The sequence below is a fragment of the Sylvia atricapilla genome, chromosome 3 (genome assembly GCF_009819655.1).
Source record: "Sylvia atricapilla isolate bSylAtr1 chromosome 3, bSylAtr1.pri, whole genome shotgun sequence".
NCBI classification, from domain to species: Eukaryota; Metazoa; Chordata; class Aves; order Passeriformes; family Sylviidae; genus Sylvia; species Sylvia atricapilla.
Genome location: NC_089142.1, coordinates 74,152,016 through 74,274,854, shown reverse-complemented (window position 1 = coordinate 74,274,854; position 122,839 = coordinate 74,152,016). Strand labels below are relative to the sequence as shown.

The following is a 122,839-nucleotide window of genomic DNA, read 5'->3' as shown; positions in this document are numbered from 1 at the left end:
ATGTTTTGTAAAATCCACTCTGTAATTTTTTTAACAAATTGTTATTTTTCACAAGTAAAAACTAGACTGTGACTGACAGTTTCATGGCATTAACATGGCTTTTGTAATAAGGATAGATTACAAAAATTATACCTTTTTTTTGTTTTAGTGAAATTACTGTGTTCCACCTCCTTTTAAGTTAAGTGGGAAACCACAGCACATCTCATAAAATATTTCCGTGTAAGTGGTGCTTTCCCCAGATATAATAAAATCACTGTCAGCTTTAGACTTTTGACAACATATAGACACTACACCTAGCTCTTGAGACAACTGAAACACCTGATTAGGTGATGCTGGTAAAGATGAGGTTTACTACTTAGTTTTTAGTATAGTCATTTTCACTGATGAAATACCATGGACAAGGACCAGCCTTGTCTTCGGGGGAAAAAAAATCATCCATGGGTAGAACTTTGTGGTGCCAGATGCATGTCTTTTGGCAGGCCCTTTGGTTTGATGTTTTCCTTGTAAGGCAGAGCCAAGAGAAATTGAACTGAATTCTAAGAGATGCAGTTTTGGTAGATTTCTAAGTTATCTCATTCATACTGAATCTAAATCCTCTACAGGCTAGATGCTAAAATCTTCCAAAGCATCTCTGTTGCCAGATTGAGAACAGATAGGTTGATAAAAAGCAGCTTTCCAGAAAAGGGCCTAGGAGCAGCTGTGTAGAGTGAAAGCCTGGAAGTGTGGGTCAATGTGCAGGCTGAGGGAAGTGGTTACTTCCCCTTCCTTGTCAGACCAGTACCTGGAGTTGTGCTCAGCTTGGCTCTCGAAGTACAAGAGTTGCCAACAAAACAGAGCCTGGTAGAGGAGCTTAGAGGGTGGTGGTGGGGCTGGGGTTTGTGCACTGAAGAGCTGGGACTGTTCTGCCTGAAGATGAGAAAGTACAGATGGCTGGCTGAACTTCCATGCTTAAAATGGACCAGATGGAAAAGAGACCTGTACTCTTCCTACAGGTACCCAGTAAAAGGAGAGCAATCTGCAGTGAGAGAACTTCCAGTTGCACACATGAAATAAAATCTAAAGCATCACCATGAAAATGGTCCAAGACTTGGAGCAGATACCCGGAGGGATTGTGAAGTCTCCATCACCAGAAATTTTCAAAACTCAAATGGACAGACTCAGAGCTAGCTTTGAAGTAAGGTCTTGGACCTCCACCAAGCCCTTTCAACTTAGATTTTTCTATGATTCTATGGAAACAGACCTCTGTCTGAAAAATTAGTTATTGTGGGGGACAGATAGACCATCTGGTTACCTCTGTGCATGCAAATCACCCTGTTTGCGGGTAGAAATAGTTTTGCTACAGTTTATCAATGCAGGTGTTTATGTTCATGCTAACTGTTCCATGGAGAAAAGCCAATGATTGCAAGTACAGTAATTTAGCATTGACTCTACTGTAAGGATTTAAATCTTACGTCCTTGAAGAAATCTTTCAGGAAACATGGACTTGGATAATTAAATTAACTAAAATTAATTAAAATAATTGGATAGTGTGCTGTGTGAATAACTGGCAGCTGATCCTTACACTTGGATCTAAGTTTTAAAAAAAAAAAAAAAGTGTAAGATTTCTAGAAGTTGTTTTTCAGTTTCTTAAGAGCTTTAAGTATTTTGTTTCAATTGCTCTCTGCTATGGGGAAACCACAACGGATAGAATGTTGTAAAATCAGGTCATTTGCCTCCTTCCCCTATAAGTCTCACGTGCACTTTCATAGCAAGAAAATTCTTCAGCTTTTTTTTTTTTTTTTTTTTTTTTTTTTCTCTGAATGGAAAAGTTTCCACCGTGTGCTCACAACATGGTTTGTTTTGGCTGACAGGTGTCCTTCAGGCCATGCTACCAGGGGAACTATTAGGAAAAGGCTGGCACGTGGCAGAGCAGTGTTTCTAGATGCATTTTTGGCTTAGGTGATTGTGGCAGACTTGCTTTGAAATTGAGGTTCCCATCATGTTTCAGACAGGTAATTCTGGTAGTTTGTGTTAGGTTGTGTGATTAAAAGCTCAGCTCCACAAATGGAAAGCAGGCCAGAGGAAAGAGGTAACTTGTGCAGGTGCAGCTGCCTCTGCTGGGGGCTGCTGTGATCCAGCAGCTCCTCTCCTGAGGTGTGGGGCTGTGAGGCTCAGCACGCTGGAGCCTCATCAGCAAGCCCTCAAAACCTGCAGCGGCAAACAAGCCTCCTGCTCGGGGAGTGCTGCCAGCCGGGAGCTGAATCACGGCTGGGAAACGCCCTGTGAAAGGAGCTGGCGGTGCAGCCCACCCGCTTTTCACCTCGGTGAGCGCTGGGCTGGGGAATAAGGCTCAGCTCTTACCAGCACAGAGGAGCAAGGGGAAGCCCGATACTGAACTGCAGCTCTTGAAGCTGAAACCCCTTGCCCTGTCTCTTTCCTGGGTCATTCGTCCCAGGAGAGGCGTCCCCAGGCAAGCCCCTGGGTCACCTCATGGGCTTAGTGACCTACAGAGACACGGGCTGATGGGATGTTGGAGAAGACTGTTTGAGGGGCGCATAAATCCTATTCTGGGATGTTTAGAGCCAGAACCAAGAGGGGAGAAAGGGGGGGGGTGGTGATTTGGAGGAACAAGCACGGGCAAGAGAGGGAAGGGGGCAGCTGTGGGCAAACAGGCTGCTGCTCAGCAGTGTGTTTGGCTGTGCCTGCCCCTCACGGCACAGTCTGCTCTCCCTGAAAATTCTTTCCAGTTCTTTCTAAACATGAATAAAACATTTATAAAACTGTCTAAGTAATACTGGCTTGTGGATAAATTACGAATGAATTTAGGCAAAGTCTAGAGGCATAAATTTCCTTGAAATCAATGAGATACTTGGCTACCTGTAAATATTTGACAGAGACTGGGTTTTACAAAATTATTCTGGCAACCTTTATTAAAAAAGCACCTTTATGCTGTTAAGTGGCTGACATCTTTACTAACACCAGTTTTCTCCAGTTACTTGAACTGCAAAGTAAGAGGTCTATGCTGTGTTCATTAAAAGGAAACTGGTAAAATTGAAAGATAAGTAGTTCAAAGCATTCCAAACACAAAATGTAAATTCTGGGTTTCAGAGACTAAAGCAATCCTGGAGGTGAGAATTACGTACACTTAAACTTCATAATTTAACACATTAATGGGAGAAATATGAAATGTAAAATAATTCTTATGGAATTAATTGTAGATTTATGTTATAGGCTCTGTTATTTAAAAGCAACACACACGTACACCAGCTATTGCTTACTTTGGCACTGCAAACCTGGTGTTTGTCAGTTACATTCAGTCAGTAGACTAAAGTTAATTAAATCCTAGTGAAATTTGAAATTAGGCACCTAAACAGAAACTGTTAACTGTACAAGAAAGTTTTAATTTTGAGCAGGCTTGGGCAGAGCAGATCTCTTTAGGTGCGATTACAGATATGGGGAAGTGCTGATGATCTCAGAGAAAAAGAGGACAATTTCTCATGGTCTTCCTCCATGAAAGAGAAATTAAAATTAATGAATACTTTCACGATTAATATACACTAGTATACTATATATAAAATAATATATATATTATTTAGTGCATATATATATATACTATTATAGTCTCTCTATATATAGACTATATAGTATATTGTATATATACTAGTATATATGTAGTATATGTAGTATAGTATATATACTATATACTATATATACACTATTATACTATATTATATTAATATGCATTATACTATTACACTAAATATGTGTATATATATATATATATATATATATATATATATATATATATATATATGTGTATAGTATAATATGTATACATTATACTGTTATAGTGAGATTATAGCCTAAGTGAGATTAGGATACACTAGTGTGATGTTAATGCATAGGAGCTCTTCTGCACTAAATATCAAAATGTAATAAGGTAAACTGTGGAAAAATGCAAAGGAGCCCAGAGAGCCACAAAAATATATATGCAGAAATCAGTGCCAAGTACCACTTTGAAAGAACCCAAGTCATTCCAGTTTGTACAAATAAAATTAAATCAAGCACGTACGCATGAATTGAGAATAGCCCAAAGAACAATGAAGCTGAGAAAGCAATGGGTGGTAGCAGAGAGCAAGTTATATAAAATTGATTGACTCAGTAGGAGTCCTGGCAGCCACACAAGAACTGTGGCTTGGTGCAGGAAACCCCCTTTTGCTCTGGGGTTGACTGCGGCTGTGCTCCCTTTCCTGGGGCATGTGGACATTCTTGATGGTGAAGCAGATACCAAGTTGGGCAGTTTAGAACAGGAAGAAGCAGGTGCAAGGATTGAGTTTAAAAAATCTAAAAGTCTGAAGAAATAACTGCATGACTTTAGAGATTAACTATGAGGAGCACTTTGGTTTTGAACCAGGAGGTCATAATCCCATTTGTAAACAAAAATTCAGAAGGAATTTAGTTTTGGCTCCAGCCAAACTTAGTTTAGGCTGCAGCCTGGTGTTGTAGGGAATGAGCTAGAAAATCCATTTGTTGAGAAAAGACTAGCAGATGCACGGCCGTAGCAGCTCATATAGACTACATGGTCTTGCAGCTCTGCCCTGCTGTTTTTTTTGTCACAGAAACAACTCGGAACACTACAGCTCTAGAAGTACAAGCCATGTAACCTGTAAAACACATGATTTTTAGGGGCAGTGACTCTCCTGTCCCATGCTGATGGTGGGAGCAGAGCAGCAGAGGTTCTCTTTGTGGCACAGCGCGTTCCCCACCACAGCCCCACCTGCCTGGGGCTCTGGCTCTGCCGAGCAGCTCCGGCTCGAGTCCCATTCACAGAGGGGGAGGAAGCTGTTTGTCTCTGAAGAGCAGCATTTAAGGTCTGGTTCAGGCTTAGAGCATGTGGAAGCTAGAATGCATGGTGGGTTAGAGAGCAGTGCAGCTCATTCAAGACTCAGTCTGGACACAGCATTGCCCATTCCTACTCCTTCAGACTTCGAATCAAAGGATCAAGTCTGTGCAGTACAGCTACAGACCTGAAAGAAAAATGGGGTCACAAATGTAGGCCACTTGCCCGTGCACCACAGTACAGGAAATCTTGCAGAACAGCCTTTTTCATTTACTCATTTTTCAATGTAGTTAGAATTTTAAAAAAGATATGCATCCTGACTCATGCTGTTGTATAATAAAAGGATCTGTTCATCATGGGAAGCAAACTGAACACTGTCCAGTTGTCTTTGACAATAAATAGCATCTATATATTTTCTTGTCACTACTGGTTTTTTAAACAGATTACCTGGGGTTTTTTTGTTGCAGGGTTTGGTGGGGGTTTTTTCTGTATGGTAGAGTCAAATTCTGCTTATGAATTATTTTATATTTACTTGATCCTCTTGTCCTTGAGGGATTGGGGAAGGGAATTGAAACAAACTTTCAACAGGCAGGAACATAACAGAGATCATTCAAATCAAGCAAACCTAATTGCTTGGAGCTTATTTTGTTCCTCCTTTGTTCCAACAGTATAGGAGAGCAGAAGCTGAGCCATGACGAGCTAATCATATAGCTGAAGACAGATTTCTTTCTTGAGAGTGGCTGCCCCTTTTCTCTCCTGGTTTTTGTTCTTAACCTGAGGGTTTCATCTAAAACGACAGCAGTCTGTTGTTAGTTACAAGCCTGGGGCACACAGTTACTTGGAATGACTGTTAGTGAACTGTGCTTTATTTTTAGTTAATATGATATTTAATAGAATTTAAGGCTCCATCTCAAGATGTGGAAGTGCAGAAAAGTCTCATGGGGTGTAGAATTTGCCAACACTTTGGGGAAAATAGAACTTTTGCCACTTTGACACAGGTATTACCCACCAGTGCAAGGTGCTGAGAGGACAGCCCCCGCTGACCATTTGTCTGGGAAGGAGCAGCGTCTTCTCTGCGCACAAGGTTGCCCTGGGGAGTGGAATTTAATATGTTAAACCTACTGAAGTGAATAAATTCAGGGACACTGATGTGTTTTATGGGCTAGTTTTAACCTCTACCTGCAGAAAACTGCGCATATAGATAAAACTACACAAGGACAAATTAGATCTAGTCTCAGGCGCAGAAAGGAGGGGGATGGATGAAGGGCAGTTGAGGATCCTCTGCTCTATATTTGGGTTTGGAATGGGCAGTGTGGGACCAGTACTGAAGTCCTGGTGGAGTATGGTGAGGCACACTCCAGCTGTGTGGTGCAGAGCATTTTTCACTTCCAGATTTGCACTCTGGTCCTAGCAAGAAGTTGAGCTGTTCTTCCTTCGCAGTAGTTTGATGGTCTGTAAAAAGGTGGAAACCTCTGATCTCAGAAAAGCCCTCTGCTTTCATTAGTCATGAAGCCTGTCAAACTGGGAACTGTGCCACTCTAAGCACAGCACAGGTACTCACAAGATGGTTGCTCAAAAAATCCTGTGACTGATTTGGGTCTGAGGAGATGGCAATGCTATTGCTCAGAAGGAAACAAAACCTACCCTGGTATTGATCTGAGCCTTACAGAGGGAAGAAAGAGGCAACAGGCCCCCGATGTGAATTCAACGTTGCTTTGCATGTGGGTAGGAGGCCCCACTAATGTATTTGCTGCTCTTCCAGGGACCTGGAAGAAAACCCTTGGATTGCCTTCAAATCAAGCAGATTTGGTTTTCCCCTTAGGAACACTGTACAAATTCCTAAAGAGTTCAACAATGGAAGTTGCACTTTTGGTATGTTAAAGCTATTGTGTAGTGAGAAGAGATGCCAGAACCAGGCAGACTGAGAGGTTAAACTTTCAGGAGGGGCTGTGAGGCAGAATTGGGCATCCCAGACATGTGCTCAAGTGTCCTCGTGCAGGGGCTGTGCTTCAGACTCTAGTTTGAAGTTCAGAGCATTGGAGTGGTATAGGGAGAGAAGAGTTCCTTCCTGGAAGAGCAGGCTGGCAAGAGGCCCATGAAAAAGCTGTGGTTGACAACAGTTTCAAAGGTTTTCTGTGAATTGGATGCTATGTACTCTAATACAGACTGAAAACCACCCTGGGCCTCACAGGAGGTGCTGTAGTGTTAAATGCAGTGCTGTGGTTAGCTGTGGGTGTGTTGACCCTGTGCTTTCACACTAATATAGAGAAGTCAAGGAACAGATCACACAGACCTCATGTAATCAACACTGCTTTGAGGAGTCAACATACATTTTTGGATTCTGGTTTTGTATATTTGATACTAAGGTAATCTCGTAAATGGTTCTTGTGGACACTTAGTCCTGGCTCTCTGGATTGAACAGGGAGCAGCTATGCTTGAGACAAATGGATAAAAAGTGCAGAGGAGCAGCACCTCTACTCCCACAACTGACAGAAGGTAGAAGGAAATGACTAGCTGGGCCAGGTCTCGCTTCAGCATTTCAGGTAGCAATGGTCAGAAATGTTTTGGAAGAAACTGAGCTTAAAAATAGGAAAAGGAATATTGTGCCTGAGAAGTAATGAAGGAACGAGACTGCTGTCCCAAATATTACCAGCTGAGTTGTGATCCTCACTCTAAATGCAGACTGGTGACATCAGTTGAACATGGACAGAAAGAATATTTTGGGGGCAAGAGAAAGAAACATATCTGTCAGATGGTCACCTTTGTAGGAGGAAGCAGATAGAGCCAAGAATTTGTGTAGGACCACAGAGAGCAGGAATGGGGAGCAGCAGCAGATCCTGGTGAGGGTGTCCCAGTTAGCATTTAGGTGGTGATTCCTGGAGCAGGCACTAAAGCTTCAGAGTAGTGAGAGCCCACTGGGGATGAGTGATGGACAAGTTCAAATTTAGATGCTTGTCAGGCCTAGCCAACAAAGTGGGAGGAAGATGCAGTGAAGCAGGACATGGTTAATATTAGTTCACATTTCAAAACCTCGGTGATGGAGGCAACCAAAACATCCTGGGAAGAAAGGACCATGGGTTGCCAGCTTTCTCAAGTGTGTCCTCACAAATACATACACCTTTCCCCTCAGTAAAGAACATGTTTGTGCTGCACAGTGCAATCATGTAATTCTAAAATCATGGAATAGTTTGGTTTGAAGGGGCCTTCAAAGGTCATTTAGTCAAATCCCTCTGCAACAAGCAGGGACAATGCCATGAAAAGATGAGCAAGGTGCCTGGGCAGGCATCAAAAATAATCTAAGTTGGAGAAAGATGAATAGATCCTTTGGGGGCTGTACTGCATCTGCCATCTGAACTGTCTGGCATAGCTTTGCACTGGGTAAGGAAGATATCCTGAGAGACTTGCTGCAGATGAAGAAGTTTCCTTGACAAGGCTAAGAGCCATAAACAAATTCCTGGTTTTCCAGGTTATATTCGGTTTGTGTGGCAATGTTTTGGTGGAGGTGGGTGAGGGATTCTGGCAGTGATTTGAACTTCAGTGCTGGTTGGCAGGTTTACCCTGGCTGGATGCCAGGTAGGTGCCCACTGAAGTATTTATATCACTCCCCTCCTCAAGGACAGGGGAGTGTAGATATAATGAGAGGCTCATGAGATAAGGACAGAGAGAAACCACTCACTGATTGCTTTGCCTGGGCATCTCTAGAGCTGGTATATTCTTTCATATATTCTTATTCTTCTCTTCTTTATCTGTCTTTGCTCTTATAAAGGTTCCCCTCCCCCTCCTCCCTTCTTAAATATGTTACCCCAGAGGCTCTGCCACCATTGCTGATAGACTTGGCCTTGACAAGCAATGCATGTGTCTTGGAGTGTCTGGCATTGGGTCTGTCAGACATGGGAAGCTGTGCTGCTTCTCTAAAATACCTGCCTCATGGCATTAACAAGTTCCTGTCTTTGTACCGGCTAGATTATATTTAAGGAAACAAACCCATCATCCCCCAGGAATGGATGTAACCACATGTATTCTCTGTGGAGCACAAAATAATTAATCAACTGCAGTTGGCAGTATGTTGTTCCTGTGAGGAAATATTCAGTAATGTGCCTCCCATCACTTCTTTGGTGGTTTTTTTTGTTGTTGTTGTTGTTTTGTTTTTGGTTTTGTTTTTGTTCTTTTTTTGGCTGTGTTTTTTTTTTAATACCTCTGAAATCACAGTGGAAAAATCAGTGTTATCAAAGCCCTAACCACCAGTGATTGCCTGCATAAAGACATAGAGATCAAATGATAGCAGCAGCTGCCCACTCTTAGAAGGGAAGTGAAAGGTTACCTATCCGATGCAATACAAATTCAGACAGATGTGTAGACTGTGCACAGCAGAGGATCCTGTGTCAGCAGCTACTTTCCCTGCCATCTGCTTGGCACAACACAGCTCTGTGCATTTCCTTTCCCTCCTAATCCCCACAGAAATAAATGATAATGCTGAATGCTCTAAAGGATCCGTGATACAACTCTTCTGCCGTGACAGTTAAGTGCCTGAAACATTTAAAACTTGTTGAAAGCAAAAATATTTAAATGTGCTTGATTATCTCACTGATTTATATCTGACCATAGAGAGGATGTATGATTAGGACACAACTTCCTTCCAATACCAACCTGCATAAGTAACATCTCAGTGATGACTCTATGGGAGCAGTAATTCCTCTGGTCCTGCAGACCTGGAAGGAGATTTTCCTTCTTCAGAGCAACCTCTTGTGACAATTTCTCTCTGGGTAGCCTCAGATCATTGGTGTGGTTAGTGGTTACGGCCTGCTCTGTGGTATAGATGTAAAATGAGGGAGTCATTGAAGTGGCAAGCCAGCACCTCCAGTTTGTCTGCCATACTGCACATCCAGTTGCACCATTAGGTAGATAAACCACTTTTGAACTATCTTTTAGCTCTTAGTCAGGCCATGAAGCCCACTACTGTAGAGATGGGATTGGGGCATTCCATGGCATAGGTCTCTTGTAAAAACCAGTCATATGAAGAAAGTAGAGGTCTAAAAAGAAATCAGGTCACTGAATCCAACATATTGAGATTAAAATGTAAATGCTTGGGAGTACAGAGTGATGACAGGCTCTGAGAAACTGCTTTGTTAGTTATTTCAATGAGGCATGAAACTGAGTGAGTGATTGAGTCAAGCAATAAAAATATGTTACCACAGTGGGTATGGTCTGACTATAGGATCAAAAACATAGAAACTATGTCAGCAACTGCATACTTAACTCTTCCTGTATCTTTGTCTCTTGTGTGCAACATTTCCGACATGGCAATTCACTTGTTGGCTACAGCTGAATTTAAATTAGTCAAACACTGGCAGACAATTCAGCAGAACTTTCTTGCAGTAGACCATTGACTTCAGCAAGCAGCAGCTATTTGGCAATATTTTGCAATGTTTTGTCTTCTTTGAGGTGTTATACTTAATTTGAAAAATTTAGATCCACTTTAGCAAGAATATGATCTTGAGCACTTAAATGAGGGACTGTGGCTTATGCTACACATTCTTTCTTGGGATTTCGGGAACAAACATATTTTCTGGTCAATAAAACAGTTTCCTGTGGGTTGATAAGGTAGGTGAGATTACAAGTGCCTGGCATCTTCATTCAATTGGCCCTTGGCAGTGCAACCATTGTATCATTTTGTTCATCACTGTGAAGATTCATTACTTCTGGTGTAACCTGGGGAGATGTTTTCACCAGAAGTAGTTCTTACACCTTTTTAAGATAAGCAGTCAAAAGGAAATAGTAAGAAACAGACCAAATAGAACATAATCTAGAAAAGGTTTTTTTTCTTTAAGTAAAAGAACCCCTAATTTCAATAAGACAGATTTTCCCTTCAGAATACCTTCAGATATCCAGAAATATTTTGATGAGAAATTGAAGTATTGATTGGAAAAGGCTGATCTTATGTCTCATGGGAGTTGCTATTCGTTTTCCTGTCTAAACTTAGACCATGGAATGGCATTACTCACTTCCTATTTTCTCTGCCCAAAGTTAGGAAACAGCATGATCCATAAGTTCAGACTACAAAAGAGAATAAAACATAAACAAGCATATAATGTCTCAGCTGTGCATCTTGGTGCTTTTTATAAGCTAGCTTTTTTGCCATAAAATTTTCCTGATAATTTTTAGTTTACATCTTTGTTTTATCAACATTTTCTCCAATAGAATAAAATTGGAGAATAAAATCTGTTTAACCAGCTTCTCTGAAGCCAATGATTATCCACAAGAGGATACACTTACTGCTCCTCATGCTTCTTTCTGGAACTCAGGCTTGCTATGACCTCAGCTGGTTCTAAGAAGTGATGCTGCAGAAGAGAAGTGCTCTGAGTATGACTGTGCTCCTCCTTCAGAAATTCCATGTCTAGTCTCACCAGAAATCACATCTGAATCTTTACCATGATCAGCAAACAGTTTCCCATCAGGTTTTCTTTTTTCAGGCTCACTTAATTTTCAAGATAAATATTGAGTGCATTGGTGGAAGAAAAGTGATGGGTTGTGATACCTTACAAACACAATCATACCTTGGACTAGAGGTCAGACCCTTCCCAAGTGCTCTGTTTACAGAGCTACTCGTTTAATCCCTGAGCCCTATTTGCCCCTGGGGGGGAAAAAAACCCTGTAGAAGGCCTTTAGGAGGGCTCTGTCTTCCCTGATTGTTTTGACAAAGGTGACCAAGTGATAAAAACATTGATGGATGCTGGTCAGTGTGGGATGGATATCAGCCACTGACACCTCATAGTGTGAGAGGAGGGCTGCATCTGGCAAGGGGATAATGGAAGCAGATGAGAGTGAGGTCAAATGGAAACAGAAATGATCAAAGGGGAAGGAAGTGAGGAGTATTACAAAATATAATGTTGAAGAGAAATTATAAAGACAACAAGAGATGGGAATAAGAGAAATCTAGAAAAGCTGAACAAAGAAAGAGGAAGAAATAGGGAGAACAAAAAACTAAATACAGAAATACCAAAACCAGCCAAAATGATTGACGAGAAGTAAAAAGCTGGATGCAAGCCAAAGAAGGAAATTTTGATGGGATTGGTGAGAAAGAAAATTATATTGACAATGTAGGATGGTCATGATGAGAAATATAAATAAGTAACATAAACAACTTGAATGTAAATACATCATTGACATTTTATAGTCCAAAAAATGATGAAGAAGCTAGAACTTCAGTTGATGGCTAGATTTTTGAATTAGATTAGACTGATCTAAATTTAACTGAAGAAACATGAAATCAGGTTGGAAGAGTGTAGGGGTGCATGCTATCTTTCTTTTAGAATTAAAAAAGGCAAGATACTGTGTCATTTCAGAAGAAACAAGTGGATTCTGGAACAACTCAGACAATAGCTTTGCTTTCCCTATCTTTAAATATTTTCTTTCCTTAATTAATGGTGGCAGAAAACTTCCATGTAGTGAGATTAGGAAAACCGCAATTACCATATTAGCTGTAAGCGAGAGCAGATTTCCGTTCAGAGTTCTAACATATGAACCAAAACCACACAGAGATTAATAGAGTTGTGTTAGAAAGATCGAACTCTTTCCACAGTTGCCACAGTGTGGCACAGGTGAAACAAAAAGGACCTGTAAAGAAGACTGACTGTGTATTTCTTTCTTTCAACTGTGTGTTGAAAAGGTAAGTTGGACTAAAGTTCATGGTAACTTTGGAATTTACCACATGGTGAATTCTTTGCCTTCCGAAAGATTGTTCTTTATGCAGGATATTGAATAGATTACAGACTAAGAGCACAAGATACATTTAAACTAGAAAGCATATGATTATGGAACAAGATGAGCAATAGTTTTTGTAAAGGATCAGCTAAAACTCTGATTTATCTTTTATCTGACCATTAATAATCCGATCTATATTTTAATGACTCTGATTCCATGAAAATATGTTGATAATATTCAGTTTCTTCACAGGCTAATCTTGGTATTCCAAAGGTAAGTTGTTGTCTAAGAGAGATGTTGGAAATGGTTACTGGAAGTAGAAGTGTTTCTCCGAATATGTATTACAATCATGATGGGCTTGGTGATTTGAAGTCACAGATGATTTTGTAATGGAGAGGGATTTTCTACTTCTGTTACTAATTGTTTGGTGGTTACATGACTGCCATGTGCTATGTTTGTGTAATAGAGTTTGCTTTGCAAGACACAGATCCATCTCTTTACTCCCAAAGTTGTGAGAAAGAAGCACTAGAAGTGCTTAGATGAAATATACCACAATGACACATCAGCAAATGCCATTACCTAGGGAATGTGTCCCTACTCTGAATTTGCTGCTTTTAATGGGGTTTGAGCCCTTGTTTCAAACTGTCAGAGACCATGAACAGGAATCAGTGGTTTTCTTCAGACAGTGTTTACAGAAAGGGAGTTATCTTAAACAGGATAGAGGCTGTCATATGTAGCTATGTTACTACAGATATACGTACCTCGGTTTATCAGGAGTAAACATACAGTGCCTTGAGGGGCAGGAGATTTCTAAAAGAAGTTTGTATTTTCTTTCTAAGAAAGTTCAGAATGTACCTTCCAAGTCTCATCTCAAGCTCGTTAGATGATTTTCATTATTACAATTTGACATGCAAATTACAAGTTAAGCAAACCAGCACAAAAATGTAGTTAAAAGAAAAGTCAAAGCCCTTTTTAGCAAATGTTCAAAGGATGGTCTGAAAACCTGTGAAGTTCTAATGATGGAAATTGTTATAAAGTATAAAATTATCAATAATAGAGTGAAGAGTACTTCACTATTGTGATTAAGGATGCCTTGAAAGATTCTCAAGGACTTCTGTGTTCACCTCCTTGTCTCTGCACTGAAACTCAACCTCTTCTTTTCTCCATGTTACTGGACTTTATAAAACCATTTTCAAGTGCTTCACTATGTTATGGATTTAATGACAACCTGCTCCAGATCTGTGATGACAGGGACTGGTTTAGTCCAAACAGTGATAAGGGAGCCAAATTAATCTTATAGTGACCATGCTGAAGTTATTTGAGTCACAGACAGGTTTCACACTTTTTTTGCTTTGTGTGCATCAAACAGTGAAGATTGCTGTTCAGTAGTAATAATCAAAACATGCTTTCACCACATACGCATGCACATTTAGGTAAAACAAGACTCCAATTTCAGGGTTTTCAGGTAGCTCTGAGTTGTTCCATGCACGTGTATTTGGTTATAGCTGAAGTCTTGCGTCCTGTGAAAATGAGCCATTGAGAAAATGACAGGTGCCTGCTTAGATGGTTATGAACCATTACAACATGGCGCTTTAAATGTACCAGCTCTCCTTTTGACACCAGACATAGGTTTTGTTCCATTCACAGGGTGTGGTGAGTGGAAAGAACCCCTAAGCTTAAGCTGTTGGGGAGCCACTGCTACTGTGACATGCTCAGTTTAGAAAAAAAGGTGAGTGAGCAGAACATCTGTCGTCCTGCATTTCTTTAAGTCCAGTGTTCTATTAATTTAATCATATCTTAGAATCTTACAAGACTGTCTTTGTCATTTATGCCAAACATAATTTCAAAAGTAAGTTCAAAGAGGGGGGTTTACAAGTTGTTTTTTTCTTTTTTTTACCCTCTTCCGGTTAATGCAAACAACTAAGTTGTGTTCAGAACCAAGGTCTGTAAAAGAAACATTTCTAAGTTTTAAAATTCAGGAATTGTGAAATGAAACATTTCCATGTCTAGTTCCATGTTCTAGTGAATAGCATGAACATGAACCACAAATATTTCTACCAAACACATAAAGGCAAATAAAGCCACATTTTACTTATTTACCTGCATTTACACATTATGCATTAGCAGATCTGGACAAACATTCGGGTTGTCTGCATCTTGACATATAACAGCTTACTGGTTCTTTTTCTTCTAAAATGGCTGCTCCAAACCAACCAATTTGGTAATTATTACTTGTCTCATTTCACAGTTTTACTCTAAGCAGTCTTGTTGATTAAAATGATTGATGTTGAAACTACTCATCTGCATGACATTAAGAGCACCCTTTGCAAAACGAGGTCATCATTCAGGACATGCTGAGCACAATGGCACCCTGCTTATTATTATTCTAATTCTAAGCTTGATTATTTTAAAAATAATATCATGGCTCTGTAGACTAATAAGTAAATTAATAAAATATCTGCTTCCAGATATTTTCATTGTTCATATTTTGTATGTTTTCAGCACAGCAACATTTTCCTTTACATAGAAAAAAAGGGTTATTGTTATTGCTTGTGAGGAGGAAGTGGTGATTATTTAAATTTAACTCTGTAGCTTTAACTATTGCTGTTATTTCTTGTTTTCTAAATTAGAGCATATTCTTGGTGAGGCTGATGGTAAATGTACTTGAGGCAGCCAAAACAGGCTTTAAAAGAATCGCACATCCTCTTTCGCCTGGCCTTCAGACAATTTTCAAATCTGGTGAGTACTGAAATAAAGTGGGTAATCTATATTCCATGTATATGTGTGACAAATGTATTAAACTGAACAAGTAAGTGGAATGCTACTTGCAAGGATGGACTAGTCTTAAAAGTACTTAATGACTGAATTTTTTTCTTCATAAAATTCTGTCTTTTTCCTCATGTCTGTCTTTATTCATTGTGTTTTGTGTCTATATAATTCAAATAGTATATTTGTTCTTAAGATTGTGGTTTAGTCTTACATTTGAGTACTCACACATTGCTTTCATAGTGAAAAGCAATGTGATGATGTGGATAAAGTGGAAAAATACTAAATTCAAGGCTTATATATTTAATATTCAGAACATGGGTGTTTTTGAGTGCACTTGTACTACCCATATGTGGTACATAACCAATGTTAGGACACACCTTATGTATATATATGAAAATTTATTTTTGTATTTACCTAATACATTAATGCTAAATAAAGATGTAACTATGCAGATGATAAATTATAAAGGTCCCTACTGAAACACTGTTAGAAAGATTTAAATCAAAAAGGAAACTTTTTATAAGAGTTCTGATTCAACTTCCTCAGCAGCAGGGCATTTTTTTAGTGATTTCTGTGAATGCGGTTTTAAATTCAGAAAAGGAAGTCAGCTCAACAGATTTAAATAAAATCTAAATATGATCTCTGCAAGTCTGATTTCAGTTTGAGTCCTTTGCTACAACTCTCATACTAACCATCCTCAGGAACCTTCTGCTGGACAGTGGAAGTAATTTTGTGAATAAATGTGTGGCAGGTGCTGCCTTTTTGGATTCCAGTAGGATCAGGGTGAATATGCATCTCTCCTATGATGAATAGTTGTTGTTTCCCATATGTTCTCTTCTGAGCTCTTCTGTGAACTAAAGAGCCTCTTCTTAGTGATAATCTGGAGAGATGTCTCTTAGCCCTCCTTGCAGGTTGTAGGAAATACCCATGGCTCCCTTTCTTCTAAACTCCCTCACGCAATCACCTTCCTTCTCTGTGTTATGCTCATGTTCCAGAGTGGCTTTGTCTAAGTGGAATGAAGAGTGATTTTTATAGAGGAGAAATGCTGTCAGACTCTCTTTGTACGTTTTAACCATGTAGGTCTTGAAAAGACATGAATGGCAGACATGTAGAATGGTGTTTTTCTTGCAACAATGAAATAACAGTTTCTAAAATATTAACCAAGACATGAACCCCTTGAATTCTGTCGAATTGAAGAGTTACTGTAGCTGCAGCCAAGTGCAAAGGGTAACAGAAACACCAAGCAAGGTCATGAGTATGTGGCTGGATGAGATTAGAAAGTGTAAAGCAGCAGACAGTGACTAAAATTATCACTGCTCTAGTTTAGGGGACCACAGCCTCGGGTTAATTGTATAACTTGCCTGCTTGCCCTATACATCTCTGCACTTCTGAGGGACACCTTTAAGTTGCTTGAAATTTGCTTCAGAAGGTGTTCAAGCACTTTCAGGCTGTCACATTCCTGCAGCTTCTAAAAATCAGTTTTGAAAAGCCAGCAGATGAAGCTGGAGAGATAAAGATTGGTTTAAAGGGCAGGAAATCCAGATAAGATGTGATGCCTTAGCAACATCATATACTTCAGGTTTTTACCCAGCTGCAGCTCTCTGTCATGAGCCAGCATCCCCACATGAGTCATCCTCATGTTTTTGGAGAGTGTTCTGTCCTTTCCCTCCCGCAATTTCCCCATCATATCTGGACTTCATCTGCCCCACTTTTACAAATTCTTTCTCTCTTGTTTTCAATATTAGGAAATTCCTCAACAAGAAGGTTTTGATTTTGATTTTTAAAGCTGACCCATGTGCTCTTCCCAATTATTAACACCACTAACAAAAAGCAGATAAACTCTAGACAAAACTGCCCTTTACAGCCTTGACAAATATGGGACCTCATGTCATCCCATCCCTGAAATTACTGCCTTGCTGTTAGGTGCAGTTCTCAGAGCGCAGGTAATGGAAAGAAGAGAAGGACTGAACTCATGCAAGGGAAAGCTGAGGAACTAAATCTCCTGCCCATGAGCTCCTGTGTGAGATGGAACAAGTTATTTAAGCCCAACTTCCCACATGGGCCCACCAATGACATGTTCCCCATTTTATTTTTCTGTGACTTTAGACTCCATGATCTAATTTTCAGAAGTCTGATCCTGGATGCAAACAGTCAATGGATTTAACCCTTTACCTAGCTGAAGTCCTTCATAACTTTAAGTACTCTTAGAAGGGATATTGAGGGGGATAGTGTCTCAAACTGAATATCGTAAGAGGATACTTAGATCTAATGACTCAGATTCTCCCATATAAATAAGGATGGTAATATTCTTCACCACAATGTGTTGTGCGAATTAAGTAAGCCACATTTGTAAAACAGTTACGTAGCTCAGTGATAAAGAAAAAAATTTTTCATAGGGTGCTGTCTGAACTAAACACTGAACACTGCATTGTGAACCTGTGCACTGACCAAAGCAAAACCAGCAGTGCTCAGTCTGTTCATACATTGTGTGCTATCCTTTGCACTATAAGAAGCTGTTATTCTTTTGCTCTTAAATTACATCAATAGTCGCGTTACTGTTATGAAGTATACTAAGGGAGTACTGTTTATTTTTTCCCTATTTCCCTCAATATATGGATTGCCATTGCCATACAGAAGTTCTCAAAGAAAAAATTAATTTATTCTAATTTCTTGTGGTGCAAATTCAATGTGAAATAGCAGTCAAATATTCTCATATATAATTTATTGATATATATGTATTTATATGAATAAGAATTCAATATATGTCTATGCTGTTAATAATACTGAGAAAAACCATTCACTTTCTAGAACTGGACATTTTGTAGATGTGTGATTTGTTAACATGCTTCAGTGATGGGATTCTGTTTTGAGTATGTTTTATTTCTAATTTTGTTTTTCTACTTGTTCACACTTCTTGTACTGGTTTCCTGATCCAATCTACTTTTTTTTTTTTTTTTTTTTTTTTTTTTTTTTTTTTTTTCCCCCAGAAAATACTTGGGAAAGTATTTGAGGTCCTTCTGAACATATTTTGCTGAGAAGTGTGCTGCCAAAATGAATTTTGTAAGTACCTAATTAATAAACTCTATTAATATCTCAATAAAGCAATGACTGTAAGACCCAGTTCCCTGAGCCTGCAGATACAAACTCTGTAATTTCAGGAGTGAAAATCTGAAGAGGTGTTTCTGACAGCAGAGTTCACTGTCAAAGCACAGTGTTTATTAGATTTTCACTACAGGTTTGGTGTTTGTGGTGCAGGTAAATGTGTCTCAGGCTAGCTATCATAGATTGCCTGTGTCGCTGAGTAGAAAGAAGTAATCATTTTTGGGTTTGATTTAGTCAAGCTACATTAGTATGGAATGCATAACATGCTAGAGAGGCCTGTTTGCCTTGTGTGATGGTAAAAAAAGATGACCCCTAATTCAAATTCAGACTTTTACACTTGTTTAGAGCCTTCTGTGACAGCAAACTTGTCCTCTCTCGATAATGCACTTCAATATGAAGGCCTTTGGGACATCCAAAAGGATTATTTCCACACTCGTATTTTAAGTATGATTTTATGAAATTTCCTAGGTAATTCTTACAAGCCTTGTCTGTAGTATTAAATGCATTTGTAATTGAAAAGTATGGTCAGTTATCTATCATGTTTCTACTATGGAGGGATTAAAGACTAACATCTTTGTGTTAACTGGTGTTCTTCTTTTCTACAGACAGACCCTTATTCTACAGATTACCCCTACTATTCAGACTATGCTTCTCTAATCACACAACCTTGTTCTAAGTTGGAAGTCAGGAACTTCACCAAAGAATTTCTGCCAACGGCATACTCACTGATTTGTATCATCGGCCTCTTTGGTAACCTCGTTGTTGTGATGACCTTCGCTTTATATGAAAGAACCAAGTCCATGACAGATGTGTACCTCTTCAACATGGCCATAGCAGACATACTCTTTGTTCTTACTCTTCCACTGTGGGCAATGAATTACGCTGTTGATGAATGGATTTTTGGTGATGTCATTTGTAAAATGGCTAGAGGTATCTATGCAATCAACTTCAGCTGTGGCATGCTGTTTTTGGCCTTTATCAGCATGGACCGGTACATTGCTATTGTACAGGCAACAAAGTCTTTTAAACTCAGGGCAAAGGCTCTTGCACATAGTAAAATCATTTGTTTGGTTGTGTGGGTATCATCAATTTTATTCTCAAGTTCCTCTTTTCTGTACAGTGAAAGTTACAGCTTCTCCATCAATGAAACCAAAGAGATTTGTGATCAGAGATTTGACAAAATGTCTGAAAGCACGATGCTGAAGTCGCTGCTGCTATGGCTGCAAGTTGTATTTGGATTCTTTATACCTTTCATATTCATGATTTTTTGCTACACCTTCATTGTCAAATCCTTACAACAAGCTCAGAACTCCAAAAGAAACAAAGCAATCCGTGTGATTGTATTAATTGTAGCTGTTTTCCTAGTTTGCCAGGTACCTTATAACATTGTTCTTCTCATAACTGCTGTCAACATGGGCAAGATCGACAAATCTTGTGACAGTGACAGGATAATGGCTTATGCAAAATACACCACGGAAGCCATAGCATTTTTACACTGTTGTGTGAACCCTGTGCTCTATGCGTTTATTGGCGTGAAGTTCAGAAGTTATTTTGTGAAGCTGATGAAGGAGCTATGGTGCAAGAGAGACAGGAAGGACAGTAAACGTAGTTCAAGAACAAACTCTGATACTTACCATTCAAGGCAGACTAGTGAAATTCTGACTGATAATGGATCATCTTTTACTATGTAATACAATTTGAAAAACATTCGTACTGAATGGCTTTTCTCACCAAGCAACCCAAACCAATGCCACTGTGCATGTGACAGCAAGTCACCTGAGCTTCTCTGCACCTCTGAGGGAGATCCAATGATCTACAACTACTTTCAGGAAATTAATTAAGATAAAGGAATAATATTTTCCTGTGTAAAACTAAAGCCTTATTCGCTTCTCTTAATGCTCTTCTAAAGTACATTCTCTTGGAATTATAAAGAAAGTGAAGGAACTCTCATCACTGTGCTAGGAAAAATTGCATCTCATCTGTCCTACAAGACTGGAATATCCCCAAAATAATAAGTAAATGAAAAAGGTTATGGCTAGGCTCTTTCTTACATTTATGCTGTTTCTGTTGATTACTTCTACCTGGAAATCCGACTGAAGTGTAGCTCTCCACTGTGCTTATATTGCAGACTAGTCACATTGTGACAATACTGACCCAAAGAGCAAGGCATGACAAGGAATGCAAACAGAGAAATGAAAAAAGAGGCTCAGGACTGCTGACATAGCTGGGCTGCAGTGCTTGGTCTTGTAAACCTTTGCCCAGTGCTATTCTGAACAGAGAGTGAAGCTTTGCTACAGAGATTCTTCTTTTTGTTTGGCACAGGATTCAGATGCTGGAATGCAAAAAAGCTGATAAACTGATGAATATCTCTTTGCAAAAAGTTGTCTTTCTAGCTGAAATTCACACTCTAGTTTTTAAAAGGCATCTAACTGTATGAAACAGCAATTATTCCAACATTATTTGTTGGAATGTAATTGGTAACAAAATATGAACCATTTCTTTTTATTTAGCTACCGCTAGCAAAGATTACTTAAGAATGTATTTACCAGCTCAAATACAGATAAATATAGTTTCAAAAATTAGTTAGAAGTTATTATCTAAAAAAAAAGAGCAGAATCTGACTTAATTCAGCCAGAATTTTTACTGAGTCAGTATTTGAATATAGGAATATTTATAATAAATGCAGTTAGTTTTACCCAGCCTTGACTCTTCAGCAAGGCCTTGGTGGATCTTCTGCTCATAGGGTGAGCATTACCACTGTTGCAGTCACTGTGGGATAGTGAGATAAAGAGAAACAGGAGCTGAAGATCCCTCAAGGAAATTATTAATATGGCACATGAAACTAGTACTGCCTTGGCTGGTACAATCCATTCTTTTTTCCACTGCAGTGTCAGGTTTTTAAGTATCAGTGCCAGGTATGATAAAGATTGCATATATTTATCATAACTGAATAGCAATTTTGCAAGAATATGATAGAAAATTATGTAAATACAGATGTATGTATTTGCTGTACATAGCAATGAAGATTTTCTGGAAGAGAATTCAGCAAATAAAAAATGTAACTGAAAAGGAAAAAAATCCCCTCATATTCTAAGAGTTTCCTTCTACATGTGTTGCCTTGAACCATTTTCTTACTCTGTGCAAAGTGTGTCATATTGGAACAGTCTGTCCATCGGGGGCTCCACGAGGGAGCGTGCCCCAGGGTGGGAAGTCCAGAGCTGAAGCAGCTGCAGTGGCTCTTGGGCAGAACGTCCCAAGGCTCCATAGTGTATCCCCCACCTCCTGCCGCCCACTGCCATGGCTGCACTGGCCTTCAGGTACTGAGCAACCCAAACACTGCCCGGGGGGTCTGGGGGGCCACACAACAGCCAAGGGACAGTGACTGGGCACTGTCACTGTCCCACCAGTGGTGACTTGCTGAAAGACCCTGGGAGAGGGCAGGGAAAGGGTGCCATAGCCTTCCTGAAGTGGTTCCCGGCTGGAAGAGCATCCTCCCTCAGGGGTGAGGGCAGAGAAAGAGAACAAAGCAGGGTCCTGTAGAGCTGGGCCTCCCCAGAGACAGGGCTCAGCCTGGCACCTCACAGGTCACCAGGCCCTCGTGACTGAGGGACCCAGGCAAGCTGGAAGTGGTGGTGTGGCACAGCTACCTCAGGAAGGAGCAGCACAGATTCTTGGGTGCTGGACTTTGTGAGGGTAAAATGCTCTCTGGAAATGACATTGAAGAGTACAAAATGTACCCATTGAAGTGTACAAGATGTACCCAGCTGCTCCCCAATGCATATGGGAGAGAAGTCCTCCTGAGGGAAGAGGAATATGGTACACATGTGGGACTAAAACAGCACTTGGAGTACGAATTGTGCTGGTGCCAAGGCATTGACAAAAGTCCTGCTTAAGGTGCAGCCAAACTCTTGATTGCCATGAATGCGTGCTCTATCCCTAGGAAAGATGTGGGTAAAGGACAGAGTAGATTCCTGTGATGGTTTTGCATGTCTGGCTGCCAAGTGTCCACCAAAGCCTCTCTATCACTCCCCTCCTCAATTGGACAGGGGAGAGAAAATGTAATGAAAGGCTCATGAGTTAATATAAGAGCAGGGAGAGATCACTCACTGGTTGCTATCACAGTACTTGGAAAAGTTAATTGGATTTATTACCAGTCAAAATCAGAGTAAGATAATGAAAAGTACAACTGATCCTAACAATACCTTCCTCCAACCTGTCCTCCTCCACAGATGTAACTTTGTTCCTGATTCTTTACCTCCTTCCCACAGCTAGCAGAAAGATGGGAGTAGGGGATACAATCAGTTCATCACGTGTTCCTTCTGCCACTGCTTCATCCTCAGGACGAGGAGTCCTTCCCCTGCCCTAGCCTGGAGTCCCTCATGCCATCTTCCATGAATTCCTTCAGCATGAGTTCCTTCCATGGGGTGCAGTTCTTCACACACTGCTCCAATGTGGGTTCTTTTCCATGGCATACAGTTCTTCAAGAAAAGGCTGCTCCAGCGTGGGCTCCGTGGGAAGTCACAAGTCCTGCTCAAAAGCCTGGTAGCATGGGCTCCTCTCTCCACAAGGACACAGGTCCTGCCAGGAGCCTGCTCCAGTGTGGGCTTCCCACACAGTCACAAAGTCACAACCTTTTTTCAAGCATCCACCTGCTCTCATGTGGGGCTCCTCCAGGGTCTGCAGATGGATCTCTGAGCCCCTGTGGAACTCTGAAGGCTGCAGGGAGACAGCCTGCCTCACCATGGTCTTCATCATGGGCTGCAAATGTATCTCTTCTTTGGTGCCTGGAGCACCTTCTCCCCCTCCTTCTTTGCAGGCTTTGGTGTCAGCAGTGTTGATTCTTTCACATGTTCTCACTCCTGTCTTCTCTGTCTGCAATTACTTCTGTACCAATACCTTTGTTTTCCTATTTTGCATTATTATTATGGCTGATGGGCTCAGCCTTGGCCAGTAGTAGGTCTATCTTGGAGGAGCCACCTGACATTGGCTCTGTTAGATGTGGGAGAAACTTCTAGCAGTTTCTCAGAGTAGCCGCCCTTAAAGCTCCCCCTCTTCAAAAACCTCACTCAACACTTCTCCCAAGGGGCTGCTGTGCAGGGAGAACCACAGCTCCAACCAGTGGGATGCTGGCTTTCTTACACACACTTTGAGGATAACTACAGGATGCAAGGGTGAGTAGATAGAAACTTAATTTAGATGTAATACCTTCTTGGCATTTTTTGTGAAATCTACCATAAGGTAAAAGAGAAAGACCAGTTCAGAGCAAAAGCAGTGGAAGAGAAGGATTAATCTGCTTGATATCCAGAAGGAGATGACCATAGTGGCAGGCTGGCCACTGGATCTGGCTGATGGGCCCTCAGATACTCCATCATTCCTGTGGTGGCCATGGCAGCAGAACTAGATCATGAGCTGGGGCTGATATTGGTAGTTCAGGGCATGAACAGAGCATGGATTTAGAGGAACCTGAGAACTTGGTGCTCCTTTTAATGCTTATAGATCTATATTTCAAAGCTTGCTATGCATACTGCATTTTATTATGATCTTCTCCTTGTTGTGGTAACTGTGTATGACAAACATATGGCAAGATTTTCTTTTTTGTTGCAGGTATTACATCTTGGATTTTTTGAAAGATGGGACTTGGTTTTGCACAGACTCTTGTTTCCCACCACATTTAAAGAGAGAAGGACATATGCGGTGCTGCACCATTTCTTACACAGAAAAAATTATAAGCTTTGTGAAAATCGTATCTTCCTCCAGCTGGAGGTTGAGGCTGAGTTGTGGTATTGGCTGCACATACAAGGTCTCTCTTGTTAGCAGGTTCCATTCTGCTTTAGGTGGGCCCATGGTGGCCCTGCTTGATGCTTCCTGTTCTAGCAGTTCAGAAGGACGTAGGTCATCAGTGCACACTGATAAATAAAAGCATAATACCTCAGTGCAGACAGTCTAAAGCTAAATCTATTTTCTGACATCTATGATCATGAAAATGGACTTGATTTGACATTCTTCTCCCCATAGTAAATGACAACTCTCTTCACAGGGTGAAATTTAAATTTCGTGTCTCTTCTATTTATATATTACATTTCTTAGAAGAGTGATCACTATAAACTGATGAGCCTGCAAGAGAGTCAAAGTGGGCAGATAAGATCAAAGCCATCTGTGCCTTGCTTCTAGCAAAGAAAGGCAAAGAAAAAAAAAAAGAAAATTATACATGAAGGTAGATAGTGTTTGGTGGCAATGAGGGGAAACTGAAGGGAAACTTTAAAAAACAGTCTAGAGAAGAATAACTTGCTATGGAAGGTTATTAATGATGGTTAAGTACATGACAGACATAACTCTTCTTTGGATCTTTGCAGGGCAATCTTGTTATTTATCATTGTGGAAATTCTGGGGAAATTTTCTTGCTACAGAAGCAGTGAGTGATAGTACTTGAAGCTTTAAAAATTTGGGCACAATTGAAAAAGTTTCAGATTAAGTGAAAATGATAACAGTTTCAAATGTTCAGTTTTTCTCTTGAAGCATCTAAAATGTTTTGATATTTCTGGTTAATTTTCAGGTACCATAACAAATGCTAAGGAAATGATTTCACAAAACCACTGAAAGCGGTTCCTAACCTACATTTTTAAGCTGCTGTCAAGTAATCAGGGTATTCCCTCCAGCCACCTCCTATGGCAGGGGGTACCAATCTTCTGTCACTCCTTGTGAGTTAAGGGCTCATAGCCTCTTTGAAACAATCTATGCAAAATACAGCGGAAAAAAAAAAAAAAAGAAGAACATTTTGCCCACAAATTTTCCTACACCAGTAGATCTTATTTCTCTTCTGCATGTCCCTCAGGCTGAAGAGGAAATTAAATGGCACTACCTCTCCTGTGGATGAATGACACAAGACCTGGTGGTAATGATGTGACCACTGAGCCAAGTGTTGTTCTCTTGGTCACTTGGAGCATAGTGCAGTTCCTTTTATGATGAGTTCCTTAAAACAATTTCTTCATTTTTGGTTGAAGGGACTCCATTGCCTAACCTGAGTTGAAAACAGTCAAAGTTTTATTATTCTAGAAAACAAAACCCAGTAGTTGAAAAGCTATTTTGGAGGTAAAAATTCTTATCCACCAAGTCAGGCCCACAAATTGAAAAACTCATTGCTTGTACAAATTTCTAGCTGACATCCCTAGTCAGTTTTCTTTTCATTGATGGTATCATGTAACCCAACAGTAAATACTGATGCATCATTCATATGTCTAATGAAATCTTCATCTTTCATTTACATTTACTGTCTTTTTGTTAGAAATATGTATTGAATTATTGCATCATCAATTTGGCCTATATATATTAGGCTCAGCTAAACAAGTCCAATTAGTATTCTTCTACTAAAAGCTTTTTAAGCACTTATTTCTTTTTAGTGTAGCTTTTTCATTCCCAGACATTTGTTTTAGTCAATACAAATTGATATAATAATAGGTATAATATGTATTTAATGTATTTAATCTGTAACAACTGGAATTAATTTGTAAATTTATGAATCACTGAGAATTAGGGGAAGTAGAGAACAACAGCTTTTTCCACAAGAAGCAGTGGCTGAACACTGTAATAAAAGTTTTTTTCAAAATAGAAAATATGTGATCTGTATTTATGCCAACCACAGACAGCCATGATGCTTCAGGACAAAACATGGTAGTATAATTTCTGAAGAATTTGTGCTTGGTCCTATCTAGTGGTTAGGAATGATAAAGTAAAAAGCTATCCAGTTACCAGAGAATCGGCAATTTTTTCATTTTTTTGTTTCTTATCCTGGATTAGGTCATCCAGATACTGTTTTTATTGTTATTTGTGGTCCCATTTTTGAAAATTTTTGTCCATAAATATGGAGCCATTAAAGTAGTTACCACTGGAACTCTAATTGCTATTCTTGGTTTTCTTTGCTCATCTTCTTCTTGTTCAGATTTAAACCTACCTTCTTGTACGTATCAGACCAAATTTTGTTTCTAGTCCATGTAATTTTTAATTTTTTTTTTTTGCTAGTATCAAGAATGTTTTTATAAAAACAATTCCTAGGTACTGTATTTAATTGCAGGAATACAGAATGGAAGAGGAAAAAATAATACTAGGAGAAATAAAATGTATTGTTGGGTAGAACGCATTAATGATGTGTATTTATGATTGATAATTTGATTTCTAAGAGAGACTTATGAAAGTTAAAAGAGTCTTATTAATGCATTTCAGGTGACTTATAATGTATTTTAACAATATCTTTCTCATAAGATTATAATAGAAAATAGTAATAGTTCTGTATTTATTTTTCTGATTCAGATTCAAACCAGATTCAGCTCATAACAACACTGGTAAAAATAGTACTGTTTTCCGAGGCTTTTTGCACTCTATGGTATTTTTGGACCAGTGTGCATATATGTTTGATTTACATTTCAAAAACAACTGCTTTTAAGAAAGAACAATATCAGCAGACATACTAATAGTGAAAACAGAGATCAAAGAACCCGGTGTACTTTTTAGGTTGGAGTTAATTTGGCATGAACACAGTGTTTGTTATTTAAAGTATTGTATGCTCTGGGACTTTCTTGAAAACAGGGGCTTTTCAACAGACTTGTCAATGCAGGAAACATTTTCTACTTTGTTTTCATTAACCTCTTGTTCTTGTCCTAGGCTGCATAAGGCAGCATTCATTAAAAATTATTTCTAATTGCTGTTGTGCTCACTAAACAATTTTCAGCCCTCTCAAGTTTTCTATAAATATCCGTTGATTTGTAATTTGACTTTAAAATATGTTACTGAAGAAAAACATGGAAATCATAGTTTTAAGATGGCTTTATTGCTCGAACAAGAGAATTTAATTCCTGTACATTTTTCTGTTCTTTCTTTTTTATTTTTCATAAAGATACAAATCGTGGTTTTTTTGTAGTAATGGTACAACTCTGCAGAAACTCATTAAGCTTATGCAGAGAAGCGTGAGAGTATTGTGTGAAAAGTATGTTAGGGTGAAGTTCTAAAATATCTTTACTTAATTAAGAACTAAGGATCTAGCTGTCCAAGTAATACTTCTCAAGTGGAGACCCACCTTGCAAAGGAAGTAGGGGTTAGTGGTAAGCAGCAGAATGTCAGTTTTGTTGCTGTGAGCTGTACCCACATTATTGCTGTTATATGTCTGCTATGACCAGGGTAGGTGCACAAGCAAAACATTCTTCTTGGACGCTTCACTCAAGGGGAGCTTCACTCAAGATGGAAAAGTGAATGCCATGGAACAAAACAACTGAGTCAATTATGTGGTAACACAACAGAAAAGTGCACCAATTTATATACTGTCTGCAAATCCTTTTTGCTGTCCTCACACAAGTGTGGATGCTTGGGTGTATTTGGAAACTATTTGGGCTTTTTAGCTCTAAACTCACGATTCATTCTGAGTTTAGTAGCCAGTAGGATATACAAAAGTACCACTGTTCCAAGAGTACAAACTTTTGAAATTTCACATCTAATATCATGACTTTTTTTTGAGACACTGCTACTTTCCTAAGAATCCCTTAAGATTTCTTAGAGAGCACACATTTCTTTTAGGCGTAAAATTATTTTCGTTGCTTCATTTTTAAAAATTGTCTGGGTTCTTCGATTTTACTTTATTTGCACACTCAGACTGGTGTAAGATTTCCCTCTAGTGGTTACAACACGCAGAAAGCATCTGAAAGTGTAATGTCCTGTCCATACAAAGGGTTTTGTCATTTTATGTCAAAAAAGATGCACATGCATATCAGACCTTAAATAGATGTCATTACTTTGTAGATGTCATCAAAGTTTCTTCAAAGCTTAAATGAGAGAATAATTTCACAAAGCACAGTATAATCACGTGTTTTACTTTTTCCCCAAGTCAGATCTTTTTTCATTGTGGGCTGGAGTTGTCTTAGTGTACCAGAGGATCTATACCCAGTTATATCAGCACACATTGCCAGTTACTTCAGCTTTCTCCATCAGATGAGACAGTATTGTTCAGTCAGCAGAAATCTTTTCTTTTCTTCATAGTGGATAGCAGTGTCTCTAGAGAATTGAATCTCTGCCCCTTTATCACTTTACCTGTAAATTTCTGTTCTTCTGAGACATAGCAACATACAATAAAACTGTAAAAACATCACAGCTCCATTTCAGGCTCATTTGCTGGGAGCTCTTTGATGAATTCCTCTTCTGTTTAGGATTTATAGAAATGAACAATGAGGGAGGAAGTTTGAAATCCCTTCTCAAGCTGCTTTTAATTACTATTCTCTTTTGGGGTTAATTATTACAGAGTCACAGAAAGGGTAAGGATGGAAGGGACCACAGTGTGTCAGCTGGTCCAGCCTCCCTGCTTATACTCAGTTAACAATACCTACTTGTTTTGTCTTAGGGAGTTACTGGTTTTGCTGCACTGGCCAATAGGTAAATTGATTCTTGTTCCACCCAGAAAATTCCACATAAACTCTATTGCCAGGGATTAAGCAGAGCTATTGAAAAGAATTGCACTCCCCTTGTGGCAGTCCACTGCAGAGGCCAAGTGTCTCTATACATAGAGCTTTCTCTCCAGATTTATTTCTACATGACACTGATGGTTTCTTCATAAACCCCGTGTAACCAAGAAGTATATTTATGTATATACTTATATATATATTTATATATTATGTACGTATTTATAGACTTGTGTAGTGCTTCCTAATTTGTGAACTTCTAGGTCTCATTTCATCCAACTTTTATTCCTTTTATTCCTTTAATTTATTCCTTAGATTTCTTTGTCAGAGGTCCTAAGCATCCTGCTGTTTCATATTAATTTGCTTTGCAGATCACTTTAGGATCATTTCCTCTGCTGGACAGCCCCTGACTAACTGTACAGCAGGGTGGACTCCATGAGGTTTACTCCCACTAAATTAGCACTCATTATATTTTTTTCTTGAATATTAATGTATTTGGATACCACAGGATTGCTAACATCTCACCATGTTAGTCTCATGGATACTAAGAACATGGTAGCTCAGCCATTGCTTCACTCTGGGACAAAAAGTTGGTATCAGAAGCTCAGATAAGAAATGGGCAATGAGAGAAATGTATACCAGGACATGCTGACTGATATTCTTTAGCTTCATATAATTTGGGACATTTTTAGCATGTTGATCATATCTAACTTTAACAGGTAGCTAAACTCTTCTACAATTAATGGAGTAGAAATTGTGTAGAAATGAGCAAAACAGAAAATCCAAACCAAAGAGATTTGGAAGTTTGCCACTGTCACAATAATTCTGCTGTGGTGTAGCTTGAATGGGCAGCGTGTAAAGCAACAGAAATCTCTCTATGGGAGCTTTTACAGAGGTCAAGATAAATTACATGTAATTCAAGCACTCTGGAGTATTCTAAATGGTAGACAGTAAACGAGCTGTGCTTAAATGAGAGTAGCTCATGTCAATGAAATTATTACACTGCATTGTGGATACTGTTACTAAGTAGTTCGCAGTGTACATTCAAAACTAGTAAACAAATCACAGTAACAAGTTACTAATTCAGGAAGAGCAAACCCTAGAGCTGTGCTGTGGCAGCCAGGGGAAGTCATGAGCTCAGTCTGAAACTGCTTATCCAAAAAGCCAGAAGGAATTACCATAAAGTTGAGTTTGGAGGTCTCACCACTGTTACATTCTTGCGCAGGCTGTTTGGGGCAGACAGCTGTCCATGCTGCCAGGAGCTGAATCAAAAGTAGGGATTTAAAAAAAATAAAGAGTAAAATGAGTTTATGCATTACTTTGTAGCTGCTTCTAAAGGCTTCAGCTTGCTAGTTAAGCAGCTGGCACCATCCTGCCAGGAGGGGACCTGCCATTCACTTGGAGAAAAATTAAAAAATGTTAGGAAGAGCAATGTTAAGGTGCTCACACTTTGCAGAAAAAATGTTGCAGCAGGCCAAGTTCTGCCAAGCTGCTCTCATCTGGGAGTGAGGAACCGTGTCACTCCACCGCACAGCAAGGTCTCCAGTGCTGCTCCTCTTGACTTCAGTGGCATGATGGATGTTCCAGCAGCAAATATTGAGACAAATAGCACGTGCAGAACTGGCCACAGATTAGAAATAATTTACCACTCTTTGATGTCAGTGATCACAGTACTACAGTAGTGAATTTTATCAGTTATCAAATAGCAGCTTTCAAATGCACCAGCCACTGTGTTCACATGGAATAAATAACAACTTTATACAAACAAATGGCTGTGTTCCTCACCTTAAATAAATATGTGATTTCCTATTATGTCATGAAAAAATTTCATATTAAGAATATGTATAAGAAGACTGAATCTCAAAGTAGAATGAAAAATAGTCAAATATAAACATATCACAAAAACATTAATAATTTTACAAAGCACAATCAATCAATACACTTTCTAAATGTATTTGTCAGTCCATATTTTATGAGAAAAAGCTTTAAGATTATAATTAAATTCTAAATTTAATTAACTCTAGGAACCATTTGGAACTCCATTTTGTTCAGTTGATACCAGTCTCGCTTTTTGCTTAAATCATTGTGTAATGTGAAGTGTTAGATATTGCTTTGATACTACTAATAGCTATGTTTTTTCTCTAAAAAAGCAGTTGACTAGCTAAGTATTTTTGGAAATTATTCAGTAGTATTAAAAGAAAATATTTAATGGGATTTTTTATGTTTGTGCATGGTATTTTTCATTGTATCAGTTTAGACATGCCCCACAGCATACATAACTTGATGAAAATTAATGGCAGACTTGTTACATTTTATGTTGGGTTTTATATTGTTAGGGATCATAGAATGGGTTGGGCTGGAAAGGACCTTAAAGTTCTACATCTCCTGCCATGGTCTGGCAGGCCACTAGAGCAGGTTACTCAAATCCCCATCCAACCTGGCCCTGAACACTTCCAGGGATGGGGCATCTATAGCTTCTCTAGGCAACCTGTCCCAGTGCCTCACCAAACTTAAAAGTAAATTATTTCTTCCTAATATCTAATCTAAACCTTTTAAACACTTCTATCTTAAGGCAAATTCCCCTTGTCCTATCACTATATGCTCCTGTCCCTCTCCAGCTCTCACACAGGCTCCTTTAAGGTACTGGAAGGCTGCTGTGAGGTCTTCCCTGGGAGCCTTCTCCAGGATGAACAGCCCCATCCCTGCCAGTGTGCCTTCAGAGCAGAGGTGCTCCAGCCCTGTAATCATCTTTGCTGACTTTCTCTGGACTTGCTCCCACAGTCCATGTATGTTCATGTTTACAGAACGCCAATATAGCCCATGAGGCTGCTGCATACTGATTTGTATAAGTAGATAAAATAAAATAAAGTGTAATTTTGTATTTTCAATACAGAAGGGTCAAGATCTGTTCCTGGATTGTTATGTATCAGAGCAGAGAAGATGAAGAAAGATAAATCATTCATCAGATTTTGGAGAATGCAGTGAGTGCAGGATTAGTCCAGCTCTTCAGTGCTTGTAGAATATTTTATATTCTGTGCTACTTAAAATTGTCTCCACTGATTTATGTCTCTTTGTTCTGTTTATCCATATCCCTTAAGTTTATGGCTGCTACTTCACTGTTAATAATACGATTTTAGAAAGCAAAAGAACAATTTACAAATCATAACTCCTCAAATCTCCAGTAGGGAAAAATTGTGCAACTGCTTCAGGGTTTAGGAAAGTTGTTCTCCCAAAAATCCTTCAGAGAGTGGAATAGGAAGGGGATTCCCCTGGGTTCCCCTGTCACTGGCAGTTCTTTTGCAGGATTATGAGTCTGGCTGTGAGGCTTCTGCTGAGGCCTGCAGCCTTGGTGCCTGTGCTTAACTTCCTAAAGTTGTTTTTGGGGACCTGGTTAAAACTGTTAGGGCTTTCAATGTGATTTATGCCTTTTTTTTTTTTTTCTTTTTTTCCCTTGGGGGAATTTGTGAGGTTTTAGCAGTGTTAAAAGATCAGGTATGCATAGACATACTGACTTTGTTAACACTTCCAATTAACACATCAAATGTTTTAAAGTTACCAGGGTGGAAGGCCTGTGGCAGTGCAAAGTATTTTACCTATTTACTTTGTCTAATATTTATTGGGCAACTGCCTGAGATAAAGCATGTTGTTATTCCTGTTAAAAAAAAAAAGAAAAAAAATCAGTTCAAGCACAAACACTTCCCAAGGCAATCATTGGTTTGTGCCACTATTCCTTGCTTGCTCCTGTTGGCTGCCAAGGTAGTAGTGCAAAGGTACTTCTGCCTCACAGTGGGCAGTCTGGACTTCTTTGGCCATATTTTCGGAGGAACTACTGTGTTGCCAGGAGCAGAAGTGGCTTCATGTGGTTTTGACTGAGAAGTGCAGACCAGGAAGAACTGCAGGGGTCAGGGCTTTAGGTGAGAACTTTTGTTTATTCAATAATTCCCTAACAACCAACAACCATGAGGAAGAAAACACTGAAAGAATTCAGCATGGAACCAGTTTTTGTGTTCAGTTTCTTATACAAACTAAAGTCTGCACAGACAGTCTTTACTTCTGTTGGTTTAGATTTATAGTTTTGCAAACAGTTTCCAGTGGAAATGTAGATGACTTTAGAAGGGATTTTAAGATTGCAAACAACATAAGGTTTCCTAACTGGGTGTCATGGATCCATCAATGAAGCTAGTAGGGTGTGTAAACATCTTACGCAGACCAGTTACATTAGTGTAACAAGAAGAGATTAATTTTTTTATTTTTTTTTTTTTTTTTGCAAGTGAATGAAGTTCTTGGACACTCCATATTTCTCAAAGAGAAATATGAATCTTTGAATCAAGATGGGGGTGCTCACCAGCTTCACCTGCTGAAATAAATGCTCCCACCCCAGAAGTAGTTTTTTAAGGTAAGTTGCAAAAGCCTGGCCCCAGAAGGGCTGGAGCCAAGTACTTAAAAGAGGGAAGCAGACTGTTTGTATTTTCCCAGTGGCCTCCCACCCACCTGTCCCAAGGAGAATGGATGCAAGCCAGTAGTGCAGCAGTGTAATTCTATCGTTTTGAAATAAACATTCTTTTGAACAACTTAAACATCAGGCAGTTTTCTAGTGATGTTTTGGTTTAATTTTTTTCCCACATTATATGTGGTTTTTTTCCTTTTTCCTTCTATTATCTTCATCACCTGCTTTTTGCAGTCGTCTTTGATCATGAGGCACTTTCTCTGAATGAAAAGGATTTTACAGAGATTTTGAATTGCAAGTATCCTAACAGTATTTTATATGTATGTTTATGTATATTTATATATTCTTTTAAATATATAATAACATATAAAAATATATAAGCATGTTTTGCAGTTTCTGGTGTCTGCAGATACTCTACCTTCAGCCTGGGCTAAAACAAAACCTCTCTTGGATAAAAAAGGAAAATAAACCACAGGACTTGCTACATCAGTATGACACATTTATTCGTGGTGGTTTTTGTCACACTTCCCTAGAAAGGATTTTGGAAAAGAGGGCATGGAAGCTGACACTTTTAAGGAGGACGATCATCCATCACAGCAGACTGTCAGTGATCTGACAGGCATGGTACCATCTTACAGTGTAACTGAGAAGGTTTTATCTTCTTTATAGGCAGGCAGGGTTGACAATATGAGTGAGTCCTCCAGCAAGAGCTGTTCACTTTCATTTGATTCAGAAGCCAGTGGTCTGATAAGCAACAGTAATGCCTTGACAGATAACCTGAGCCACAACCAAGCTTTTCAGCACCCAAAACAATTATTCTACCAACTCACTTTTTTCCTCTGAAGTTGACTTCCAGTGTAAATCAGACTGGAATTCATGATGCGAGCGAGACCATGGAAATGTTCACTCCTTTGCTCCCTGCCTCAGAGATGGACCATTGTGCTACCACATACAAAACCACATACAAAATGGAGCAGGTTGATCTGCTTTAAATAATTACTGAATTTTTAATTGCCTGTTGTGTATCCCTGAGAGTGCCCCAGCCTGTGCAGAAAGAAAGGGTCAGTGACTTTCACGTCTGTATGTAAGTAGGAAGCTTTACTGGCAAGACTGGGAAGTGCATCATAACCCTGTGTCTGATGTTGTTGCTGTAATGCATTCAAGCAATAAAGTGATTTTCACAAGAGACAATTAAATAATCATACTCTTATTCCTCTTCTTTGACAGTTATCGCTATCTCCCTCCCTCTAGTGGAATGGATGGCATGTTCTGGCTCTATGTTCTTGTGTCTGTAATGGTTGTGGGGCACGTTCACATTCTTTTTTCATATTTCTTTTCATCAGTCCTCTTCTCATGCTCCATGTCCTTTTTATACTTTTTTTCCCATTTCTGACTTCTTCCTCTTCTTAGTTTTGACAAAGTGGTACATGGAAGTAACTCCACAGTATCTCTTCTGCTGAAAGATCAATCTGCTTCTCCTAAGACAGTAAACAATATAGTGCCTAAGTTGCATTTTTAAAAGAAGCTCTTCCGTTTCCAAAGCAGTTGAATCTATTACTTAGCACGTATCCATGCTGGCAGTTCTCAATCCTTTCTCCAGTGAAGGTCTATGATTATTTTAACTTTTTTTTTTTTTTATTGTAAAGAAGAGTGTGGTACTTTACATATAGGGGCAGAAAATTTGTTATTCCTTGTTATTGTTGGGAAAACAATAATGTATGTAAGGTTGCAGTTGAAGATAATTTCTTGTGAGTCCTGGGAATGTGCTCCTTCTGTTCTCAAATTATGTAAACTAGGTCATAAAATTTAATGACCAGAATGTATCCTGTAAACTGTCAATAGTGTATAAACTGTTAATGTTGTAAACTGTCAATAGCTGGTCATAAAATCTGATACTGGGTCTTAGGCATTCTTTGTTGCCTTCTGACATTTGCCTGTGTGAGTTACTCGAACTCTTCTTAAAGAGCCTGGTGAAGAAAAAGTGATCTTGGGCTTTGCTTTGTTATGTGGTGCTCTTGAATAATACCAGAAGAGACACAATGGAGTGAAAAGGATGCTTACAGCTAGACTGCTGGGAAGCTCCTGGCACAGCAACAACATGAGAATGTCTTTATCCAATGAGTTTTAGCTCTGGGACAGATCTGGTAATTCACAATTAATCAATTAAAGGGGGAAAAGGCCTATCAGTTGTGCTACTGATCTCTTCTCAGTGGACAGGACAGGAGAAGCAGATGGCTTAAAGAAAAAGTCAAATAGATATAAACTAGGAAACTCAGAAAATCAAGGCAAGTTGGATAGGTGTGTACCTACGGGGAAGCAAAGGGGAGTGCCTGGCCTGCAGAAGGGCTGCGGAAATAGTGACAGCAATTTAGTCAGACAGAATCATTCTTCTATCCTTTCATCCCTATTTTCAAACTGTGCTTATATTTCCTACTCCTTGCAGCTGTGGTGTGTGGATATCCACTTTTGAAAGCTCCTTTTCATCAATGATACTGGTAACTTCCATTTGTCATATAGTTCAACAATAAATGTTGAATCTTGGCATATTTTTAAGTTTTAGAGTGAAGTTTGATATGATGGTATCATCATCTCTTATGCTATTCTAGCACCTTCTTGGTGTGAAACACAGGTGGACACTTCTCTCCCTTTTGTGCTTTAGTGTCTGTGGGAAGGAAATCCCAGCACAGAGACCAAAAGAAAATGCTGGGTGATGTGAGGCTGAGTAGCCAAACCTGGCAAGGCACATGCTGCCTGCAGAGTGCCAGGTACACTTTGAGTTCTAACATGACAAAAAAAGCTTTAAATATAAGCATCAAAATTATTTATTAAAAGTAACATGCACTTTACCCCCAAAGCTCAAATATGGCAATCCTTCCTGGTTAAAAACCATGCAGAAGAGTATGGTTTTTAATATCATTTGATACTGTATTTTCCCGATATTTTCAGGCCCCAGCACAGCAGGACCAGCTCATGAAGCAGCAGATGGAGCAGCTGCAAAGGCTGGTGTCTGAACAGCAGAAAATCATGACACTTCACAATCCAGGTATTCAGGGAATCTTTCCTCACACGGCTGCACCTACACCTGCTGCTGCTTGTACTCTGGTAGTGAAATGCAGCAGTTCTTTAAAGAAAGAGATGGTTTGATAGTTGTTTTCTGTGGCTGGAGGGTCCTCCTCTGGCAGTTGGACTAAAACATTTGCTTCTTCATACATATTGCACACAAGCTGTAAGCTCCTGAAAACTCTTCTGTGTACTAAAATTTCAGGAGAACCTTTATATTTAATAACAGACCTCTTGTATAGACTTCTACTGAAGTAGTCATGAACAATAATACAGAAAATTACAGTGTAGTGGTAAAAATTACAGAGAAGCTGCAACATCTTTTCTCTTCTGTACCAACATTTGGAAGTTCCAGCTTTGCATGGGTAAAAGAAGAAGAAAAAAGTCAACATACCATGCTGCTGTTAATAGATTCGTACCTTTAACAGAGCAGCCTGCTCCTAACAGCATGATACAACTCCTCTAAGAGATTCATTTGATCATTGTTGGAAAACACCATCTGCTCAGCAAGCAGAAAGAGAGGAGCCCTCTCCCCTACTCACCCTGTCCACAGTAGCAGCACATTCTCCTCAGTGATCCCAAGGTGAAAGAAGAATTTAGGGAAATCATGTAGACTTTTGAGAGTATTGGCCTGGCTTTAGGAAGGCTGCTTGTGTATAGCATCAGACAGGGAGTATCCACAACGGCATAGGAAGGCCAGGTGATCCTTGGACTGATGCTGCTTCTCAGGTAACCTGCTGGGGAGGCAACTTCACCTAATCCATGAGCTAAGGCCCTAAGCAGCCTAAGGTGTCCCCTGTCTGCATCTGTACATTGATCTGGCATTAATATTTTTCAGTCTAACGTCAAGCTTCTTGGTCTAGTTGAGGATTTGTGCAAGAATCTCATTATATTAAGACCTCAGAAGAAAGTTAGGAGGACTAGGTGATGGCACCTTTCATGCTAGAATTCAGTGTAGCCTGACAACGTCTTAGAAACAGCTTTTTAAAATCAAAAATCTACTTTTTTTTTCAAGGCTTTTTACCCATGTTCAAATCATAAAGGGTGTGACTAAGCCCTTTTGAGCAGACATGTCTTTTGTTGCTCCCTCATGCACAAAGTGATCTAAATATACTTCATACCACATCTAGTTTAAACAATTTGGATGGAATCATTTATAATCAAAATTCTGTTTATTTGAGTTGCCATATGAGGAACATCTGCTTGCAAAAGTTCATTCAAGACAATAGGCATAACTTGAGGCACAGTTAAACATAACAATAAAAACTAGGAGTTTATGGCCATGCTCTTGCCATTTAGCCTGGAAACTCTTGAAGCTGGCACTGTTTTAGGGAAATATGACCATATGTTATCGCTTTCATAAAAGAAAATGAAATTTTAGCAAGTTTCATCTACCTCACTAATGAGTATAATACCTGTAGTTAGCTAACAATATAAAAGGGGCTTTGCATCATTCCCTCCCAGCCTCATGGGTTCAGAGAGCCTTCTGTAGGAATAACAAAATGTTGGGCTGAATAAGCAATGGACAAGCAGATTATTGCATCCTTGGGGTGCAGCAGGTGCTGTCACTGAACATGGTCAGAGCAGCTGGAAAAGCTGAGTGCCTGTCAGAGCTGTGGAGCATATCAGCAGGCAGGAGGTGTATGTTGGGCTACATGCACCAGGTGGGAAGCAAGGGCCAGCCACCACCCCAACAGAGATCACCAAAAATCAAGCTTTCTGCAGCTTGGGGTGTCTGCTTCATTGTGGGGCCCTTTCTGAGCTTCCTGGTGATATTGTCAGTGCAAAGAAATATGAGACTGAAGGGGACGAGAAACTTGTGAATGAACACAGTGTTAAATCTGTTTGAAGGTCTTGTCTTCAAAATTGCTGGTGTGTGACAGTCAGGGTTTTTGGGGCAGGATAAGCAGCATTTCAACCACTGACCCCACAGCCAGAAGCTAAGCCACAGCGTCAGTGGTACAAATAGGCCTGGCTGTCATTGTGCCAAATTTCCTGATGGAGCTACACCACTGTGAATTAGCTGTCAAGAACCACTGCTGTGTGCTAGAGACACAGTCTGAGAGAGGATGGACACTATGGCTGAGTAAATGAAACCTTCACCATCCTGATTTTTTTACCTCTGAGGAAAGGCTGGTTGAAATGGCAGGCAAAAGCCATCAAGCTGTCTGGGGTGACCAGGTGGAACAAGTACACAGTCTGTGGCTTCCAAGTTTTCTAATCAAAGCAGAACCTCCCCAGGGTAATTATGTTGCTCATTAATCTCTGCCCAAATGCCACAATTAGCAAGGTGTTTGTTGTTACTGCCAGCAGTTCACTGGGAGCAGAGCTGTTCTGTGGCTGTGCCGCTTTATTTGTGTTCTCAGGAAGTGATGAAGAATGAGAAGGAAAGTGTCTTAAGTCTGCTAAGCTTCACCACACAAATTTCTCTTCCCCCTGCCCCAGTGCTGTGAATCCTCTAATGCATTTCTGAAGAAAGTAGGTATGGTAAGTGCTATGAACTCAGGACAAACCTCATACAGGAAGAAATATATTTATAGAATTCTCTTTGGGTGTATTTACTATGCAGCTACATTTAGCTAGCACATAAGACCACAAATAAAATGCTGACTTGAATTAAAAGGAAGAAAAACCTGCACTCAAAGTCCTCTTTTTTTACTGGAGGCAGTGTAGGTTTAGGACAGCAAAGGACACTGCATTAATTTGGTCCCATTAATCTTTAAAGACATAAAATATGAAGAACTAATAAGGCTATGATTTACCTTATTATGGTAAAGGTGGTAGCTTTAATATTGCCATACATTTAAAGAAGTAACACAGCGTTCAAGAGTAGTGAGTTGGGATCTTCCTGAGTCTGGGCCAGACAGGTTTCAAATCCACAGGTTAGCCGCCTTCTAAAAAAATGCCTTAACTGAGGGGTGAGGCATTTTCAGTCTCAGCCATTCTCTTTCCAGCTTTTGAAGTTAGGTCACAGGACCTAAGAAGATTCCTGGTATAAAGAAAGAAAATAAAAAGCAAGCCTGATTTATAGACCCTTTTTTTGCCTGGAAGTAGTGAACCTGGACTTTGGTCCCTATGCAGAACTGCTTACATTTTTTCTACTGGTAAGTCTTCTAAGAGAATGTGTAACCAGACATCCAGAGTTTAAAAGAAAAATCTTCCCCATTTTAGCATTAATGTATTCCTTCAGAAATATGCTGAGCTACATAACTTTTATCTGCTAGTGGACTTGAGGAGTCCTGGGATAAATGGGAGATTTTTGCATGCTCAGGAGTATTTGGTAAGTTCTCTTTAATTCAACTTCTCTGTATCGTATAATAATTCTTGTAACAACAGATGATTGCAGCAAGCAGGTTTTACAATTTAAACAAAATAACAGAAGCCAACTTTGATTATTCCATTCTGAACATGCAAACCATCAGGAAACATGAAAGCACCATTGTTTTCATGTCATAACAGCTTAGCAAGAGATTTCTAGTTCAGTGCAAACATACTTGTCTTAAGGTTCTTCAATTTTTCTTCCCTGATGAGTATGTTTAGGCTTTTCCATTTCTCCTGGGATCCCTTCTCAGCTAGCAGCCATGATGCCACCCCTTCCATGTTTTCCAGCTACTTTCATTCCTTTCCAGTTCCCATCACAAAATTCTCACAGACGTCTCCCTTGGCAATGTGCTCTGCTTGACAAAGCAGATCCCTGGAGTTCCTGCCAAATGAGAGCAACTCAGAAATCTCAGGAGAACACATTCAGCTTTCAGATTCAGGTGGGCAAAAAGTGCTGGAAAGGAAATCTGAACTTAAGTCTATTGTGCAACTCCTGTGAATTTTTGCCTTTGATAGTGATTCTTATTTTATTGCAGGTCATGGGAAGGTGGTTTGGTTTTATGGTGGCTTGTAATAAAAGCATTTAAACTACTGTAAACTTGATTTTTTTTACTTCTTGAATCACAGTCATCCTGCCTCTTGTACTGAGAGAATTTGCACCTTGTAGATAAAAATAGAAAAGTCATTAAGTTGGAAAAGCTAAGTTATATGAAGTAGAGAATATGTTGTATTTAGGGAGAAAAGCGTAAGTAGGATGTGGCTATAGCTTCCAAAGATTTGAGAAAGTGTTTCTGTAGCTAAGAAGGCCTGCTCTCTGTCAGCAATCTTGGTTTTTCTCACACTGATATATATAGTTGCATCACTGAGAGTTAAAACAATATAAGCTGCTACTTGGCATCTTCTCTTGGCTACATTTTGCTAGCCTTGTCTTCTGTGGGAAAATACCAAAGGGTAAGAAAGACTAAAAGAGCAATTTGCAAGAAATCAAAACTTGATTTCAAAATGGGGAGAAGAGGAGCAAAAAGAAGTAGGAATGAACAAATTAAAATGGAAAAGAATATAAATGTAATCCAGACATGTATCCTGGATTCTTTTGAACTTCTGTAGTGAGACCTGATTGTGATACTGTGAGCCACTCCCATAGTACAATTAAAATTTTAATTTCATATTCTTCAAGCTAGCTCAGGACAGGTACTCTCGCTGAAAGAGTCTGGTCTCCTTCTTGCCCCTGGAACTATTATTTTCTTGCTGGTTTACACTGAACTTGGATACATTCCCTGGTGAAGGGTACAGTAGAGCTTGAGAATACTTCTGACAGTACAAGTGAGGGGGATAGGGAAGTAGTCTGTGGGTGGATCATTGAATCACAGAATGACTGAACCACAGAACAGTCAGGGCTGAACCCTCTGCCAAGGCAGGATCATGTTAAGCAGGTGACACAAGAATTCATCCAGGTGGCTTTTGAACATCTCCGGAGAGGGACACCCCATGACCTTCCTGGGCAGCCTCTTCCAGTGTTCTGCCATGCTTAGTCTAAAGAAGTGTTAAAGTGGAACTTCTTGTGTTTATGTCCATTACTCCCTGTCCTGACTCTGGGCACCACAGAAAAGAGTCTGGCACCATCCTCTGGATACCCACCTTTGACATACTTATATTTGTTGATGAGGCCCTCTCTCAGTCTTCTCCAGACTAAACAGGCCCAGCTCCTGCAGTCTCTCCTCATAAGAAAGATGCTTCAAGCCCCTCATCACCTTTGTGACCCCCCTGCTGCACCCTGACCAGTGAATCCTTGTTTTTCTTAAACTGTGGAGACCAGAATTAAACACAATACTCCAGATGTGACCTCACTAAGGCTGAGTAGAGGGGGAGAATCACCTCCCTCACCCTGCTGACCACACTGTTCCCAATTCACCCCAGGATCCCGTTGGCCCTCCTGACCACAAGAGCACTGGTAGCTCATGGGCAGCTTGCCATCCAGCAATGGCTTGTCAACCACCTGTCATCTCAGGTCCTCCTCAGCAGAGCTGCTCTCTAGGAGGTCAGTCCCCAGCCTGTGCTGGTAATTGGGGTTATTCCTTCCCAGATGTGGGACCTGCACTTGTCCTAATTAGGTCATTAGGTTTTTCTCTGTCCAATTCTCCAACCTATCAAAGTTCCAATGAATGGCAGCACAGCCTTCAGGTGGATCAGCCATTCCCCCCAGTTTTGGGTCATCAGCAAACTTGCTTAGGGTTCTTCCTATCCCTTCATCCAGGTTGCTGGCAAACAGGTTAATAAGACTGGACAGCAGGAATCTGACAGCAAGAGCACACTAGGACAGGAGGAGGTTTGACTGCTTTTTATTGAAAGCAGTGCCAACTTCAACCTGCCTTGTGAGTAAAACTGAGGCTTGAGAGTGCAGAGGCCTTATAATGTGAGGGTAACTTCCAGCTGGATCTTGTCTTTGAAATGTGCCTCAGATGAATTTGTGCTTGAGGACTGGGCTGACACTTTTCTGATGGTTGTGATGGTCTGGGGTTTTATTGCTGGAAACACAAACATGAGCATATCAACATTTTGCTCAACTTTTCATATTCTTATTTAAAGGGATAAGCACTGAGCCATTGCTTCAGTATACAGAGAGCCCCACAAAAAACCTTTCCAAACAAGATGCTCAAGAAGAGAACAGAAAAGAAAGATGAATTACACAGCTGCTTGGACACATTGCTCTTGTCTTACATGGGAAGCCCTAGTTGAAAATTAAAGAGCTTGGGCACCTCTCCTATAAAATCATTCTGGAAGTGGCATAGCCCCACATGTGAGACCTGTGAGAAGGGGCACGTGGGTTCTGCATCTCTTGCTGCTGAGCAAGTGACAGCTCACTGTGTCACCTCTGCCTCCTCAGGCATATTCTGGTGCAGGGCAGGGCATCTTACCATTTATCCTTTCCATGACTCCAGCACTAGATTTGAGAATCAGAGGCCTAGTTTTTCCCCCAGGTTGCATCCTTCCACCTACTTAATTCAATTGTATTCTGTAAAATGTTTTCAAAAATCAAAGCCTTACGTATGTTGCTGACAATACAAACATTTTAAATTATTCTAGGATGTTTATTTTTCATTTATTCCTTCCATAAAGGCTTTGCTTACATTGCCCTTTTTCCAGCTGCTTAGGAAGCAGTCAATTAAAATAAAAGAGATTCTCTGAAACTTTTTCTGCTGCTAAAGAAGAACAAAGAGAACAACTAAAGGAGGAGATTTCTTCTCTTGACATAAAGACGAAGTCTGGAAATATAGAGGCCAAGTGGGAAATTATCTTAGTCATTCAAGCTGCAAACACATGTTTTCCTTGATGGTATTCCTCTTTGTGTTATATATGCAACAAAATGGCTCTTTCCTTTGCTTGAGAATGGCAGGTGTGTGTGGCAAAAATTGTGCAGGTCTATGGCCTGGCTGCTGATCTTGTGTATAATGAGATGCTGGTCTAGCCCGTATAAATGAACTGATTTTGTAACTGGGATCTTCAAAGGATAGAAGTAAGGCAAAAGTTGGCAGTGAGAGATAAAATATACTGATATGCCATCACTTCTGCTGTGGCCATGAGTTTACATTGGCGGCTCACCCATCCCTGTCTTGGCTCGGCCAAGGCAAATTTTTGCATGCCTATATATTTAACAGGGCAGTGAAAATTGTGCAAATTATTAAAATTATCGAGAGATAATTATCTGGAGAAAGGAGAAATGTAACATTTAACTTGGATCACTTTTCTGACCTGGTTCATCACTACACTTCAAAAGGACACTGTGGGGGTGCTCACAATGGGCAAGAATGGTCTGGCACTGGTGATGGAAAAAGTGCTCAGACTTGTTATCTTTCCTTAACTGATCCAGACAGAAGCAGCAGGTATTTGGTACACTGAGTCTTCTATCAAGTATAAAAAAGAAGCAGCAAACTTCTAGGAAAGCACAGACTGAGAGCAAATGTCATGAGAATTTTTGTGTTAATCATATGGGAGTTGTACAGAGAAGGAAGACAGGGACCCTCAGAGCAGAAGGCAGAGAAGATGTGGCAGGACCATATGCATGTCTGGGCAAGAGGCCCTGCCCATGTATGCATTTTTGTATCAGCAGTGAGCTTCTGAAGTCTGTCTCCCAGTCACTCCTGCTTGTTGTGCTTTGGTTCACGTGTTGTTATCATGACCTGGATGAAACTAAAGCACAGAATGTTCTCTGGCTCTTCAGGACATTTTTACTGTGGCACCAGGCTATATTTGGTTTGAAGTAAGCTTCACTGAAATGAGTATTGTCTAATGTTGAGTCCTCTTTAGCAAGAATTTTCCCTACAAACCTCATACTATTAGCTCATGGTGTGATAACAGAGACAGACTGACAATTCAAAAGGTTATCCATGATACAGTGGTGCTGGGTAGAGATGAGGTGTAGGAAGGACTGTGATATGCTGCACAACCAGCACTTCTATTAACCCTAGAATTTTTAAATATTTAGTAGAAATTGTTAATAAGTGACTAAAATTAAGGCTCAAGCACATTTCCTTTGAAATAGGTCCGTGTATCCTGTACTATGCTTCATTTTGAGCCAGGTTTCAATTTGGCCCTCTACAGCATTACAGACATTTTTTTTTTCTACTCTATCACTCTTCACTATCTGATTAAAGCTACTCTGTCAGAGAGATGGTGAGATCTTTGTGATTGTCATCAACTCTAACCTGGAGAAAATGACTGAAATGTTCTTCCTTTTGACTATTTTTTACCTATTTCTAAGGAGAGACCGATACCAGCCAAAAAATATTGATTGCTGAAAGTATAATTATAATGCTTGGTCTAGACAGGATGTTTTGAAGTAAGGGTTGGATTCACACAATAGGGAGATTTTACTAACAAGCTTCACATTTTAAAAGAATTGCAGAGATGGTTTACAGTTCTAAACTCCATATCACCTCCATAGAATTATCGAAAGAAAACTAACTAGAGAATGTTACAAATAAGTACCTTTTCTTCCTTGCCTAGGAAAATCACACCAGCAATTGATATTAGACAGAAGACTTCTGAAAAGTTTGTTGAAGCGCAACTTAAAGCAGACAATCATCTCATAGAAAAACAGCAGAAGGAGCAACAGATACTGTTGTCATCAGTGCATTAATTTTGGTTTTTGACAAATTCTTACAGAGATACTATGTGGGCTCTGTTTTGGCTCATTAGATGGTAGCACATTTTTCCACGGTTATTTCATGGGATATTGGAAGACTTTTCCCCAAAGTGAAAATGAAAAGGGCTGTGTTAATCAGTCACTATCTATTCTTCCTCGATTTCCCACTGGATTCCTCTATTTCCACCTGTTTTCTGGGTCATAGTTTGTGCCCATGTCTCAAGACACAGTTAAATTAGGCATCAAGGTTGACTCCATTTGCTCCACAATAACTAGTCTCTCATGTGCCACTACTGTGAGAATGGGGGCATTTCCAAATACAGATTTTGTACAAAGGTCAAGTGCAGTGAGAGTGTTCTGATTTTTGTAGTGGGTACATTGGAGATGAGCTTATGCTTGACACCTCTAGGTGTCAGACTCAGCATTTGGTTTGGCTTGGTGACTTGGAAGATGCTTGGAAGATTAGTTTCATTACTCAGAAATTTTCTGTGTCTCCCTGGCAAAATAACATCTCAAGCTGATGCAGCTCTGTATTTCTGTGCCACATGGTAATAACTACTGGAACTTCCCCTGAAAACAAAGACATAACTTTTCTCATCTTCTATCATATAGACATTGAGCACCATCTTAACCCTTTGACTCTATTAATGAATGAGTGAATGGAGGCCTCACATAGTGACTGCTTCTCAAAAGGTGCTTCTCACACCTTGCCTCTAATGTCAGGGCCGTTCCTTATGTACTCATTTATCTGTTCCCAGGGTCTTTCAGACTTCTGGTGTCTCAGTTTGTTCAGTTATTGTAAATATCTTTCTTTCTGGAGAATGATTCTGTCTGTGATTGTCAGGATTTAATTTTTATTTTCTTCCAGAGCAAGCCAAAAATAATCCCTCAAAAGGTTTTTCTGGAATGAAGAGAGGGCATGGCAAGGCTCAGAAAAATTAAACAGAAGCCTTTAGAAGAGGACAGCAAGCATTCCAGAAGAGCTGGTTTGAATTTCTGGGGTCATTTCTCCCAGTCTGGCCAAGTGAATTGAGGCATACTGCAGCCAGGGGAATGCTCTCAGCTAAATCTGCAAGTCAGTAGCTCCATGTGGATGGCTACACATGAGAAAAAGTGCTTTAGCTGACAGGGAGATAAAGGTTAAGACTGTGAAACAAAAGTAGTAGCACAAAGTGCAGAAGAAAAAGAAGTGATTGGGGGATATGAAGACTCAAAGGAAAATCTTGGTGACTCACCCCAGAGAAGATGGCTTGAAATCCTGCAACTAAGTCCCAAAACAGTGACAGATACAAAACTATGAGTAGGTGAAGAAATGGGGACTCATCACATGAATCCTCTAGGAAAAACAGACAAAACTGCTGGAAGAGCTGTGGAGGGTAACTCTGCAAAAGGACCTAGATAGGGTGGATCAGCCTCTGAAAGGTCATCTCATAAAGGGAACCAAGGCATTATCCATTCCAGGATGTAGATGCAGGTCACATCAATGAAGCAGAGTGGAGTGCGGGTCCTACATTCACACAGGGTCAGAAGTGGGTTCAGGTCTGCCCACAGAAGTTGTGGGGAACCAGAACTCAGAAAGCAAAAGGCAAATCCATACTGGGTTTAGAGATTGTCATTGACAAAATAATAAAATTACATGTAGCTCACCTGAAGCTGTGGAGAAGGGAAGCTCATCTTCAACCTTGTGGTAAGAGTGGCAAAGGAAGGGAACAGTTGCCTCGACATGGCAAGTTGCTCTTTCTCCTGGTGAGTCAAGCTGCTTACCCCCAAAAAGGAATGATGACCCCAAATCTCACCACGCTCAATATCTCTCCCAGCATATGCCTCAGGGAGTAGATCACACTGACAGACATTTGGATCTTTCTGATGGTGATTATGCTAGTGTTAAACCCAGTGGAACAGAAAAAAATCTCTATTAGGAAATACAGATCACCACCAAGAAAGCAAGATATTCAAGCAATTCCAGATCAGCAAGATGTCTCCTGCAGCACATGCAGCAGTGATTCTACTATTGGAGCTGTGGGTCTGGAAAAGATCAAGGCTTGCCCTTCTTTTCAGCAGTCCCTATTTCATCTCACAAGACTGAAAAGGAGAGAGCATGAGCCTGAGTCACAGAATGGGAACAGGTCCAGCAATGTTAAAAACCTACATCCGCCCATCTTCCAGTGGCTCATGAGATTCCTGCTCTCAAAATTAAAGAAACTCCTGAAGGGGAGGAAGTGCAGAAAGAACTGTTTGCAGACACATTACCACATTACATTAGGTAAGAGCTACCCAAGTGCTGGTTTGTGTTTCTTTTTCATTGGGGAAAAATTTTTGTCTTGGATTGAAGACTCATTCCTCCTGTGCTCTCTAGCTATATGCCCATATCTGTCAGTATTTTTCAGACCTAAACTGGAAAAAAAAAAAACAGAGAAGAGGGAAGAGATACATCTGCAAGCCCCTTGTTTTTCTTACTTTTCTGTCATCACTAGTCATTCTTCCTAAGTCTGTTGTTTGAGGTGCACTTTCAGGTGCAGAATTTTGATCCCATGAAATGGGTGCAATGTTCAATGAACCCCTGGAATCAGGGCTAGAATTCCCTGCAGCTTAGGTATGATTCACCACTTGACAGTGAAATATTCACATTTTCTATTTAACTTCCTCAGAGATAACCTATCTGTTATACATATAAACATATAAAACATATCTATATATAAAACATATCTAATTTTTTTAAATGGATAAATTATCTCTCAAATTTGCAAGTTTTTGTCCTAGGACACAGAAAGCCTCATATCAGTGACATTGTTATAATTTCCCAAGAACATCTTCACTCAATTTTTTTTATTGTGGTCCCAGCTTTTTGGTCAATCAGTGTTTCTCACTTTTGGGCCAGTGATCTATCTTTCTTCTGGTAATGAAATGGTATCCTGCTTTAGCAAGCTTTAGTCCTTTTTATTATACAGGTTGTTGACTTTTCTTAGTTTCCACTGAAACTAAGAAATCCAACCCCGCACATTGACCTCTCATCCTAAACCCACTGGCTTTCTCTTTATGTAAGATCAGTCAGAACAAGTTTTCCTGTCTGCAATAATCACCAGGGCAGAAATATTCACTTCTGATGGCTCTCAATTGCCTTGTCACAATCTACTAAGCACATTACACTCTGTGTCAGACTGCTGCTAAAAAACAGTTCCTGAGGCCTCTTTTAAACTTACATTCGTATTAAAGTTGAACCATCCCATGGCATTCACATTCCTAAAACGGAGTTCAGCTACTCACACTAATATACATCCAAATCTGTTTCACTTACTTGATTTGTAGGGCTTGGATTGCACTACTAAGACCTATGCTGGGAATGGAATACTTACATAACTAGGAAAAACACATTAATTCTTTTTGATAGATTAAGCAATAAAGCTTACTGCACTTACGCAGTCTGTGGTTTTAAAAACATAGCAAGGGTTTATGAATATTCACGAAGTTCTGTGTATTATCATATAGACCTGTCTAGAAGAAACCCAAAACATCTATAGCAAAGGATTAGAGACTGACATATACCACAGAAGAACCCCTTCACTGACTGTGGTGAGGGAAGAACATGAGCAATCAAGGCATTTTTGCAGGTAGATCTGTATACACAAGAAACTGATTTGCGTGTGCAGTGAGGAAAATATTTCTTTTAGAACCCATAAAACCAGGCTGCTAAATTCTTACTTACCAGCTAGCTTCTTTCCAGGGGCATCTGTGTTCTTTTTGAACTGAAACACTTATTTAGCCATCTAGATTAAAAGTAAAGCACCTCACTGAAGGAGGCCAGCTTTCAAAACACTGCTACAGTTTGGGTCTAAAGCTGAGTAAAGCCAAATGCTTCATGTAATCTACTGAATATCTTTGAATTACAGTGAAAGCAATAAGAACACAGGCTGATTTCTTTTTTATATGATCAGGCTGCTGATAGAGTAAGGATAAATTTCTCCCATTCATGTCAGTGTAGCACATATTTCTGAGGTTAACAAAAAATATAGAGCACTCATCAATGACAACAGCATTCTTATTTCAGTAATACTAGTCTTTAGACCAGACTGAGGATGTGTTTGACACCAATTAAGAAGTGAGTTGCTTTTGTAATTTGTAATTATTAAATGCTGTAGAAGTTTTAGTTTGGTTTGATTTTTGTTTACACCTTCATAAAAGAAAAATAACTTCTTAACACAAAATCCCTGCAATTAATAATTTGGGAACTAGGGAGTTTCTAATGGAGGTACCTTCACAGCACTAACTCATTGTAGGCTATAAAAATGCCTCTAATAAAAATTGAGCTTGCTTAGTATCAAATCAAATCAAATCAAAATTTTTAATGTGATTAAATCTGTTAGAAATTTGTAGGTGTCATCTACTATAAACACAGGAAAGATTCTTTTCCTCTTTGCATTTCAAACCTAGCTCTTGACTGGTACAAAATTAGCATAATTTATTGACTTTCATTTTTAATATATTATGCAAGGTAAGAAACTGTTTTCAAGATCTGCTTTTCCATTTTTCTTCATTTCAAAGATGATGGGAATAGTGCAAAAGGCTATCTTGCATTTATTGGTTTGTATCATTTTCTCCTACAGCTGCCTTTCAGCAAAATACTTCCACTGTCTTAAAAACTAATGGTTTCATTACAGATCCTTCTTGGATCTCTAGATGACCATGACAGGTGTTCCAGATGCGAGTATTTGTGGGTTTTGGCAGTTCATGAAACTACTAACGAAATTAGGTGCAGCTTTTACTTTCACTGCTGTAAATTTTGACTGTGGAGTGGTGTACTGGTGCAGAATTACTGCAGTGCCAAATTCAGCCAGCATCGTATCCTCTGCCTGCTGGCCATGCTGCCTTACCAATGCGATTACTTTGACTTTTTCATAACAATGCATATTTTTAAAAGAGCTTGCATAGATGTGTTCATGTCATTAGCCATAATAGCCCCTAGCATTTCCACACAGATGTTTATCCAAAAATGCCTGCCCAGTATAACGTGCACATCCTTTCACTCACTTTTTCTAATTTATGAGCTAAAACTAATTGCAAAAGGCAGTTTATCCTCCCTGGCTGTGTTGGCCCTGTGCTGATTTATGTAATCCAAGAATCTGCTTTGCATTTTTAAACCAGTAACCCTATTAGGAGCACGAGATGACTGCCCATTGACAGCAGTTCACTTATGCCCCATGACAACTTGTTCTTGCTGTAAGCAATTAAAATCCTTTTCAGAGCAGCACAACATGCCCAAACCTGCCCAAGCCTATCCATTCCTTTGTTCCCAAGCTCTTTGTTTTCAGGCCTTTCCAGGCACAAATGATACAAGCAAGAGGGTAAAACCAGTTGGGATGTAGTGTATTGTGTGTATCTTATGCCTAAGAGAGCCTGGACAGTGCTCAAGGCATCAGCCTGTGCCTGCACCCCCACAGCACTGAGGTTGTTCTGCTGGCACTTGGAGTCATCCAGAGGATTCTGTGATGATTTGGTTGTTCCTCCAACAAGTGCAGCTTGTTTGCCATCTTTAATGCATAATTTCCTCATAGTATGGAAGTGGTGTGTTTTCTGGACCAACGACAGCAGCCAACTTGTTGGTGGTTGGTTTATTTTTTCCCACCTACATCTCACTGAAAAAACTTTTCTTGGAAAAAAGACTTTTGCTTCATGTATGTGCTTGTCTCACAGGCAGACCTGCCTTAATTTGCCTCATGCAGAGGTATGCCTGGCACACAAGCAAGAATTCCAGTTTGTGCAAAGTGCTTAGCCTCTTCTAATGTACTTTCTATCTGCATTCTGCACCTAGCTCCTATTTTTAATTTATAGCTGGGTTATTGACTGTTTGTTAGCGGCTCCAAAGAAGTGTCACAAGTGCTCCTGGTATCCCTGGCTATTGCATTTCCTCAGGGCAGGGCCTGTTTTCTAGCCTTGACTTAGCACAGTACTGTTCAGTCTGCAGTGGAAAATGTTATACAGAGATCTTGCACCTTGCTTTTGTTATTGTGCATTGTATTTCAGAGAACTGGTCTGGTCATGGAAGAGTGGTAGGCTGGACATAACCACACAGGGGCTCTATTTGCTCATTCAATTTGAATATTTTGAGGAGAATTAATATTTATATTTGCTGTTGCTTAGGCTTTCTCCATCATGCTTTTAACCAGAGTATTAGTCAGGCTTATTTAGAATAGAAAACAACAACATCAGGGAATTAATTACAAAGAGCAGAGGGATATAGGGAGAGTTGTTTTTTTTTTTTCTCTTAGTGTCTGTGAGGACTTTCATATTTTGCTCCTGAGGTGCTAAACTCCATTACTGACAGGGAAACATGAGGTCATGGCTGCCTCCTGTACTTCGTGTTTCTTTTTGAGTAATGGTGAAGGACAGATGGTGGTTGTAGGTCATGAAGGGAGTTGGAAGCTCACTTTCCATTTGTTAGCAGGAAGCTAACAAATTATTTCATGTCAGATTAAAAATTAACTAAGAAGTTAGATCACAGTCATATAAATAAGCTCTGTTTGAGGATATGTAAAGATTTGTACTCTTCCCCTGTTTCTGAGTGTTAAGTGCATTTCCAGATCATGCCTTGAGTCACTGAGTTCAAAGGCAAAGCCTCTTCTGAACAGCCACCTTTAACTCCTGGAGCATATTTACTAGTGGAAAGTAAATACTTTAACCCAGTTCATTCAGGTCCATGGCTAATCTGACTTGTAGTAATGACTGGGCAGATGAAAATACAGCCCAGTCCCCAGCTCTGCATGAGTGCAGGGTTTCACAGATATATTGACAGGTAACAAGCTGTGCCTTCTCTGGCCTGCCCTAATTTAGCTACCTGAACACAAAATGTATTTAAAAGCCTCTAAGTTCACGGTCATCACATTGTCAAAAATTTCAATTAGAATTCTTTCCAGCTGCTAAACAGAACAAATTTTGCAGCTGAACACATGCATGAGTTTTCCCAGAGAGGAAGAACCTTAATTTTGACAAGTGCTGATAACAGGTTGCCACTCCCAGCAGTATCAGCATATGAGGGACATGCCCAAGCCCTCCAAAGATCATGCCCAAAGGAGGTACATTTGGAGACAGTCCTTTATCACAGTCTCCTAGGCCAATTTCATACTCCTTGTTTATCTTGTGAACAGAACATGAATAGACCAGCTCGAGACTGTCAGGAGCCAGGAGTTGACTCACCCTTTGGAATACAGCTGAGATCAAGCTCACCTACTGCAGAAAGAAAATATTGCCCAGAGCAAGTTCAAAGGAACAGCTAGAGTCACTGGAGAACATGTGAAATCAGAATAAGTGCAAGTAAGCTGTCTTCTGTAGAATAAATATGCTGTTCTTATCAATTAATGTTTCCAAACATACTATGTTTTTACCTGAATCTTTCCATCTGCCACACATGGCAAATTATTCATGCCACTTCTTTAGGATGCTTAGATCTACTTTTAGATGGTTAGTGAAAATTTAATTCTACTAAGATTCTGTTTTGGTTTGTGTTTTAAATGTACATCCCCTTCTTTTGTATAAGAAAAAAATTAGGTTGTACCTACCATTTTTTAAGGAAGTAAAAATGTTCCCATGTTTCTTATACTTCTTTGTACTGATTTGCTCAGCTGAGCTGACTCTTGAAAAATTTCCAACTCCTTCATAGTGAACTTTTTACTTGTAAATATTTGGACTCATTGCGTCAAGTGCAAAATGGATAATGGCCACCATTCTTATTCCTGTGATGAGTATTTATTATTTTTTCCTTTAAATTATCCTGATCTTCGGCTTTGAGGTATTTTTATGATATCTAGCCCCGTGTCTAACAATCTAACCCGCCTAATAACATCCCCAAATCATTTATTATGGTTTCTTCTGAATTCCATTAGGGGATTCTATCTTTTAAAGCTTCTATTTCAGACTTCTTAGTCATAAAATCATCTCTGATTATCTGTGGCCATTATCCCTACCAGAACAGCTAGACATAATATGACTTAAGAGGTGATTTTCTAAAATAATCACTGATAAACAGAGAAAAAAGTGGTAAGCTATGTGAAGCCAATGACAAGAGATGGGGCAGCTGAAAGCAATATTTTTATAAAATGAAAGAATAGGCAATGATAAAGCTCAGAAATGTCTGGAACAATGTTCTGCTGCAAAAGGATGTCTAAACCAAACTGATGTATTTGACAGCAAACTGACAATTTAAATTACTTTCACAATCAGAAAAGTTTCAAAACAATTAAAATAGGCAACATAGCACTTTGTTCAAAATTTCTCTACTTTATTTTTTCATTTCTACATTTTTGAGATACATATTTTTGGACCATACATATAGTGAATGTTTTTTCTCCTTATGTTGCATATTTCTCTAGAAGGTAGCATTTACAATAGGAAATGTTTAAGTGAGACTGTTTTAGTATTTTGACTACAGAGCAAACTGCTCTGTTTCTAGCTTAACTCCACCACTGTTCTGTTTGCACTATCCAGCATAAGAGCCCTGAAGGAAAAGGACTCAGTGTTTGCATCAGCATGGGTGAGGGAAGAAGGGAGAAGGCAAAAATAATGGAGATGGAAATGTCCTCTCCAAATCTCATTACTATCATTTTCAATTCAGTTGGAAATCATTCAGTTGGAGATCAGTCTTTGCAATCCCCTGCTGTTTGTAAGAAGGATCTAACTATTCTGGTGCCCTTTTCACCACATGAAGATCTGATTACGTGACATTCTTGTCATTAAAATCTACCTAAAATCTAAATTCTAGCCTTTTCTTAAATACATTGACATATAATGCTGTTTAGTTGCATGATTAGTTTGAATTTCATGATTTTCTTCAGCATATTCTTGTCTCTGCTCAAATTGTAGCAATTGGTTTGTTTTAAATATAGGAGTTTACAAAGCAGTATTTTTTTATCGTTTGGGGTTTTTTTTCTTTCTTTGTTGAAATAATTTCTAATGTGATTTTTTTCTTGCATACCTTAATACTGTAGACCTTTAAGCAGAACAAAAGGCTCCATGCTTGCTTCTGGATATGTAAGGTGAGCATGCATAATTCAGAGCAGGCAAAGACATGGCACACTCTTATTTTTTCACTGATAGATATTAAAACAGCAGATTGCTGGTCTGCAGGAGGGGTTCAAGAGACCTGAGTCCTACTGGCATGCTGCCTACAGCAAACTGAGACCAGGCTGAGTTGCTGACCAGGCAGAACGTGGAGCGTTGAGATGAGCTCAGTGTCTCTGAACATCAGAGACAGAAAGCAGAAAAAAACCCCAAAGCTATGAATTTCACGGACAGAAAATCAGAGACTCTGGAACTGAAAGATACTCTCTGCTTAATACTGTTTGAATAATTCAGTAGTATTCTTTGGAGCTGTGATGTGTGAGTTCTGTCCCTCCACTCCTGCCATGCTCAGCCTGGAGGGGGAAAGTCAGCACTACGATGAGCCATGTTAAAATATACTCTTGGTGTGGTCCTCTGCCACCTAGCTTTTTTATTTACCAGGTCATACAGCCAGCCTATCATAGACAATTAGGCCAGATGTCTCCATCCACTAACTAGAAAGGCAGTCTAGATAACTAATTTACTTTCAGTGCCTAAGTTCAAGCCTCCTAAAAAGCCTCCTGAAAGTAATTCTACTCTTCATATATATAGTGCCGTTTACCTTTTAATAAAACATCTCTTCAGCCTGGAAAAATATAGTTGGACCTTCTATTAAATCTTAGTTCTTATTTTATGCTGTAAACTTTCTGGAAGGAAACCCCATCAGCAGCCTGCCTTACAGAGGCACAAATTGGGTTCTTGAATAGGAGTCACACTGGGATGGAGTAAGAGGGATAAACAGTGTGGAAAATATAACTGGTTAATGTAAATGTCTTTGTTAATCTCTGGAAATCAAAATTATTTAATCACAAGTTTACAGAGTGTCTTGTAATTTTTTTATTCAGTATTCCACTTGTTTAATGTACTTTTTACTTGTTCCATTAGTATGTAACTGAGTAACTTCTTGTAAGGGAGTTAAAGGAAATTAAAGTTACTCACTTTTTATACAGGAGACAGCAAGTCTTGGTGAAATTAAATGGTTCAGACTAAAATTCAAAAAAACCCTGAAATTTTGGTTGAGTGAGTCATTTAGTTTCCTTGTATATATTCAAGGAAGAAAAATGCTTTGAGGGATCAGTTCCATTGTATGTGTGTCAAGGAATCTAGAAAAAATAATTATCTCCTAGATGATATAATCTAGTCTAGCTATGAGATGAATCCTACTCTTCCACAGAATGGTTGAATCCAGAAGAAAATAAAATTGAGCCATTTTCTCTTAGGCATTTCCCTAATTTTCACATCCAATTTCTAGTAAGGTATCTTTTAAAAATATTAGAACTGCCAACAATCCTGTCCTTTGCTTTATTGGAGTGAAGAACTTTTGTGTCTCTTTTTTTACATTTGTAACGCACTTGTTAATGATATTTTCCACCTAACACTTAAATTTCATTGAAAATTTAATTTGAAGTTAAATTTCACTTTATTTTTCCTTTTTCCAAACCTACTTCCTCTTATTACTCATCCTTTTATAGATTGTGAAGGTCAGGAAAAAAAAATAAAAAGGATTAGTCACAGGAAAAAAATTAAAATACATAAAAATTCCAATAAAAGCAAGGATAAGAAAAAGCTGATGGATTTCTGGTATTGGCCAGATTTCTGTTTTAGTTCCACTGCTTTGCTGCTGTAAAACTACTACTCAAAACACTGAAAATTGTTGTTGTGTGAATGTAATACTAGGATGTGAAGATGCTAGGATGGTGCCTACAAAGATTTTGCCTGATACTGGGGGCTTCCAGTCCCCTGCAGAACAACATGTGGAATTTCATTCATTGTGTTTAAATATCATAATTTTTATGGAAAGAAAATGGCTTTACATTTGAGTCAGATGGCTTTGAAGGCTATTTGATTCTACTAGCTGTTACTTGAACTTAAATTTACATATTTATAGCAAATTCTCCACTAGGTTGCAGAAGCTTTCTGCAAGGGACAGCATTTTCATCCAAACCACAAGAAAGTTCATGGAGAGATAATCACAAGAGCCACAGCATCTCTCACGTGCTGCTGAAGACATCTTTGCAAAACCACTTCCTTGTGAGTAGTAAAGTATGCATCCCTATTGCCAGTAGTCACTTTTCCAGAATTTCAAATATGTATTTAAGAGAATGTTCTTTGTAATCAAAATTTCCTCAAATGAAAGTGCATATAAGCACGATTGTATTTCCTTGCTTGTGCATAATTCTACATGAATTGTGGATTTTCATCTAGTTTTGAAGTACCAGGAGAAAAAACTCTTTCCTCCCCTCTTTTCTGGACCTAACTGAATTGTATGTTGTTTTTAATGAGTTTTTCAAACTTGTTGCACCTGCTACTCTACAGGCTGATTTTACAGGGAATACCCTTGCCTTGGCAAACCATGAATCTATTTTTTTTTTTTTTTTTGCCGTTCAAGGCTTTACTTGCCAATATGTAACAGTCTCCTTCTCCTGGTTCAACTCAGTGGGAAAACCACTCCGACTTTTACAAGTTGTGACAAGTTAGCTCAGTATGTCAAGTGAGATGCTTATTTCTGGCTGCTGTGTCCACAACTGCTCCTCCACAGCCAGCTTACCACATTTGTAACACATCTCACTGTTTTGAATTTAGATAGCTAAATATCCCTTTATGCTTTTCTTTCTCTTGGTTTTGTATTTCTTGCTTCATATCATGGGCACTTTGGATATTTCAAGTCCCTTTTCTTACTTTTCTCAGATTTCATTGAAATCTATGCTTTGTTCAAGTGTACAGTCTCTCTGAAATTCTTCTTGTCTACTGGAAACCATTCCTTTGGCTAAAGGAAAGCTGAGATTAGCCAACACACTCCACTGTCTGCCTGTATAAGGACTGAAATAAAATGCAAATGATATCAGATGAGAAGGGAGGCAACTGTTACACTATAGTGAGCATGACAGCGTGTGTTTGAAAGTCACTAGACAGTAACTTCAGTGAATTCTACACAGTGCCAGATATGAAGAGATATTGATAATTTTCTCTTATGGCACACAGCCACATGCAATAAAAATTGTGACTTCAGCAACAGTTCTGAGAAGGGGGAAGTTGAGGACAACAGACTTTTGGGCTCACTGCTCTCTGGGCTTTCACCATCTAGCCAGGATAGGATCCAGTCCAACTGGAATCCAGCACAAGCATGAGCTAGACTGGTGGGCATAGTGCCCAGATGTCCTGGGTGAACTCTAAAATGTTTGACAGAGACACATGCTCTTTATCTGATCTCATGGCACAGAAAGACTCTACAGTGAATAGAGTGCCTGTTGATTATTTGACTCTAGAATTGAAGTCTCGGGTAAATGGAACACTAAACAGAAGCCCAAAATCCATGTCATAGCAATAGATCTGAACATGGTGACTCATTAGTATTTTGTTTGCATTTGAGCTCTTTTCAAAGGAGGTAGATGCTTTCCTTCACAGATCCTGTGAATCTGGATAATTCTGAATTTTGGATATGGATAAAACAAACTATCATACTATTTCTATCCAAAATTGAAAAACTGAGCACAGGAACACACCGAAGTGAATGGGATAACTCTGAGCAACAGAAGGGTTGCCAGGCATTGGAATGGGCTGAACAGGGAAGTGGCAGAATCACCATCCTTGGCATTGTTCAAAAAAATGCGTGGATATGGCACTTCAGGACATGGTTTAGTGGTGGACTTGACAGTTCTGTGTCAATGGCTGGAACTGATGATCTGAGAGCCTTTTGCAACCTAAAATATGTTATGGCTTTAGGCATGGAAGAAGACATGCATGTCTTCTATAACATATGTAAGTTAAAAGCTAGCTTGGATTGGTAAGTTTAGTCAGTTGTAACCAAGAGGGCAAAAGAATTGCCATCTGACTTATTTTTGTCAAAGCTAATAGAATTTGAGGATATGCACAAAAACAGTTGGTGAGCAAGTCTGAATCATGATCAGTACAGGTTAAAGATACAAAATTTCAGTAAACATGATTTTATGCTGAAAAAAGTCCCCCATCCATAAGAAATGTTCTGCATCTGTGAAAAATATGTATTCTGGTTGGCTATAATACTTTTAAGGATGTTCTCTGTACTGTAACATGACCTAGCTGGTGAGGAACTGTCCAGTTCAAGTTGTGCTTTAATGAGACAAGAAAAATGTCTATTTTGACTGCACATCATCCGTGATTATTTTAAACTATGAAAGAATGAACACATGGGCCAAACCAGTCATTATTTATTAATTATTAATATTTACTAACATGGATCTGCTGAAAACAACTTGATTTCTGAATGCAGCTCATCAGCAATAACAAGTTGGCAGTTCCCTGCCCAACATGCAGCTATGGACAGATTTTCCCAATTTCTATGAAAAAATATGAATTTGTTTGCCTGGCAGGGTTGGGAGTGGGTGGAGTGGAGGGGAATGCCACTGAAAGTTACACTAATAGCATTTCTTAATGTTTCAGCCAAGGTCAAATATGCTTATTTCCAATCTTGGACGGATTTTGCTATCTAATCTTGCAAGGGATTTTGATTAACTTTGAGCATGTTATTTCCATACCTTTGAATGTTCTTCCTGACGAACTACCAACTCTGAAGTAGGGAAGGTCTGTGAATATGTGGACAGACTTTCATAGCATTTGAACTTCACTGCTTTATCCATGAGTACTTGTTGATTTTTCTCAAATTTTTATTTGTTAGGGGGAATGTGAACTCTACAGGGCACAAACTGTGATATTCGATGGTAATAAGAGATCCTTATTTAGGCAATTGACAAGTAAGAGATTTCTGGGACAATTTGATGAAGAACTGTAGGTGTTATCAGCTGGGAGGCAAATGCTCATTAGAAAATGTAACAGATTATTGCTGAGCGTGAAGATCCAGGAGAACATGTTTTCAGAATTCCTGTGATCTAGGTGGACACTCAGTAACAATACCTCCTCCTGTTCTCCACTGCCTTCCTGATAGCAGAAATCTGTAGATCTAGAGGAATCTCAAGAGATGCCTGCTCCAGCAATTCAAACTGTGCTTCACTAGCTCCCATGATGAAGATACAGAATGAACTGCCAATATGTGCTTTATGAAGTCAAGTTTCATAACTAAACTACACCTCTTTTGTTGTCACCAGCTGATCTGGTGATTAATTTTTTTTTATGTTTTCAGTAAATATTAGAAAAAAATTGTCTACTTTGTGCATGTTGGGAGACTGCTTCTTCCTCTAATCCTGTAGCCCCTTTGCATCAAGGGTCTGTTTTTTCTGGCCATCCATATTTCCAATGAAGAAAATTGAGATAATTTGATGGCTCTGTTTATGAAAGTGATGGAATTAAGAGAATCTTTATCAAGAACCTAGTCACACGTGATTAGTCTAAATGCTTAGTATCTGAATTTCTTAAAAAGTGCAGAGCAAGGTTGTAATGGTTGCCTGGGATACAGTGATGGCTCTGAATTTTCAAATGATTTCTTAGAATGACATTCCTCTGAATGAAAACAGAGACTACATGTGGTTCACGTAAGCCTGTCTGGATGCCTTTGACATTATTACTTTAAAAATAGGTATGCTAGTGTATGTAATGCATTAAAAATGAAATAAAAAATGAATCTGCTTTTTACAATGGCATGTGTAAGAAGCTGGAGTACTAACACTCTTCTGCATGAATGCTCCTTCAGCGGAATTGGCTGATACATCTCATCATGTTCATGGAAACACTGCTACTTTCTCTGACTCCATCTTGCCATAAAGTATCTTCTATTTGCAGGTCTTATGAAAATTTTTAAAAGCTTGAATTGCAACATTCTTTCTATAATAAACCACAAGGACAGCAGATGCTGCCGCATGTTAGTGTCTCGCTGAAGGTGATGAATATTTAAGCTGCTGTGGCCCTATTGGCACTTTCTGAAGATGGTGAGCCAACTGGCTCAAAACTAACCAGGCAGCAAAAAAATAATTCATCTCTGCCTCATTCTACGCAATGAACCAGGTCAATTCCCCTCTGTAGCTGCTGATGCCTTGTAAAGGAGGGACTGGAAGCATGTGGCTGGGATCAGAAAAAAAGGAGTGAGACTCCAGCAGTCTGGGCTGAAACTGGTTTGAATTGCTGTGAAACTGCTCCAATGGCTTTTCAAGTTCTTTTAATTTATTTGGCAGTTTCAGTCTTGAGATATTTAGCAAAGAAATTATGGATTATGTGCTCTTTCCTTCTGTCCCTCTGCAATTTCCAAGCTAATATCTCTTCATCAGAAATAGTCTTAAAGGTCCTTAGTTCTATACCATTTGTCTCAAGCTGAAGTCCTAGGAATATTTTGGCAGTTTGCCCATTCACTTTTATTTGAAAAGTTGATTACATTTGAAGAATTCAGGCACATCCACAAAATCTGCCTGCAGAAAATACCACCAAGTGTAAAATATAAATTACATTTTTTAAACAATAAATTCTATTAATTTCTACATCTTCTAGCAACCTTGTCTGAAAGAGCTGATCAGTTGCCTTTGTCCTGCTGAGAACTGTTTTATGCTTGGAGGAAAAATTTAGCCTTTTAAAATCCTACAGTTTTCTGGTGCTGCAATAGGATTGTTTTCTTGGCTCCTTCCTCGTAAACATACATTAAATTCTATGTCATTTATTAATATAAATAAGACATCACTGTCCACAGCAGCAGCAGATACCCTAAATTTCGTTGAGCACATGGAAAAAATTTTACAGCTGCCAAACACTGACCATTGTTATCAGAGAAGAAGCAGGGCAGTCTTCCTGTCTGTGCTTTGCTGGTCCCATGTCCCTTGAGCAATAGCTCATGGTCTTGAGTAGATGAAACTGATGGCAAATTTATTCTTTCCATGAATAGCTTACACACATCTTCTCAAGCAGCCACTCTTCAGTGTGTGAGACATTTCAAAATCAGAGTTATTGGTGCCAATTCCAACTTTTTTTGGATTATTTCTTTGTTTCTTATCATCATGTACTCCTAGTGATTCATCAACCCAATGCATTAAAGATTCTTCTGCTATCAATCTCTCTATCTATCTCTGTCAGACAGAGACATAATCCCTTACCATCTCTGGGATAGTTTAGCAATGTGCGCAGTGAGACTATGCCTTTGTCTCATATTGCCAGCCAATCCTACATTAGGCACAATGCCTTCAAAGTTTTGGTTAGGCAGGAGTACAGCCTCAGTTTTCCTGTCATATCAGTGCAACGTTTTCTTGGCAGCTGCAAACGCCTGAGAGTCATTATGTAAATCCTCTAAATTCCATGTATCTCATGGTGGTCATGCAGGAATATTTTTATCTTTCCTCTGTGCTCTGCTCTAAGGTCTCCATTAAAAATTGGGTAAGTGCTTTTGAGTGTCCATGATCTTTCCAGTCTAAATAACTCCTATCAGTTTGTTTGAAAATTTTTGCATCTCATCTCCCTTCTGTGGCTCACACATCCCCTAGGGTCCTACAAGTCTTGTGTCAGCCTTGATTGATGGAGATGTATGAGATCAAAACATAGAAAGGCTGGACATCCATCAACTAAAAATGAACTGCTGTGCAATATATTTTACTGGACTCAGCTCAATTGTAATAACCTAGGGAGAGCTGGCAGGGTGGTGGGACTGAGGGATGAGAGCCTTTCAGCAACTGTTGGACTCACACTCTGCCCCTTGGATTACCCTTGACTTGCATTGTTGTCCAAGCAGAGAGAAATGTGGGAAGCAAAACCAGACCCCAAATACAGAGTTATGTACAAAATGTATGTGTGTGCTTGGGTCTGTCTCTGTGGATATGCCCACAGACACAATTAAACATTTTCCTAAAGTTTTAACCACTTAAAGATGCACCCATTGTAGGAGGGTTTTAATGCTATTTGAAGATATCTATATCAGCTTAATACAAATGTATTTACACCTTTTAGGGCACAAATAGTTTTGTGCAAAAAGCAGATCTTTGAGATCAGTGACAAAGGAACATCAAGAAGAGAAAATATCTAATTTCTCCATTGGTAGAAGCACAACACCAGCTGGCAGGAGGACCCTTTATCAGGGAAGACTGACACCTTTTGAGCCAGACAAAGTAAGTCAGCAGCATATTTTCTTTTTATGAGACTGGCATAACTGCACGTGACAACAAAGTATCTACAGACAGTTCTGCTTTTCTGGATGCTAAAGCAAAGGTTTGAGCTACTTAAAATTCTGGTTCTTACATGAGCAGCAACTGCTTCCTTTCTATCTGTGAGAAGGAATAAAACACACTAAGAAAAAGAAAGTACTCTGTTCCCACTTCCTATGCTATGCAGTAGACACAGGTTTAGACATGGATTTGGCAACTTTGAACATGGTGTTTATAGTTATTTACTGAAGCATATCATTGCCCTGTGGGGAGCAGTTCTCCCTGTTCCTTTGGATCCCATAATTCAAAATTCACCACATCTTCAGACTGTAATTAACATTAGCTCGTAACTGCCCTGGATGCTGTGTGCCAGATGTCACTTGACTTAAGGCTCCTTTATGCTGCCAGACTGCAAAGAGCGTTTATGGTAATGGAAAACGGGAATTGCAACATCCGGAATAGCCCTTGGTTACATGGAGAGCACCACCTAACAGCTGAGAGCCATGTCATTTGTTCTGGAAGAGTGACTCTAGCTAATACAGGTACCTTTCTTCGCAAATCAGTAACACAATACTCAAAAATAGTTCTGCTCTTTGTTCCTGTGTTTATTCTCTCCATTTTGTACAGCATAATTTTGCCAGAATGCACCTTTACCACCTCATTTTTGGACTTCCATTTTGCTATCTTTTGCTTTGCAAATGGAAGAAAACTGGAATTAATGTGCAACATTTCTAGTTACAAATGAAATATGAAAAATCATTGCAAATACAAGGCAGAACCAGAAAGAAGGGAATCTTTCCTGAGTGTGAAAGGAAATTAATTTTCTGCATAGTTGTTTTAAGTCAATGAACATATTTTAAGAACATTTCTGTTTATAGAACACTGACTTTGAGGTTTTCAGCATATAGCCTCCAAAATCAGTATTATCTAGAAGATCAATGTTATATCAATAAAGGAGAAAGCGTGGGAAAGAGGTTCAGGAAAAAATAGTGTCATGATGGAAAGGTAAGAGGAAATAGCATTTTTTTTTGGCTGGGAGATATTCCTTTTTTGTGAAAATTCTGATAAGATTGGAACAATATGACAACGATGTAGTGCATCTTCTGGTTGCCTTCTTCTTTGAACTTCACCAAAAAAATTATACTATGGAATTTGATTTATCATGAACAGAAACAACTGCTATAGTAACACCAGCAAAAATGTTTAACCAGAGGCTATGCTGGGTATGAAATCTTTTCTGACTCGTGCATCTTTGTAGAAGGGCATATTAATGACATTATTGCCTGCTGTCAATAAGAAGTCCAAAGCAAATTTTTAGATCTGTGAATGCAGTCAAAATTAATTCTGTAGTACTGAAGGTCCATACAGGGTTGCTTGGAAATAAATGGTTCTTAACCTATCATGTCTGCAATCTGTGTTAATACATCAAGTTTAATCATTTTGGTTCACTCAGTCCAGAACTAGACATCTCTCAAGTAACCTGTGTGGAAGATGTACAAGCACATATGAAAATTGTCTGGTCAATAATTCACTAAACTTGGTCAAGAAGAAACCTGACTGTCTTCCCTATTGCTGAAGGGCTGTGAACCTTATTGTGCTTAACACTAAAACAAAATGGTAGGGTAAGAACTTGGAATATGTGCTACAAGTTCCTCTTGCAAAAAGAAAATTTCTTTCAGCCTCTTTTACACACAAATGTGGCAAAAATAATGCTTGTTCTGCAGAGATAACTTTTGAGATACTAAGCTGTAGCATGACTTCCCTCGAGATCCAACTTAATTGGAAGGCAGTGCAGTGGCGCTCATTTCCTTTGACTTCATCTACACTGGATGCTCTGTGTGTTTTAAGGCAAAAGAGGTGCTCTCTGATGGACTCTGAATCCTCACTTTCCACAATGGTACTAGAAAGAAGATAAGTGCTGATAAAAGGATGACAGTGATCAGATTTTCCAATGGAGATGTAAAGAAGATCATGTCAGATCAGAGGGTGGTGGGTAACTTTTCATTTTCTTTAAGGAAAATAAGATTAACTAATTTTCCAGCAAGGTGCTATAATTTATCCTGATTTGCCAATTCTGAGAGAAACTGATGAGGAAGAGTGTTGGTTTAACAACTTTGAGCAGTGAAACTGCTTCATCTACAAAGACAGAAGTGGAAAGGCATGAAGGTGACAGTCAAAGAAGGAACAAATGTGCAGCTGGCCAAGCAGGAGACTGAACAAAGGCAAGGGGCATGGGCAGCCATCTGAAGCAAGGACTGGTTTTCATATATTTGTAGAGTAGATAGCACAGAGGTGTCTTCCATGTCGGCATTATGTAAATATAAATAGTTAATAATAATGTGGGATAAAGTGGAAATAAGTGAGGCCTTGGCAGCACTGGGTTTGTTTTAAATAAATAGTTCATGGATGAAAGCCAAAGGATAGAGGTGGGAGGATGACTTTCATGTGCACACTGTTCTCCTGCACACTACAGAGGTGAAAGTAGCATCACCTGGACACAGCCATGAGGGTGAAGGACAGGAAGGAACAGCAATGAGAACATAGCTACTTTCATGGGTGGCAGATGCGGAAAATGACCTTGAAATGACTTCTTAAAGATGGCTTACTTTTGAGCACATTGTTATGATTGAATCAGCTTATGCAAATATTGTGAACATGCTGCTATCATCTCACTCTCCTTCCAGATTTATTATTTTGCAGATGCACAGACAACTCATACTGCTTATCCAGATGGCCTGGAGGTGCTGCAGTTCCCTAATAATCAGATAGGTATGCAAAAGCTCATAATGTGAAATGCAGATTTATTTCTACTATGAAAGTATGGTCTGAATTCTGACTCCAGCAGATTGGGTATTTTCTTGCCATTTCACATTGTCTTTGCATTTCAATTTCAGTATATTCCATCACTTCACTTCTCAGTTTCCTCCTACAAAGCAAATATAATAATGGAATGTAAATGTAGCTCTTACAATTCTGATTACCTGATTATGTGATTCTTTAATTTCTTTTACCAGTATTGTAGATGTAATTTGCATCCTCACTACAATGTCCAAAAAACAATCCTGACCTAGCCTGGTGTCAGGCAAACTGAAAGAGCACTAGACAGACTTCTTACATCTTTTCTGCAGAAAAACACTATCCCAATGACACACAAGAAATTATGTTTCCAGATCACACAGTGAAATGCCTCTACAGTGATGGACTGAAGGAGACTTTTTTCCCAGATGAGACAGTAGCAAAAGTAGAAAAGCAAGTCGTGTGTAAATAATAAGGACCACACTTAGGACACAGATACAGCGACACTGACATTTAAAACTGTGGTTGGATTTTCCATAGCTGGAAAATTTCCAGATGAATGGAAAAAGGTTTTGTAAGATAACAGGGGTTTTCAAAGAATGTGGCATTGAAAATTCACTTCCACCTTGAATGATAGGTGATAATCTACCAGTGGCAAAATGACTGTGAAATATTCCTAATTTAGTTCCATGTATCTTTATAGTGGCCAGAGTAGCTGGGAGATCACCAGTTGTCAGTGTTAGCAATGTGGGTACTAAAGGACTCTGAATGAGGTCTCCTGAGCTCTGTTCCCAGGTGTTTGGCTCCCCCTCTGATACTGGACAAGGACTGAGATTATCTCAGTTGGTTAGAGCATGGTGCTGATAACACCAAGGTTGTGGGTGTGATCCCTGAAGGGGCTATTCACTTAAGAGTTGGACTTGAGAGTCCTTGTGGGTCTCTTCCTAGTCATATTCTGTGAATCTGTATTGTCTCTCTATTCCTTCATGCAAGATGAGAAAAACAGCATCAGGACTCTCTTATACTCCTCTTCTGGAGAAGAGAATGGGTCCTGTTGTAAAAATGGATTTTCTGCCTGCAAAATGTCTTAAGATCCCTGCATGTATGTAAAATTTGGATCTCACCATCCATTAGGTGTTATACTACATATTGAAGTCTCTTTGTGAGACCAGACCTCTAATGCCATCCCACATAAATCCTGAGGTTTTCCACTTGACATTATTTTCCAGTTTCATTGACTTGTGTTAGCTCTGTGAGATGGGTTAATAAAAGACAGTGTTTCCTCATCACTTCATTCATTGCTACTTCTTTCAGGAATTGAGATAAACTAGTGGAATTTAGTGGTGGCCAAAGGGGGAGTCACACAGTGCAGTTCAGGAGGAGAGAGTACCTGGATGGCACTGTGAAAATTGTGTTCTGCAACAGACAGGAAAACAAGTGTTCCACTGGATGAGTCCAAATCAAAAATGAGGAGGGTTATCTCATTCTAGACAAGAAGTGATTTCTCCCTGTAGAAGGCTGCACTATGCATATGTAGCTGAAGGCATCTTCTTGGCAAGTCAGAACTGTTAAGAAGATTTAACTTGTGAAAATTAATGGATGGATCTGTAGGGCTGAAATTACTTTGGCGCAGCAACTGGTGCTTAGATTGGAATAACGTTACCTAAATGAAATTACTCTTGAGTGAGATGCAGTCACGCCCTTTTGTGTATTCAACATTAAACAAATACCCACAGTACTTTTCACCAAAGTGTTTGTTTTGTGGTACTGATCACACTTTCCCTAGTTTTTCTGCAATTTGTTGTGAAAGTGACTAAAATTAAGAACTATGTTGTAAGAACCCCAAATATACAGTTCAGTGCTGCCTTACGCTGACTAAAATAAATCTACATAGGGTTTTTATTTCCTGAGTTAATAATCAAAAAATGTGTGGAAGTGATCAATGTTTTCAGTTTGTTTGGATTCTTTGGAGCAGAATTTCCCACAATGTATCAGGGCTTATAATGAGCTGGTCATTAGACCAAAACCTGAGCGGGAGTGGAGAGAACAGTCACAGCTCTGGATATCCCTTCCAACCAAAGTTATTCAAAAATTATATGATCATAATCTAAAAACTCTGCCTCATGCATTTCAAAATAAAATGTAATGTTTATTCCATCCTAGTGATTATTCTGGATCAAAGATCTGGATCTTCTGGATCTCTCTTCTTCATCCAGCAGTCTTTCCTCTGTGTTGCTTTGTCTTCGAAATAACATTTCCCACTATTGCTTTTATTCTTCCAGTAGCTCAAAAAATATTTCTGGTCAGTGAATCTCTCCATCTGTCAGGTTCTTTGGATGGAACTTGATACTTAGAGGGATTAATAATTTATCAGATGCTGCTTTCAACTGCCTTCCCCATAGACTGCCTGTCCAAAAACCATAGAATGACTCGGGTTGGAAAAGACCTTAAAGATCACCTAGTTCCAACTCCCTCTGCCGTGGGCAGGAACAACTTTCCCTAGACCAGGTTCCTCAAAGCCCCATCCAACTTGGTCTTCAACACTTCCAGTGAGATGAATTTTTCCAAATCACTGAAACTCTTCTCTTGTAGAGCTCAGCTCATTACCTGCCCACTGACTGAGATACCAAATTATCTCCTTAATGCCCTTCAAATTCCTGTAGCAACAAATACACTGTCATAGCATGCTGCTTTAGCCTTTTCTTACACCTAAGTGCAAAAATTGCAACATTATGGAATTGCTCCCTCTTCTCTTCTGTTTCCAGGGTCAGACAATCAACAAATCACCACTCAAATCGCAGAGCATCTTTCAGGGAAAGAGCAAGAAGCATTGCTCATATTGATCATGCACATACTTCAGTTTATCAATTTAGTTATGAAGCTGTGAGCAGTTTGGTATCAGCTGGTGTAATGATAAAATTTTGTTGTTTTCCCTTAACTGCTTCATAACACTCCCACTTTCAACTACTGAAACTACTAGTTAGTATACTTTGTTTTGTAAAAGAAAACCTGAACTAAAGTAAAATCAAGACATCATTCTTTTCCATGTGTTTCACCAAGAATTTCAGTTCATGCTACCTTATGCTGACTAAAACAGATCTATGTTGATTTTTTTTCTCAGTAAAGCTTCATAAAAAAGTGAATGTGACTAGTGTTTTCAGTTTGGCTGAGAAACTAGATACGATACCAATGTTTAATAAAGGACCATTGTTTTATTCCCAAGAATTCCTCTAACAAAAGGTCCTTGTTCTCCAGTTAAAATGCTGATGGTCTTTTTGTTTCTGTAGTAAATCAGAAAACAAACTTTGCTTACAGCTTTTAGCCTTAACTCACTGTTTACTATTCAATAACCTGCCACTGAATCACAGAATCCTGTGGAAAAGCAATCCCTCCTAATTGTAAACCAAATAAGGAATAATTTTGTTATCATGCTGCTTGCTCCTTGCTTCATTAAGCACTCTTGACTCTACTTGCAGGAAACATTTTGACTTTGGAATAATCTGCGCCATAGTCCTGCACAATATGTCACTCATGGGGAATACGTGCAAGGCAGTCTCGAGAGCTGTGCACAAGGGTGACCCTGTGGAAGATTTTGGAGCAATTTTGCCAGCCTCTGTCTGACCATCGTTTTACCAAGACTTTTTTTTCAGGTGGTATTTTATAGTATAATAGCAAATGCATTTTTAACATAAAGGACACACATTGGGTTTGGAAAAAAAGAGGCAGAAAATTCACCCAGATGAATGACAATCTCTGTCAGTTATGTTGTAATTGAGAGCTCTTCAGAGATGGGTTCTGACACATCCCACTTTGTTTTTCACAGGCTGATTTTCACACCCTCTCTCCTCCATCTTCCACTTGCCTCAGTTAACCAGAAGCATGGCTTTACCATTTACAGTTCATAGCTGTAGGAACAAAAATAACCCAAAAATAATCTAAATTAAGTGTGACTGCATACTGTACTTAAACTGTAGCAACACACATAGCTATTTCTTGTTTTTTATCCTGGAGGATTTACAATGAAATTTTTATTAATCCTTCAGGGAGATAGAATATATTTGGGAATTATCACTTTTGTCTTTTCACATGTTTTCCTGGCCTTAGCAAAAACATGCTACAGCCAGTATTTGGCCTCAGTATCTTTTCACACTTAGAATATGCTTGTGAACACAGCAAGTTCCATTCGGACAGCCAGGGGTGTGGGCCTCTGGTCTTTATCAGAGGAAATATGTGTGTGGTTAGCTCATAGTTGCCAAAGTCAGGTGTAGGTAACCAGTAACTGAGTTGGGCCGACTTTTGTGGAGAATGTCCAGCCTCCTGGGATTTGTTTGTTTTAACTTCACCTTTTGCTCACAAGCTTTTTTTTGGCATGCTATTTTTTCTTGCAGCTGGGAAGTCAGTGTTTTTCTTGGAAGTGCTCTGGCAGTTTTCTTAGTCAGGACAGCCACCTTAGGAATTGATCCTCTTGCAGCCTTCAGGGCAGGTTGTGGAGAAGAAGCAGAAGTACATTTCACCACTTTTTCATAAGTGAGTAAGCCAGGCACTCTCACCAGCTGCGCTCCAGGGCACATGCCTTCTGCCAGCCTTCATCCCAACTACTTGGTTTAGCCTGAAAGTGTCAATCTGCTTGTAGTTCAGCAGGTCAGCAATACTGTGAAAAAGTTTTCTTCCCACAGTGTCATCCATGGAACAGCCTAAACACAAAGCTGGATTTTAGTTGAGTTCTAAAAGCCAGGGCTTGAATTTATTATAAACATTCTCATGGAAGTGAAACTCCAACAGCTTCAAGATATCTCTTGTACCATAGTCATATGCCTTCACTTCCATCTTCCTTTAAGGTGACTTTCTTTTACAGCAGTAAAATAATTAGAGCAGTAATGCACTGCTGCATTACTGACACATTAGGCAACACTAATGGCTGAGACTGTGGCCAAAGTTTGAACTTCTGTAAACGACTTTCCATATTGCAAAGTAATATGTAATTCTATATTCCAATAGTAATAGGTATATGAATATATTTAGTGATGTCCTACAATTAGACCTGCAGTAACCTTCCAACTCAGGTTTAAAATGCTGTTAGAATGGAGGCAGCAAGGTCTAAATTGCACTGGAATTATTTCTGAGAATCCCCTTATAGATAAGAGACAGACTGAATTTGAATTATCCATAGTGAGAGCTTTCCTTGAGTGAGGGGTTTATAGGGAACAGGAGATAAATATGGTAAGCAGTTACTGAAGTATAGTTGTGATGTAATAAAACTTACATAAAATACCATGAAGGGGAAAGTAGCCTTGATGTGTCGGTTGCAGTCAGTTATTCTTTTCAGCCCTAGAAATTTGGGGGCCTGCTGCTGAGCTTGCATACAAACCTAATGTGGCTATCTCAGAAAATTATTGTTATCTTTTCTTCCACTTTCTTTCCTGAGAATTCTTTGCTTTGTCTGCATATTAAACAGCACTACATCACAGGCAAAGAAAAAAATGAGTAACAAACAATAAGCAAACAACAACCAACCAACCAGAAAACCAAAAAAACTAACACACAAAAACCTCAACCATACCAAACTAAACAAGATTTACAGTAGCTGGTTCAAATCCTGGGACAAAGATTATTAAATTAAGAGAAGAATTATGTAGTTGGACACAGCCATGGTAAGGATTTGGATGAGTCACTTACAGACTGCAGTTAGCCTTTTCTTTTCTTCTCTGCTTGACAATGCTATTAGCAGTGTCTCTGGTATTGAACATACAGTCAGTGTGTGGTAAACTGTGCACAGTCTCCACTAGGTAATCATAAGTTAAGCTGTTAATAATGTCTGAACAATGAAGCTTTCTTTGCTGGTTTATTCACATCAGCTTGTACTTATGAACTTCTTTTATATTTCTGGCATTCAGGGAATGAAATTAAACTTTGACATTCAGAGAATGCCAGTTTACAGGAAATTGGCTTACCAAACCTAGATATAACAAATGTCTGCTTCAGTCTCCCAGATAACTAAATGCAAAGAAAAGAAAACAAACCACTTTAACTGATGAAGAACACCTATCCACTTTTGAGAAAGCCATATCACATATAAACAGAAGCTCTTGAAGTGCAATTATGAAGCATTAACTCTAGGATTAGGCATTGGTCTAAATGAATGAACAATTGGTCACTTTACTACATATAAATGTGCACTCAGATGAGCCCTGGTCTCATCACCAGCCTTCATTCCCAGTGGGTTCTATATTCCGCCCATTCCTTAATAACTTTTAAACCCACCTGTGAGTTTGCTCACATTCTTCCACAACATAAAAGTGACCACAGCTGTCTCTGACCATGCTTGAGTTTAACATCCACATACTGCTGCTGCCAACCAGCACCCAGAAGCAGAGACCTCAGAATCATAGAACCAGAATGATTTGGGTTGGAAGGAAGCTTAAAGTCCATCTAGTTCCAACCCCTCTGCCATGGGCAGGGATACCTCCTGCTAGCCCAAGTTGCTCAATGCCCCATCCAACCTGGCCTTCTCCATGAGAGCAGGATGCCATCCTTTGTGACACCATGGAACACAGAGCATTCAGCAGACAAACATCTATAGGCTTATTACCCATTGCCTGACTTAAAGCTCTTGAAGGTTTCAGGCACATGACTGGGGAGGGATTCATCTGGCTACCACTTCAATCCCAAAGCTAGCATCCATTGAGACAGCTACACCTGCTCTTCTTAACCTCAGGCCCTCAGAGTCAGACTGATAAAAGCTATTGTTTCACTGCAAAATGAACACTGTTGTTGGGGGTGAGGTAAGAGCTTGCCTGGTAGTGAAATCTGCAGTGAAGCAGGGTGAGTCTGCCTGCACCCTGCTGCTGGTTGAGGCCTCAGCACAGACAGACCTGTGCTATTTACTGCCTGCTAGACTGAAGCAAGGCTTGTGGAGTCTTTCTTGACCATGAAAGAGCAAATGTCTCATGCCACAGCAACCTCAACTATCTTTTTTTGTCTTGCATTTTAGTGAATATATGTTCCTAGCTGAACTTCTGCCTAATTTTTTTTTATATTATGCAGCAAAATCCCTACAGCCTTTGCAATACATGAAACCATTTAAGTTTTATAACTGTGTATTGTCCATGCATAACCATGCAAGTGGTAACTTTCAGTTAAGTCATGTCCAAGACCAATGGGCACTTTTATATTTATCCTGTCCCGGGCATAATCATGTTCATTGCATTGTTGCCCATAGCGAGGTATTCCCTTGGTATTTCCTTGGTATTCCCAAGGTAACAGAGCTTTTCTTCATGGTCCCTGGTCCCCTGGAAGTGTTGTCATTCAGGAAATAACTACATAAAGTCCTGTGAAAAATCAAGAGTGAAAAACAGCTCCCCAAACCAGAGACCACAATGTCCTATCTCCTGTGCTGATTCGATATCAGTGATACTGAGATCCTCAAGAAGGTCAGGACACCTTTTTCCTGCTCCTTTGCCCCAAACTTTTATTGCTGAGCATGCCTTCATGTGGCATGGGATATCCCTTCCATGACTCTGTCTCAGCTGTCCTGGTTTTGCCACCTCTGAATTCCTTGGGCACCTGCAACCTACTCACTGAGGGGGAAGAGTGGAGAAAAATAGAAAACCTGGATGTTCTGCAAACACTACTCAGCAATAGCCAAAACACTGGTATGTTATCAACACTGTTTTAGTTATAAAAATGTGAAATCCAGCACCATATGGACAGCTACAAAGCAAATTAACTCCATCCCAGCCAGACTCAGAACAGTAAAAAGAGAAACGACATTAAAAAAAAAAAAAAAAAAAAAAAAAAAAAAAAAAAAAAAAAAAAAAAAAGAGGTTGTCTAGATAGGGGTCATCCTTTTGATCCTTTTGTTCTGAGGTTGTAGAGCATCTCATGTAGGAGGATCCCGACTTCTGTGTTGAGTTGTTACAAATAAAAATCATACAGATGAGTTTTGTATCATGATGTTGACCTCAGAAATCCTCTTTGCTTCACTTGCCATTGAACACCACTTTGTAAAAGAGAATCAGATGAGGATTCAGAGATGCAATGAAACACAATGTTGTTTTTCTTTATGAGATGGAAGCAGTGGGAGATGAAAACCAGCAGCAGCCTAGAATATCCATCTGTGCATGCTGGGCAGATAGGAGTCTGTCAGAACTCTTCAGCTACAATAGTTCTGCCATTTGTATTTCCAACAGAGAGATCAACAGCATGCCTTTGAACTGACAAGGCAAAGGTGCACGAGAAAGCTGCACCTGTGAGAGACCCCACCTGTCACCTTTTTTTCTCCAGGACATAATGAATTTTTCTTTACTGTATGAGACCTGGAAAAAAGCTCATCATGGGTAAAGCCATGAGACACACGTGAATGCTGAAGGGGAGTCCAGATGGTTGGGAACAAGAAATATAAGAAAGACAGTAAAGTAGCATGAAGTTTGTTGCTATTTAAAAGACCTAACAATTTGGGGATTTTTGCCACATAAATTGTGTTATTGTTGTCACACTGTGTGGTGCCTCATTGTCCTACTGTGGTTAGCAACTGAGAGGAAGTAGTTTCAAGTGTTATCTCCATAGCAGGCAACAACTTAGCTAACTATATGTAATTTATTTCCAGAGGCAGCATTAATCTTGGACATGAAGAGCATTTGTCTGCAATTCCTTTGGTGCTGTCTGCCTCACCCAGAGAATCTGAAGAGTGTCATTAACAGTAATGAACATGAGGTCTGTATACTGCTCTCTCATTAAGATGCAGGGACACTGCACAATAACTGTACTGTAACACTCTTCTCTTTGCTGTAAAACCACAAAATCCATATCTAGAAACAATATGGGTAAAACCAAAGAGAAGTTGAAATGAGATGAGCCACTGCAGGATACATGTAGGTCTCAAGAACTTATTGTACCATGTAAGCCATCCTCCTTTTCTCCCTATCTCTCTGTGACTTGCTCTGTCACCTGCACTCTTCTCATGGCAAGGTTCCCCATGGCCTGGCTGCTCATCCTGAAAAGAGCTCCCTCCCTGGACAGGAAACTGGGGCAAGGTCATAATCACTGAAGTATTTTGTCTTGTGGAAGGCATCTCTTTTAGGATGAAGTTGCTGTAAGTAGTGATAGAAAAATTGGAGACAGGAAAATCAAGAGAAAGAGTGCTAAGATAGGAGGGATAACACGGGCAGATTCACAGCTGTCTGCTGCCCTAAAACAAGTTGGTGGACTCAGTGGTCAGTTGATTCTGTGGTGTGCAGATATGAACTGCAGATATAGCCAGTCTGTAGGTTGATGTTATCTACAGCAGGTGTTAAAGAATGCAGCATAAAACCAACACAAATCCTTATTATTAATGGTTCCATGAAATGATGTGTGTTATCTGCAATCAAGTGAGCAGCCCAAGTTGCTTCTTTCATTCCACATATGGTTTGATTGTAGGGCCAGGTCTTATCCACAGAAATAAAAATGTGAAGACTTTAGGAATATTGTTTACACTTAACAAGACTTTATTAATTAAAATAAAAAGAGAAAACATTTAGTTGGTCATCTTCATGAAAGAGTAAAGTCAGATAATCTTCCCTTATAAAGGTGAGATATCAAAGGAGGTTTTTACTCCTACGACATTTGCATTATAATGACCTTGAAATCTGTTCCTTTGCCATCTTTCTGGGTACAGTACAGAACTGGAATGCCCTTGGAGACATGCGTGTAAGGAACTGGCCAGTTTGCTTTGCCTCCATCACTCTGTTGGATTACATAGGTGTTTCCTCGGAGTGGGGCCCTCCATTTTCCTTCTTCGTGCCAGCAGGTGTCCCCCGGGAGCTCTTAGCCTCGAGGTATTCCACTGCTGCATACGTCACCATGGACAGCACAAGCACAGACAGCAAAATGTACAGTTTGATGTAGGCTTGCAATTTGGTGCTGTAACCAAAGGCAATGACAAATCCAAGTGATTCCCAGAGACGGTAATTTGCAAAGGCAGCCTCCTTGTGTTTCTCGAATAAAATGCCATAGAGTCCTGGAAGGAAGGAAGAAAGGAAGGAAAAATATGTCTTGTGAAGATTAAATCTGCAACTACGTATTTTCTGCAAAGGGAATAAATAGATCACAATGGGGAAGACAGATCCTCCCTCATAAATGTCAGAGAAAGGAAAATACAAGCCTTGTCTTAAAAAATTGTTGGGCTTCTGTGAATTGTAAGAAGTGAAATAACAAAACAAACATGAGAAAAATAGAGACCAGAGAAAAAGGGAACAAAAATGCAAGGAAGGAAGAAAGGACATGATCCATTGAAGTAAGATGACAGGACTTCATTTTTCAAACTATGAGCTACAAAAATCGAGGGTTTTGCACTGATGAACAAGTAAGGAGAAAAAGGAGGCCTTGACAGTGTAGTTTCCATGTATAACTACTGAGAAGCTCATACCAAAGCCTTACAGACTTCCACAACATGGGCTCAGATTTAGTATGCAAACAAAATACGTTTCTCTGAATCAACCAAGTTTTCAAATTTTCAGCTCCTGAATGGGTTAGCAAACAGAATAACCTTGGTGCACACAGAACTTCCAGGCAGCAACCAGAAAACTTACTTCACACAGAGACCCAGTTCAACTGATCATCCTAATGCAGTTGTGTTCACTCGGAAGCTGCGAATGAGTTCAGTCAGCTGCACACCCACAACCGGGATCAGGGAGGGATTCCAGCCTCCAGGTCTGACTAGTGAATCACACAGGGAAGGGGAGAGCTTGCTTTCCTCTGGGTGCTGAGCTAGCACCAGTGGTGACAAAGAACAGGGCATTTACTCTGACTCAGACGTGGTGTGCACAGAGGGAAGGAGAAGAATATCATGAACTTAGAATCTTTTCATCCACTTGTATAACAACACATCTGTTTGAAATACGTACATTCAGCCAAAAGGCAAAGAGGAATGCAAAGTTCTTTGAAAATCTGAGTAGAATTATCCCTCCAGTTTTGTTAAGCGGGAGGACACTTCATCTGTATGAAAATGGCTGCAAGAGGACATTTACTGAACTGTTTCAATTTACACATGATGGAAAATCTGGACAAGTGGATCACAAAATGTACTTTGTTCATTAAAATGGCTAACTGGAGTGTAGATATGATAGTCCTTCATAGTTTTGTCTCATACATGAACAAGTACAAGTTGTTCGTACTAATTTCCTGATATGCCCAGTGATATCTTCTAGAAAGATATTAAAGGTAAGTATAATATAGGAAAGTTTCTGATGCTATGGCAGTTCTATGTCTAAAGATTCTGGATTTCAGCTGGTACGTATTTGTTATTTTGAATCAAATTGCCTGGATAAGCTTCAGCAGGACCTGCTGGGCTGAGAGAGTGGAGAGGCTGCTAGTTCTGAAATTTCACAGCTCACTTCCATGGAAATTATCCTGGTTTTTTTGCCACTGCCTGTTTTCCTACTCATTAGCCTGGTACTACTAGGCATGTGTATACAACAGGACTGCTGGAAATTATTTGAGTCTGGGTTTATAAACCCTTTAAAATCATTTAAATCCTTTCTAAAGACACAAATCAACCTGGAAAGAACTTGGTTTTACTGTAGTTCACCTGATTGCCCTGTACTACACAATTGTTATGCCCCAGTTGTTATGCAGATTTTGTCAGTGGGTAATATCAGCATCTGTGCTCAAGTTAGGTAAGAAAGAGCACTACACTCTGAAATGGAGTAGCTTTCACTGGAAATAAGTGAGAACATCCACAGCTGAACAGAAGCACATAAGGAAAACTTTATAAGATGAAGTGACTCATCCACTGTGAGCCGACATATCCTTTAGGGGGTACTCGAGTATTAAACATCCACAGCAGCACAAGACAAACCACAGAATGCCTTAAGTATATGGCACTGTGCCATTTATGTATTCACTGGTTAATCTACTGAGGCCCAAGCAGCACTCATGGGAGTTTAGCAAAGGAAGGACCACAGACCTTGTAAATCAATGTTATTTTGGAGGTCTTATCTCTCCTCATAGTCTTTGATGCTGGGAATTTTTCGTGTGATGCAAATCTGCATAAAACTTTTGAAGTTTGAAGGGGAGAAGACATTTAGTCCTATGTGGGTATGTCAAGATCCTATTCTGGGATGCAGCATTGTGGGATAATGTCACTGCACCTCTCTATTAAGGTTTCATGTCGTCACTTGATGTTTCACTATGACAATGTGACAAAGTGAACTTTGTATAATTTTATAAATGGGAGCTGTGAAACAGCTGAATAAGGCACAGACCAAAAAAAGACACTATGCAAGGAAAAAGAACATCCAAGCTAACACAAATCTGAAATTTTCACGAGCATCTTGCAGGAATCTGGGAATGGAGATGACCTGATACAGTGCTGTAAATAGAGATTAATCCTGCCACATAACTGCAGAGCTCACTCACCATCAAGTAAGCATGAAGAATTGTCCACTCTCTTTGCCTCCTCTGGGGGTTTGGAAACTACAGTCATTTCCCAGCCACCTTCTCCAATACTTAAGTCCTCTGTAATTCTTTTTTTCCCTAATGTGGGCCTCAGGTCCATTTTTGTCAGTCATGCAGGGATCTTACTGAGGAAACGTGCTCCTCAAGGACACCACAGATGTACGTAGATCCTAAAAGAGAGGGTACAAAGCCCAGCTCTTTTCAGTGGGGTCCAGGAAAAGTGGGCAAGAGGTGCTGGACATAAATTGAAATATATGAGGTTTCCTCTGAACATCAGGATTTTTTTTTTATTTTTTTTTTTTACTATGAGGGTGACTGAGCACTGTCACAGGTTGCCAGAAGAGGGTGTGAGGTCTCCATCTCTAGAAGAATCAAAGGCTCCCTGGACATGGTCCTGGTTAAATGGCTGTGCCTGGGTGGCCCTGCTTGAGCAAAGGGGTTGAATCATCGAAGTTCAGAGGTCCTTTCCAACCCTAACCCCACTGTGATTCTGAGAGAAGCACAGTATATGAGGACAAGGCTTTCTGGACAAGAGAGAAACAGGACAAAGGACAGGTCCTTTATCCCAGTGGAAAACTAAGATACAGTTCTCAAGAGTGTTAGAAAGAAGCTTGCAGAGCAGTCAGAAAGACTGTGACTGAAGAAGCAGGAAATGAATGAACAGCTTTACTTAAGAGCAAGCAAATGCTCACTGATGTTCTCCTTCCATGACCTGAGTATTATAAAGAGCACGGATTTAAATTTTTTACCTAAGGCACAAGCCTCTGGGTAAGGCTGTGAGATGATGAGAGGGTGTTCCTTGATGTATGTGCTAGCTCTGCTCTAGGAGATATGAGCTGGAGCTGCTGGAGGGGCAGAGAAGGATGCTGGCTGGTCACTCCCTTGTGTGCAGAGGCAAGGACACTACATGTGCTTGAAAGGAGATCACTGTCAGTGCCAGGCAGTGGACTGCCATGCTTTCCATCTGACTCTCCAGAAGGAACATGACACTTTATCTAATGGGTGAAATCTTCTAAGCCCCTGAAACATCCGGAGGGATCAGAGGAAGGAAGGCCAAGACAAATAACCTGATATGTGCCCAGAGGAGCACTTTCCCCTGAAGTGATTTTGTAATGATGCGATGTAATTACAGCTTAAATTTTTGGCAATGAATTCCATACTTTGCTTATGCATTGTGTGAGAAATACTATTTATTTTCATTTCTATAAAGGCTTCTGCCTGATAACTTTGTCTGGTACCACTAGTCCTGTTATTAAGGGATATAGTGAATTCCAAGTAATCTCCTCCATACAATTATCTTACTGACTGCTTTCCATACTTAACTCTTCTCCAGGCTAAAGAGTTCTAGCTTTTTAGTCTTCCTTCAAGCAGAAGTGTCTCATGACTTTGCTGCTTTTTTATTGCCTACTTATGCCTTATCACAGTGGATAATAAATTTTGAAATTGAGTAAACCAGAGTTGTATGAAGTTACTTGCCTGCATAACATTGCTTTCTGTGGTTTTCTCCTACATTTTTCCCTAATAGATCCTAACAGACAATTTTCTTCTTCTTTTATTGCTGAGCTTTGAGTTAATTTTTATCTAGAGTGCTCTCCTTTATTGCAAAAGATAGACTAAATGTATAATTCTTCTTAGTTTCTAAATTACTTTGAAATACTTATACTCCCACGGAATATTTATTCTGAGTACCCATTACCATCTTCTCCAGTATTCTTCTCTCTTCATCTTGGAAAAATTGGTTCAATGAGTATTTTTCTTTCTTACTCCCAACTTGTTCTTTTTCTTCTGCTTTCCAATGAGTTAACATATTTCTTTTAGATGCTGTCCTAAAGCCATTATCATTGTTACACAGCATTGTTTCATAGATGCAAACATGCAGACTCTTACACCTCGAGAGAATACATTTCCTTGTCACCAGGACTTACCATTAGTTTGTGTTTGCCAAACAGCATCAGACAGGCCCCAAAGAGCAGGGAACACAAAAAACACACCAAGCTGCTTGGGATGAGGTTTCCACAGCAGCAGTGCTATTATACAGGCTGTGTTCGTCACTGTGGCTGTTGATTTAAAGAGAAATAAAGAGGAGAAATATAGATGCCATTTTAATCAGGTCAGATTGTGGTAGAAAGCACTTTTTTATTCTACCCCCAATGAAAGCACAAGGCAATCTTAAAATCTTTCTGGTTCATTGAGCTTTGTGCTGACTGAGTTAGTATCACATGAAATACAAAACAATCTAGGCCTTTGACATGTCTAATTAATAATTCTGAGCAGTGTCCTGAGCTGAGAGATCCTCAGTGCTGATATGGTTGTTAGCCCAGAGGACATGAACCACTGTAGGAGAAGGAGATTCTGAAAGGCTCGCAGTCGCCATGTGAGGTATGTGGGAAGGGGGACCAAACACCTTCCTGCTCTCTTTGCCTTAAATGAGGTATTCATTCAGGGCCAGAGGGGGCAATTAAGGATTTCTAGAAGGTCGTGTGGCTTTGGGTATTTCTTTTAAAAAGTGGTTTGCAAATGAGTCACAGATTCTTCTCCCCACAGGTGTAGATTCACAGGCTGAGTAAAAGACCACTAAACAAATTTGAGAGGTTCAGAGGTCTTCCATTTCTAACACTACAGTTTTGGCAAGATTTGTTTATTGCTAGTATTAGGTGGTTTTTGCTTTCTGGGTTTTTAAACCTGACTTTTATAGACTGAGACACACACCTAGAACAGACAGAAAAATCTTTGAGCTAGTGATTGTAACAGAAAGCACTCCAAATTTCTCCTTCCTTGTCCAGGTTTAAAATTTCCTGTGGAGAAAATGCCTAGAATGTCTTGATGCATATTGATCTATTCAGTGATGTTTTTAATAATAGGAATTATTGCATAGTGGGAATTAGGTATGAGTCCACTTCAGTGATCAAAATGCATACAGAGGCACAAAACAAATATTTCTTGGTGTTTTTTTATCCCTGCATTACTCTGTTACTCATTGGAACAATATTCTCTGGAAGGGGAGATGTTCTTAAATATGCAAATCTTTTCACAAGGCAACATGAAAATTACTGTCCCATACACAAGCCCTTAAGTTATTCTAGCCCAACACATTACTTTCTTCTATTTTTCTCCCTATAGAACAAGTAGTGAAAAGGACAGCAGGCCAACCTTTAAAAAGTTTCCTGAAATTTCACTCAAGCTTCCAAGTTTGTCATTTCTTGAGACTCAGATCAACGGTAATTTGCTTTCACTCCATGAGGGTGAGGAGGTTTCAGCCCAGTGGAGAAATCCTTCTTATGACAGTGCAAGTCTCAACATCTGCATTGTAAAATCATTTGACACTGGCTGCATCAGAGCTATAAAGCATCAAATCCATAGGGCACTTTCTGCATAGAGCCCTCAAAAGCAGGCTGAACTTACATCACCAGCAAAGCGATGTAAGGCAAAGACAGCAATACAGTGCTTAACTGTGGCCTCAGTTGTCTCTTCTCTCATGAATGAAGTTTGTGAAGTCTGCCTCTTGATTGACTTTGGTTTTAATTGATAGCTGACAGCAAGCTATCCCTTTGTACATGCAAAGGGGGGAGTAGCGGATCTGATTACTTGTGGTGAATCAGTCATTGAAGAAGTCTTTACATACCTAATGCAAATAGAAGTTTTCTACCCGTGAACTGGGAGATCTTTCCGAAGAGCAGAGAGCAGAGGGAGTTTACAGCTGCAAAGCAGATCATCACATAGCCAACATACTGTATCCCAAGGGCACAGGTCACATATACCTGGAAGAGAAGAGATAGTGGTGCACGTTTTCTTTGATGAAAGCATACAGTAAAGTTCAAAGATCTTAGCCTGAGTGTTCGGTAAATAGCCAGCATGGACGAGATAAAAAGAGCACAGCTAGAGAGTTTGCTGACAAGCTCCTGGTGCATTGACATTGTTGGCCTTCAGCAGCAACTTTCCTAACCCTGTTCCCAGCATCAGACTGATGCCACGTAAACAGAGGAATAACAAACAGAACAAATCTGAGCACTGTTTGCTGTAGAAATAAAACTTCTGGAAGCAGCATTAGGAATTTTCTGTCCTTCCCATCATAGCCCAAGAGATGAAAATTGACAATTGACACTACGGTCATTACAGAGCAGCTCCAGCATTTAACCAGTGGAGGTTGCCAAGGAGCGCCCCTTTCAATCTGTTCCAACACAGCAACAAGTTCACCCTTCCATCTGGTTTAAATGCAAGGTTTGAAAGCCTTAAGCATGAAAGAAGCAGCTCAGGAAGGCTGCCCTCTTTCTTTGAAGGCTTACTCTACAAATGCCTGGAGAACACACCTGCTGTGTGTCAAGGTTGTCAAAAAACTGGAAGAGTGGAGGTGGTTTTAATAATTTCAATCTGTCAGGGTGTGGACCTGTTGCAGTAGTGACTAGTGAGGGCTTTCAGCCAGCCATGTTGAGGACTTGCCCTCTTACCATAAAGGTTGTCAAAATAAAATATGTGGAATGTGTGCTGACTTGCATTTATAAAAGCTCTAGGGAAACCAAGAGAGGAAGGAAGATATAAAGGCTTTGCTGGCTTCTGGCTTTTCTCCCAGTTTGTTATTTACAACAAGGTGAGGAGTTTGAACCTGTAGCTCTCTGCTGTGGCCTCCACTGGTGGGTTAAACTCTCTACTGCATTCTTTTTGAGGCTGTTCCAAGGGACATATTTACTGCTACTCAAAGATGTCACTCAGAGTTCATTCACATAGAAGTAAGCAGTAACTTTGCAATCCACAAATCATCATTAAGGACATCTTCATTCGACAAGTAAATACAGATCAAATGCAATAGTAAGACACAACGGCACAAAAAAATCAGACAGAAATAGATTTTCATTTGCATCCACACCTTTGTGTAGTCACCAGAAAGAAATCCCTGTTCAAACCCACTGTACATTGTCAGAGGGATTAGGAGACACTGTCTTTTATCTTTAAGATGCCGAAAAGTTGCTAGGAACGTAGACCAAAAGGATGGTGCCTCTAGTTTTTCTTTCTCAGTCTCTGCTTGGTCAGATTTGATCTGGTCCAGAAATATAATAACCAGCAACACAGCTAGCACACCACTAGCTGCAAAAAAAACAAAACAAAACAAAAAGTTCATGAAAAACTGAGGAATGCCGAAAGAATGATGGGAAGTCGCTTGCTGCTGTTATTGTTCTGACTTGGTGCTTAGCTCTCTGTGGGATATTTTGGCAGCTGCCTGTGATTCCGCTTCAGTGTAAAGGCCGTTTCTGTACAAACAAGGCCTGGTCTACACTCACAACTTCTGCATACAGCTGTGCTCTTGCAAATCCCCTCCGCTGAGCTGTGGTGAGAGCCGCGGGCCAGCTGTGCGGCCGCAGAGTGAGGGCTCACCCCGCGGGGCAGTCCGGGGCCACGGGACGGGAGCGGGACGGAAACTGCTCCCCCGGGAGCTTTCACAAGGCTTTAAATCAACAGCACACAGGAGTGTCCGCTTCCAGTGCCAAGGTTTTCATGGCTAGCAGGGCTCTTCTTTCAAATACATGGAAAGAAAAATAAATGCTGACTTGAAACCCAGTAATATGCTGTGCTTTTTTTTCTTAGCTCAGAACCATGTTTTGAGTATGGAATAAGTAGTGTTTTGAAGATGATAGTGAGCAGCTCTAGCTAACTTGAAAAGATGGAAGTTATAGCTTTAAACCCATAATTTCCTAGCAGAAGCAGCATATAAAAGAATTATATGGAGTAGTTAATCAGAAAATGATCATGCGTGTGTCAGTCTAGATTTGTTGCTTGTGTAGTGAATCAAAACAAACTTTTTCATGTTATCAAGAAGATAACCATGTCTCATAATACCCGTGAGACAAAACATAGATTTACAACTGATTACTTCATTACGGATGCAGGGCATGATAATGTTTCCTCACTTATGCTGACTAAAATTCCATCCATGGAAAGAACTACAGTTCAGAGTAAGATGAGAACCAGGCACCTCTTTCCATCTACTTTTCTTCTTTAATGTGCTCCTACTTATGTGTATGGATATTGTCTCTACTGTGAACTTTTAATATACAAATACATCAGCAGATTTACAATAAATTGCCTCATTTTTTTATTGCTTATTATTTTTCATCCATATCTCCTAGAATTTCTCCAGTGTCCTGGTTCCCCACTGTGGCTGAGCTGTAAATCCTTCATGATTCAAGTCATTATTGGTTCTGCCAGTGTGTTTATTAATACTTATGGACTGATTGCTGGACTTAAATGGATGACAGCAGAACATCCATATTTTCAGAAAAAATATATATAACAAAGATGTTAAATGAATCAAGAGCAATTATAGGAGATAATGGCTTAACAGTGGTTGGTATGAACATAAATAGAAACATTCATAGTCCTTGAGAAAGCAAAACAGCAGAAGAATTATCCATTATTGTCTCCACCCAGGCTGGGCAAAATAAGTATTCAGTCACCAAATAGAGGACACATTTTAAAAATGCCTGTGAATGATATTCACCATTTACTTTCCCTTGAGGTAAGGAAAGACATATCTTTTATTAAGAGCTTCAAAGAAAAACAAAACCCCACTGACGCAGGGTCAGGAGAAAGCAGGGTTGCATTCACTTTGTATGCACAAAGCCTTAAGGGAGTGCTGTATATGTTAGTCATCAAATTTAAATTTAAACTTTACAGACAAACATGCCTTTAGCAGAAAGTCATCAGCTCCAGTACGTTCTGGGAGGAGAGTGGGGGGATGTTTTTTACACTTTCCCACCAATTAGGAATGGAGGCTGGGGACAGAGGAAGGGTTTTCTGTAATGCCCTTGTGCACTGAGAGCTGGCTCTGCCTGGATCACATGCACTCTGTTGGAATGTATGGCAAATTCTATGCTTCTGTCTCAGCACAGAGAGAACATCTATGTTCAGAGACTGCAAAGGTATTTTGACAGAGCTAAGGTGCACATTGCCTTGCCAGATACTTGCCTTTATCCAGAGAATAATTTGTTTTGAGCATGATACTTTTTGAAACTTTCCTCACTCAGTGAATCCTTGCAAATCAACTTTTTTTCCTTTAATGGCATCAACTTCCCTGTCTTTAATTCTTTTCTAGTTTTGTGCAAGGAAGGTCTATAGCAGCTGTAGTTACTAAATGGGAGATATGACAATTTGTCTGGCTGAATTTGGGTCGCCACACTGGGCTTCAGCTTTATTCCAGGTGAAAAATATAAATATCTTTCTCCTTTAGATAAAAATTATACAGCTCTGGCATAAAGCATTAGAACTATTTAGGAAGGAGTTGTTTACAGCTCTCACATATCTTATTTTCCTTCAGCAAATTGGATTGAAGGAGAAAGTCAGAAACTTGATCTGCAAAGCCGTGCTAGCTTCCACAAGTACTAGGCTCTCCATCAGTGATACTGATTAAAGATTGCATGGATTACTCACCAGTATAGACCCCTAGCAGTGTGTAGATTAAGGAGTTGGAGGGTTTTGCTGAGTCAGTGGTGTTAGTGGTATCAGTCAGGCAGTTGTATGCTCCACAGCATTTCAGGTCTTCTTCTGAAATCTCCACTAATTAAGAACCAAAAGAAAGGCAGGTCAATGAAGAGATCAGGTAAGCCCACACTGTAAGGATATAAGGAATCCAGTACTTAGTGATTGGTGCTGGTTTCAAGTCTCTCCTTATTAGAGATGTTTAACTGCAGAATTCCAGTTTAATGCACAAAAATTTGGTTTAAGAGAAACAAAAGAGAGACTGAACACTGAATTAATGGTTACATGAGGACAGGGACTAAAGTTAGAAGCTGAAATCTGAATCAAAGCTCAATTTGCAGTGTTCAAAGTTTGAGTACATATTTTTACCTCTTTCATTCATCGTAATAAATTATGAGATAGATCCCTAAGTTTACAGCAGCAGTGGACTGATGGACTTCAGTCCTTACAGCCATCCTACATTTTCCCCCTCCAGATAATTTCTGTATATGTTATAGGAACAGAAACCACCTCAAGACATCTTTTTTTTTTTTTTTTTTTTTTTTTTTTTCAAATTTAGATTATGATTACTCAGTATTGCAGTCTTACAAGTAGCCTGCTTTTCCTGACTTTATTATTTTACTACTGCCTTTATAGCTTTCTGAGAACACACTTGAAGCTAACAGTTCAGCAGGGTTTGGAGTAAGACCTTTGCTTTGTGCAGTTCTATTGTTGTTATGTGGGATATATGTCAAAGCCACAAACACACACGTTCTCGTACACACTGTGTCACCAGCACACTGTGCCCCACTTCCTCCAGTACCTTCTTGGTAAAGAATAAATGCTAACCCAAAGTGTAAGCCTGGATAAACTGTCCACTGGAGGAAGATGATCCAAACCCCACACAGTAATTTTAGTGCTTTCACTGCAGAGTTTGTCTCTGGTCCAAGCACAATCAAGGGCAATATAGCCGTAACTTGGCTGAGTCCTTAAAGAGGAGCTGATCTGTAATTTTTCAATTCAGGTTATTGTGTAACTACTTTTAGTGTATTTTTCCTCATTGCTTCAATCAAAGCTGCTGTGATGTGAATCAGCTGTCTAACCAGCTTCATAAACAACTTTAGGTTAAACGTAAGATAAAATGTAGTGATGTAAAGAAAATCATTAATTTATGATAGTGACTGGCTACCCCTACAGACCTGCAGCAAAAAATGGACAAACAGATTCTCAGCAAAATTACCATATGCAAAAGATGAGTCACATAAGTGAAGTGTGGAAAACAAGTTTCTTATTGGTTCCTGCATCATCTGAAGATGAAGCTGCACATGCAATTAGTCATATGCAAGCTGCAAGGCATGGTTTGCACTGTTTCTCTTGAATTTAAACTATAATATTGTTGAATGACGAAGGATGACTCTCATAATTTACACTGATTACTGTCTTCAGTTGTGGTATTACCACATGGTGTATCTTTGCCTTGCTGTGAATGGATGCAGTGATGCAGGCAATACATCAAGAGTTGGTGCATGTCTTAACTTTATGCATTTTGATTCTCCAGATGAATGCTATATCTTTCCTACTGCTGAGTAAAATGATACATTCTAAGTACACGAAAATATCAATGGATGCCTTTGCACAAGTCTCAGAGGAAAGAAAAATAATTGTGTGACTGGAGATTCTTACCCCCTTGCCCCGGCCAAGTTCCCTCTAGATTAGAATTGTGTCTCACTGAGAAGGCACAGTAGAGAAACTCGTGTTATAACTGCTTATCACTGTTGTGAAGATGTGCAAGGCCCTTTGCTTTGAGAACTGTTCACAGGAGCACAGCATTTTTATAAATTCTATGTAACAGATTAAAAAAAAATAAGAGGGTCTTTAAAATTTGGAGGAACACCCTCAAAAGTAAAACTAGGAAGGGATTTACAAGACAAAAAAATAGTGGTTTATTCCTCTTGTTAAAATTATGTGTGCTGTGAGGAAGAGTCAAATGGTTGCAGTTTGTACAGACCCCACAGCTGCAGCACTGCCTCTGCTCTGCAAGTGAAATCTGAACAGATATCATGCGAGATCAGGTCAGCAGGGCTCCACTGCACTCAAAAAGGTCTGCCAGTATTCTGCTTTAACAGTGCTTCACCTATAGTTAGATTTAAAGGAGGCATGATTCTACATAAGTATCACACCTTGTGACAACTACTTTGCCATAAATCCAAAGATTCAAAGATTAAAACCTGATGCCAACTTCCTGACATTTAGCTTTAACCTCACAGCTATTGAGACCGCTTGAGAGGGCATACAGAAAGCTCTCTCCATGTCTGGAGAACAATCCTGTTCTGATTTTGACAGCATGAGGAATGTACAGCAGACTGCAATGATAAGGCACCACGGCATTTTGAGTCTCTAAGGTGGCATCCAAACATTAATTTATCTTCACAACTACACTTTTAAAATTGACACCAACTACATGCATGGGAAATGAGGGCACTGCTGTTGAATGATTTCTTCAAGCTACTTTGGCATCTGCTGTCTGGGTCTGAAATACAGCAGAGGAGCCCTGGCACGCCGGCTCCTGCCAACAGCTACTGCTATTTCTCCTTGGCAATTCTGTAGAGCGCTCATTTTCAGCAAGCACCAGCAACCAGTCTGATTCATGTTGAATGCTTAACAGAAAACTAACCCAGTACTACAAGCTTTGCAAAAAGCTTCAGTATTTTGCCTTTTGCTTTGCACTACAGGGGTAGAATTCAAACAGAATTCAACAGAGTTCTATTTTTTATCTATTCATCTGAACTCTTTTTATGGCTGATTTTGATAGAAAATTGTCATTTTCAGAGAGAAATTTATCTCATTTCTTTCAGGTATCTATCATCAGATGGGCTAACTCTCATCTGAAACGCCTGTTTCCACTGCCTATGAAATCTCAGCTGCAGAAATCTACCTATTATCTATCTAGAACTAGTTGATGTTTATAGAAAGAAGTGCCAAAATTTTAAATACATTTTACCTTTGGTGGAAGATTGGCTAAGTATCAAGGATGAGATAAGATTTCCCCAGATGCCGGAAGACTGAAACACCAGAAAGAAGACCCCAAAGTATTGGTTGATGATGTCTTTTGCATTTTTTCCTGCTTTCTCAGCATACGAAGTGCCAGCAATGGTGAGGTAAGTGCATTTGGCAGACCAGAGTGGTGCTCCTCCTAGGCCCAGGATCACAGAGGTAGGGATTAGTGTGTACCTGCCAAAGAACATTTTATTTAGCATAGTTGTTACCATTAGCATAACAATCATTTTCCCAAAGGTCCAGAGGCAAAAACAGACATCAAAGAAACAGATTTATCTTTTTTATGATACAATAAATCTGTTACATGGAATCAAGGCAAGGCTAGCCTTGTGAAGTTAGAGTGTGCAAGAATATGCATCTCTGTGCAGGGACCTGGCCTAGGCCAGGCTGGCTAGGTCTGTGCTCATGTTCCTTAACTTCTCATAACAGAGAACTAAACTGCACATGCACTTCAAAAGATGGATACTGACGACTTTCCTCCACGGAGTTGCAACCCTTGTCACTGGAGAGCAGAAGTTGTTCATCCACCTTTAGAAAGGGTGAGGGAGGACTTAGCCTTCTCCTGTGGTCCTCTTCACCAGAGCTACTGGCTGGAAGATAGTCTTCCCTTCAACCTCTTCAAAAACAGCCCTAAAAGTCTTTTGACTTTTAAATGTAACTTCTGATTTTTCTTTTCCCAAAGGAGAATCTCTTCTACATGAGTTAGAGAAACTCAGCTTCAGGTGGGCAGATGGACATGTTCATTCTGACTCTTTGCACATTTTTACCTCTCTGGTCCACCTAATACTGGATTTATTTGTCTCGATTTGTTGCAAGTAGCCCCTTTTGCGTCCAACTTTCTAATCTACAACACAGAGTTAGAGTAGGAATGGATAAGAAAAAGAAGAAAGAACTTCACCCTTACTTATTTTGTTTGAACACAACAGAGTGAGTTAAAGCATTTAAATCGTACCAGCTAGCATAGAAGTTCCCTAAGGAGAAGGTGATGTAGCAACACATGGAGATTGCAATGGTCCACTTGCAGCCCAGCTTCTTGATGACAATTGGAGGGAGGAACATGGACGACAAGATGAGTGCAGCATACAGAACACTCAGGGAAGCAACGCCCAGGCCTTCTTCTGAGTTGAGACTGCTCTGCAGGGACAAAAGCAGTGATGGAGACAAATTTTATCACAGCTACATATTACTGTGGTGTACAGAAAGAGGCTTCAGGCAGAAATAGAGAGACACAGCATCTGGGGCTGGGTCTTACTGTCTCATGTCCCCAAAACAGCCTGATTATGGACTTGGAATTTTCATCAAAATGATGGACCGTTTATGAAAACATGACACAAGACCAGGTGAGGACTGCTCAGATTCAAAGCGTTGGTAAATAATTCTTTAGATTACTTGATGTTATTTGTTTGAGTTTCTCTTTGAAAGCAAGTTGAATGAAGGATAACCTCTTTTCTTGGCCTTCATTTGTTGTCTCAGGCAGGAATGTTCTCAGATCTGCATTGCAAGGGCTGGCATAGCAATAGTGGGAGATTCTTTGCTTTAAACTACAGTCTGATAATTTCTAAGATTTTCAGAGGCAAACATCCAAATATCCTAATAGACTCACAGCAGCCCTTTGTAGCTGGAAGTAATTGATTCATCCACATTTTCACAAAGAAGGAATAACATTTTACTCATCTAACCAGGTTTTATAGTTTTATGCTCCAAACAGTTCTCCTCTTGTCTTAATGCTCTGTAGAACTTACAAGAAGCACCACTCTGGTCTGCCAAATTTGGATTGGGACACCTGGACAAGCTTTAAAAATGGTTCTACGCAAACCTAATAAGGTTTAACAAGTTGAAATTCAAAGTGCTACACCTAGGTCAGGGCAATCCCAGACATGGGTAGAGGCTGGGAGAGGAACTCATTGAGAGTAGCCCTGCAGAGGAAGACTTGAGAATTCTGTGGATGAAAAGCTGGACAAGAGCAACAGTATGTGCTCACAGCCCAGAAGGCCAGCTGCATCCTGGGCTGCATCAAAATAGGTCTGACAAGCAGGGCAAGGGAACTGATTCTCCCCCTCTACTCTGCCTGGTGAGTCCCCGTCTGAAGCACTGCATCCAGCTCTGGGGTCCCTGGAGCAGGAAGGACACGGACCTGCTGGAGAGGAGGGCAAAGAAGATATCAGAGGGGTGAACCACCTCTCTTAGACAAAGAATTGGGATTGTTCAGCCAGGAGAAGAGAAGACTCTAGGAAGACCTCACGGCAGCTTTCCAGTACTCAAAGGGGACAATAAAAAGTGGGGATGTGACTTTTCACAAGGGCAGATAGTGATAGGCCTAGAAATGGCAACAGCTTTAAACTAAAAGAGAGATTTAGGATAGACATTAGAAAGAAACTCTTCACCGTGAGAGTGGTGAGGCATTGGAACAGGTTGCCCAGAGAATCTTTGGATACTCCATTCCTGGAGATGTTCAAGCCCAGTTGGACGAGGCTTTGGGCAACCTGGTCTAGTGGAAGGTGTCCTTGCCCACAGTGGAGGGTTGGAACAGGATGATCTTTAAGGTCCTTTCCAACCAAAGCATTCTGCAATTCTGTGCTGCTTAGCAATGTTTTCCTGATTGTTTTGATTAATAGGTGATATGATTCAGTATGATTTTGGAAGGGGGACTGAGTGCTGAGGGGCTGGCACTGGAGAGCTCTGTAGAGGAATGAAGCTGTTGGTGGCTTCATGGAAGACAGACTGCAGTGGCTGTGCAGTCTGGCCATGCAGGACCATGGTGGCAGTCATGCAGGACGCCTGGAGACAACCAGGTACCAGGACAGTGAGGTGAGGACAGACTCTGTTAGAGAAGTGTCAAGGTGTTTGAGAATTGGAATGGTTATTTTATAAACAGGCAAAGAGGCTTCCTGATCTCAGAGGTCTTATTTTTGAAACTTCTCATGCCTGGTTTTGTCAGCTACAACTTCCAAAAATTAGAAGTCAGGCTTCCAAGATCATATGATTTTTATTGTCTGGGTTCTGTTTGTTTGTTTGTTTGTTTGAGGGGTTTTGGGGTGTTTTTTGAGAGGGGGGTCTGGGTGATGGAATATTGAAATGAATTGTGGAAAGTTTTAACATTCAGTACTTACAGGTTCACAGGTTCGCAGAATATTCTGAATTGGAGGGGATCCACAGGATCATCAGTTCCAACTCTTAAGTAAATGTCCTGTATGGGCACTGAACCTACAAACTTGGTGTTATTAGCACCATGCTCTAACCAACTGTTTCAGATGGTGGGACTGACTTGCAACTTCTAGGGTTTATCTCCCCCTGCCTCTTTAGTCTCCACAACTCCTAATATCTCCATCCAGGTTTGGGACTGCTTTTGCAGACCAGCCCTGAGTTCAGAATCTGACAATGCCAGCAAATAAAATCTGTTCAAGGAGAGAGGACAGATGCATGGAAAAAGGAGGGACCTCTTCCTGAAATGAGGTAAACTCTTTGTCATTGCAAATAAGTTCATCATGTTATGTATCAAGTTCCACCTTTAAGGCATACAGATTCCCACTCCAGTGGGAAAATTCAACCCAGTTGGTCATGATCATTTGTTAATATCCTGCCTAAAATTGCTCATCAATGGCTTCTAATAATTCATCAGCCATTAGACCAGCAGAGCCTTCTAAGCTGAGAAGTTTCTCCTTGTGTTTATCTACTCAGAAGCATTCATAGACTGCAACAATAGCCCTCAGTATTTTATTTTGGATAAACAAGTGATCTCTAATGGTAACCTGAGTATTCAAGTAATTCTAGAAACCCATCTCTGCTACCATGTTTTAGGACGTTAATGCCAGTACAAACCACAATTCCAGCATTAAAAAGTAATATTTTATTATTATGTTATATCATCATCCTAGAAATTACTGTATTATTTTATACTTAAATTATTTAATGGTTTGGCCACAATTTTGAATTATTTTACATTTTTGTACAATAATAATCATTATAAAAGCATAGTAATTTAGAAATACTCAAAACAAACACTTCCCAGAAACTGAATTTGTTTTCCATTTTGCAATATCTTTTTTTGAGAAAAGTCATCTCAGGTTAATTTTGTTTTCTGTTTCCATTGAAACAAGTTTCATGGATCTAAAGTAGCAGCATGACGCAAGTATGCAAACTATCTGAGAAATGCTAGAATAAAACATTTAGTAAATGCTGTGGATTTGGGTGAGGAATACTAACCTGCAGCAAGTTAATGTCCTAACCCATGTCATTAAAAATACTGTGCATGCCTTCCTCACAGAGATCACGGAAAGACTGATGTGTTTCACACAACCAGTTGGCCTGATGCCCTTCCAGGCCAACTGTCCTGATAACCAATGGGAGATGCCCCACTTACCTGTAGGCTCTGGAGCCCTCCATAAGCAGTAAAGAGAAGTAAAAATCCAAAAGAAATGACCAAAACATTCTTAAGATTCCTTTCCATGTTGATTCATAGAAGACAAAAGTCCTGCCAGTGGGCAAAGCTGATCCAGTTATTCCAGGGGATGATTTGAGTTGGAGAAAAACCGCTTATGCCTCGTTGGACAAGGTCACTTGTTTTCTGTGTTTGTAGAGAAGAGAGTTGTTAATTATTTGAAGACTGGCCAGTGAACTTTACTTTTAACAGTACTGAAAACTTGTTGTGGAGTTGTTACTCATTCACCTGTTATGACTCAGGAAATAGCCAGCATTCCCAAGGGCATCTATCATGTTTAATTAGAGAGGTATATAGGTCTCTTGCAACACTTGCACCTATTTGACTATCGAAGTCATATATTATATGGCTCTCCACTATGACCAGCACAGCAGGAAAAAATTGCAAGCTGTGAAATCCCTTTCTGCCATAAAGATGCACAAATCCATAAAGGCCAAAGATTAAACGCTGTACTGAAATCTACATCAGGCCAATTGCTTAACTATGGTTACCAAAGTGTGCTAGGAAATGAGATTGTGCTACAGCTCTGTCTGCATACACCAGCTCCATAACTGTGCAGCACAGAATCTGCTGCAGCTGCTGGCTGCTTGGCAAGTGGGACAGCCTTCATTCATGGGGAACCTTGAGGCTTTGGTCCCTCAAGTTTACCAAGTCATACTCATGAAAATGATTTTTCCCCATCTTTCTCATCCATGCAGAAGCAAAAAAAAAAGAAAGGTAGATTAAGCAAATAACTGAAAAAGCAAGTTCCTCTCCCCTTCTCTGGCCCTAAGACTGGCAGGGTGAAAAGACCCTTCCTGCATCTGCAGCAGAGGAGAGATTTGAACTTGGGAGCAAAGTAGAATCCGAAAATGTCCACTCTATGATGTAAACAGGTCTGCAGTCTGTAGTCCACAGTGTCCACCGGGAATACACAGCTAAGATTTGGTCTAAATCCCACTAGATGGCACAATTTTGCTTTCCACAGGGACATTCACGGGTGAGGGGAGGAAGCTTTAATGCCTAAGTTCATTTAGAACATTTAAGAGGTCACAGCCAGTTTCTGCTTTGGAGAACATTGCAATATGTGTCTTCATTTTCTTCTTTTGTCTTATAATCTTCTTGAATTAAATAATGCAGAAAACTTAATCTTTTAATTCTCTATTGTAACTGGTACTTCTATGTTGCAAGTCTAGATAGTGGCTTTTTATTTTACAGGCTACTATGCTCAGCATGCAAACTCCTTGAATGAGATCACAATGTCGCTCTTGCTCGGCAGTGTTTGTGAGCCTCTAGAAGGAGCTTAAACCAAACTGGTGGTACTTTCCCTCATCTGCTCAGGTTTATGGATCCTTGCAATTTTCAGGTGACAATATTTCACAAGAAACTTACAGCTGGTGATAACATGCTTGTTTCTGTTTTGGACTCCTTAGAAATAGTCTGCAAAATTCTAGAAATTTGCAGTCACAGGTCTAAAACAACTGGAAAAATTATTGAGAATATGTAAGGACAATGCTTACCCTAAACAAAAGCACAATTATCACCCTCCCCAGCACAGGTAAGAACCAGGAATAGTGCAAAGAGCACTATTTATTTTAGTTCTCTTTCTTGACATTAGCAGTAATAACAAGAAAGAAGAAGGCTTAAAAAAATTAGCATTAACTGTAAACTATTTTTTAAAATGCAGTGTTGGATAGGTTATCTGATCAGCACTTCTGCTCCGGAGGGATTCCTAACTTCTAATTCATCACATCTTCTCAGCAGCATAATATTGGAGAGCATATGGGAGATAGTGGTAATTTGAGTGTAGGGGTTTTTTTCCCGTTCTTTCCACTGATCAAAGGCATTCATCCTGTTCCACATCCCTTGCCCAGAGCTTTGGGTTATCCAACTGACTGGTCCCAAGCCCGTCCTTAGGAATGTGCAGAGTCTTTGCCAAAGAGATCTGATAAGGCCAAGGATCTTTTCCTTTGGTACCAGGCAGCTAAAGCTCCGGCAGGCCTGCTGTGTATCACCCTTGACACTTCTTTCATTCTTTCTGCCAGTCCAAGATTAAGTGAGGCTCAGGAGCTGTGTGCTGTGTTTGGGGATTAGGTTTCACACAGAAGACTGCAGCCACCAAATGAAAACTACTTGCAGAGCATTATCATAAACATGGGAGATAGAAGAGGCTGGTTAAATTCATTACTCCATCCCACAGGTGATTACATTTGCTTATTTTCTCAATTTTTTGTGCTTTTTGTGCTTCATACTTATCATTTCCCTATTTACCCTATTCTAGTCAAACTTATTGTTTAGGCAGTAATTTTAACAATAACAGAAGAAAGGCCCACAACATCCAGGATACTCATCACAGGATTTTCTGTCTTAGGAGGCTTTTGATTGGTTATTTCCTTGGTGGTACACAGTATCCCTTCAATCTATCTGTAGAAAGAATGACTGCCTACACAGCATTTCTTGTCTTGCTGTGAAAGCCTGGCCAAGTTACTTTCTTATTCTACTCCTCCTTCACCTGTGTTTGTGCCCTGCTCATTTTGGATTTGGGGAAGCAGTGACTAAACGTGATGTGTCCTGCAAAGCCCAACCATTTTTGACATGGCCATTGGAAAATACTTCCTGTTACATGATGAGAGAAGGTCACAAGCTGAAAGTGAGGTAACAGTGAACTGAACAGGTCAAGCAAGAAAAGCTGTTTTCTTCCAGGAAGGGGATTGTATGGGAGTTGCCTATCAGTGAACCATTTCGCCCACAAGGTCGGAGCAAAAAAATTTTTGTCGTATCAAAGGCTCAGGAATTGTAAGTTATTCCTGCTTGTCTATGAATGCTTGAACATTTCACCCTTCTTCAGTATTTCAGGTCTCATTTCCAAATTTCTTGTATTTCCCATCTCCCTTCTCAAATACTTTCATGTCTTCCTTCTTTCATGTCCTTTCATGTCTTCTCTGAGGATTCCCTCTGCATGCATAGCTCTACAGACATCAGTATGCCACTTCTGTCTCGATCCTATCTGTTGATGTCCTCTGTCTTTCTCTGAAGGAACCAAACTGTCTATCTCAGTCTTCCTTTATGTCCTTGATATAGGCCATCCTTCCTTCGTTCTTGCTTCTCTTTTCCCTAGCCATCACACTGCCTCTGACCCTCTACTTCTCCTTTCTTACCTCACCCCCAGCAGACTTTTTGGTTCTTAAGGGAGTGGCTTGAAAACTGCAGGTGGTGTTCCTGTTTCACAGGTTATTACACTACTCTTAGCCTCACTGGCTGTAAGGTCGCTTGCTCTCCTCCTTTAGCACTGCTCTTGATTTCTCAGGAGGTCCATTTCTTCCAGCTCCACTCCCTATTCCTTAGGAAAAAGAAGAGACACTTGGTCTTGTGGGTTGGGAGAGAGGTCATGGTAAAAAGGGAACCAAATGGAAAAAGATCCTAGAGGGTACAGGCTTGAATGAAATTGATGGTTTTTTCCTTAGAGCCATGTAGCAGACTTTCCCTGCAGGACACTTGTCTGTTCTGTTGAATGCAGCTGTCCAAATAACCAGCATTGTCTTTATAATAAAGACAGAACTCGGTTTAGGATAGGATAATGTGGTGCTGATCCAGAATCACTCATAAATTTTGATGACCTGGAGAAACAGTTCCTTTAGTTGTTGGACTTCTTATAGCTGTTACTCACCTCCTGAGATTTGCATCACTTTTGGCTGGAGTTTTCAATGAACATGTCTGTGAGAGTGTTCACAGACACTAATTCTAGCCTGTGGAGAAATTCAAGCATTTTGAAGGCAAGACACTGCCCTGTAGAGCAGCCAACATCTCTGCAGAGGACAGCCAAAGAGGTCGGACTCTCCAGGCTGACAGCTGCCTGTGAACAAGCCCCTGCTTCTCCACCAGAGTGGTCTTGCATTCATTCTCTTATAATAAAATGCTTTTGTCTGATTCAAACCCAGCCCAGTAACATTCTACCTTCTTAAGAGTGTTGCCTAAGAACTGACATAGTACTTGTGCCTTGTCCTGATTTTAGATGTTTCAGTATAGCTGTAGTAATCCCATTTCTAAGCCTAAACCAGCGAGACTGTGACTCAGTTGGTAAGACTTAACACCCTGCTAAGATAAACATGCCACTGTTGTGATCTAGTGCTTTTATAATGAATGGGTAGGGAGGCAGATCCTGCATATGAACAATGGACTTTTGTATGGCAGTGGCTCTGAAGTCTTAAGAGCCATTTACTAGAAACTGCCTAACTGCATACTGGTTGTTCACATGAGCATGCATGAGAAATTCCTTGCACACACCCGTGATGTGGGCTGGGAGGACGGGACTCCATCAGCAACCAAAATGATATACATTTTCACATTTTCTCTTTTGTTCAGAGCTGGCAGCTCCTGTTATTAATGTCCACTATCAAGCTAGCTGAAAAAAAGGTCTATAGTGATCAGTCAGGACGTCACTAATGTTGAAAGGCTATCACAAAGATTTGTGATGAATTTATCAGCCAGTGGAAATAAAAAGAAGAGAAAAGAATGGGGGCTTGATACCAGAGAGCAGGGCTGCTTAAAGGCTTGTTGAGATGTATGTTCTGGAATGTGGAGGCTCTCACCTCTGATGCCTTCCACCATTCTTTTGTCTATTGGTTGCACCCATGAGTGGACACTGACATAAGGGGAAGATTTACAGCCTGTTTACCACCCACTTGCCATCAATGCAAATATTTATATAAAGATACCTAAGATAAAAGGGAAAGTAGCCAGAAACTGAAAGCCTCACCTTTGCTTTCTTTCTCCGAATATGCTACAACTGCATGTAAGAGCAAGAGCTACCAAGGAGAAGTTGCAAGCAGGGGCTCTTGAGAGTGAAAAATTAGACAAAGTGGCTGTACAAGCTGGTTTGAGAGAAAGGTGCTGCTATGGACAAAATAGAGTATCTATTAGAGTTAATCAGAATAGGTGATCCTGCAGAAAATTTTGAGTATAAAATTTCCTCCCTATTCCAGCAGATATGATCAGGTGCTTGAGGAAGGTGATTATCTGTTTTACATGGCCTTTTCTGTTACACAAAATGTGGGGGAACTACATAACCTTCTCCGAGGGTGACAGAGAGTCCGTCCCATGCCTGAACAACAGACACTTTCCCTTGCCAGTATTGGTAAATCATGCAGCCATCCAGGACATTGTTTCTCTACCAGCTGTTTCTGATCCCTTTTTCCCACCTGTGGCCCTGCCTTCTCCCTCCAATCACTGGCCCATTAGTCTGCATATCCTTGCATTCAAACAAATCAAGTTACCTTTTCCAGTGACTTCCTGTACCTTGAAATTCTGAAGCTATGATAGACCTCCCTGGAAACAGGTACCGGGGTCCGGCTGGAAAGGTCGTGGTGGTTGCTGCTCTGAACAAGTTGTGTGCTTCTAAACTTGCACTGATCTTTACAGAAACTGCCCTAATATGCTCAAGAGAGTTGCAAAACTCCAATCCCATCCTTGTTTTGAAATTCTTCATAATTTTTCAGTCCTTATGTGAAACTTGAACCAAGAAGCAAACAGTATGTAGGAAGACAGGTTACATACAACTCCACCTCTTGCTTATCATTTGAAAGAAGAGTAATTGCTATTTTATTTGCACTCTTGCTTGCATAATCACTCACTGTGAAATGTTGTTTTTTTTCCCACCAAACCTCCAGAGAAGTACTAAGATTCCTAATCAGTCACTCCGTCCATTTCACAGAAGCTGTTCCATAGCTTCAGGATGGTGGGGACTATCAGTCACCCACACCACAGTCTGATGAGCAGCACACTGTGAGGGCTTGAAGGTGAAAAGTGATGGCAAATTACCACCAGTTCCTTTGTCATTTAGCAGTACCACAGAAATACTCACTGCATACAGAGAGTTTCAGCCTGCATTGTATCTGAAAACTCATTCCTATTGGCTTTTTTCCTATTATAAGTCACTCATGGAGCATGTTCCAGTATCCACTGCAATCACTGGAAGACTTCCTACTTTGGCAACCATTGCTTCATCCCTTCATACTCCCGTGGATGGATGCCCTCTGCTTTCCCACCTGAGAGAGTTAAAGTTTGGTGAAGTCAGCTTAAGCAGGAGCCTAAAGAGCTCTGAGCATTGTAGGACAGCTCTGAAGAAATGTGGAGGAAAAACTTGCAGAGCAGTGGGGGGGAAATCTAGAAGTAATATCTGCTTACTAGCACACTGCTGACTTCAACAGGCTATTTGCGATAATAGATATTTCTGTTCTGTTTGCTGGATTCCCTAAGGCAAACAGACAGATCAGAGTGGATTGAATATGTCTGTAGATACTTTTTTTTTTAAAAAAGCAATATGATTAACTGTCAGAAATTACAAAAATTATGCTAAACATAGATTCCTCCATGCTAGACCTCTGGATGTACAGTAGTTTAAATTATTCAGCATTAAAGTCAGGCTTAATTAAGTTTCATCTTAAATATTCTCTTTCAGAGATAGCATTTTAAGTGACTATAAGTGTTTTTCTTAAACAGACAAATAAAAAGAAATCCAGAGTATACTACAGTATATCCAGTATCTTTTTTTGTGAGATCTCTGATCTGCAAGGGAGGAGGAAATCAGGGAGTAAAATCCATACCATACCAATCCATACCAAAATCCTTCTCCATACCATATGGAGAAGGAGCACCATGGACTCTACTGGAGCAGATAGAGAAAAGCAGACAAACTAGTGGCCTGCTTTTCTGTTTGCCAAATACTTAAATGATCAAAATCTTCATATCCTCTTTAAATCTTCTAAGGAAGATACACTTTCACACCTCTTTATTAAAAGAGCAGAATGCACATGAAGAGGCTTTCAGCGAACATACAAAAACCATGCTACAAAAACGTGCAATGAATGGCAATTAATTTTAACTTTCCTAATGAGTTACTTTTGCTTTGTTTGTGAATATGCCCAATTCCCCCTGCTACTGTCACTTTCTTGAAGCTGAACCTTCATTGAGCCTTGAGGCTATTTTAAGCTATTGCCCCTAGGACAGCTGTGGTGCCTTTGATCAGCACAGAATTTAGGCAGTGCAGGGTGCATGGGCCATTTCTCCAGGAGGCATTCCTACAGTTGAGATAAATGAGAAAAACAAGTGGGACTTTAGTATGAGTCCAGCTGTTCATGGTGTCTTTTGCAGGAACTGGAGCTGTCCTGAGAGATGGTTTGGTATGTAATGGTGCAGGCTACAACTTAGCTGGCTGTTGTGCAGAATCTCTCTGCAGAGATGAAAACCCAGCCAGGAGAAGTCATCTGTCTCTTGTCCTTGGCATGGCTGTTGGAGAATCACCAGGGCTTTAATCCCAGGGGCTTGGTTTTGCAACAAGAAAAGCTCCAACCTGTCTTTTGGTTGCAAGCATTCTTTTACCCTTTAGAAGTCAAGGTCCTGATATGGGCTTTTGATTAATTATACTTTTAAATCTTTCTCCTTTCTATTTACGTTTTGAGTGTAGGTGCAGAATTTCAATGGCGATTGGCTTCTGCTAAGAGCTCTTTGGCAGCATAAGTAATTCAAACCTCAGAAAAATAGATTAAATATTGCAGCCTAGAGAGTTTGCTGAAATTACAATCCAAAATAAGTAAAAGTCCTTTAATTTCAGCTTTTAAACAGAAGTAGGGCTCTCTAAAGATGTAATCTATGAGGCATGTCAAAGGTTTTTGACATTTGAAATTACAGTTCCAGTACCAAAAAGAGGCTGTCAGCTTGTAGCTTTGTGCTTTTCCTTCCTGCAAATGTGAGTTTTTTCTTTTATTCCTCAATACCTCACCAGTATATTGTTGTTTGTGGAGCTGCTTGAATTTAGTAGATGAGAATCAATAAATGAACCATTTACTGACTGTGAAATTGACTTTTATAATTGAGAGACTGCTGGTAATATATGTATATCTGAGGGAAGCAAAAAATCAAGCTGCATTGTATCTTTCATTCTCAGCAGACCCAAAAGCAATTCTTTTGGATAAAAGTTATAGAACCTTGGAGGAATGTACCACTAGAAATCAGCTAGTCCTGCCCTGCACTCCAAGCTGTGTTGCCACCAGCACTAAGCCAGACCAGCCATGTGTCCTGGTGTAACACAACCTGGACTGACGCTGGTGTTCCTGTACCAAGGACTACCACAGCACCTCTCCAATGACATAACACAGGACAGTGGGACTTTCCCATGGACAGTTCTGATGATGAAACTTATTCCTAAGGCAGGAAGCCCTGCTGCTGAGACATTTCCTTGTGACACAAGTGACCATCTTACTCAGACTAAATGCTTACAGAGAGAGCCTGCTGTTTCACAGACTGCGTGGATACCCTTTGTAGCCTTACACAGTAACTAGTGCAGAGTGACCCCTACTTGATTGAATTGGCTGTAGTGCAAAATTAGACTTATAGCCACAAATTGTGCCTTCGTCTTCATTTTGGGTTCATACCTTCAATCATTTTGCAGGTAATGGGCTAGTGCAAATTACTCTGTTAAAATTACTTGCTCTTTGGAGGACTGAGAATTCTAGACTGAGGTTTAGAAAATCAATTGTTAGTTTCTGTGAGGTTTATATACTTTTCTGATACAGTTGACAACAGACCATTTCTCTTGAGTGGAACAGTCTGGTGCTACAAATACTGCAGGATTTTATGACTCCTTTAAGAATTCAGAGGCTCTGTTTGACTTTCTACTCAGGTGTGTTCCTTCTGTCTGGTTGAACTCCTTCCACCAAATCAAATCTCAGATATCACACTTATTTGACACCTGTCTCAGTAACTTCCCTGGACTTGCTCAGTGTACTAATTTTCCTCAATGATTGTTTCTGCATTTATTCAGAGGTTGCCAGTCTCACCTTTGTCATGGCTAATCTCTGCTTTACCCTGCTTATTTTATCATCTTTGCCCCTCTGGTCTCTGAGCCACTAGTTGATAAAGAGAAAAGCTGAGCATAGCAATGCAGTTGACTTGTCAACCTGAAACTGGAAACCTGCTTCTTCAGCATCTGACTCTGTTTAACAAAAATCAGGCATTGCAAATTACCAAAGAGAGTTCTGCCTCTGACTTTCTGCTTTCACTAAGAACTTTCTCTGGAGATTTATTTAGTATCACAAAGCGTAGAAAATGAGATGGGGGAAAAAAAGAAGTGTGCCTTCTAAAGGCTCAAAAGCTCCCTTAGAAGTTCATTGGCAGATACTTTATGAAAAAGGAAGTCAGATACCATGTTAAAAACTGCTAAGTCAGCACAAGTATCCACGAAGGCAAATACAGCTTTAAAAGGATAGGGGTTTGTGGATGGCTAACATGTAGTTTCTGTGTCACAACATTCTGAGTTTGTATGTATTTACTTCTTCTTTGGTACCTAATACAGAAAACCCTTTGTAAACTGGGGCCAGGACAATTAAATGACCTAATTTTATCTAATGTGGATTAGCCATTGAGTTTAAAAATCCAGGCAGATATTTGAAATTTGGTAACATAAAATAGTACTTTATTTGCATATGTCTCCTAAAATTCCTCTGTGTTTAGAAAAGAGATGATCAAACAGCATTTTTTGAGTATGTTTTTCCCCAGGAGAGAGAATGTGGGTACCAAGGAGAAGAGTGGAAAGAGAAAAAGAAATGTGACTTGTGACTTAAAGAGCTCCTCTAGTTCATCTGTCTATCCCACAGCAGTAACATTTTACCAAAGTAATTTTTTAAGCACTTGTCTAAGCTCTCCCAAAGATAACCGAGTAGGAAGTTGGTATGGACCTTCCCTTGGCAGTCTACTTCAGACCTTTTACTTTTACAACCTTCTTTCAATATATAATTTTTGTCATTCTTCTCTCTGTTGGAATCAAATACTGGGGCCTCACAAATGCCAGGAAAAACAGAGAGGTAATTTTGTACGACCTGCAGATGACACCCATGTCTATAAAGTGACACTTTATAAAATGACACTCCTAAAATCATCTCGAATTCTAATCCTGTTTTACTCATGATCTCTTCCAGTGTCTTCTGAAGGTGTATGTAGTCAGTTCCTTCAGTGTTCAGGCCTCTAGATGTTGTGTGAAACCAGCACACAGGAGGAGGTCCAGGACAGATGCCAACAAAACCTCAGTCTGTTTGTCTTTCCACGCCAGCTGTGAGCCAGGCTGTGTGGTCACTGAGTGCTTGCACACAACCTGCACTTGTTTCATCAATGCTCTACCTGGCTTATGAAAATGTCATGTGAACCAGGGACAGAAACGTAACAAAATGAAGATAAGTGACTCCTACTGTTTCTCCTCTACCTACTAGGCCTGTTACCCATTATTGGAAGGAAATCTGCTGGTGGGACACAATGTTTTGTTCTTAACAAATCCATTCTGGCTGTTACTCATTTCCATTAAACAATATTTGGTAAAAATAGATCTACTTTTTCTTCCTGTTTTTTTCCCCCTGAAAATTGAAGTTTTGGTGACAGACAATTGTACAAATTTTCCTTAATTTTTCCTCATCATTTTCTGAAGATAAATGTGATGTTTACTCTTCCCCGTCTCCAGGTAAAACTGAAAAGAGATATAGTAATATGCAAAATTTAAGGACAGATAACTAAATGCACACATGGAGAGAATTGTTCTGAGTGGAACAAACCATGTGAAATAAGGGGTTTTGGAAAATCACTTAACAGACCTGCATATTGAAGCATGAAAAGAAGTACGAAGAGCATTTCTTGTCATGAAATGTCAGTGCTAAATTAGGAATATAGAAGTTATTGCTATTGATGTTGGCAAACACAACTTCATCTAGAAAAACAGGTTTTATTTTTGCTTGTTTGAACATAATTTCTCTCTTCTTATCAGGACAGCCAAACTTCAGAATAAAAATACACAGAAAATGCGGTCTAGTCTGTCAGTGTTCAGATGAACCTTTGAAAAGCAGTTTAGTCTGAATTGAAAAGATACACAGGATCCCCACAACCCAACCTTCAACCAGACCTGTGTGTTTGCTCTCTTAACAAATCCTCTTTTCCTCCATGGCAGGTTGAAATTTTCCATTTGTTTCCTAGTTTTCTGCACCACGTAGTGTCTCATGTGTTATCATGTATTTGCAACACATGGCCACTCTCCAGGAGAGCTGCAGGGAGCAGGTCCAGAGGAACTCCCAGGACTCAGAGCTGGGTAGAAAGGAGCTACAATGCCTCCCTGTTTTGCAGTACTGACCATTTCCAGGCACTGAACTTCCCTCTGCAGAGAAGGGCACTCTGGGCCAGAGGGAATCTGATGGGGTCTGAACCCTGAAGCTGGGCAGCAATGGCTTGGCACCCTCAATCAATACTGTCTCAAATACATCCTCACACAAACTTCTCCTCTTTAAGAACAGGCACTTTCCTATGTATGTATTGCATTGGGCAGCACTGCCTACCTAGAGAGCACTGGGCCTTTAGTGGTTCACAAGAAAGTCGCTGCTCAACTAAGTCAGTAAATTTATTTGTTTGCCCCTGATGGAGAATTTCAACTGTCTAAGGAGTGTTTGACACCCAGTGCAAAGAGTAGAAATTGTTGTACAATTTCTGCTTATCCTTGGCTTCTGGCAAAAGAGTGGGGAAAGCTCTACAAGCAATTGTGTTCATCAATACTCAAGGTCTGCTTTACTCAAATTTCCTGGTCCCAGACATCTAAGGTTGTTTTGTAAGCAAATAAAATACAAATGATTTCTTCATCTCACATATATTAAATTCTTCTGGGAATTACACACTGTAATCTTTCTCATACGCTTACTCAGATGCTCCCCAATGTCAATTTTTACTGATTGCCCAGAACACCCCTTCACACACACATTTTGGGTGTTTGTGCTATGCAATCTAGTAGATCCAGCGAGGTTGAAACGAGTTGTATAACAACAAGAACACAAAGTCATACGTGGTGCTTCCTCTCTGTTCCTCTTGAAAGTCAATGGATGGATAGGAAGCTGTATCGCTGATGAGCTGTTACTGTACGTGGAGAGGTACTGCTTTCAGAGGGAAATCTAGGTGATTCCAGTAAGTTTGTAATAAGAGGAAAGTAATCTAGGATTGTTTTGATGTCAAAGTTCACATCTGTGAACTTGTGTACTTTCACTGAAGTCAATGAGTCTAGGCTGATTTACTACAGTTGAGCACTGCCTGGATGTAATTAATCCATGGGGTTTGGGGTTTTTTCTGCTTAATCTGGCAAGCCAAAGCACATTAAAGAGAATGTATGAATTGCCTGTAAAAGTAGGCATATCTTTTGGCTTTGCTGGTGAGTGCATAGGGGTGCTGTGCTCCTAGTCTAGAAAAAAGGGTAAACAGTTCTCTCCTTTTGCATTTGACAGGAAAACATAAGACAGGTGAAACAGTACATTTAAGATCCTTTTTTTTTAATTTCTGGTGACTTAAAAGCAGATCCACAAATGAAGAAAAGGCTTTCCAAGACTCTGGAATCACTCTTACAGTGCTTGGGAGAGAAAACATAGAGGTGGTCCGTGTTTTGCTTCCTCATATTAACCAACACACATCATAAAACATGGAATCCAGGATCCAGCCTGTCTCTTTCCTCCTTCCCCAAGGAGTTAATATCTGCATCACTGGTTTATAAAACCATCCACACCTTTAGTGCTTTTCCCCTGTGTAATGCCTGAATCCCAGGGCCCATAGGCAGGCTGGGCATCCTTCTAGCAGGAAGTGAGTGATACGGGCTTGAGTCTGCAGAAAGAAGAGCAAATGGAATTTGTTTCTCACAGACAGTTCTACAGAGGTGTATTATGCACATCTCAGCATACCTGGGTAAAGTCCCTCTGGAGAGACAGGCCCTATGGGAAGCATTCCCTAGCCTGCTAATTACTGCTAATTATAGGTGTAATCTACTAAATGCAGCCATCTGGGAAGTGAGGCTATTTAAAGTACTTTAAGACTCTCTAGCTTTGTAAGGTGCTGTGTAAAATCAGCTGCCATCCTGGCTGATGAAGACTGTGCTACATTATCCATACATGTCATTGACTGTTGGGTGGGACTCAGGTTTTAAAAATTCCTGGGGTTCTTTTACAGAAGGATGATTTGGAATCTGAAATTGTAGCTTCTTCTCATCTATTTTGCTTCACTACATGGCTGAGCTACCAAATATCTGAGCGTTGTGGACTGGGATTACATTTTTCCCCCATCCTAACACCCCTAGAACTCCAATGAGTTTAATTTGAGGAATACTGATTGTCAACACAGCAAAAAACCCAAACCCTTCTTTTGGAGACATCACATGCAGTTCCAGCCAACCATGCTGGAGGAAAAGGCAAGACGATGAGGTGGGGAAGGAAGAGACATAGACAGCAACATAAATAAAAATTCAAAAAAAGATAAAAAGGCTGAGAAGCCATGTGCTTGCTATCTACAAATAATCACACTGCAGAGAAAGATTTATGCAGGTTAAAGGACAAAGATGATGAAGATCAAATAACTATGAAGTATTGACAGTTAAAAAGAGACTGTATGTAAGCAAGCTGTCAAATCATCTGGGAAAACACTATTCTGGGGTGTTTTTCAGAACAAGCGACTAGGGAGAAGCCCAGAGAATTTAAAAAATAATTATGTCAATTTACCAAAGTGACAAATGGCACCTGTCAAACTGAATTAAGTAACCCAAGATGTCCTTCTCAGTTCTGTATCAGCTTTTCAGTAAAAGCATTGTGAGGTTTATTTTCTCCTAGGGACAAAATACGCATTCTGATTGTTGTTCAAGGTACAAATTAAAATATTCAGGTTCAATGTATGTTATTCATTCAGGACTGTACATTCACGTAGGAAGATACTATTCTAGCAGCTGATAAGCCAGAGGAGAGCCTGTACTGCTTTGATCCCCAGGATGTCTGAAATTATTTTTCAGTGCCCTCCGCTCTCAGTGCCCCTGAAAACCCAGAGACAGCCCTACTGAATCTGTATATTCAAATTATAACCAGAATCCTTGCTGTAACTGCTAATATCATCATTTTGTCTTCAAGGCAGTAAGATTTCAAGAATCAGAAGTATAAGATATCATTTGACACCTTGTTTTGGAGATACAAGTTTCACTTTTTATAGTTATGAGGGTAACAGCTCACTGTGTTTCTCAAAATGAGAGCTGAGATCTTGTACATAATTCTGGAAACTGGGACTTCACAAAAATACCAAATAGCATGACAGAAAAAGAGAGAGAGAGAAAGATTAAAAAAAGCCTCTATCAGCATGCTACTTCTTTTTCCTGACAAACTCATAAACCAAATCAATCTCTCCAGGAAGTATTCTGGTGTCATGTGTATTTTTGCAACCCATCCTTGCTAGCAGTGTGTTTGGAGGAAAAAGCAGGAACGTGGGGGTGAAAAGTCAAAGGAATACCAGTTTCTTGTGGGACCAGGGATCAGGAATGATCATCACCTCTCATCAAAGGGTGAGAGATTTCTGCATGCAGTCTCCATTCCTGGAGGCACCGAGGTCTGATTTTGCCTGAATGAAAGACGGGACAAGCCTTTAAGAAATCAGGAAAACTCCAGTCTGGAGGAAGTATAATGAGAAGGCAAGTTTTTTGGAACCACCTATGACTTTAAATATTTGTTTTTAATAAACCAAACACAACTGCTACCAGTGCAGTCTGGAAATAAAGGCATTCCCATTTCCAAGTAGCCTAGCCAGGCTGACACTCCTCAGCTACTTGGAGAACTAAAAGTAGCAATGCTGGAAGATCCCCAGTTCTGGACATCATGTTCCAGTTAACAAAAATCAGCCTGACACTCCTGGCCATATCCAAAGAATTGGGGGGCCTAAACACACAGTTAAGTGGCCAATTAGTGAAACACAACATTGCATGGCTTCTTGACCTTTCAGAACTGAAATGAATTTGCCAAACAGGAAAGAGTAGGAATGAAACAGAACAAGTAATTCAGAAACCCTCTGAGTATAATCTGCTGATGCCTTACACCTCCAGGCTCATTTCAGGTCTCTTGGCAGAGGAATTCATGAGTGTCAGCGCATTTCCAGGAGTGAGAGCAGAATCCTGCATAACCTGTTCCACCACTTCTGCCTGTGTGAATTAAAAGAATGTGGTGTTTTATGCCCAGTTTACACTGACAGAAATGTGTACCCCTATGTACCTCTGATACTTGCCTGTCTTGGCTGGGTTATTAACCATTGCTTGTGAGTGATGCACTGTTCTGATGCAAGGACATCAGAACAGCAGTACAGGTTCAGGCCTTGAGTCCTTCTGTCCTGTGATTTGTTTTCTGACTGTGGCATAGGCAGTGACAGGTGGAGGAATAAGGTGGAGCAAGAGCATTTAATGCTCCTCTCTTCTAGTATTGAGTGATTTTCAGATTATTTTTGAGTGACACAACACTATTTTGTAAACCCCCTCTCGTGATCTCACTGATCTCTTTTAGCCCTCCAAAATGGAAAAAAATAGTGCTTTGGGTCCCCAAAACTGTGTCAACTTACCATTATGTTCAGGTGGGTTTTTTTCCATGTTTTATTCTCTATGTTTTTCCCAAAAATTCCTAATACTGGATTTAGTTTTGTTGCTGCTAAGCCAGCACTGAGTTCATAAAATAAACCTGGATCATCTGTCCCAGCCATGCTCCCTCCCACTTGTGGGAGAAAGAGCATGGGAAACTGAAAATCTTTGACTTAGAGAAAGCAGTACTCAACAATAACCAAAACATTAGTGTGTTGCTAACATTTTTTTCTCATTCTAAACCAAAATCACAGCACTGTGATTTCAGCTACTAGGAATAAAATTGACACTATCCCAGATGAAACTAGGCTAGGAGGAAATCTTATGGCTGGGCAGCACAGATTTTACCCTCGTTCTTTGAATTCACCTGGTCCCACTTTAAGCTTTCACCTAGCAAGCAATACTTGCCTGAATTAAGGAGAGATGCAAGGCCTGGGGAAGCCACGGGAAAAAGGGAGAAGCAGCTGTGCCTGGAGGTGGGAAGGCAGCTACTGCTGTGCAAGCTGGAGGGCAGCATTCAGTTTTCCTTCTAGCTGTCTGTCCTGTGACTGCGTGGTACTTCATTGTCAGCTGGGGTTAAACCATGACACTGGCTTAACTTTTCTCTCAGAAGCCTCTTGAGGAAATTTGGGAAGCGAAATGTAGAGAATGAGGTACATGAATGGCACATGAGGCAATCTGGTGGTTCCTGAGGCCAGGATGACTTTTCCCTGTACTTGCTGAAAGCTGCTGCCATTGCACCTTCCCCCTGGCCTGGGCACACCACCCTGCAGAGTGCTGGCACAAAGCTGCCAGCAGATCTGTCCCCGGGGTACAGTGAAGCCTATGCCAGTGAGACAGCAGCTGTCTGGATCTGTTCTTTTTTTCTTTTTTCTCACTGTGATTTGCATGTTCTTCCTTGATAGCTGTTACCTTCTGCTCTCCAAATTGTTTTGTAGTGTATTTCCCTGTTATTCTTTGGGAGCATTTTCAGAGATGTCTCCAGAGCTGCCCGCCCTGGTTCCAGCACCCCATCCCTCCTTTGTACCTCTAGATCCCAGCCATATTCCCTTGGCAGCCCTGCTGCTGGGACCTGCAGGCATCCCCATGCACAGAGGAAAGATTTGCAACAAGGAAAAAAGAGCAGAAATAGCTCATGAATAAATAGATCTGCATCCACTTTAATTTGACAGCCACAGAACTGCTTTCCCTGGCTTCTGACCAAGCTCCAAATTATTTTTGCCAGTCTGCCCCTGGGGCAAGGCTGCACAAGGAGTCAGTGAGGGCACCCTGAGCGCTGAAACTATCTCCCCATGCCAGATCAGATCAGATCAGTGACTCAGTAGGAAGAGTTTTTCTTGGTGGGTTACCGGCAGTGCTATGAATAACACCATGATCAGGCAGGGGGTTTCCTAGGGAAGATTTCTCCCTGACACTGTCATTGTGTCAGACCTTCTTTGAACGCCCCAAATTTAGGAAGCTTGTCTATATAATGTGTGGTAATGGGGGATTATATTTGTGCTTCTCCCAGGGAGAAATAAAATATAAAATAAACTTTAAAAATAATACAAAAGCTGGAGATGGATTTATACTGAAAAGAAAACAGGTCTGGGTGCTAATTTCAGAAGATTTGAACTGTCCTTTACCTTAAATGAGAACAATGAGCATCAGATCAAAACCCAGCCAAAATCTGTCTGTTAATGCTCAGTGATATGGGCCCTTCTGTATAATTATTTACTAATCCTTTCTCATCATGAAAGCTTATCATTGGCACTGCACCTTTTGGGCTGTGGAGAGGTGTGTGCAAGTGGAGCATCCAACACTGGGATCAGCTGTGTGACTGGAAACATCCAGCTTTTCCGAACGTGCTACTGTTCACACGCTGCACTGACATTGTGCGGCTCCTAATATTTTGCTACTCTAGGCAACCACCTGTTACGCTTTTTTGTCACAAAGCCAGTCTGCCATGGAAACACTTCCAGTCCACCACCAATTGCTATGCATTAGGTCATTGCAGAGATGTTAAATCCTGGATTGTAGATGTCTGTGTTGGGATCCGAAACACAAAGTACAGTATTGCCTTGGGATTGAATGCCTACACTCTTGTTCAAGCAACAGAGCCTGATGAGAGTTCCTCTACATTACCTGAGCTTGTGTTTTTGCTATGGCAGGTAGAATCATGCACCCAAACCCTGACTTCAATAAGTGTTGTTGTCTTTCATGAAACACAGTACTAAATACTGTACAAGAAAGCAGAACAATCACCCCCATGCCAACAGCAGCTGCCCAGGAGCCCAGGATGAGTGTGCTGCATGAGCTGCTGTCCTCAGGATGGCCAGGAATGGGGAGGGAAGTGTGTGAGCTGTCACTGCAGGGTAGGCACTGACACATTGGCATTGTTTCCAGGACTGCAGGCCTTGCTCATGAGCAGCAGAGGGATGACAAAGATTTGTGCCACTTGTTCTGCACACACACAACTTGTGGCCCTTTAAAGACATCCTGTCTGAGCTCAGTGACTGGTCAAGAGGGACGCTGGAGGAGCAGAAAGGAAATAGCACAGCAGCACACAATTGTTTCCAAGTGAGAGGGTTCCTGGTAGAGAGCCAGGTGCTGATGTCCCGACTGCAGAGCAGTCGATGAAGCTGTGCGGGGCCGACTGCTTCTCACTGTATGGGTGTAAGAAGGGTGCCTGTCCTCCAGCAAACCAAAACAGGCTGTACTTATCTTAAGTGGAGGTCTGCTATTCCACTTGCGTGCAGGATATGCAATACATCTGGAATAATTAATTTTGTAGCCTATTGTTACTTTCTTGTGTATCAGAAGCTTGCTGCTTCTGAAGCCTGTGGACTGTATTCAATATCTCTTCCTGTTTAACGTCGTTATTCCGGTCTGAAAACTTTTTTTTTTTTTTTTTTTTTTTTTTAAGGGCATGTCTTTTTATTTTCCCCTTGAACTAGAGAATTTGCCTGAAGTATGGATGAGTCACAGATACCATATTTCCTCTTCTCTGAAGCACATTTACATTTTTGAAGAATTACAACTGACAACAATCAACCATACTTCCAAAATAGCCTTTCAGGGAGGAGAAAGGAGGAACAGTGATGCTGAAATCAGCTCAAAAGGTAAATGACTGAAGGGGGGGGGGGGCGAGTGACAGAGAAAACACAGAGTCTTAGAAGGGCAGCCAGATGCAGGCATTCACTGTGCAGCGTTTGATGGTGGTGCCTCAACTGATAACGTTCCTGCAATCACAGACACTCTGTCATTCCTGTCAGCAGCCATTCAAGCATATCACCAGCAGCTCTGATTACAAACATCAGAAGCATAAGGAATACAGATTTCAGAAAGTCAATTCATTTCCTTGGCTCCAGCCCAGCATCTTCTGAAGTGAGAGAAGGTTAGTTTATAATCGGGTGTAGAAGGTGCTGCCAACCTTGCATTACCCCATCAAAGCCATTGTATTGGTTTTAGCTGAAAGAGAGTTCTAATTCTCCTCATCACAGCTGCTGTTTTGGATTTGTCATGAAGACAATGTTGATAACACAGGAATGTTTTGGTTATTGCAAAGCACTGCTCAACATCAAGGCCTTTTCTGCTTCTCACCGGTTTTGCCAGCAGCTGGGGGTACACAGGAAGCTGGGAGGAATCACAGCTGATCCCAGTTGACCAAAGGGGGTGGATTTCTGCACCATGTGGTCCTATGCCCAACAATCAAAGTTAGGGGGGAAAGTTTGCCAGAACTGCTGTTGCTCGGGCTGGCTGGGCATTGGTGGGCTGGTGGCAAGCAGTTATGGAGGACTTTTTTGCTTCACTTATTTTTTCCTGGTTTTGCTTTTCCTTGTTTCCATTTTTCAGTTTTTAAACTGTTGTTATCTCAGCCTAGGAGTTTTTTCGTTTTTTTGCCTTTCCCATTCTCTTCCCATTCCCGCTATGAGAAGGATGTGAATGAGTGGCTGGGTCATGCCTGACAAGTCTAAGTCACAACAGCAATGTAGGTTCAGAGCTGTTCCATGTTTTGGCTCTTATATGAAGTATGGCAGTAATGTATTTTTAAAGTCTTTCAATTTTGTCTCAAAAAACAACAGAAAATGGAGGTTTCCAGCTTGTCTTGTGTCTTAAACTGTTTCCTAAATCCGGTCTTGAGGTTTGTTTCTAACATTTCTATGGGATTTTTTAAGTTTATTTGGTTTGCTTTGGCTTGTTTGCAGAGCTGTGACAAGTATTTGCCTCACAAAGAAATCTGCTATGAGGTCATTAAGGGCTAAAGTTTAAAGGGTGCTATTGTCTCTGTCTTTTCACCTCCAAATTGTAAGACTGCAAGGAGTTCAATAATGAAAGTCCTTTCTATGAGTATCAGAATGCAAATCAGGCTTCTCATATGCAGTCATTGACAAGACAGGCTAATTCCAGTCATCTCTTTCTGTGCATGAGAGTGCCTTACATAAAAGCCCATCAAGCACTCACCCGTGTTAGAGAGTCCTTGTGTAATGATTGGTGATGGCACAACTGCGGTCGGCTGGAGCCCCACAAAGGGTCCTCCTGACCTTCACTCATGACTGGAAGATCACGTTACAATCTCACTGCACTGAACTAGTTATTCCAGCAAATTTTTGTGTTGTACTTCAGGACAAGGAAGGCTTTGTAGCTGCCCTTGTGAGGAATCATAGGTTGGGAGGCATCTGCTCTTTGCTTCTGCTTCTGTGAGACTTCACTGCACAGCTGAAAGATGCACAAAACTATCTCCTGCTTCCTGGTTTTCTCCTCATTCCATGTCCTGTCTTGCCTCACCTGAAGTAACCAAAACATTATTAGTTGGTCTTATTACCTACAGGTAGCACACAGGATTGATAGGACAGGAAAATGTCAGCACTCAGGTGCTGCGTTGTGGCAGGCCAGTTTCCTTGAGGTTTGCTTGGTGGGACACTATCTGGGATGGAAAGGACAGGACAGCAGAATAGAGTGAGACACTAATTATCCATTAAAAGAAAAAAAAATCTGTGTGATTGCTTACTTGGCTGAAGGTCTGACAAATTCTGACAAATTTCAAACTACTGAGAAAAGCAGTGATGGAGTAGTAAACACTGACTAATTAATTTTCCTTTTTTCAGGAGATATCAGTCACAATTCGTAGGTCCCAGTGTCAGTGGTAGTTTTCTCCCCAGGATTTAGCAACCTAAAGCACAATCCCTAGCCTCTGTTCAAGAGCCAGGAATAGTGGAAGTTCAAGTGAGCACCAGCAATCAGCTGTCCAACCACCTCTGACCACACACTTGTTCAAAGTGGCACATGGTTGTGAAGTGGCAGGCAGTGTCTTATGTATGCTACGATTTCTTCTTGACAATGCTGGAGTTGTAACGTGGGAAGATTGAAGAAGATAAAACCAAAACAGACGAGGGAAATCAGTTTTTCTCCTGGGATTTAAACCAAGAGGATCTCCTACTGCCAATTACGGTTGTCATGGCAGAGAAACTTGATGTAAACCAGTGGGATAAGAGACAGTGCAAACAGATAGTTACAGATAGTGTGGGAGGGGAGAGAGGCCTAGGCCTCTCCTGTGCACAAAGCCTTTGCCAGAACCACTTGTCCATTGTCTTTGTCATCCCACTGGCATTAGTGCTGTGAACTCTAGTAAGGTGCTGGGACATGAAGGATAGGACCCTGATAGCCTGAGATGAGAGAGGAGGAGTTGGAGCAAAAGCTCGAGGTAGGGATGGTCATGTCACCACACAGGAATGCCAAACTCCCAGGAGTGACAGCCGAGGTGCTTCACTGGGTTCACTTCCAGGTTCTGAGGAGGTCAGGATAAAAGTAGGCTTCAGTGTACCCTGCTTCACTGCTACCCTCAGCCTCCTTGATGTTGGTATTTCCGTGTCCTATAACTCTAGTTTCTCCTGCCCTGGCTCCTTGGAGAACACCATGCCTTCTCCAAGAGGGCACACCAGGTAGCTTAGCAGCTGGGATAAGCTTTTGTGCCTGAGGTTGCTTTGGATTATACCCTGTCAAGAGGTGGTATTTACCATTGTATCCCACTGTGAAAAGTGCCACCTTGACAGCTGATTTTCCCACGTCTGCAGCACCTTTTGGAGCACTGACAGCCCTGAGGTGTCAGCTTGCAATCTGGTCAGCTCCTACTTTTACAGCAGCGCTTACCCGTGGTGCTATGATGTTCTGCATTTGCTGGCCAGAGATGTAATAGGATTCTTTACAAAGTAGAATGAGGGACGTGCTCTATTTGGCTCCTTTAATTAGGCCTACCACTTCTGACACATACATACAAGTGTGTCTGCATGTATATACAACCCTGCGTGAATTCCTGGTTATAATGTGCACCGAAGGTGTCCTTTTTCACTAGGGGACAGCCTCCAATCAAGACCCCCAATTCTTTGGAACAATTTTTGAAGTGTTAAATTCAGCTGCCAATTCTGCTTTGGAATAAATTCAAAGCTTTTCAAAGGAAAATATGAGGTTTTCAGTTCATGCTGTGTCTGAAGAAATGGCTACGCTCCACCTTAAAGCCTCAAGACCTGTTAGAATCTTCATCAAAATCTGTATATTTTGATGAAATATTCTTGCTTTGACTTAATCAGCATTTTAATAGAATGGCTGAAAACTGAAAATGTTTTTATTAGTGGTCCACATCAAAGTATGTTTAGGAATCCTGTTTACACTCTGTGTTTGTTATGAGTTTAAAGATTACAAAGATGGTCAAATGTTTTAACACTTCAGATTGAGAGACTTTTTGAACTTCCTGCTCTGCACAAATCCTATTCTTCCCCTTCAAGTGGAAAAATTAATGCAGTGATTAACAAAGGTACATCTGAAACTGGGATATCTCCCTACAGACTGCAAAGGTTGCAGGAAGTGTTGTTTCCAGTAATTGAATATGGTGATATAATTTACAACTGCTCAGCCACAACTTTGCACAAATCAGACAAAATGCTCATGATTACTTAGATTATCTGTTTATCACAACACCACAATCTTCTGACCAAAGATGATATTTCCCCTTTTATCTACAGCCTTCCAGGAGGCAAAAGGTTTCCGAGAACTGGAATTGCTTGCCTTCTTACATCACTGCCAGTCAGATGGGCTGCCCTTCATGCTGCAGCATCTGCAGCACCATACATCCTGTTGCTAAACCAGCTGTCCTGTGATGCAGGGACACATGCAGTTTTTGCAGGTATGTGCACATGAGTATTTGCCCACACATACAAGACAATAATTTGATGGTGTTCTCTATTTGAAAGAGATAATGTTTGCTTGCTTGTTTGAGTTTGAGGGTTTTTTTTAACCTGAATTGAGAAAGCAATTCCTATACAATTAGAGCCGGGTTTTTTTTGCAAATGACTCAAAAATTGGTTTGTGGTTTGGTGATTTGGGGATAGGTTAGGGCTTTTTTTGTTGGTTTTTCTTCACCCCCCCCCCCCCCCATCATTTAATGTCCTCGGGTAATATAATCCCTACGCAAAATTATATTGCTTGTTCTAAACCAGGTCTGATTAGCTCCAGTGAAGCAGAACATTGATATGATAGTCTATTACATCTACTTTCTGTGTTTTAGATCACTAACATTGTGTTTAGCATTGGCTGAAACACAGGAGATAATGGGCAGCTCAGACTATCTCTGGGCTCACTGCTCAGAGAGATTGGGGTGGAGATCTGTTCAGTTCCTCACAAAACACTGCAGCAGTTTTGCTACTGAGCACTGTACCTCCTTTCCTGTATCATAGCTGCAGTTGTCAAGACTATCCATGCAGTTGTCAAGTCCTTAGTCATTTGGGTTCTTGGGAAGGGAAAAAAACTGAGCTGAAATGTGAGAGCTCTGCGATGTTTTCTTTAGTAAAGCAAGTAACGTCGTGTGAAGTGCCTGATAAGGCTTTGTGGTCCCAACATACAAAACACTGCTAAAAAACCTGAACAGAAATCCTGATTTTCATACAAAATCAAAATAACACAAAGTCTGTGCAGAGATTTAAGAGCAAGCGAGCTGCCTTCCCAGGAGCAAGGCTGCCCTCCAGCTTCACAAGAGACAAAAACTTCAGTGCAGGTGAAACAGGTGGAGTGGTTAGTGTGGAGTGCCAGGAGCACACCTTCTTCACTGTGCAGCTTGGTGGCCTGTTCCTTCCCACTCCATAGCAGTCCTGGAAGTTCCCAGAAGAGGGGAGTGCTCTCTGCTTTTCTTTGTGGGAGCAAGTGGCAATCACAACTAAGCTGCAGCACAGAAAAATAACCAGGTGATATCAGCCTTTTTCCAAAGCAGGGAGGCAAAAGATAGGGAGAGAAAAAAAAACCCGAAAAACAGTTGGCTGCATGGGAAAGTTTGCCAGCATATGTAGAAAAGGCGGAACTCAGTTCCATAAAGGAAATAAACTAAGATGTACAGCACTCTGTAACATTTCACTTTGCCATTCAGGCAGGACCTTTTTGAAGTCAGTGGGAGTCCTTCCACTGCTTTCAGGAGTTTTTGGAACAGGACCATCCAATTGTTTGGGTTGCTGACACATAACTGGCCCTTTCCCTGGAGTTTAAATGAATACTCCAAGGGAAAAGTATCAGATTCTCCTCTGCTCAGAAGGCACCTAATGAATTGTAGCTGCATCCAAATTCGTTGAAGCAAACAGGTTGGCCCTGCAGCTCCGTGTTTATTTGCCTATACTAGTGATGAGTTTACATCAGCACAGGAGATTGTACAGAGGACGTGGCTATGGAAACTGGACAGCAGGAAGGAATGACCTACCCTGCTGAGCAAGGGCTGCTTTGGAGCAGACATTCCTTAACCCTACCCCTTCCAATACAGGTTCCTTTTCAACACGGTACAGCTTTGACAGAAGATTCTGCTCTGTGACCAGCAGAGGTTTAGAGGGGATTAGAGGTGTTTGCATGGTTTGGGGTGGGGTTGAAGTTGTGCTAACCTTTAGCTTAGAGGTCATGACTCTTCAGGAAAAAAGTTGCTCAGCTACAAACTCAGGGAACTGCCATTCTTTTCTCTGTCCATCTACAGAAGTAAGGGGGAAGAAGAAGAAAGGAGATGCTTGCAGATTAGGTTAGCAGCAAGGTCAAGCTTGGAGATTTCTATCACATTGCCTGTTTGCAATTTTCCAGGTAGACTTTTATGAGTCTGAGTATCCTGAGGGGGAAAAAGTACCCCAACAACTCAGTATTGGAATTCTATTAATTATTTTAACAGTAAAACAAATAACTGAGCTTTTATTTTGAATGTTTAAGTGAAAAGTGAGAGGCCCAATGTCTATTTAAATGTAGAATCATTCAGTGTGCCCAAAGTTAGAAGTGAACTTTTGTTTTTCCTGAAGATACAGTAAGTCACAAAATGTGCTGTTGGTTGTTGGGTGTTACAGGCCTGCTGCTTCAGACTATCCAGTGCTAAAGTACTCTGCTATAGTGCTCTGCTGCACACTGATTGTTCTGTCTTTGCTATGTCTCTAGTTTGGGATTCTTCATGCTGATATTTTAGCATCTAAAATATAAATTTTAGATAAATTTATATCTATCTAAAATGCTGTTACTTGGGATTTTACTAGATCTACTCAGTTCAGGCCAGTCCAGCTGCCACTGAAATAAAGACCACCTCTCTTTTTGGTCCCGTGTTCTGACAAAACACAGAGGACTGGTGAAAGAGTTGAAAAAAACTGTTATGATTTCTTAGGGCTTACAAGTAAGAAGTATGGAACTGTTTTTGATAACGTGCTTAGCTGTGCAGTGGGTCAAGCAGAATACCCCTTCCTCTCACTACCTAAGCAATGAAAAAAACAAACAGGTTTTAGAACTAATGGCTGTGCTGTGGCTGGGACAGGCTAAGAACAGCAGATTGTCAGGACAAGAAGAGGAGTCCTTGTCTTCAGAGGGGAGTGACTCCATTGCCTTACAAGAGACTCCAGGAAAGTTGTTTGTAGGAGGACTGAATTGCTTAAAGGGTATGAGATGAACCTCAATGAACCAAAGGTGATTGAGAATTGCGTACAGTCGTGGTTACTTTATATGACAAGCAGCCTAAGCACAGGTCTCTAGTCCTGGATGGCTTATGCACATCCTGCTAAAGAAGGATGCCAGAAGTGAAGGGCAAAACAGTTACAGCAGCCTCCACTTGGTCTGACACAAAATCTGCTGAATGTCCAGCAAGGGATTTCTACAGGTATGGTCACAGCTCCCCTGGTAGCATGATGTAGGATGGTGGATGTGCATTAGGGCACAGCACCCCGGTAGCTGAACTGAGGAGCAGTGTTTCACTCAACACTTGTGTGTTACCTAACACAAGTTTGTAGCCAGGCAGGCTCCTCCTTTAGCTACCATGCTGCTTGGCTTGTGAGCCAAAATGTTGTGGTGCAGAAAGGGAAAAATTGCCTTTTGATGTGATACATATCTAGTTTTAACGTATTCATCTCTCTGTTGTCTGAGCACATATTTTCCAGCCATGGCCCTATGAATTCTTTTCTTTCACAAGGTGTGGTTGTGTTTTACAAGTAATCTAGTGCTGGCTGGCTGAAATATGAACCCACAACCTTTAGACCAATACCATACAAGTCGTAATGTTTTCTTCAGACTCTGGGGTACTGGTTTGCTACAAAGCTGCCAAAGGACATTCCACAGTCAGAGGAAATTGAGTGTAGGTGGGCAGCTCAGAGCCCAAGTACATACTTAATAAAGTCTCCATTATTATACTTAAAGGGGTGAGTCACACAATAATCATTCTGCAATCAAATTCACTGTTGAGTGTGTTGTTTTTTTCCTTTTAAGTCAAATGTCATATAAAAGTTGCCAATGCCTCCCAGAAGTTTAATTTCTGAAAGTGGGAGAAAATGAGGCAAAACTAGCTAGCTGACACATCTGCATGTGTGCAAATGCTATCTTAGCTGTGCACTTCTTGGGGGTTTTTTATGTGCCAAAAATAAAATATTATTTTGTTGTCTGAGGCTGAGGGACTCTGGCAGAAAAAAAGGAGCTTGGACATCTCTATTCCCTGATGCCAGTGATGGGCCTCCAGTATTAAGGAGGCCTTCAATGCTGGGAAAGCATCCATAATGCACCTATAACTGGCCAGCACCACCTCTGGGTAAGTAGGCAGTCACCCACAGGAGGCATAGACAAAATATCAATATATTGTGTATATATAAAGTATTTTCCCCCCAAAGGATTAATCCAGTCTGGTGTAAGACAGGAATTGTAGAGGTTTTGTTATGCCTAAATCAAGTTTTTAAAGTTGAGAGCCTTTTCCAAGAGACCTCCTAGGACGGTGCCTGGTGCAACCAACACTGGTTATGACAAACTCCAAGTGACTGGTCCATCGTGGCTGCCTCTGATCTCATGCTGATGATCAGCAACCCCTCTGCTGTTTTGGTGGAGTATGATGACACTCCAAGTCAATGGACACGGGAAGAGCTCCTCAGAGATTTTGAAGGCTTTGTGTGATCCTTAAGCTCACTGTCTGCCCAATATCCATAGCAGTCCTTTTCCAGAGCTTGCTATCCATGTTACACACAAGAAAATCCCATCCCCTACAATGAACAGTCCCAGGGAGGGTCTTCTGCCCAGGGGTGTGTGCTCAGGGTTTCTCTTTCTCCTGGGTTTGTGTCCTGTGGTATTTCAAGCAGGGGAAGGGCGGAGTGGTGCATTGGTCAGGAATGTCTTCCAGCTCTTTTCTTCTCCTGTAATGGAAGAATTTTAACTTAGTGAAGCCACTGAAGTCTTGCCCAGCCCATTGCAGTCCCCATTAGTCACAGGCCAGCACTAGATGACACATCTCCTTCAATTATCAGGAAATAGCTTGTAGTCACAGAGGCAGAAAAAGGAGAATACAAGGAGTATTCAGCAATGACAGTCCTCCCTTTTTACTTGGTTACTTCTTGTATTATCCTGTTTAAAAAGTCATTAATATCCTGACACCAGAAATGAGGAGAAGCTTGTCTCATTTAGATGATGTTAGCAATCCACTTGCTACTTTGAAGACATTTTTGCTGCTCTCTGCTTATTCCTTCAAAGACATCCTAGAAAAGCCAAACCTCTTCATTTCATCTCACAGTCTCCGTGTTGTCCTGCTTCATCTTTTGTCCTCGACTACACCTCAAGGGAGCAGAGAGGCTACAGAAATGCTACCTAGCCCTGAGACAAGCCAGAAAACAGATGCTCTTCTCAGCCAAGTGCCATTCTCCATTCATCCAGGGAGCACTCAGTAATTTTATTGTCGGAACCAAGTATCTTGCTGGCAACATGAATGCTGAGGTACGGGGAGCTAATGGGTCTTTTGCTGAATATAAAAATCATTTCTGATAAGTGCAATGTGCCAATTATTAAGAAGGAGACAATCACTGCCTTTGTATTGTTCACATAAACATCACAGCAGGCCTTGACTATGCACTGGGGTCCCTTGAGAAGTACATATTCTGGTTTGGCAATCCCAAATTCTATATCTGGATACTACTTAAGCCTTTCCCTCCTTCATGTCCTCCTAGTGCTTAGGGGCTATATCAGCAGGAAGGAACTATTTTCAGAAGAAAATGCTTTTCATTTTTTGTGACTCAATCCTCCCCTTCTCCACAGGGAAGCTGAGGCTGGTGGGGTATCGTGCAGGTGTCTTCTGGATGCTGGCTTAGGTGAAGGGGGCCTCCCAGTCCTGGGCAGTCACAGGGCACTTCCTGACATTGTTCATTGAAGCTATTTGTTTCATCATCTTGTCACCAAACCCACTTTTTCCCTCTGCCACTTCAAACAGTATTATTCTTGCGGAGGCTGCATTTCAGTGGCTCAGTGACCACTGTATAAATTATCCTTTGTACCAAAATGTTTAAGTGACTGTTTTTAATTTGAAATGACCAGTGCCACAAAACCTCTAAACATTATCAGTTGCTGTTTTTACTTCCTTCCTTTGGAACAGGAATGAATGAAACAGTTGGGATAAATAAGACTACATTACTCATGCCTTTTGTTCTTAACTAATCTGAATATCAGATGAATGTTTTCTTCCCTGCAGGACAAATATTGCCTTCTCTCTGGCCAGTCTGCAGCTTGAGTATCACATTCTGTTTGTTGCTTCTCCCCATGGATTCAAACTGATCTTACATTGTCCTTCACTTGCCTCTCCACCCCCAGCACAATGCCTTGTCTTAAAAGGTGCCTCCAGGCAGTGCTTTAAGGCATTACCTTTTGGGTTTGCCTGTCTCATAGTGCCCAGCAAAGTTGGCTCAGCTAGGACTGTGTCCATACTACTGAAGATAATAAAAGCTTTTCCATTAACATTAATCGAAGTTTAGTCTTCCTTTAATATGCTCCTGCATATCCTGAAATCCTAGAAGCTGGTCCGTCTTCCAGCCACCTGGGTTGTAGCAGCTATTAATAGCTCATGAGAGCAGTGAAGCTTACAAATCTACATACTTTTTAATATTCTTGTATCACTTTTGAGAACTAAAAATTCTGGTGCCAATTGTTCTTGGGTTTTGTGTCAGTGGCTGATTCTTTTGCCTTGGCAATGTTTGTAGGGCCATTAAATTGTGCCACTCAAATGTGCTCCAGTAAAAAAACACTTACTGCTGGCACAAAGCACAAATGTCCTCCTCTGATCTCAAAGTGATCCCCACTGTCACAGCCCAACAGACAAAGTGAGGGTTGTTAAATGGTGAGCAGAGAGTTTTTTAGGGAACCATGTTTCAATTTGTCTTCCATGAGGTGACTTGTAAAAACAGTAAACAGAGATGGTTATTTTAAGAATTTTGAAAAACCTCTTGTCTGCATCCTTTTAAATAAATACTGTTTGTTCCCCTATCTCATGTAATAATCATAGGCAACTTCTGCTGTGCTTGCTAAGCCTGTTCCCTCTTCACCAGGTGATGTTTACCTATTAGTGCAGCTTGCACTAGAGGTTATTTAGTGCAGCTGAATCCCAGGGTCTGCTCATTTTGTGGCACACAGCTCATTAGTCAAGATAAATGATGATGTCTCTGTTTAGAAGACCAGGTCAGTGCTGTCTCATTTTCTGACATCCAATTTCTGTGGTCACTGAGATTTCCCTCATTGTTTGTTACCTTTCCCCTTAGTGTTATCTCATTTTCTTTTCAGGGTGTGAGAGCCACTTCTGCAGGGCAAAGGAGCTCAGTAGTTAGATTGTTTGGCAGATGGAAAGCACACACATAGTTTAGCATATAGTGAACAGACTCCGAAAGAGGTGCTTTTACATCAGCACTTAGTGCTGAAGGTATATGGAGAAAGAAAGATAAAATATTTTCACAGGCAACAAAAGAGGTTATATGAAATAAGGACAGAAAGACACACTTGTAATCATAGAGCTAAAATGCTTAGGGTTTTTTGTAGGTCAGATTGATGAAATACAAGATGAGACTTTGTAGCCCTAATGTTGGATGCCAGTGTGGTAGAGAGCTGTGACAAATTATGACTGTTCCCTCTTTATGTAAAAGACATATACAGCTGTGTTGAGTGGAGGAAGTATTTTCCACAGGATAATGGGATGAGAAAGACACTGCAGCCACAGCCAGCTTATAGTCACACAGGGAACAGATGATGGCTAGGATTTGTTATTCCTCCTTCTCACTGAGATATCTTAATCTCTTTGCCAATGGCCATTTCCTTGCTAATAAATGTTCATGGTTCCTTCCTGTGCCATATCCTACCTGCACCCTGCTCTTTAACCCCTTGAAAATCCCATTTATAGAAGCTGCACTGCCTATCCTGAAATTGCATGTTCTTTGAGCATGAGGAGCCTCTTTCCTACACCAGAATTTGTCATTTTCCTTCTAAATTGAGGAAGTCACAGCCAACTGTATTTCAAGGAGGCAGTTGAGGTGGTAGTGATGCAATTTATCTTCTTTTATGTGAGAAGGTCAAAACCACTAATGGTGTTGCTTGCCTTTCTAAAGCACCCCTGACCATCAGGAGCTGAGAGCTCATGCATTTCAGGAAAGCAGGTTCCACTAAGATACAGTAGGTCATCTTCAAAGTGATGTACTTCAAATTGTCAGGCACATGCTTTTCCCCTCAAACAGACTTCACTGCTTCCCATCATTCTTTTTTATTTTTGCTCCCTCAACTTCTTTTGCAGAGTTTTTTCTCTTTCCATATGTCTAGTCTTGTTCATCCAAACTAGATGTCTGCATATCCTTCCTCTGAGCATTATTCTCTCACGACAGCTTGTATATGTTTCGACTCTCTTGGCCTGGGTGACTTAGTTCTTATCTCACCACTTTGCCAAAAAACATTTCTCTTTTTCTTTTAGATGTTTCCCCTCTTGGTCGTGACTGACTTTGTTTCCTCTCCTCCTCCCACAGTAGTGACAGTTTTTGCAGTTCCTCACAATTAAAGTTTTACATACCTGTAGATGATCCAG

The 122,839-nt window shown here is 40.3% G+C and overlaps 2 protein-coding genes and 2 pseudogenes across 2 annotated transcripts; 3 read left to right on the top strand and 1 right to left on the bottom strand.

Moving 5' to 3' along the window:
* The first annotated feature begins 18,772 nt into the window (after positions 1 to 18,772).
* Positions 18,773 to 21,394, top strand: CCR6 (C-C motif chemokine receptor 6). The gene is made up of 2 exons (XM_066314425.1): positions 18,773 to 18,826; positions 18,997 to 21,394. Exons 1-2 carry the CDS (start codon positions 18,773 to 18,775, stop codon positions 20,080 to 20,082), a joined length of 1,140 nt encoding a protein of 379 aa, XP_066170522.1. The 3' UTR covers positions 20,083 to 21,394.
* Positions 21,395 to 33,829: 12,435 nt separating this feature from the next.
* Positions 33,830 to 58,653, top strand: LOC136358549 (centromere protein J-like; annotated as a pseudogene).
* A 2,456-nt stretch (positions 58,654 to 61,109) lies between these two features.
* LOC136358548 (centromere protein J-like) lies at positions 61,110 to 66,227 on the top strand (annotated as a pseudogene).
* A 7,988-nt stretch (positions 66,228 to 74,215) lies between these two features.
* On the bottom strand, positions 74,216 to 92,239 carry UNC93A (unc-93 homolog A). Its single transcript, XM_066314365.1, has 8 exons — positions 92,025 to 92,239; positions 88,617 to 88,798; positions 87,609 to 87,838; positions 84,581 to 84,706; positions 82,023 to 82,240; positions 80,784 to 80,919; positions 79,087 to 79,218; positions 74,216 to 74,723 (listed from the first exon to the last, which is right to left on the bottom strand). The coding sequence occupies exons 1-8, from the start codon at positions 92,109 to 92,111 to the stop codon at positions 74,458 to 74,460; spliced, it is 1,377 nt and encodes a 458-aa protein (XP_066170462.1). The 5' UTR covers positions 92,112 to 92,239; the 3' UTR covers positions 74,216 to 74,457.
* Between the last annotated feature and the right edge of the window lie 30,600 nt (positions 92,240 to 122,839).

What these genes read in the sequence shown, in the direction of transcription:
- CCR6 (XM_066314425.1), top strand. Translation starts at nt 18,773, where the DNA reads ATGCACTTCAATATGAAGGCCTTTGGGACATCCAAAAGGATTATTTCC. An exon ending in AAAGGATTATTTCCACACTC is followed by an intron (nt 18,827 to 18,996) that starts GTATTTTAAGTA and finishes TCTTTTCTACAG; the next exon opens with ACAGACCCTTATTCTACAGA.
- UNC93A (XM_066314365.1), bottom strand. Translation starts at nt 92,111, where the DNA reads ATGGAAAGGAATCTTAAGAATGTTTTGGTCATTTCTTTTGGATTTTTA. An exon ending in ACTGCTAGGGGTCTATACTG is followed by an intron (nt 82,241 to 84,580) that starts GTGAGTAATCCA and finishes TTTTTTTTGCAG; the next exon opens with CTAGTGGTGTGCTAGCTGTG. An exon ending in TTGGCAAACACAAACTAATG is followed by an intron (nt 74,724 to 79,086) that starts GTAAGTCCTGGT and finishes CCTTCCTTCCAG; the next exon opens with GACTCTATGGCATTTTATTC.